The sequence below is a fragment of the Spermophilus citellus genome (assembly GCF_964194105.1).
Source record: "Spermophilus citellus genome assembly, chromosome: 17".
Lineage (NCBI taxonomy): Eukaryota > Metazoa > Chordata > Mammalia > Rodentia > Sciuridae > Spermophilus > Spermophilus citellus.
The window spans coordinates 44,764,023-44,908,201 of NC_138199.1; the positions used below are offsets into that span (position 1 = coordinate 44,764,023).

General features: G+C 43.0%; 1 protein-coding gene across 4 annotated transcripts; it reads right to left on the bottom strand.

The window, feature by feature from the left end:
- Positions 1-41,096: 41,096 nt before the first annotated feature.
- Positions 41,097-90,153, bottom strand: HLF (HLF transcription factor, PAR bZIP family member). 4 transcript variants are annotated; one of them, XM_081270599.1, is made up of 5 exons: positions 89,530-90,153; positions 89,318-89,383; positions 87,198-87,533; positions 47,788-48,008; positions 41,097-42,802 (listed from the first exon to the last, which is right to left on the bottom strand). In XM_081270599.1, the coding sequence occupies exons 1-5, from the start codon at positions 89,642-89,644 to the stop codon at positions 42,584-42,586; spliced, it is 957 nt and encodes a 318-aa protein (XP_081126725.1). In that variant the 5' UTR covers positions 89,645-90,153; the 3' UTR covers positions 41,097-42,583. The 4 variants fall into 4 exon arrangements, with proteins under 4 accessions (XP_081126725.1, XP_081126723.1, XP_081126722.1 ...); XM_081270597.1 differs by lacking the exon at positions 89,318-89,383 and having other exon boundaries at positions 41,097-42,799; XM_081270596.1 differs by lacking the exon at positions 89,318-89,383.
- Positions 90,154-144,179: the final 54,026 nt, after the last annotated feature.

Here is a 144,179-nt window from a genome sequence, read left to right on the forward strand (position 1 = left end):
CTCCAGTGCATCACCATCTGCCTTCCTGCTTTCATTCCAGTCCTTGGATGCTCTTGAGCCAGCTCAGTAAGTGTTCTGTTCAATCAGTGCCACTTACACCTGCTCCATGATGTTTAGCTGAAGACCCAACGATCTGACAATGTGGTTTCTGCTTTGTAGTCCCACTTTGAACTCCCAAGGTCTTTTCTAGTGGACTGTATGCAGAAAGATCTCAAGGTGATAGCGGGGCCAGAGGTAGTGACTGGTTGGCACATATTGGAGAGAAAGGCAGTGTCTTCTCCCTTTAGGAATATGGTGCAATGAGGGAAACAGGACAGGCAGTCAATGTTCTCACCAGGAACCTCATTCCTGCACCTCATCCAGTCTTCATACGCCTCTTTAGGCAGTCTGGGCTCTTGGATAAAGGAGATTATCCCCCTCTTATAACAAATTACCATCTCAGACTGAAGGCCTTAGGTTCGCTGAATTGGTCACAGTTTATAAGAATGTTGCACCCATCTCTTAGTGCATTTGATCATTATATCCCTAAGAGGAGAGCAGGTTTTATAACCCTATTTCTGCTGAGGGCCATTACCAAGTAGAAATGACGCATCAAAATTTCCTTGCTAGCGTACCCCATGTTAATGATTTCGCTGTTGACATTGCATGTAAGGTGACCTTGCTCAAAGACCAAGGCGGATCCGGGTTTAGAGCTGATCAGGTTTCAGGAAGTATCCCGGTCCTTGGGTTAAGGGCGTTCCCAGTTTAAGACCTTGGATTTTAGGGAAGTTCGATGTTGAGGATTATTGCTGCTGGAAATAGGGCGTTCCTGCTGCCTGAGCTCCCATTGAGTTCTCGTGAGATTCAGAGAGCATTTTGGGAAAAAAGCCTCGTGGAGTAGGTGATTTGGGTGGCAGCAGAACTGGGATTGCCCCAGAACGTGTGTGGAGGCCGGTGTGAGTTCGGGAATAAAGAATTGCTGTTTGAATCTACAAAGCTGTGTGGTGGCTCGTGATTCTGTGCCCAGCCGAGACTGCGGCAATTTCAGTCAGCTTTTCTACCACTATGACAAACAGACCTGACAAGAACAAGGTAGAGGAGGAAGGTTTATTTGGCTCATGGTTTCAGAGGTCTAAGTCCATATATGGTTAACTCGGGTCCCTAAGTGAGGCAGAACACGGCAGAAGAGTGTGGTGGAGGAAAGCAGCACATGGCAATAAAGAAGCAAAGAGAGTTCTGCTCACCAGGAAACAAAAACCTCAAAGGCACACCCCCAATGACCTACCTCCTCCAGCCATGTGCTACCAAGCTGTAGACACCACCCAGATAATCCAATCAAGCGAATTAAAGAATTGATTTGGTTAAGGCTTTCATGACCCAATCATTTCACCTCTAACCTTTCTTCTTCTTCCCTCCCAACCAGGGATTGAACCTAGAGGGCACTTAATCACTGAGTCACATCCCCAGCCTGTTTATTAATTTTGAGACAGAGTCTCCCTAACTTGCTCAGGGCCTCACTAAGTTGCAGAGGCTCACTTTGAATTTGTGAACCTCCTGCTTCAGCCTCCCCAGCCACTGGGACTACAGGAATGTGCCACCAAGCTCCGCTACCTCTAAACTTTCATGCATTTTCTCACACATGAAATTGTGAGGGCCATCACGTATCCAAATCCTAACAGATTCCCATCTAGAAATGAGGAAACCAAAGTTCAGAGAGGTTAAGAGAAACAGAGAATGGACAATAATCACCAGAACTTACAAGTCGTCTGTTTCTAAATGCTCTTGTGGGGTGCACTGCAAGGTGTGTCTCATCACCTTTAGAGAAGGAAGACGTGGCAAGACAGAGTGCCCATCCCACTCCTAGAGCTTTGGGAAGATTGCCATGATGTGACCATCAGAAGAGCATCTAATTCTTTGGCATTTTAACTTTTAACTGCCGTCCTTTAGATATGTGGAAGGGAGTGTGGCATGGTAAAAGGGGTATGAGCTCAGGTATTGATTATTTATTCATTCAGTAAACATTTATTAAGTGTCTGTTAGAGTTGGGTGCTCTTCCAAGTGCAGTTAAAGCCAGTATTTTAGTGGTAGTAAGACTGTCCAGAGACAGTGAGAACTGAGAAGAGAGACAGATTCTAGGGACAGATTCCCACAGTTAAAACTCAAATTTTGATCAGAATCATCAGTGTTCAAGAAAAAATATGATAGGCATGAATTTATACTTGTCATTTTAACCATATGCCTCACGGGGACCTAGGATTAAGTAACTATTTCATAGAGTTTCAAAAATCCTTCTTCTGATTCTAATTACCAACGACTTATGTTCCATCAATGACCCAAGATAAACAGAAGCTTTTATTTGTGAATTTATCATTAGTAATTTTTTTTTTGCTAAGTCACAGAAACTTCCTGAGCTTCCCTTTCTTCATCTAAAAATTTGGGGTACCCTTACCTCTCACAGAATTGATGGTAAAATGGGTAGTGTCTGTCAAGCACGGCACTTGACTGGCCCACAGTGGCATCTCCATGAGGATAATTATTATTGTCATGAGACCACTTTCTAGGTGAAGCTGCTTCCCTATTGAATGAGGGTAAAGAAAGACTCCCTTCACATAGAATTCCATGCTATGCAGAGAGTGGATTTGAAGAACCAAAAATAGCAAAATACTCTTCCTATTTTAAGAATTGAAATTTTATAATTGAGGGGTGGAAAGAATAATTACTTGGAGCAATGTGTGTTGTCCAGTTTTCTTTTCTGTTCTTATAACAATTGAAGTCGAAACAAAATAGCCTTCCTAAATGTGCTAGGCAGGTTGAATACATTGTTTCATTTAAATTGTCCATGTATAGCTTTCAATAAGTCTCCAGGGAATGGCTTTAAGTGTTTTCTGGGATGAGCTAGTTTCCTCTGATCCCAACATGCTCTTGCTAAGCTCATCAAAAGCTGGGTCATTACAAATGGCTTGTCATGTATCCAGGGCAGCAGATGGCTGGCCCCAGTTCTGATTCCACTGATAGGCAGGTCACACCTGCATACATGAGCACAGCCTCTCTCTGTTCGTTTACACCATTTTCTCTAGCACCCTCTCCTGTTCTCATTTTCTTTGGGAGCATCAGCACTCCCTTTGATTTGCCTGCTGTTTTGCACCACACAAAACTCTTTTCCACCTGAGAAAGTCCTCCTCAGATTACCTTTAATCTGCATATCAATCTTAGAATCTTAACCAGACAGCCTTATCTGGTCTAGCAGCTTTGATTTAGATGAGGTCTGGAAAGAAATAAAATTAAATTTGGGAGGCTTGGCTGATATCTCTTCCAGTCCTGCTGTACGTCTATTTCCACATATTTCCCACCTCTCCTCAGGTCCTGGTGCTAATGAAATAGATATTCTTTTTCATTGTTGTTGCTGCTGGGCACAGAGTGAGGCCCAAATGCATTTCTTAATGGTTTGTTTTCCAGCTGAGCTGAACAGAATCAAAGCCACAAACCACCAGCGCGGGGCCCAAGACAAGAACAGAGGAAGCCATTTACAATGCTAAAAATAAAATCACATCAGACATCGGTGGGATTCACTGTAGTTATTTGATTAAGGAGTGGGAGCAGAGTTTTTATATACATATAAATGTATATCATTTATAAATGTTGTTATTTTAGGGTATTTACGGAGCCACCGGCTAATTTGCCTGTTTTTTTTTTATTAATTTATTTATTTGTTCTACTTAGTTGTACATGGCAGCAGAATGTGTTTCAAGTCATAGTACACAAATGGAGCACAGTTTTTCATTTCTCTGGTTGTTCACAAAGTAGAGTCACACCATTTGTGTCTTCATACATGTACCTAGGGTAATGATGTCCATCTCATTCCACTGTCTTTCCTACCCCCATTTCCCCTGCCTTTTGCCCTATCCAAAGTTCCTCCATTCCTCACATGCCCATTATGGATCAGCATCCACATATCAGAGAAAACATTTAGCGTTTAGTTTTTTGGGATTGGCTATCTTCACTTAGCATGATATTCTCCAGCTCCATCCATTTACCTGCAGATGCCATGATTTTATTCTCTTTTAATGCTGAGTAATATTCTTTATCCATTCATCTATTGAAGGGCATCTAGTTTGATTCCACAGTTTAGTAATTGTGAATTGTGCTGCTATAACATTGAAGTGACTGTGTCACTGTAGTATGCTGTTTTTAATTCCTTTGGGTATAGACCGAGGAGTTGGATAGCTGGGTTGAATGGTGGTTCCATTCTGAGTTTTCTAAAGAATCTCCACACTGCTTTCCAGATTGGTTGTACCAATTTGCAGTCCCACCAGCAATGTATGAGTGTACCTTTTCCCCCCACATCCTTGTCAACACTTACTATTGCTTGTATTATCGATAACTGCCATTCTACCTGAAGTGAGATGAAATCTTAGAGTACTCTTGATTTGCATTTCTTTAATTACTAGAGATGTTGAACATTTTTTCATATATTTGTTGATGGATTGTATTTCTTCTTCTGAGAAGTATCTGTTCAGTTCTTTAGCCCATTTATTGATTGGTTTATTTGGGGTTTATTTGGGGGGGTGGGAGAGGTAAGTTTTTGAATTCTTTATGTATCCTGGAGATTAGTACTCTATCTGATGTGCATGCGGTAAAAATTTTAATTTGCTTGATTTTTAAAATTTTAAAATTAAAATTTTAATTTGCTTGGTTTTAGAACATCCCCTCATCTAACCAGCCCTTTACACTTCCTTTCCCTCCAACTCTGCCACCAAGAGCCTACTAAGTGATGGGCTAACGCACTTCTATTCCCAAACACTTCTTTGACTATTTCTGATATCTCCTCGCCCAAGGTAAAATCCCAGGTAACTGTGTATCCTCTGGTACGACCTGAATGTTTGTGCCCCTCACCCCCCAATTTGTATGTTGAAATCCTAGCCCCCAAGATGATAATATTAAGATTAAAGGAAATTATTAAATCATGAGAGCAGAGCCCTCCTGAATGGGATTACTACACTTACTAAGAAGCCTGTTTGTTCCTTCCATCAGAACAGAGAAAAGGCGCCATCTATGTGAAGGGGCCCTCACCAGACACCAAATTCACCAGCACCTTGATCTTGTGTTTTCCAATCTCTAGAACTGTGATGAAATGAATTTCTGTTGTTTCTAAGCTACCCAGTTTGTGGTATTTTTTTATAACAGCATGAAAGAACTATCTTCTTCCTCTCCCACAGCTCAAGGTCAGATGGTAGAATGAGGATCCTCTTGGTTTACCATTGCTACTCCAGACAATTATTTCTCTGTCCTCTTGTCAAAAAGAAACCACCACAACAATAAACCCAGTACCTTTGAAGTTCATGCTGTGCTGCATTACCTCCCTCTTCTTTAATTATCAGTCTCTCTCCTTCACTTAAGAACTTAGGACCTGGGCTAGGGATGTGGCTCAAGCGGTAGCACACTCGCCTGGCATGCGTGCGGCCCGGGTTCGATCCTCAGCACCACATACCAACAAAGATGTTGTGTCCGCCGAGAACTAAAAAATAAATATTAAAATTCTCTCTCTAAAAAAAAAAAAACAAAAAACTTAGGACCTGGTTTATGGTCCCCGACTCTTGCAATTCACACCATCAATATTAATTAACTTCTGCTGCAGGTGAGCTGCTCACCCAGCACCTGTGTGTTAACTCAATGACCTTTTCACCTCCATCTCATCTCACATACTCATGATTACACCCAGGGTGTTGTCATCTCCACATTCCTTCGCTCTTCCAAAGTTGCGATTTTGCATATGTAATTTTCAGACCACGTCTTTCTTTCCTGCCAGGAATTCTTTATCCTCATGAAAACTTCCACCCTATTAGACTGATTAGTTGAACTGCTTTTTCCCTACTTTGGTCTGTCTGCCCTCTCTTAACATCACTTATATCTTTATGACCAATAATTCCTGAATCATTAGTATCATCTACACCCTTGCCACTACCTTTAACAATTTTGTCATTCTCTCTCAAAATGAACAGTTGTAGAAAACTACAAAATGGAACCAATGGCTGACCCTCAAAATTAAAGACAGATCGCTTCAAATGGGTGCCTCATGATGCCTAGGATTCCTATTATAACTCTGAAGTCAGCTTGAGCTCTGAGATGATTAATTTTATGTGTCAACTGTCTGGGCTACAGGATGCTTAGATAACTGGGAGAACATAATTTTGGAGTGTGTCTTTAAGGGTTTTTCTGGAAGAGATCAGCCCTGAATCCGTATACAAGTAAAGAATACCTACCCTCAATTCATGTGGGTGGCCCTCATCCTGTCCATTGAGGGCCCAGATAGAACAAAAAGATAGAAGAAGGGCAAATGTTCTCTTTGTTCTTCAACTAGAACATCCATCTTCTCTCCACCTAGTTCTTGGGCCTTCAGATTCTGGGACTTGCTCTAGCGTATTTTCTCTCTCTCTCTCTCTCTCTCTCTCTCTCTCTCTCTCTCTCTCTCTCTCTCTCTCCTCCTCCTCCTCCTCCTCCTCCTCCTCCTCCTCCTCCTCCTCCTCCTCCTCCTCCTCCTCCTCTGGTTTTGACACTGCCTCTCTGGATTCTTATTACAGCCTGTGTAGGCATCTTTCCTCTGTGCATACAGATCTGCTCTCTGAACTTCTCCCTCCTGCTCTGGGCTTTGAGAAGCTGGCTCACATGCATTACCTGCTCATTTGCCCTCTGATTGCTTATTCCAATGGGAGGCTTCTACAGGAAACAGGAGGGTGGGAGGAGAGTAAGGATGCTGTATGTAAGTCCCTGCTCTGGCCCAGCTGGGTCACTGTGGGTTGATGGTGCCCACTATCAAAAGGCCACAACTTCTGTTGGAGACCTCTTGCTTTCAGCGCCTTCCTCTGGCCCCTTCAACCCTGGGAAAGTAGAGTGCCAGGTGATCCATACCCTGAGGGTACTGTTTCCCCCAAGCCTTCCCACCCCTTTGTAAATAGCGTCTTTATAAAATTCTGTTCCAAGTACCCAGCTCCAATGCGTCATTTTATTCCTGCTGGGATCAAAAGCTTCTCTTCTTGAACTCTAAATGTCTGCATTCAGTCTTAGCGCCTTTTTCTTTCTATATTCTTCCTGGGTTGTCTCATTGACTTCTATTGCTATATGCTAACCCTCCAAGAAACTCTATCTCTGGCTAAGGATTCTTTTTTGATCTGGAAACTCATATAGCCAACTGCCTATGCGGGAGTCTCATGGACAATAAGCATACTAAAAGAGCGTGCTCTGCCCCTAAATGTAAGTGTCCCTGTTTGTCCTTATTGCTGCTGTGGCTTATAAAAGTCAGTTCTTATTGCAGAACCATAGCTGTTCTATTCCAAGCCCTTCCCTATTCCCCCTAAATTTGATATTGTCTCTTCCTCTGAACTGGCATCTACACAAGGCAATACAGATAGTTCATAGTCAAATGCATTCAAATTAAAGGAGTCTCCTGAAAGTTTATCAGGAATTTAGAATTCCCAGTGCTTCCCCCAGAGCATCATGCTGTAGCTTCTACCTAGATTTCTAGTCTACTTCACAAAGACAGCTGAAGGCATATTGTACCATAAGTATGTCAAGAGCCAGGATCCTGTCTAATTCAATTTTATAAAGAAAAAATGCTTTATTTAGATGGGATTTAAACATCACACAACTCACCCATTAAAAACATGTAATCCAGGGTTTTCAGTATATTCATAGTGCATATACTTACCACAATCCGATTTTAGGACATTTCATCCCCCTCCCTCTAAAACAAATCCTATGCCCATTAGCAGTCATTCCCCATCTTATCTCACCCCATCCCTAGGCAACCACTAATCTCCTTTCTGTCTCTATAGATTTGCCCATTCTGGACATTTCATAGAAACAGATTCATGCAATATGTGATCTTTTGTGACTGGCTTCTTTCACTTAGTGGGATGCTTTTAAGGTTCATCCACGGTGTAGCATGTCCCATCAATACAGTCACGCCCTGCATCACCACATTTCAGCCAAGACCACGGATGATAATGGACTGAGCACTGCCTGCCGCCTGGTGATATTGTAGCTGCCATAGCATTGTAGTGCAGCCTGTTACCCACGTGTGTATGGCAGTGTTGGTGCACACAAACCTACAATGCCACCAACTATAGAACAGTACAGCAACACAATTAAGTAGGGTACATAACACCTAATAATGGTAATAATATTAGGTATTTACTATAGTATAATTGCTATCATTATTTTAGGGAATACTTCTACATATGAAAAAATATTACTGTAAAACATTATGCTGTATTAAACCAACGGCAGCCTTACGTAACTCATGTTTACACCTCTTGAATGTATCAGGAGGCCAAGGGATGTGATTGATCTTATCATTTAGGTTTGTTAAGTATGCTCTGTGAGGTTATCAAATGATGAGATTACCTAACAATGCAAGTCTCAGAACATATCCCCATTGTTCAGAGATGTATGACTGTACTTCATTCCTTTTCATTGCCAAATGCTATTCCATTGTATGGATATACCATATTTTGTTTCCTCTCTTTTCCCTTGGTAGACATTTAGATTGTTTTTACTTTTGGCTATTATAAATAATGATGCTGCCATGTATAAGTTTTTGTATAGTCATGGTTTTTTAAAAATATTTTAATTCTAGGTAGACACATATCTTTATTTTTATGTGGTGCTGAAACCCAGTGCCTCACACTTGGTAGGCAAGCGCTCTACCTCAGAGCCACAACCCCAGCCCTAGACAGGGTGTTTTTTTAATGGTATATTTTAACAAAATAGAAACAAACAAACAAAAAATAATGAGTAAAACATTGGAAGAATAGACATAAGTTTTACTCTTTTGTGGGCACATCACTAAGAGCAGAATTGCCAGGTCATGTAAAAAACACTACATTTATCTTTTTGAGTATTTGTTTAAAAGTTTTCTAGAACATTTGTGCCATTTTACATTCTTGGTTGACGCATTTTTCTTCCTAGCACTTTGCATGTGCTTTCTAACTGTTTTTGTTTTTTTTTAGCATCCGGTGTTTCTGGTGAGAAGTTAGCTTTGACTCCTTCCTTTGTAATAAGTGTTCTGTTCTTGCTCCTTTCTTTGTCTTTTGAATTTGACTAGAGTGTGTCTGGATGTGGGTCTCTTTGGGTTTCCATGACTTGGAGTTCTCTGAGCCTCTCAAATGTGTAATGGTTTTCATCAAATTTGGGAAGTTTTCAGCCATTATTTCTTCAGGGTATTTTTTTTTTTTCAGTCTCTTTCCTTGACTTCCGGCGCTCTCATTACAGATATGGTGGTGTGTTTCATGGCATCTCACCTATCTCTGAGGTTCTGTTTGCTTTTATTAATTCATCTTCCTCTTGTTTGTCAGATTGCATGATCTCTATCAAGCTATCTTCAAATTCGCTGATTCTTTCTTCTGCCACTTCAAATGTATTATTGAGCCTTTCTAGTGAGTCATGCATTTTGATTATCATAGTACTCAACTCTAGAATTTGGGCTTGTTTTTTTAAAACTAATTTCCCTTTACTTAGTTTGTACTTGATGAGATATTTACATCAGACCTTTATTTCTGTAAGCATGTTTTCCTTTAGTCTATCGTAGCTACTTCACTATTAAGTACAATACCTAGGCCTCCTCAAAAGCAGTTTCTATTGCCTGCTATATTTTTTCCTTAGGTATGTGTGATATTTCCTTGCTTCCTTCCTCTGTCTCATGATCTATTTTGGAACCTGGACATTTTGGATAAAATATTAGAATAGCTCTGTGCATTGAAGGCCTGGGGTTGTTGTTTCCTTGGATATGTGTTTGTTTAGTAGCTAGGCAGAAGTAATTCTGCAAAGTCTATTTAACCTACAGCATGTAGCCTTGAATGTTCCTGCTTAGATTCCACCCCCACCTCATTTTTGGTCTTTTAACCTAGCTAAATAGGGGTTACCCCTGGATCAGCATGAGACACTAATTAGAAGGTTGTGTTTAAGCCCCCTGAGCCTGTGTTATGTGGCCGCTGTGATCACTATTCAGGGAGCTTTACTATTTTTGTTCCATGTTCAGCTAGGAACTCTTTGTTGGGTGGTTCCCTGGTGCAGCCTTGGGCATGCACATAGTCTTTCAAACTGCGAGGGATGACTGTGATTTTATTTTTAAGTTTAGCTTTCTAGGAATTGCTCCTGAGTCAGAATAGCTTATTTTTGAGTGAGTTTTTGATCAGAAGAGGTATTCAAGCCCTATATGCCAATAAAGTTCCCACTCTGGGTTGGCGGGTCTGCGGGTGACTTGGGGAATGTTTTGAACCTGTCTCATATCCTGCTCTGACGGTCCCCGAGTGGGTGCTGTATTACAGCTTCTCTGACCCAGAGAGTTGACTCTGATCATCTGAGTGCTGTCCCTGGACACCTCTTTCCCTGGTTCTATTAAACTTTGGGCAGCTCTGATATTTTGTTTGGGTCGTTTGGAACCAGGCTTCTCTTAATTGCCCTCTACCACGATCACCTTTATTTTCAACAATGACTTTGCATGTAGAGTTCTGTGCTCTTGGTTCCAAATAACCGCTGTCACCTCAGGAAGAACCGAGGAGCTTCCCCCAGTGGGACTTGTCTTTCCCACGGGCAGAACCCATGAACACCACCCTGGAGTTCCACCAGAGAGCTGCTTTTCCCAGAGTGATTTCCCTGTTCTCTGGGTGGGTACTGGGGTAGGTGGGCACCTTACCTCTCGCTGTGCCTAGAGCAGAACTTCCACCCTACAATTGGGACTGGATAAGACCCGGTCCTCCTGGCCTGCTTCCCAGGACTAGAATTTCTGGAAGTTGGGGCTTGGAGGAGGGTGATAAATACTAGCTTCCCACCTCTTCTGAGAAGAAACCATAGCCTCAGACTGGGATCTGGGGAGAGCTGGAGGTCTACCTTCCCGGCTGCCCATGCCCTGGGTAGAGCTCCCAGAACAGGAAACTTATGGGTGGGTAATAGAGTAGATGGTGACACCGAATGCCACGGTATTGTTTATATTTTACATATTTTATTGAATGAATATTTCTTCTTGGTTATATGTGCTTAGGACACTCTCCAGATACTTTAAATGATGGATATTTTAAATAATTGTCTCTAGTTCAACTGCTATTTTGCTGGGGAGAGGATCCACCAAGATGTTTTCCCATCATTCCCGAGGTACTGTCTCTTAATTTATCTTTATATACCCACCACAGTATCTCTGTCCATAACAGGAATTAAACGCAGGAGTTTCAATCTATCCAGCCTGGATTCAAGTCCTTATTCTGCCACTTGCTTGCTGTGTCTTGGAACAAGTTATTAAACTAACAGTAGCTGCCTCAATTACTGTGAGATTGTGGTGAGGCTAAATGAATTAATCCATGGAAAATGCCCAGCATAGTTTCTGGTTCAAAGTTAGGCACCTACAGCTGGCTGCCGTGTTCATCTTGGTAATTTCTGCATGATGACAGATTGCCACAAGGGGGCACTCAAAACCAGGTGTCATCTCAGTCACCTATATTTGTAGGTTAATAGTTGCATTAGTAGGCTACAGAGGTAGGTATTTTTCTAGACAACAGAAGTTGGAAGTTAAAAATCACTTCCTAAACATTAGCATAATTTTTTTGGTACTGTGGATTGAACTCAGGGGCACTTAACCACTGAGCCACATCCCCAGTTCCTCACCCCCAACCCCACTATTTTTTTTTAATTAATTTAGAAACAGGATTTTTGCTGAATTACTTAGGGCCTTGCTAAGGCTGGATTTGAACCTGAGATCCTCCTGCCTCAGCCTCCTGAGCCACTGGGATTACAGGTGTACATCACCACGCCTGGCTACCCATACCATTTTGTTGTTGTTGTTGTTTTACAGAAAATAGAAATTCAGCACCCTTCCTAAATATCATTGAGCCATTTCCCCAAATTGGAAACTTAGCACAATGAAGTATGTTATGAAGGTGAATGACTCATTCCATTTGTAAGGTACTCTTACCTTGTGCAAGGTACTTTTCAAGGAGTTGAGGGAATGCAAAAGTTCTTTGAAGGGGCAATCAAATATAGAAGGTTGGCATTTACTTAGTGATGGCCACTGAAGATTCTTAACAGCCTAAGGCATCATATTATTTCTTCCTTTCTGATTAAAGGGGGCCCCAGAGGCCTGGCTGAGGATTTGTCCTATGCGTTGAAAGTGATTAAAAGTTAATAAATATTATGGATAAGGGAGGGGTAATTTAATGAAGAACGCACTTTGCATGATTTATTTACAGTGGAACGCGGGAAACACAAGCAGCAAAAGTCAAGGATGTTCCTGGCAACATTGGAATAGACTAGTGCAATGTCAAACTTTGTTAAAGTAGAAACTCATAATAAAACTGAATTTTCATGAAACCATAATAGTTAAGAGAAACAAAATGAAACTTTTATTCTGGCCAAAACAGAGGAGGAACCCTGAGTCTCCATTTACTATGCCTACTTCTTATCCTTAGAATATTTGGAAAAAAAAAAAAAGTTGTGGTTTAAAAAAGAAAAAATGGAATCAAACATTGGAAAAATCTTGGGTGCACCTCTGTGAAACATCGTTTCAAAATCATTGCAAGGTCCAGTCAAGTGAACGGATGAAGTCCAGGATGAAGGGTGGCCGTGAGGATGGGGGACATGCAGCAGAAGGGTGGCCTCGTGCTCTGCACCAGCTGCCACAGCATCCTGGCCCTGTCACAGCTGCATGCCACACACCCTTCCCTCTGCCACTGCTTCCCCCGCCCTCCTTTGCCTTCTGTCCACTGCCTCCCACTAGCATGGGCTCAGGGATGGGGCCTAATCTCTGACATTGGTCTTGCTTCCTGTCTTGGTCATAATTCACTTGGCCTTCCGAGAAACAACCCAACCCTTGAGCTGGAAGCCCTAGCGCAGTCCTGAGAGGCCGCTGTTTTTGAAGGGTTTTCTAGTTCCTGCAAAAATGAGAGGAAAAAATGAAAGCCTCTGGCAACTGATTGTATGTGGAACCAGAACTAATAAAGGAAAGAATAAAAGGAAGAAGGTTAATGATAAGCTAATGTTAGTAAGTGGAGTCTGTGTGCCAGGCACATTGCTGGAACAGACAGACAGATACACACACACACACACACACACACACACACAAAGATCAAATAGCTCACTAGGACGCAACTCACATATGACTTGGTATTTTCTAGATTCTATGGTTCCAAGACTCTTTGCCTGTTTTTCCAAACCATCCATATTTGAGCCCACTCTAGCAATCCAACCCCATTTCCCATTTCTAGTCAAAAGACACCTACCAATATGAACACCATTAGGAAGGCTTCAGTGTCACAGCATTATTGGGTATTCTCATCTCCGTATTGCAGTTTGAAGATTCTATTTTATTCACTTACATTTAATAAGCATTTATCGGATGACAGTACCATCAGGCACTGAATAATAGAAAAAAAATGTATAGAGATGAACTTATTTCAAAGCACTCTTGTACTCTATCTCATTCTACCAGAAAAGAAGCCTCATAAAGTAGACACGAGAAGTATGATCATTCTATAGAATAGATGAGAAAAATAAGGTTTAGCTATTTTGACGGTTGGCCTAATATCACACAAATCTTGCCGATTCATCAAGATCTAACGAAGTCCATCTCCTGCCCAAAGTCTTCTCTAAAGTACTTATTGCGATGATGCACTTCTACCCTCAGCAGCTTCCTGATTTGGTTTCTGTCAGAAGAATCAGCAGCTTTCAGGGTTCTGACAGAAGCAGAGTGATCTTAGGGATGGGGGGATTGTTTCTAGAAACTCAACCAGGAACCTGTTTCTTGAATCTTTTTTATCATTAGTAATCTGCCTGATACTTGGTAATAAATCTTTGTTTTAAAAATCATCTGGAGTGGCTTCTGAGGTCTGCAACTGTCAATATAGAACAAGGACCAGTTAACAGCAATAAGACAGAAGGAAGGTACACAGGTGGGAGGAGGGAGGAAAGCAACCATTATAAAAGCCAGGTCTTCAGAAACAGAGAACCACAGGAGAGCAACCCTAGCTGTGTCGTTAAATACCATTTCTGCTGGGTAAACAGAGCAGAAGTGTCCACTCCGTATTCTCCACTCCACCCTCCACACCCAGTTTCTTTTTGGAGGTTCTGCAGTGGAGAGCCTTGTGAACAATTCCAGGACACACTCTTCCTTCATTTGCAGGGAGCTAAAATGTGTGTCTGTGTCACTTATTCCCATGGGTACTCTTATCTCCATCTTTAGGAACTCAAGTGAATTTAAATTCTTTTTATGGAAGCCCTTTAAATATTCTGACCCCAAATCTCACTTTTCACTACTCTTCATGGTGTATCTTTTTAAATCTTTTCGCTTCGAATCTGTTTGTCTGAATCTAAAGTGTGCCTCTTGTAGACTGCATCCAGTTGGATTCTGTGAGGTTTTTTTTTTTAGTTTATTTTATCAATCTCTGATTTTGATTGGAATGTTTAATTTGATTGGATTTAATGTAACTACAGATAAGCAAAATTTACTTCTGTATTTTGCTATTACTTTTCCGTGTGTGTTATGTCTTTTCTAGTTCTTTATTTCTCCTCCCTCCTTTGATGTCTTCTTTTGTGTTAAGCAGATATTTTCTGGTGTACTATTATAATTCCCATGTCATTTTTTAAATTTGTTCTAATTAGTTATACATGACAATAGAATGCATTTTGACACACATCATACATAAATGGAGTATAACTTCTCATTCTTCTAGTTGTATATGATGTAGGGTTACACTGGCCATGTAATCATAAATACACATAGGGTAATAATGTGTTATTGGTTCTACCTCCTCCCCCTCCTTTCACTCCCTTCTGTCTAATCCAATCTACCTCTATTCTTCCTAGCATTCTCCTTATTGTGAATTAGCATCCACATATCAAAGAAAACATTTGGCCTTTGGGTCTTTGGGATTGGCTTATTTCGCTTAGCATGATATTCTCCAGTTCCATCCATTTACCAGCCAATGCCATAATTTCATTATTCTTTAAAGCTGAGTAGACAGGACCCCAAATGTACAAAATATAGCAGACAAAATATACAGGACCCCAAATGTACAAAATTATAGCCGACCCCCACAAAAGCACATTCTATAATATTCCATTGTGTATATAGACCACAACTTCTTAATCCATTCATCTATTGAAGGGCACCTAAGTTGGTTCCATAGTTTAGCTATTGTGAATTAAGCTGCTATAAACATTGATCTGGCTATTTCACTGTAGTATGCTGATTTTAAGTCCTTTGCGTATAAACCAAAGAGTGGGATAACTGGATCAAATGGTGATTCCATTCCAAGTTTTTTAAGGAATATCATGCTGCTTTCCATAGAGGTTGCACCAATTTGCAGTCCCACCAGCAATGTATTAGTGTACCTTTCCTCCCACATCCTTTACAACATTTATTATTACTTATATTCTTGATAATTACCATTTTGACTTGAGTGAGATGGAATCTCAGTGTAGTTTTGATTTGCATTTCTTTAATTGCTAGAGATGTTGAACATTTTTTTCATATATTTGTTGAGCAATTGTATTTCTTCTTCTTTGAAATGCCTGTTCAGTTCCTTAGCCCATTTGTTGATTGGGTTATTGGGGTTTTGTGTGTGTGTGTGTGTGTGTGTGTGTGTGTGCGCGTGCGCACACGTGTTTGAGTTCTTTATATATCCTGGAGATTGATGCTCTATCTGAGGTGCGGGAGGTAAAGATTTTCTCCTATTCTGTAGGTTTTTGCTTCATGATTGTTTCCTTTGCTATGAAGAAGCTTTTTTGGTTTGATTCCATCCCATGTATTGATTCTTGATTTTACTTCTGGCACTTTAGGAATCTTGTTAAGGAAATCAGTTCCTAAGCTGACATTGTGGCAATTTGGGCCTGTTATTTGTTCTATTAGACACAGGGTCTCCAGTCTAATACCTAGCCCCTTGATCCATTTTGAGTAGAGTTTTGTGCAGGGTGAGATATAGGGGTTTAATTTCATTTTACTACATGTGGATCTCCAGTTTTCCCAGCACCATTTGTCCAAGAAACTATCTTTTCTTCAATTTATGCGTTTGGTGCCTTTGTCTAGTATGAGATAACTGTATTTATGAGGGTTTGTCTCTGTGCTGTGTATTCTGTACCATTGGTCTGCATATCTGTTTTGGTGCCAACGTCAGGCTGTTTTTGTTACTATAGCTCTGTAGTATACTCTAATGTCCTGTATTGTGATGCCTCCTGCTTCACTCTTCTTGCTAAGGATTGCTTTGGCTATTCTGTGTCTCTTATTTTTCCAGATGAATAATCTTAAAAAGAAATTGGCCACACAGAGAAGATGTGCTTTTATGGGGATCTGCTATACTTTTGTACATTTGGGGTCCTGTAGGCCTCTTGTAGTTCATTTTCCATTTCATTCTTTAGATCTGGGAAATTTTCTGATATTATGTCATTGAAGATTGTGCATTCCTTTGATTTATATCTCCATACCTTCGTCTATTGCAGTAAATCTTAAATTTGGTCTTTTCATGTTATCCAGTATTTCTTGGAATTTCTGTTCATGGTTTCTTTTCACCTTTTCTGTATTTTCAAGAGTATATATTTTGTGTTCATTGCCTGAGGTTCTATCTTCCAAGGGATCTACTCTGTTGGTGATGCTTTCTACTGAATTTTTAATTTGGTTTATTGGTTTCTTCATATCAAGTATTTCTGCTTGATTTCCTTCAGAATCAATGTCTTTTTTATTGAAGGGACCTTTCACCTCTGGAAATTTATCTCTGATTTCACTCCTTACATTATCCTTTACGTCATGGATCAGTGTAACAATGTACATTCTAAACTCCTTCTCTGACATGTGTTGTCAATGAACTCTATTATTGGAGCATCTTGGTTTGTTTGGGACACTTTGTTCCCTTGTGTTTTTGTGTTGTTTGTGTGTCTTCCCATCTTATAGTGTGTATCTGAGACAGTACAGTTTCTACCCTGTAGACTTATAGTGGCCTTGAAGTTTTCCAGTACCTCACCTTTAAGGGGGAGATAAATAATAACAGTACTTGATGCAAACAATATACAGCCTTAAACCAAATAGCTTCTATTAAGACTTCTACAGTTTTGTCACATTAAAGAGAAATTATTTGATCAACTATTGTCTACAATATAAATAGTAAGTTTGCAAAAGGGTTTACAATTTCAAATGGTGAACAGAGAGAACAGAAGTGGTGTAGGATATAATGTTTATAAGGAAGGAGAGAAGATAGAAGTTAAAAAATTATAGGAAGAGTGAAAGAGGAATGAATAGAGGTTGGTAGCAGGAGAAAAGAGAGAAAAAGAATACAGGAAAACAGATAAGTGAGAGGGAAAACATATTTAATATAAATTTTTTAAATAAAAAGAAAAAGTAAATATAAAAGAATATACAACAAAACTGTAATATACAAAGAAAGGGATCTCAATTAAAGCTTAAATAATTGTTTCCATGGAGTTCAAAAGTTTTTCAGCTTCCTTTCTCAGAAATTAGGTTGAGTTATCTGGAGTTTGATGCTAGCTCCACCCTTAGGATGGCTGGGGTTGTTAGAGTGAGAGGGTTAGTCCTGAAGGTGGAACTCATGGAGGCAGGATGTAGGCTTAGGTAGGCTTCATTCTTTTCACTGGGTGCCTATTGGTCTGCAGTTGCTGGTCCATGTTGGAAGACTGAACCCAAGGAATCTCCTTTGGGTTCCACTCATGTGGTGTAGGAGCCGGTTCTATCCTACTACTTTGCCTTTTGACCCCATGATTCACTCTGAACTTGATCTCTCCCGTCCTTACCCTTTTGTATTCCCAGTCAGGTGCTTCTCTCCTAGCTGGTCCTGCAAGCAGCTGGATTGGAGAGGGAGAGGAAATTCAGGTGGGTTTCTGCAACTAGCTTTCCCCTGTTACCTTGTTCCATGCTTGATTTTCTCCTGGTTACTTAGGCATACTGTCATGCAGCATGGGTTTGTCAGGCTCTTTTTTCGGCACAGACTCAGATCTGACAGTAATTGGCTCCCCAAGCTGCAGCTAAAAACAGTTCCATCCCGTGCATGCCACCAAGAGAGATGGTGGCTTCCCTCCCATACACAGATACTATGCACAGCTTACTGTTTTTTCAAGCAGGGTCACTGAACTCTAAGCTCTCCATACTCCGACAGGCCTTAGTCTTCCCAAGAACGGGGATACCTTTAATCCCTTTATTGCTTTACTGCATTTATATATGTTTTGACTTGTTCCTCCAGCTGATGTTGCAGCTGTGGGGCTGGAGATCTCTCCCCCTTATTTTATTATAAATACAAGATCTCCCAAGTCTCTGATCTGTTTTGAGTGTCCAGTATCAAATTCCAGTAAAGTTCCCCCTAATTATTGATCATTCACCCACCTTGTTGAAAAGCTGCCTGTCTGATTTTCTTGGTTCACACCACAGGTCCACCAGGGAAGTGACCCCTCCATTATGCCATCTTCCTGGTTCTCCACATCATTTCTGTGTGTGTTTTCTAAATGGGTGTTCTGGTAATTACATTTAATGCTTTAATTTATAACAATCTATTTTAATACCATACAAAAATTGTGTATCTATATAATTCATTCTCTCCCATATCCTCTGTGCTATTACTGGCATTAAAAAGTTTATCTTTGTATATATAAGCCCATAATCTTAGTTTTATAATTACTGTTCTATGTAGGTGTCTTTTTAATCACCTAGGAAAATATATGCATATTATATTGTATATTTACTTTTATTTGTGTCATTTATTTTTTTCATCAGTATTTGCATTACCATCTAGTGTCCCTTCATGTCAACCTGGACTACCTATAGTCTTTCATGTAGGTCAAGTCTGCTAGTGACAAATCCTCATAAAAAAAAAAAAAAAAGTTGATTTCTTCTTCATTTTTGAATGATAGTTTTTCTGGACACAGAATTCTTCATTAACAGCTTTGTTTTTTCTTTTTATCTTAACACTCTGAATATGGCCTTCATGCTTTCTGATGAGAAGTTGGCTGTTAATCTTATTGAAGATCATAATAAGTTGCTTCCCTTTTATTGCCTTTAAGATTCTACCTTGACAGTTTGATTATAATTTGTCTAAGTGTGAATCTCTTTGCATTCAGCTTCTTGGATGTGTTTTTTAATTTTTTTCACCAAATTTTAGAAAAATTTCACTGTATTTGTGTGTGTGTGTGTGTGTGTGTGTGTGTGTGCACGCATGCTATGCATTGAACCCAGGGCCTCATATGTCCTATGAAGCATGTGCTCTACCACTGAACTACACTCCTAATCCTTCACCATTAATTTTTCAAATATTCTTTCTGCTCATTTTCTCTCTCTCCTCCCCTCAGAACTCTTGTTGTGCACATATTGGTGTGCCTGATGGTATCTCATGGGTCTCTGAGGCTCTTTTGTTTTCTCAGTTTTTTTCCTAACTCAACATTAAACTTTATGAACATAATTGATTCATCTTCAAATTCACTGATTCTCTTTTCTGCTAGCTCAAATCTGCCATTGAATTTCTCTGGTCATTTCAATCATCATACTTTTCAACTCTAAGATTACTATTTGATTATTTTTATTGATATTCTATAATTGATGAAGCTTGTTCTCATACTTTCCTTTTGTTCTTTATATATGCCCTCCTTTAGTTATTTGAACTTATTTATAATAACTGATTTGAAGTTGTTGTCTAGAGTTGGGCTTCCTCAGAGACAGTTTCCACTAATTTTTTTTTTTCTGTATATAGGCCATACTTTCCTTTTATTTCCATGCCTAATTATTTTTTTGTTGAAAACTGGATGTTTTTAAATGATATAATGTGGCAATTCTGGGAATCAAATCCCTCTCTTTCCCAGGATTTGTTATTATTTCGACTTGTTTTATTGTTTGCTTATATAGTGACTTTTTGGAACTAATTCTGTAAAGTCTCCACTTGTTTAGCTTAGTGGTCAGCTAATAATGGGACAGAAATATCCTTATGTGCCTTGTACCAATAAGGTTCCCAGTTTTACCCAAGGGGTTCCCTGTAGAGTTGTGCTATGGCTTAAACTCTGAGGTTTATAACACGGCCTTAGCCTTCACTTCCTGCTTGTATGGAGCCCAAAAGTGAAAGATGAAGGCATTCTCACATCTTTTCTGTGCATAGCTCTACACATTTGCATGACCTTCTAGATTCCTTAAAACATGCTGAAGCTTTTCAAAGTCCTCTATGAGTATCTCATCCTTCAGCTTTTCTTTTTTAGTTTTCTGATCAACTTCTCATTTGTCCCAAATGCTCTCTCTGATTCAGGCACCCGCAATGTTAAAAAAATTGCTGGTGATTGTTTGTTTTTTTTTTTCTTAAACAAAATTCCCCAGACTTTTCACATTGAGGAATCTCTGAGTCAGGTCAGTACCTAGAGGCTCTCAGGGAGCTACCAAACAAGTCACGTAGGGGCAATTCTCTGAAGGTAGGGTTTTGAGGCTGTGCCAGACACATGTCTGCTTCCTCCTGTGGCTGCTAGGCTACTGATTTTCACAGCTACAAAAAGGTTCTGAGGCTGCTAAGTTTCAAAGCTATTGTCATGCTGGGGAGAGGTGGGGAGGGTAAGATAAAATGCCTTGAAGTTCATTGTTCTTCCTGAGATTTGGCCATTTTTCCTGAATAAATACTTCCTGTATTATTGTAAGCCTTTGATTAATTCTGGAGTTCTGAAAAAGTTTATTCTGACATTTTTTTTCCAATTTCTCATTGCTTTCAGAGCAGAACAGATTTTTAGAGGTCTTTGCTCCGCCATTGTGGATGTCACAACCCCCTGGTTGCAGAACTTTCTAAGCAAACTGTGTCATTTTGTTCATTCATTCTTGGTTTATTGTCACCCAAATCCTGAGTCTTTTGTTGTGAACTGCTGGCTACTCTTTCTGGTTTTGAATTGGTTTTTAAGTAGATTTAAAATGTTTCATTTTTGCCCATTACATTTCATGTTCTTAATTTCTGATGTTGTTCAAAAAAAAAAAGTCAAATATTTTTGAATCCCTGACCTCAATGACTATGCTTTTTAAATTTCTTTTAAATCATAGATAGCAGAACTGGTCAAGTCAGAGCATAGATTGGCCTGTTGGCACTCCATGGGGCTCCCCTTCCATGGGGACATTTACTCCATTCAGTAGTTTTAGAAATTCATTTATTTTAAAATGTTGTCTCTAGGATTCCAAACTCTACCGGCAAGGAAGTTTTATTCTTAAATGGAAAGTGCATCTACTGAATATGATTTATTCATGATGCATTTTCCAAACTCTTATTGTTCACAGTTTCTTCAGCCTTCACCCATCATTTGCCTCTATAAAAAATGTTACATTAACTGAAATATCAAGGATTCATCATTGCCCCTTTTTGAAAATGGAACAACACTGGTCTGTTCTCAATTTTCTAGCCCCTCTCCCTTTGCCACATATCTCAGAGGACAATTGCAATTGTGTGAAAATTAGCTCTGCACCCTTAGCCAACCCTGGTGAAGAGAGGACCAGAAGGAACTTTGAAAAGCTGCCAGTTGGTTGGTTCCAACTGGGTCACCTGGGAAGTTAGCAGAGAGCTCTGGTTGTGGTATAAACTCTATCCGAGCTCTGGCCTCACTCACAGGGCTGTGGTGTGGTCCAGGGCTGGCTTCTTTTATAATCACGACACATTTAGTCAGTAAGAGTGAGAGTGGACAGAGTGAAGAACAGCACTTCCCGCCTGCTAAGAGAAGGGGCTGGTGAGAGGATCATGAGCCTCTGAAGCTAACTGAGATTCAGAGCTGGAGCCTTAGACCTAGTTCTCAAGGCAGGATCCTCACACCATGAACTGGACAACAGAGTGGTTGCAGAGGGCACCAACCCTACTGACACCCACTGTGGACACGGCTCTGCCTATTGCATGAGTAGCTCCAACGAGGGCAGAGCATGCATCTGTGATTCCAGTCCTAAGGGATGCAGAAGCCATTGTCTACCAAGGGACACCTCTTGTGAGAATTTGCAAAGTATAAGGGAAATAAAGGTTCAGGGAGTCTACGTAGATTATAGTCAAATCCCTTGGCAAGTTAATTAATATTATTGAGTTTTATGTTTCTCATTAATAAAATCAAATGATGCCTCTCTTGCAGGATTTATATGGAAAAAAATGTACAGGAAATGCTATACTCAAGAGGGCCAATAAATTGTACTTGGGAAAATGTCTTTTCATAGGTCCCTGTTTTTCTCAGAGCAGTTTCCCACCTTTGCTGCCAGATGGCGCCCGTGAGCAGAGCTGCCCTTCCCCAAGGATTTAATTCCCACCCTTTGAATGCTAGGTAGGAAGAAACTCTTGTCAGCGCTCATGTTGGCATTTAAAACCCCGGGTTGCACACAGACTTTGTGCTTTTGATCCATCTGCTCCATGAAGAACTGTGAAACTTACCTATTTCTAGCCAGGCACCCATTTCTCCAATAGGATTTGTCAGATGATGAAACTTTGTGATAATTAACCATGTAGCTGGCGTTCAAGAGAAGTCAAACAATGCTTAAATAGTAATCTATTTTTTTTTTTGTATACTTATCTCTCTTATAAGTTTGAGCGGCTGCAAAGAGCTCAAGAGGCTCCACGTTCGGGCTGTGTGGTTTTGAATCTCTATCAGGGTTAGTTGAGGAAACTTAGACAATCTGATCTCTCTGAACTTCACTTTGCTCATCTATAAAATGGTCATACTAATGTAGCTGCATTATTATATAATCACAGGATTGTTCTGAGAATAAATGAAATAATACACTTAGGATACTCTATATGAACCCTGCTAGATAGTAAGTGCTTACTAAGCAATTACAACTATCTGAGCATGAGCTTTGGAGTCGGGTGGATATAGATATGACACTTAGCTCTTGGATTTAAAAGTCAAATTATCTTGAAGTTATGTAACCCCATAAGCCCCACTTGCCTTGACAATTGCAAGTTTATAATGAAAATCACAGAGATGTATATACAATCCTTTTTTACCTGTTATTTATCTCTATCGTGACCCATTTCAGATGGGATCTGAGTTTACCTGTCTGAAACAAAATTTAACCCACTGACATTTCTTTTAAAGGCCAGTAATAGAAGCAGAGCAAGAGAAAAGTAAGTGGATGGGGTGTGGGGGGGGAAAGGTAACGTTAAGATCCTGGATCGCATCATAAGATTTGGTATACTTGCAAGCGCAGGATCACAAATTTTACTTTGAGCTTCTGAGCATCCAAGGCAATAAAGAAAGGAAATGTGGTTAGTTAGATGATTCACAATGCCAAGATAAATGCAGAGGAGTTCTGAAGAAGAACCCCAGCTATTCCTAGTTCTGAGACTCAAGAGACGGTAGCACATGGTGGATACACAATAGATGTATAAATGTTAGCTCCCCTCATCCTGAAACACAGAAGAAAGAGTGAGTCTAAGAATAAAAGCAACAAGGAAGAGGTAACTTTGGAGCTGAATAAGGTGGAATATGAATTTTCCAGGAGTCTGCAAGGCTGGAGAAGGGGGTGGGGAGTCTGTCCATAAAGGAAGAGTTGTGGCAGTGTCTGGATGGTCTACACATTAAGCAGAACAACTGTAAACCCAGGACCTAGCCAGTGGAGGTGAAGCTTCTAGTAGCTAATGTGCACAGAGCCTGCAATATGGGGGTCTGTGATATGAGGGGCTGGGGAGCAGTGTCCAAACAGCTGCTTTGTTTTAGAGGCTGTCCCTACTGGACATCTGGAATTTAATGACTATCCTCAAAGGGAAGTTAGCTATTTTTTTAAAGTATGTTTTCTTTTGTTCTGTTTTCTTCAGGACCCACAATTTTTGTTCTTGAAGGAAGAAAATGGCCAGGGTAGTCACAAAGGATTTTATCTTTTTTTTTTTTTTTCTCCATGCCTTTCCAACCATTACAACCAGTAGAAGAACAGTCATAGGGCAAAAGGAGACAGGCCTGGTGCTCCAAGTGAAGAAGGAAGGATTCTGATACTATTTGAACAGCAGGGAAAACAAAAATTCAGGAATATCACTTTAACAGGACACTCACAGTCTTTCGCTCTGTGGCATCTCAGGAGACTCTCAGAGCTAGGTTGTCAACCTCAGTTTTCAGAAGACGTTTGCAGATAAAGATTGCGGTCTTGAGAGCTAGAATATATGTGCTTAGATTGTTTAACAGAGCAGACAAGCAATGCAGTCAGAACCTAGGTCCCGTGCCTGTGGACTCCAGACCTCGGAGAAACTTCTTCCAGAACGTGTGTTAGGAGCTGGAGAAGAGATCTGAGGAGGAAATTTGGGCTTTGGTCCTCCAGGAAATAGAGCTCATGTGAAATAGCTATAGGGAAATTGGGATCTTTCCACAGTGGGATTATTACGATTTTGCCTCCTCGTGCTGCATTGGCCATAACCCAATAGCTCTAATCCCAAGGGAGTGCTCTCTGCTGGTCTGCTATGGGGGAGCCTGCATTGTCCTCAATCCACCTGTTGCCTAACCATGTTTCTTTGTTCAACAAATAAGGTTCTGTTCAATCACATAGTGACTTTCTACTAAAGGCTCAGGTATCATACCTGTCCCTTGGGCTAAAATACAGAATACTTGTCTTAATGAGCTCCATCATCTAATAAACAGACAAGGATGAAGGTAATAATCATCACTATGTTAGAAAGTCAGTGGGAATAGGAAAATGAGAGTGTTTTGCCCAGCTTGGGAGTGGGAAGTAGTCAGGGAAGATCTGCTAAAGAAAGTTCCCCTGAACTTAGCCTGAAGAAGGAGTAGACATTGGACACGAGAAGAAGGCGGTGGACATTCCAGGCAGATGGAGTCACCCGAGCAAGGGTGAAATCAGGACGTTTTCAGGAAATTGAAAGTTGTTTGCTTTCCCTGAAACAGCAGGGTATGTGGAGGAGATATTTGGTAGTTTCCTAGGGCCATTGAAATAAAACACCACAAACTAGGTACCTTAAACAATGGAAATGCATTCTGTCATAGTTCTGGAGACCAGAACTTCTAGAGATCCAGGTATCAGCCAAGCCCTCCTCCCTCTGAAGGCTTTGGAGAGAATCCCTCCCTGACTCTTAGCTTCTGGCAACCCTTAGCATTCCTTGGCTTGTAGCTGCATTGCTGGTCTCTGCCTCTGTCATCCCATGGCCTTCTCTAGATCTCTCAGCTCGGTGTTTGTGTGCCCTCTGCTCTTCTGATAAAGATACGAGGCATTGGATTTCATCCAGTATGATCTCATCTTAATGAATTACATCAGCAAAGACCTTATTTCTGAATAAGATGACATGAATTTGGGGGTTGGAGGGAGTCACTGTTTAATCCACCACAAGTACTTGATTCCAGAGAGAGAGAAGCCAAAGTTTTTATTAGATTTCCCCCCAAAAGTGCTCCTAATCTAAAAACCCTTGACAATTCACTGCCTAGGCAAATTTTGAATCAGAGAAGTAGAAAAGGGACAGGAAGCAAGGTATTCATCTTGACCAGAATCCTGACTGTCACCCACTTACTAATCCCACAACCCCAATCACCTAAGCAAGTTTTGTGGACCTCCCAGCACCCTGCACCAACATGTGCTCAACAAACCAGTGGAAACGAGGAGAGGATATTGCTGGGAACAGTGTCTCTTTCCTCCTCTCAGGGTCCCTCATCTGTGAACTGGGGGACGAGTTATTGCCCAGCCCAACTTTACAGGATTGCTGCAGGATGGAGTTTATGGTATAGCCAACCGGGAAAGTGTTTTGCAGGTGGCGAGGAGCCCCGAATTGTAGGGAAGGGTGTTCTGATTCCTCATCTTCACACCACACTCTGCTCCTTCTTTCTCCACCACCCCCCTTTCAGAAAGTGGAAGGGGGTGGAATAAACCTCACAGAAATCTGTGCTTCCTTCTGCCTTCGACACCCAGAAGGGGCAGGCTCGGAGAAGCGTCCAAGTCCCCGCATCCCCTTGGGACTTCGCCCTAAGTAAACTGGTAATGTGAAGCCAGAGCTTCTCTGCTTTGAGGTATCCGTGCCTGGGCGGTTGAAAATGAGCTCATTAGTGCTTATAATTAGGTTTGAGTTCCCCAGCACAGCACTTGGTATTACTGCCTCACTCTCAGAGATAATTGAGTTGTCACCCATTTGGGGGAGCTTCAGTAATACCCTTTGGGCTCTCCCTGGCCTGCCCAGGACAGACAGTCGATCACAGCAGCCCAGGGTAGGAGCCCGTTATCTCAGCCATCATCTGTTTGCTAAGAATTCTCCCCAGGGCCAGTTCTTGGTATGGTTCTGATGGTTATCTTTGCATCTCTGTGTGACATTTTAGCTCGTCCTGCCCAGGCACAGCAGAAGAGGGACAGGATCAGAGAGTCAGGACATGTGGGTTCTAGGTATGACTGTGACAGACAAATGTGGTAGGCTTGGCGAAGTCATTTCAGTGTTCTGGTGTTCAATTTTATCATCTTTAAAAAAAAAAAAACTAAAAAAAATGAAGTTGTATATTTTTAAAAGTTTTTATATGTGGATTTTTCTGGGAGAAAACGTTCAAAACTGTTATCATTTTCTTGAAAGGGTCACTGAGCCACAGAGACTAAGAACTTAGCACTATTCTTTGGTACTTTAGGAATGTCATATATCTGACCATTGACAAAGTCTTTGCCAATGGCCTATTGTATGCTAAGTTCTTTAATAAGGTCCAAGGATGCAAAAGTAAATAAGACCCTTTCCAAGGAGACCCCTTTCCCCTAGGATAGACAGACCTACATACAGAGTTATTTTAAGATGTAATATATAATATAAAATAATATAATATAATAATACTATGTGAAATAAAATGATAGTGATAAACACAGACATTAGAGCAACATGGAATTTCTGGAAATATCTGGAACTTTTCTTCTCACCTCCAGAGGAGTCATGAATTGCTGGAAATGAAAAGGGGACTTTCCAGGACACCCCTGCAGGTTGACAGCGGGAGGGCACCTTCCCTTCTGTTCATCTGGGGTGGGACGTCCCAGGCTCCCTCTGGCTGACCTTTCCCCTCTAGGACCCTCCACCCACAGTCTGTCTCCTGGGTGCTGCCACAAGCAGGTGGATCTTAAGTGAACCCAGGCCTCCTCCTTCCTGGATCTGTTTCCCTACTCTGTGGGCCTTGGACCTTCTTCCAAAGTGAGGAGCCCCACACCTGGGAACCCCTGGGTCCTGCCAGTTCTGCTTTTCCTACCCCGGCTGGCTGGGTGGTCCCCTCCTGGCCCCTTTCCTGTCTAGCCCCCAGGAAAGCAGATCTTGAGATGCTGATGAGTGAGTGCAGCATCACATCCAATGTTACTCTCGCTCCTGTTTCGAGTCCTCGGTGACTCTACAGCTCTGCACGAAACAGAAATTCAGTAATTAAAAATAAATAAATAAATAAAGAGGGTGGTATTTAATTGGCACATTGTGGGCTGCAGGGGCAGAAGGTACAGTGGGCCCTAGTGCTTGTCCCACTGCCTCTACTTACTGCTGGGTCCAGGCCTTTCCACTGAACTACTCCCCTTTGTCCAGGCCACCATCCCCTCTGCCTTTGACGACTCCACTGAACTTCCACACGTCTCACAACAATTCATTCTCCATATGGCAGCCAGAGGGACCTTTTTAAAATGTACGCCAGGGCATGCCACTCCCCACTGTTAAAACTTTCCAAATATTTTCACAGCGTTTAGGAAAAAATCAGCTTCCATGATGCGACATCTGTCTGCTTCTCTGGCCCTATCCTGGGCCCCTCTGCTTCTCGGGCACTGGGCTGGCTGACCTGGCTATCCTGACATCAAGGTTCTACCCACGGCCTTTCCACTCTCTGCCCTGGGTGATTTAGCTGCTCTTCCCTCCCATTTAGGCATGGCTTCTTCCCCTGATGATTCAAATCTCGGTTTTAAAGACACTGTTTTCCCCAGCCACCTCATCTGGAGTTTCCCCACCTTCCCCTCACCACGGTTTTTACACTCTGTTTTCTTTTACCCTCTTTATAGCATTTATTGTAAACTGAAATTATTTTATTCACTTGCTTATTATCTATTTTCCCATTTGCCCCACTCCTGATCTGTCCCATTACGTGTTCCTTGTCATCTACAATACAGTACAGCATATAGTAGATGAACAAGAAACACTTGAGCGTTTATTAATACTATGATAAAAAGTCACTTAATATAGTTGAACCCCCAAATCTTTACAGTAGAATGGGGAGAGGAAAATGTCTACTTGGCTACCTGTCTGATCTTTTGTGATCCTTGGAGAATTCTCTGAAGTTTCATATATTATAACTATGTTATAGTTAAATAAATGAAAAGTCCCATGAGTTAAAAAGTTGGCCCAAATCACAACTGTGACCTGAAAATTTATCTTCATTAACATATCAATAAAGAATTGGGAGAGAGAGGCAAGGGAGAGAAATTCTTTTCATTCTTCCGAATTTTAAACCTCACCAAAATGTTAGCCATCCGTTGGAGGCTGCCATAGGCTCTCTATCTATCTAGTACCCTCAAAAGAACTTGTAGTCAGGACCCTATTCTGATATATAATTCTCCTGCCTCTGATGTAGTGAATATCATTTATTTATTTATATAATGCATAACAACTGGATGCTATAATAGGTACCCCGTGGCTCCCAGGAGGAGATGTAAGATCTCCCAATAGTGAAAAACCCATATGCAAAGTTAGAACACAAATAAGAGTATGAGAGAAAATTTTTGTTATAGTTAAAACAGATGAGAAGATTATATCCATATGTATAAAATTGTTCATGTTGAGGGTATGTACCTGGTCTTCCCTAGAAATGGATAGTTCCCAACAGGACTTATTAGCCAAATTCTTTTTGACAAATAGGATAATGAATATAAAATGCTCATTAGCCAGGGTTCTGGCAGGGAGTAGGTATGCAAGGAATGTCAGCAAAAATGTCTGGCATGGGGGTGCACACCTGTAATCCCAGCAGCTCAGGAGGCTGAGGCAGGAGGATAGCAAGTTCAAAGCCAGCCTCAGCAACTTAGCAAGGCCCTAAGCAATTTAGACCCTGTCTCAAAATAAAAATAAAAAATAAAAAGGGCTGAGGATGTGGCTCAGTGTTAAGTGTCCCAGGTTCAAGCTGCAGTACTCTCCCCACCCCATCCCCCCCAAAAATGTTGGTAATGTTGGCAATGATTCTAGGACTTTCACCTCCTTCCTCAATCAGGATGTCTAGAAGAGAAGGAGATTAAACATGCTCTTGGTAATTTTCCCTCCCAGATCCATCCCCATTAAAAAAAACCCAGCTCACATGACTCCCATTGCCTTTTCCTAAATCCACAGCTTGTACAAGCAACTGAAAGTAATAAGCATAATTTAAATGCTATGTCTTTCCTAATTAAAATTCACCCAGAAAGGCATGCCACGGTTATTTTAGTCCATGTGACAGAGGACATTCCATTATATAAATCCAGGCTTCTAAATGGAGTCCCAGGGAAGGTGTGTCGCTGTATACACGAGCGTGTGTTGCATGCACACATGCATGTCTTCAGTGTCCGTCTGGAAGTGCTACAAGGATAGGCACATTTGGCCCTGAACAGGATCTGAGTTTTCAAAGGGAGCTGCTGCTGGAGCCCCTGGGGATTGCTCCCTGAGGTGCTTCTGGCTGGTGAAGCACCCTAGAGTCGGCCTTGGCCCTGTCCGGCACTTCTGAAGGAAAACACTAGAATGGCTTTTCCATGAGAGGACGTTGTCCCAGCTCTCTCCGTGGAGGCTCCACATGCTTGGCAGCTCTCCTTGGCAACACTGGTTGCCAGAGCAGCTGTGTCAGCCTGGCTTCCCCAGGAAAGATGGGAAGGCAAGCAGGGAGCCCTCTGCTAACCCAAGGGCTTCTGTCCAGGGACAACCCCCCCAGAGCAAGGCACACAGAAAACCAGATCCAGAGAGAGGAGAGAGGACAGTGGGAAAACCGGGAGGAAAAGAAGGGAAGGGAGGGAAGCTAAGAAGGGCAAAGAAAGTTTAGAAGTCGAAGAGACAGACATTCTGAGAGTCGGTTTTGCTTTTCAAGGGCAGGAGCTTATTTCTGTGTGGGTGGACAGTTGGTTGAAGTATGAAGACGATTTGAACAAGCTTTTCATTTTCAGAGGATTCTTTTTTCCCCATCACCTGGCCCTGAACCCTTGCTGTAACCCTGCTAATATTTTTGAAATATGTCTCAATGTCTTTTTCTCTTCCTGGTAAATCTGCTTCTTAGCGGCCCTTCTGCCATTTTGTCGCTAAAAAAGAAAAGTCCCATCGTTCAGGGTAGAAGGAAGATAGGATATTAAAGGAACTCCCCACTCCACAGAAAGGGAAGGAAAGGATTTTCAGATCTGAGGGGATGGAGGAAAGAGAGAGGACAGGGCAATAGGTACAGACAGGAGGTTTTTGGTCCCTCACTTGAGGTCAAACCTGGAGTTGCTTCAGGTCGGAGGGGAAGAAAGTTCAGGAGGGCCATGCAGGTAAGGAAATAGGATCACTTGCCCTAGGATGTACAAATGGCTTAGAGACAGCCCATGGTCCACCCAGCACAGCACCAGGGCAGCAGGCTAAGGGCTGAGGAATGTGTCAGGGTGAATGAATGGACCATCTTGCCAAGAGTTGCAGACTCCACTTTGCTTCAGGGAAATATCCGATGCCCCCAAGCAGATGCAGAAGCTGAAAGAAATGAAGGACCCGATCATCTGGACCATCCATAAAGTGGCTGCCAGATGCAGGGATCTCACCTTGGAGCCAAGTTGGGAACCACATGCAAAGCTCCCAAGAAGTTTGGATTCTCTTCCCAGGCTGATAACCAGGAAGCAAACCAAAATGTTCCAAAGAGCTGCCTGTGGCCAGCACATGAAACTGAGACCCCTCCCCATCCTACCTTGGACTTATTTGCAATTTACACCTGTGTCCAGACACAACCTTGAGAAAGAGAAGGTGGGAAGATGCTATGAGAGGAGTGATCCTGGGCATTTGTACTTTGAATTGATTGAATTTTTAACTCAAAAGAGATCACAATGGATGAAAGATTCTATTTTAAATCAGAAAAGAAGAAATTACCTTTAATCGGTCAATTAAATTTTGGTGGACTCAGAGATGAAACCAATTACAGATCATTTTGAGAGCTGAGTTTTTCCCACAATTGAGAGTCGTGTCAAATTTTTGACATGTCTGTAATAATGACTTTTTACAACCAAACAACTCTTTTTCACATGTATTAACATTTTTGAGTTTCATATCAAATAAAAATAGTTGCTTTTTTTCTAACTTTAGATCCCCCCAAAATAAAGGAGGCTCAACAATGGTAGGAACCTTGCCCAAGTTCAACAAAATTTATTAATTTTAATTTTGAAACTTCACATAAAGGAGCAGATTTACAAATACAGAGGATGCCCCCCCCCCCCCAAGGATTGTTTTAACCACAAACTGCTGAATCTCAGTGTAATAAAGACTCTGCTGGGGTGATTTCTGGAGATGATGTTTGTTTTCACACTGGAAAGAGGAGAGTCCTACTGGTATTTAGTGGATAGAGGCCAGAGATGAAATTAAAGATCCAAAGCCTAGACAGCTCCCATAATAAAGGATTACCTATTCCAAAATGTCCATAGAATCAAGATGGAGAAACCCTCTAATCTAGGAGATTCCAAAGAGAAGAGCGTCCCTTTCCTTTCACACTTGTGAAAATGGACAAGGACCCTAAGTCAAAGTGATGCCATTTAATAAGGAAGGCCCAAGGGAACAAACTTACTTGCCAGAGGCATAGCCTTATTGGAGCTTCATTTGCAAGATGCTGTGGGGTATGGGCATGCCAGAGGTCTTACCTGAGGGTTGGGTTGGGAGGAGATAGTATTCCCCGTGGGCAGGGGAGTACACAGGACTGAACTGGAAGCAGACAGCGGTTTTTACTCCTCTGTACCATGCAGTTATTTTTAGTAACAATCAAAAAATAAAATAAGTAATAATAATGTCCAGAAAACCATACTTTTTTTCTTTTATTGCCATATTTACCATCATAAAAATAAGTAGAGTATATTAGAAAAAGAATAGAATCATGTTTTTAATTACATTCATGTGTTTTTAAAGGAAAAAACTCATAGGTGTATACTGAGCTGTTGCATTCATGAGTAGTCATACTACAGATTTTTTTATGTCTTTAGTTGTTGATGGACCTTTATTTTATCCATTTATTTATATGTGGTGCTGAGAATTGAACCCAGTGCCTCACACGTGCCAGGCAAGTGCTCTACCACTGAGCCACCACCCCATGGATTTTATGTTCATGTCTTAACTTTCGTAACTTTGTGACTCCATGAAAATTGGCCTTCTTTGCATCTTCTTGTTCAGCAGACAGTGCAGCCAGATTTATCAAGTTCTTCTCACTCACAGTTTATTGGAAACCTTTTTATTAATTTTAATTTTGAAACTTCACATAAAGGAGCAGGTTTACAAATGCAGATTTTAATATTTATGAAAGGGGAGACAGGCATAAATTCATAAAAACCCCATTTCCCCATAAATTCCACAAATTGAAACACTGTTCATGTCTTTGTTCCTCTTTAGGATCTATTCTAGCAGTTTTCTAAAGTCTCCACAGTTTAAAATTTCCACTAAAATACCTTTATCAGAAATTTCATAATTTCTATTATATTTGGTGAAAAACTTGAAAAAATTTCTTCTACCACAAAAATAGAGAAGTACTTCCAACAATGAACCCCCATGTTACCTACATCCAGGGCTGACCACCCCACCATCTAGCCCTTAGTATACATCTTCTCGGGGGTGATTCCTGGAGGAGGTACATTTCCTTGTTTAGGTAATAAGGCAGGCTTCATTGAATTAATGTTCTAAGATTAGATTCTTTTCTAGGTTTATGATTTTTTAATTGCAAAAAGACTATGAAAACACATGAAAGAATAAAGATCATGCATTGAATTAGTTAGTATTAGGTTTGATTGCAATCTATAACATCTAGTCTGTCCTTAAAGATGCTGACATCTTGTGAAAGGGGCTGCATTGTAGTTAAATGTACTTAACCACATTGTAGAAAGCCCTGAAAACAGAGGGTCAGAGGTAGAACTTAGGTGGGAAATGAGGTGAAGTTCAGAGGAGGGAGTAACCACTTCCAACAGAAAATCCAGAGATTTCATGGAAAAGTGACATTTAGATTCATCTTGAAGAGTGGGTAGGATTTGGATATTTAAAGGTTATGCTGAGTCCTAGAAGACAGTGGACAGAAGGAATGAAGGTCTTTGTGTCTCTATTTCTCCATCTGCCAAACAAGAATCAGGCCATCTTTGCCCTTTGGATCCACCTCGGAAAATAACAAAAGAAGAGACGGGTTGTATTAAACAACACAGGCAGGAAAATAGGGAGTTGCCATAGTGTTATTGTGTGTAGGCTTGTAGAACATTCAGCAAGTCACATTCCTTCTTGTTTCAGTTAGCTTTTTTATTTCTGTGACCAAAAGACCTGACATAAACAATTAGAGGAGGGAAAATTTATTTTGGCTCAAGGGTTCAGAGGTCTCGGTCCATAAATGGCCAACTTGGTAACTGTAGGCCAGAGGGGAGGCAGAACATTCTGGGGTCGTAGCAGAGGAAAGCAGCTCAAGACAGGGCACCAGGAAGCAGAGACAGAGAGAGCTCTGCTCACCAGGGACAAAATATGAACCCCCAAGGCACACCCCCAGTGACCTACTTCTTCCAGCCACACTCTACCTGCCTACAGTTACCACCCACTTAATTCATTCAAGTAGATTAATGAACTGATTAGATTAAGGCTATCATCACCCAATCACTTCACCTCTAAACTTTCTTGCATTGACTCACACATGAGCTTTTGGGGGCCACCTCATATCTAAACCACAAGACTTCTCAAGACCACAAGGGTTCTGGAAAATGAAAGAATTTACAAGATGGAATACAGCAAATGCATCCTCTGACTCAAACACGATTTGGTGACCCTAAAAGTGCGGTGGGGGTCAGTCTCTGACAATGCAACAAGGGCTTCCTGCTGGCTGACTGGTAGGTGGGTGTCACCAATGTGATGGGATGTGTGGTCATCATCAGGAGGCCAGCAAGTCTAGGCACCTGCCTGGGCTTAGTTCCCACAACCTGGGGGACTTCGATCTCCATCCTCCCTTTTCCCTGTAGTCATTTCCACCTCTCAGCCACATCCACCACTCACATCCCCCTCCACAACCTCACAAAGTCAGAGGAGAGGGAAGAAATGGAGGGGGGCCGGGAGACAGGGAGGATGAGAGAGAAGGACCACCTCGGTACACAAATAGCTCAAATCCACGTTCCCGCTGCGAACTGTGAGACCAGGGGAAGGCTCATCTCCTTTTTGCTCACCCACCTCTGTCTCCTCTTTTAAATTAAATTCCTCTGTTTCTGAGATTCATCTTCATTCAAAAGAAAAGAAAGGACTCGGGTCTTTTAAGTGTTCTTTTTCATGAGGCTTTTCTGTACCTCCGCTTCCCTCTGTAGTCCTGGAGAGGCAGCAGGGGAGACCGGGGACGTGAAAGGAGGGTGAGGGGTGTCTGCAGGGCTGCCTGGTTAAGAAGTGGGCAGGCTGAAGACGGGGAGGGGGGATGGCTGGGCTGGCCCAGAAGTCTTGTCAAAGAAAACCCATTTTCTGGTTGCAAAGCTAGGAACAGAAAAGTTAGGAAGAGGAGAAGCAGGTGACAGGTGAGGGAGATTCATTTGGGGGAAGACAGCCCTAGCTCAGATGGAGTCCACTGAACACTGGGTTTTCCCTTACAGATGGAAGCCTTCCTTCCCTCTCAGGTAGCGGGTGAAGAAGCATGTGGGGGCAGGCTGGGGAGTGAGCACACCATTGGAGACATTTCTAAAAATTTTATTCAGAAGTCATTGGAATATGTTTGCAGTGGGTCGAGGGGGCACTGTGAACTCTTCAGCCCTCACAGAATTGAGCTGGGACCAGCAGGCACACCCTTAGCAGTATAGGGATGTCAGAGCACACTGCCGCACAGCACAAGCCTCTCACTCTTCTCTGACCTTGGGCAAGGCTCACCCTCACCAAATCTCTTTCTTTGTTTATTCTACCCTCAAGCACTTCCCAAGGTTACTGAAAGGGCCAGATGAAATACATAGGAGGGAATGTTCAGGTGTAGAGTGGTGCTCAGCCACAGCAAGATCCTATCCTTGAGAGGTTGCCATCTTCCTTCCCTGAGGACATTTTCCTTATGGGAGAAGTTCATGAGGAGTCCTTCCCCTTACTTTCCCTTTTCTCACCCCCTTTCAAAGTTGTAGGATGTTGCCAAGAAAAGGAGAGGACTGATATTGGGGGAACAAGCCTGGATTGTAGCTGAGCCTTGTGACTCATGATGGAAATCCACTGTATCTATTTCCAGGGAAAAGAATCACACAATTCCCAAACTGGCTGGGGATTGCAGGTTCAACAAAAGGGCACTGGCCTCAGGTCTTTGGTATCCTAGGACTCATTTTCAGTAGTGGCTTCAGAATTTCTACATAGAAGAGGCTTGGAGGCTGTGTCGTATTTGAATGGTGAGGGCACACAGCTAGAAGAACTTGATGCCATCTTAGCAAAGCAAGCACCCTGGTTAACTTGAGTATGTTAATCAGCTTTCTGCTGCTCTGATAAAAATACCTGAGGGAAAAACGTGAAAAAAAGGAAAGATTTGTTTTGGCTTACAGTTTCAGAGTTTTCAATCCTTGGGTGGCTGGCTCCACTGTCATGGGCCTGAAGTGGGGCAGAACAACATGGCCCGAAGAGCCTGGTGGAGCCAAGCTACTCGCCTCATGGCTCCTAGGAAGCAGAGAGAGGGCCCAAGAATAAGCTAGATCTTTCCAGGGCACGCTGGCAGTGACCTACTTTCTTCAATTAGATTCTACCTCCTACATTTTCTACCATCTCCTAGTAATCCACTTAGCTATGAATCCTTCCATGGATTAATCCACTGATGAGGTCAGAGCCCTCATGATTCCCTCATTTTCCAAAAGCCACACCTCTGAACATTGCTGCACCAAACCTTCAGCACATGAAACTTTAGGGGACATTCTAGAACCCAAACTGTAAGATTATGTATATCAAAACTGGGGTGGAAATTAGTGGTGGTTACGGGGTACAAAAGTTAATGTTCTTTGCACTACCTTTCGATCTTGGGGGTGAAAGATAAAGATGTGGTGTTGATTGTTAGGGGCACGATTGATGATCTGGTCTGAGACTGGGGGTTTGCAAACCTAGAGTGGAATCGAATCTCCACCAGCAAATATTTGATTTCTCTTCTTAAAATAGCTCTAGTAGATGCAAGATTCTCTAACATTCTTTCTTAATTTATTCCCTGTCTTCTAAATGTTAGGATAGAAACTTGCAAAAATCTCTCCTTTAGAAACAAAAGTGCTAAGTGATCTCAACATGTTTCCTCATGTCCCCTCATTTATTTGCTTTTCAAAGGCCAGAGAGAGGACACGGAACCTGGGCCACTTCCTTCTAGAGGCTTCTTCTCTACCTCTGGCAATGTGGCAGAACGGGAGGAGGACTGGACAGTATAAGGGAGGTATTCATATTTGTTGATTATCTAATCCTCTAGTCTGGCGGGTGCTTTATATAGGTTATTTTGCATAATGCGAATAATATTAAGACAGCATTAAATGACTCCGATTCGGAAAGATTACACATAATGTTATCATATAAAGAAGATTTCTCTGACATGGATGCCCAATAATATGGTTATTAAATAATCAGATGTCACAAACAGGATTTAAAACCACATTTTATCCAATTCCAAAATGTGTGCTCCTTCTTTGTGTATTCTCAAACCCAACTTGGAGAAGGTAGTGACTGACCTCCACCCAAATGCTGTATGTCTCTGGTAAGCAACATATACATAAATATATTTATATATATTTGTCCAAAAATATATATAATGGAGAAACCCCTTTGAGACCATGCATCAAAATACCAGGGATGACTTAGTGTGTCCCCTCTGGTGGAGAAAGTAGTGTGCAAGGTACTTTGGTTGGTTGGAGTCAGTAGACATTTATAAGGCAAGTGTCTTGTGATACCCATACTTTTAAGAAATCAAAGCCCACTCAAGCTAGCTCCAAAGGTGGGGTGTGGGAGGGTAATTTTAATGGCAGATATTGTTTTTGAATCCAAGGGACACTGAACAATTAAAGCAAGAATCGGGGAAGTCTGAGGACTTGGAAGGATTGCAGTGACCTTGTTGATTTGCCATTCACTCCTCTACTGACCATTCAGCCCTCCCTATCATTTAGAGGAATAGTTTCCACATTGTAATGTGCTTAGGAGTCACCCTGTGTTAAGCCAACACAATCATCAAATTGGAGCCGGGGGGTGGGGTAGGGAGTATACATCTAGTGGTTCACAAAGTATATCCAAGGAATATACTTGCACAGGCACATTTTGAGGTTCAAAAAGTACATCCAAGAAACATGCATAGGCACATTTTGAGAGTTCCATATATATATAATATATATTATATATGCCATATATATTATATATAATATACACACATATATAAAATTTCATATATATATTTTCATGTTTCTCATATATATGTTTCACATTTGTAAATACATACATATATATATATTTGTGTATGTGTATGTATATGAAATTGACCTGCCCAAGAAATTGCTTGTTGATGAAGCCTCATGCTGGTCCTGTTCCTCTTCCTTTCTCTATTATGCTATTGCTGACATGTACTATATAGTTAGGTCTAGGATGGTTGTGTCTATACTGAACATATGCAGATTTTCTTCCTCGTCATTACTCCCTAAACAATGCAATTACTTACATAGAATTTACAGTATATTAAGTATTATAAGTAACCTAGAACTGATTTATGGTATACAGGTGATGTGTTATGTACAATTACTGTGTCATTTTATTTAAGGAATTGAGCATGCATGGATTTTAGTATTCACAGGGGGCCTGGAACAAGTCCCCTCAGACATTAAGGAACAACTGTACTTAACCATACATGGGAGTTAGCTGGAAGCATTTAAAAATTCAGAAGTTTGAGCCCCAGCCCAGATCTGTTTCAAGATTGCTAGATCTGTGCTCCTATAGTATGTTCCCAGGTGATTTTTATTTATCCAACAAGAACACAGTCTGTGGGCTGTCCTTTGGGAAGCGCCCCTCTAAATGGTACCAATTCAATGAATCAGAATTTATCTGTCACCTTAGGTAATCTTAACTTGCCCAACCTCCTATTCTCCAATTTCTTCTTCTGTAAACAGGGGTAACAACTGTCCCTACTTCATAGAATTGATATGGGATTAAATAAAATATTTCATGTGTGTAGAACAGTGTCTGGCTCATAATTACCAAGTAAATGTTAATTTGTTACTAATTATATAGTATTATAATTTTATCATCTATGTAATTAGTCTCTGTAAATAGTCTCTTGGTTATGGAGGTCGAACAGAATCCAATTGCTGTGCCAACTGTTTAACAAAAATACATGAAAGAAAGGAAAAAAATTCAAAGTTTATTAAACATTAAGAATAACAGAGAGAGAAAGGTTTGGACTTAATAGCATACATACCACCAATATCATGATGTACAATTAAACTAACCTCATGTTAACTTGTACCTGTTTAACAGATTCGATCTTTGTGGTGTTGCCAAAAAGATAATGGGTTATTGTTGTTTGGTAAGGTGCTCAAAAAATGTAAGATTTTATGTCTTGACTTATTCATACACACATGCACATTCACACACTCCCCTGCATACTCTTGACTTCCTGCAAAATGCACTGAATTTGGTCGCTAAATCCAATTCATCAGGACCTAAGATAAAGTTTTGCTCATTCTTAGAAACATTAATTTTAGCCAAAACCCCCAGGTGAACCTGGTCTCGCCCATGGGGAGTGCCAAGGAGCCCTCAGGAGGAAGTAGGTACATTGGGTGCAGAAGGTGTCTACCTTGTGAAGGGCATAACACATCTCAGGCACCTGTAGGGGGCTGACCCCAGTATGCCAAGCAGGCTGCTGTGTTAGGATCTCACTAATTAACTGATAAAGTGTGATTTTTCCTAAAAGGAACATAAGGGGGAAATTTGATGAATTACTAGAAAATCCAAAGTCAACTTTGCATTTTACAGAATGTCTATTGTTTCACTCTTGGGCAAAGCAGAGGGTACTGCTTAAAATTCTCCTTGATTCTTCTGACCCTAGACCTTTTGAATGTACAGTTAGAATTATGAGTTTCCAGACAAAATCAAGAGGGTTAGAAGGTACCTCTGGGTTAGATTATACAGCTTCTCACCAACTCAATGCCAGAATCACATCCATACTCTCCTTCTCTTCAAACAAAAGGTTCTGCTTTGAGGGATGACTCCATGGAGACCTGTGGTATTCAAAGACCAAGGCCTAGCACAATCTTACCTCATGTGATTTCTGAATGGTCCCAAGTGGCCACATTCTCAAGGTAGCAAGCAGCAGAGATAGGCTGATCATTTCTTTACCTTTTCTTTTTTAAAATCTAATCAAAAGAAACAGTGAGGTGACCTTATCAGGAAGTTCTATGCCACTCATCCCAAATTGCATATAAATAATGTTGGTATGATGTGACTTGTATTCATTTTTTAATGGCCAAATCATTAATCTCTGAAAGATGCTTAGGATGAAAAGGTGAAAAATGACAACAAGACTCTCTGCAGTCTGCAAGCACTCACTTGACCCTGGATCCAAGTTACTCCTAGTCAGACCATGGCTTCCCACTCTACTTAGCAAAAATTAGCTTATTTATTACTTAATTCCCCTGGACAGTCAGGCAGCCAGTCCATGAGTGTGTGTGTGTGTGTGTGTGTGTGTGTGTGTGTATGTGTGACAATGACCTGCATATAAGGCACCTGTACAGACTCCAAAGTGTTCAATTTTTTAAGACGAGGTAGGTTTCTGAAACCTCTCCTGGCACAAAAAAAGAATAAATTTTGTTATGATTATTTTATTCATTCTGCAGAAAACATCTATGATGCTCATTTGATACAATGTAATTCCAAGAAAGACCAGTGCTCAAATATGGTTTGTTTGTTTGTTTGTTTGTTTTCAGTTACCATGTGACACTTCCAAAATTGGGATGGTCCATAGCAAGGCCCTTCAACTTCTGCACTTAAAGGTGTCATTTGTCCTTCTTTGCTTTAATGACGACTATCATTTAAGGATTCTGCAGTTAGCCTCTTTGTCTGTAAAAAGGCCAACTCTATGTCCACTTGGGGCTCTTACTGAATTTCATATTCAGTAATTCTTAAGATTGCCAAAGGTTTTGTTGATTTTTATTCGTTATTTACCTAAATAGTGTATATTATTAGTTCCAATACTCCCCCATCCCCTGACATTCTCAGTGGCTTGGAACAAAACAGGTACTAGTAGAAATAGCCTACTGGCCGCATTTCCAAAGTCCGTGACACTAGAGAGGAGCAGTATGATGCATAGACAGGGGACCCGGCAGATCATTAAAGAATGAAGATGCTGTGGAGGCAGGAAAATAGAAAACTCCCGTGGATGAAAGGGGATTTTAATCTAGCACAAAATGTTTCTTTGCAGTAACAGCAGAATCTCTTGACAATTATACAACTTAGTGAAACAGAAGAACAATCATCTTTAAAGTCAAAACATCTATCAGAGTATAAGCCATACACATAGCACCGATGTCAACCTTACACGGCGTGAGATGCACAGGCCGGAAGAGGAGAAAACAAAATCATTTGGGGCACTGGCAGCAATGCTCCATTCCAGGAACTCAGAATTTTGAAGTGAACATTTTTGTGGCAGATGCTTTTCCTAAAAAACACTGTATCATCCAATAAATATTTGACTAAAATCCATTTTGTGCTTTTGGGTGATGTTAACTGACTTCTTTCTGAGACCTAATAAGAAACAAGAAAGCATCGGAGCAGGATTTGTCACGGTGAGCCTCGATTCTGTCATAAAATTTTAATTGAAAGCAGAAAACATGCTGATGTGTCAATAATAGGCTTAAAATATGAAAGACTTCAAAAACCCCAAAGCGCTTCTTCTCTATACAGCATCGGTGAATATATATCTTTGCTATATAATTTTAAAACAAGGAATACTTTTCTCTTTTCTATATATAATATATGTCTTCCAAAATACATTGTCAGTATTTATATCTGAAAAATACTGTACAAAAAAAGAACTTCCTATAATTACTCTGTATAAACATTAAACAATTTAATAATCTCTCCTTTTGGTCTGCAGTAAACATTTAAATCGATTGGATGAACCACAGTTTGCAACACCATCCCCTTCTGATATACGCCAGTGTCTTTTACATTCATTTTTCAGAAGTCCACTTTATAAGAGCACATACGTTCAAAAGCAAACAGAGAATAAGAAACGAAAGCTCCAGAATCCTTAACTGATGAGGCATTCAGAAATGATACCACGAAGATAGAGGGTCTTACAAAACATCAACTTATTAACTGAATCAACTGATTTTTAAAAACAGCAAAATAGAATTCACAAATATATATATATATATTACCAAAAAAAAAAAAAGGAAAAACTGAATCTTAAGTAATTGTTTTTGACTATCGAGAGGGATATGGAAAAAGTTAACTAGAAAAGTGAGAGTGGGGTGAGCGTGGGGGAAGGGAGACAATGAAACCAAGGTCAATGCCACAGGCTAGTCCAAGAAGCATTTTTGGCTCATGTACTGATCCATCTAACCCCTCATTCATAGACCTCCCGTTACCCTCTGCTTCCCTGTCCTGGGGATGTTCTGGTCATGCTCAAATGCATCGTTTTAATTTTTGTTTTTTTTTTTAAAGACAGTGAAAAAATCTTAGGTAGGGAACATATCCTACGTCCACTAGTAATACTCAGGCAGCATGCTCTAGCGTACAATAGGATTATTGCTTTAGGTACAGACAGTGCAAAAACACACTCTGTGTTCTATAATAGTACTCTTACTTATCTGGGGGCTGGTAGAATGAAAAGGAAACTTAGTAAATAGCAATAAGTAAATATGGGATCTAACAAATCTAAACAGCACTTTAAATTTGAAGACGATTATCACCAAAACTGGGGGTGGGGTGGGATGGGGCGGGAAATGAAAGCAACCTATAAAGGAACAGAGCTGTGTGTGTAGTGCTAAGTTATTGTGTGCACCGTTATTAGCATGGCGACTTACGGATTCAACAAAAACAAGAGTTTGTACTCTTGAGAACTGAGACCCACTATTTTACCAGGGCTCTTCTTAAGTGAATCCAAGTGGAGTCCTGGAAGAGTAGGTAAGCAGGAAACGTGAAGCCACAAGGTTAGGGCAGAAGTGGAAAAGGGAGGGGGAGGGAAACCCACAAGAGGTCTCCAGAGTCTAATCAAAACATGGCACCTTTCTTTGTTCAAACTAAAAGACGATGAGAGGGCCATCTTCAAATGGCAAGTGCAAAGGAACACACACACACGGTGGACCACACACATGAGCACAAGCACATGGGCGCGCCTACACCCATGTGTGCGCGCGCACACACACACACACACTCACACACACGTATGCACACCAAAATGTGAGTCAGTTGTGTTTATGCCTCTGGTAAAGTGCTGATGTCAGAAAGGTTGGTTTGGGTGTGGTGCTATCAGACAGGAAACAAGCTGTCCATCTAGTCAAAAGCCAGCCCGCAAAAATGCCATGCTACAGGGGCCCGTGCCTGGCCTCGTACTTGGCAAGTATGTTCTTGCATTTGCCCAGCTCCTTCCTCAAGTCAGCCACCTCCTGGCGGAGGGCCGAGTTCTCCTTCTCCAAGAACGAAGCCCGGATGGCAATCTGGTTCTCCTTCAGCCGCCGGGCATCGCGGGAGCGCTTGGCAGCCATGTTGTTCTTTCTGCGCCTTGCCCAGTACTTGTCATCCTGCTCATTAGTGACAGAAGGAAAAAGAAACAAGATATTAGATTTCAGCAATGCAGCGCCTCGGCCAGGGGGCTGGCAGCCTCTAGGGTTGTGCGGAGACACCAGCCCAGGTGCTTAACTTGAGCCTCCTTCTTTGACACTTTCTGCACATGGGAGAGAGCAGCCCACGGGCCATGGCTTCCTTCCTGGAGCAAGGACCAACTTGTCACAACAGGTTCCGATGCTCTTTGCCCAACAGAGCATGTGCTCAGTGAGGGAGACATCAGAGCTGGATTGAAAGCAAGTGACTTGCCTCTCACCCTGAACGACATTCCAATCTTCTTGCCTCTCTTGGCTGAAATTTTTAAGAACTTTTTTTTTTCCTTCCATGTGTACTCCTATGCTTATTTATTTATTTATTGCAGTAAATTCATATAATATATTTTGGAAGGCAATTTAGCAACATGTCTCAACCATTTCGTGCATTTACTATCCATCTAGCAATTCTGCTTCTAGGATTCCATTCTGCTGCAATGACTATGCTTGTGCACAGAGACACAGGCCCAGAATTGTTATTGTAGCATTGTTTGTAAAGGAAAAAAATGGGGGAAAAATAATTATCTGTAGGAGATTTACTACATTAGGATAGTCACGGCGACACTCTATAGCTGTTAAAAAATAATAATCCACTGAACCCAAAAGATGTTCATGATATACTACAGTGTGGGTGGAACCAAGGACAACCTGCTGATAAATATGTGTGACTTCATTTTGGCTTGATTAAAAAAAAGTAACATAATATATTCATAGAAAGAGGCTTAGAAGGATTTATACCAAGCTACAAAAGTGGTACCTCTAAAAAGTGACTGTAGAGAGAGACAAAGGGAGACAAGTGGGGTCTTTAACCTTTTATGTCTTTCTGAACTAAAAGAATATTATAAAATGGGCATGTACACTTTGGTGGTTGAAAATGGAAATTTTTTTTTGAAGTGCTTTGTCCTGCCACTAACCAATGTACTCACATCAGTGGCTAACATTTAAATAACTTACTCTAGTTTTCTATTTAGCTGTTCACTAGGCCCCAGCTAGTCTGGGTAGAATTCAGTTGGTCAGTGTGAAAGCAGAACCTCCTTTTCCCCTTAACAGAAGAAAGGGAAAGCGTCTTAGGAAGACTGTGAGTCTTCTTTTAGACCTTCCCAGTTCATTGATAGTGCCACCTGATCAATTTTGCAAGTGTCTTTGCCTAACAACTTGCAATAGCAAAACCCCTCCTTCTTACCTGTGCATGCCACCCAGAATATATCGGTGAGGCCAGTCCTTACCCTCCCCCTGGATTCCAAGGGACAACTGGCATTGGAAGAGGTCATTGGGATTGGGGAAAGGCTGCCAGGAAAGTCCAAGATCATGGTCTTGCCCCAGACCTACCTGTCACCCTTAGCACACATTCACACTACGCAGAGTATGTGAGGTGGAAAGTGTGTCCTGTCTGCTGGTCACTGTCATCTTACTTATAAAGCACCCCCAGCTTTCCATACATTTTATAATAATGTATAATAGAGTGAAAAAAATCTTTATGATAGGTGGTACCAGAATTCTTCTGAGGGAGGAGGCTGCCCACTGAAGAATACCTGATAAGTAAGCTTGGACGAGTGTGCTAGGGTTGTTGGTAGAACCTATCATTTGTGCTTCTGAAAGGGAGTTGGAGGAGCTGGAAGAAAGGGAGAGACACTGGGAGGAACTAGGAGAGCCAATGACATCATGGGGGTGGAGGGTGCCCAAAGCATGTTCACAACAGTGGGCTTCCAGTTCTGATGGAGGATGTTTGTGTCACTTGAATGCAGGACCCCATTCCACCCCCTTTGTAGGTAAATCTACCACACCGGTCAGTGTGTCTGGGAGTGCGGCTTCCAAGAGCATTCCAAAGAGGAGCTGACTCAGGACAGATCAGAACCTACACACCAGGGAAGAGGAGCCCAGGAGGTGAGCGAGGACAGAACAAGCCCCCAGGAAATCATAGACAAGAGAGGGCTGGGGGGAGGTATTGCCATAAGCCATGCACTTGCTGGTCTGTGACAATCCTATCAGGTCTTAAGGACCAGGGAGTCACTTGCTGAGCTCAGGGTAACAACCAGCCTCTCTGTCTCTACTTGGAGCTCGTCTAAAGTGCTTTCATTTCTAGCCTCACCAGTCCACACATGCAGATGAGCTGGCAAAGATGCAGAATGAAGCATAAATGTCTCTGGGAGGGAAGTGAGGAATAGGGGTGGAACAATGGCTGCAGAAGGCAGAATGAAGAAGACCAAGCATCCTGGCCTGGAAAAACCAGCTCGCCTCCCTTTATCGTCACAGGATAGTTGTGGGGAGGGGAAAGCAGGGTCTTGCTTAGGCCTGATAACCTGGCATGACATCCCCTGTGCCCTTCTCCCAACCTCCTAGATGCTGATGCCATCTAGATACTCAGTCATTTGCACCAGCAAAGACCCACACAACCATGATCCTTCTCATAGGTTAGCATTTTTTTCTTGTTTTTTTTTTTTTTTTTTTTTTTTTTTTTACCAGACTAGAAATTTCATGAGGCCAGGAACAGTATCAGTACTGGCTGACATTGTTATCCTTGGTATCCCCGGCCCAAGACAGGGCTTGGCACACACTAGCATTTGAAAAATATTTGTCAAGTAAGTGAATGAACTGTTAAAATATTAAGAAATCAAGATGAACAGGCTGATGTTTCGGTTAGAAATCCCAGTATGCCATTCCTTAATTCTCCCAGGGGGAGCGTGCTCAATTCTGGCAGTGAGGAGTGGGAAAGACCAGTTTTGGGTGGGCATCGGTTCACCACTCATCATCCAATGCTGGGGCTAAGAACACCTCCCCCACCCACCCCAGCTCAGTCCTCTCTGCTGAAAGGAGAACATGTTACAATTCTTCCTGCTTCACGCCAGCACATGGTCTGTGGCTTCAGGCTTTACACACAACTGGAAAAAAAAAAAAAGAAAAACCCAAGGGTACATGGCAAGAGCATGTTTCTGCCCATAAACAGGTCATGAAAAGGTCACCTGGCTATGACAGTAGTCACATGTATAATTCCAGTACAGTTTCACATGGCCTCTTTGTTGCTAAGGTTAGCTGGATTATTAAGCAATCTTGCTCTTTGCTTTGAGGGTGTAAATTTGGAGACTCTATGAAAGTCTGGCTGAAAGTTCTATCTAGTATTCAGCGGCATCCTTTCAAACTACCTTCCAAAGGAGAGGAAATCCATATAGAACGGGCTCCCTGATTTAGGATAAGGTATGAGGCTCTGAAATACACCTAGAATTGGATCACTAAGAACACAAGACTGTACCAGACATCCAACTGAAAGAGGGTGCCAACTTGTCCTGGATCTAATCCCACCGCACCCTGGTCTCATCCCATCCAGCCCGACTAGTTTAGATTTTCTGACTTTTTAGCACACACTTTCCTGTTTTGATTCTCAGGGTAAGGGCCCTTGCTGTATCCCTTGTCAGGATACCATGCTGCAGTGACCTTTCTGGAAATGAGACAACCTGGGAGCTGGCCTTACTCTAAAAGTAGAGTTAACCTCAGTTCCCCTTTCTGCTTCTCCATTTCCTCAACTGCAAAGTGATAACTCTGGACTAATGGATCTCTAAGGTCCCTTTCAGCCCTGACATTTTCCCATTCTGCAGCAGTTAAGGTAATCTCAGATATGTGGGTGACAACAGTGAGTTAGATCTGCTGGGTACTTCTTCTTACTGTGTTCATCCTAGATTTAAAAAAGCAGCAGGAACTGGACTAAGTCAGTTCAGACAATGTCCCAAACTCCCCTTTTCCTGGCCCAGGAAAGTCGACACATGAGTATACTTAGATTTGAGAAATGGGAGTCAGATGTTAGAAAAGAGCTAATTAAATATAGTTTCAGTGCCTTGAATATGTACAATCATATCTACATTGTCCTCCTGATTGGAAAGAAGAATATATTCAAAACGGTTCTATGAAATGGCCAATTAAAAATGGTTCCATGCCGGGCACAGTGGCGCACACCTATAATTCCAGCAACTCAGGAGGCTGAGACAGGAAGATCGTGAGTTCAAAGCCAGTCTCAGCAAAAGCAAGGAGCTAAGCAACTCAGTGAACCCCTGTCTCTAAATAAAATTTGAAATAGAGCTGGGATGTGGTTCAGTGGTTGAATGCCCCTGAATTCAATACCAGATACAAAAAAAAAAAAGTTATTCCATGTTGGTATTAGTAGACATGGCATGATTTCGGAAAGAATTCTCATCCTAAATTATGACTAAATATGTCAGATTGATTTTGTCTTATGTTGTATTCAATTTCCTAAGGTAAATCTATTTCCCCTTATAAATAATGTATGCCATTGAAGATATCAGGGAAATCCAATCTAGAATTAGCCTTTTGTTGGGATGCTCAAGTGATCACCACTTGCAACTCAAAGTGAAGGTAACATATAAACAGTATCAAGGAGTCTACCAGCTTCATTCACATTATCACACCCTGGTCACCCCAAGTTGGCAATGTGAAGGGAAGTTCTATCTCTGGCTGTTCATTTGTGAGGCCTTCTGGGAAATGGTAATGGTTATCCACAAATTTGCAAACGGCAGATAATAGTTGGAGGACTATGAGGTCCTGATATCCTTCCCAAGGTATTTTCTTTCTCTTTCCAACCTTGAATGATTGGGGTTTTAAATATGGGATATATCATGGCTTTTCTTTGCAGAAGGCAGCAGGTGTCTTTCCTTCCTAGACTTGACATCAATCTAACATCTTACTATTTCTCCTTATTTCTATTCAGTGTCAAGACATGAAATCATCTTTCAGAAGACACCCAGAGAGGAAGCCGTAGGCCAAGAAGCTACAAGCCACCAAACAAGATCAGAAACCCCGTGCCCTTCATTCATTAGCTTATGTGAGCTTCTTGGAGTCACCCCTTGCATTTGCCTCTCAATCCCACTCTCCATTTTCCCAAAGCCTGATTACCAGTTCCAATTTACCTTCAGATCATCAGGGATGAAGACTTTGCGAGCTTTCTTAATCATGGGCTGTGGCTTCAGTTCTTCCTCAGAGAACTTGCGTTTGCGAGGGTCAAACATTTCCTGGCCAGGGATGCTGGAGAGGGCAAGATCTGCTGGATCTGGCTCATAACCCACCGGGACCTGGATGGTGTCAGGATCAATGGGACTTGGTGTATTGCGGTTTGCTGGCAACAGCTGACCTGGAACAACACAGGAGTTTAAAATTCATGAACACTGCAGGGAGACCCAGCAGACCGCTACTTAATGATACACCAAGGTGAGTGGCAAGAGTCTCCAACTTATATGTGACGCTGGTGTCATTTGTCTTATTCATCTTCACCATGTTCCTGAGAACCCAGCAGGATAAATGCAGACTTCACTCATGTCACATCAGGCAACACAAAGACACACAAACACATGTTCACACACTGGGCAGGGCAGGGAGAAACTCAGTTTAAAAAACACACATTCTTTCTTTCCTATGGCACATTCACATAGCTCTGCGTTAAATGGACTGCTGGCTGCGGTGGACAGAATAGCATGGTGTTTATCTTCAAGGTATCTTCCAGGTGAGTCCTGGGGAAAGACCAGTAATTAGCCAGTTAAGATAGAGTGTAGGTGCTGGGATGGAAGTAAGTCTCCTGTGGTTCCAGAGTGTAGGAAATGGTAACATGACACCATAAGGGTTGGGGAGCTCACCATGGAAAGGATACTTGCCATAGCTGCATCTTGAGAGAGTGATTTGCAAAAAAAATTATTTTTCAGGAATAAAATGATAAGGCAGGGGTTTGCATTTTTGAGGAACCACAGATGACCTCCAGGAGCTGGAAGGCTGAATTCAAAGAAGAAATGGAGTTGGGAAAGCACACCTGCAAGAGATGCGGCCACTAGCAAGGATGTTTTAAAAGGGCCTGAATGTCACTGAAGAAGTCTGGGTTTGGTGAACAGACTCAAAGAGTGTCATGAAGGAATTGAAGGGGGCACCCATGGAGACAGATCAGATACAAGTCCACTGCAATAAACCATGCACCCATGGCAGTGGAGACAGAGAGAAGGGGGCAAGTTCAAACATACTTAACAACTTAGAGAGGACGCAATGGAGACAATCTACCCTCCACTTGACGGTTGTACAGGCTAAACCACCGAAATGCACAAACATCCATAGAACAATGGGTTTATTGTGTTCCTGAAGATGTCTTACTGGTGAAAGTGAACTTAATAACAGACCAACATGTTTATGCTGGGAGCTTTGAATCTTAACTTCTAGTTTCACCTGAATTTTACAATTGCTTCTTTCACGCCCAGAAAATAAATGAGAGGACCCAGCATGGCTATTTGGCTCATCTCCTCTTCATCCTCACTGCCAATGGTAGGTCACTATATGAAATACCCTTTAGGTTTCATTAAAAGCTACCCCAGGTTGGAGCAGAAGCCATTGGCTTGCATTCTAGCAAAACCGTGAAACCATGCTTGTCTGTTTTTTTGGAAGGGCCTGGTAGGGAGCTTGCAAAATGAGTGCTCTGGGTGACCTTTCAGGTCCCCACTCTGCTTTGAGCTATTTGCAGCCTGCTTGCCAAAGAGGAAGAGATGGGCCCTGAGGCACTGGCAGGGGATGGGGATTTCTCATTAGCCAAGCTGCAGCTTAGCTCCAGCTTCTGGAGACTGCTGGGATCTGTGCTGGATGGTGTCAAGCTGGATTTGCTCTTGTGCTGCTTGACATTGCCTCAGAAAATGAACCAAACAGGGGTTTTATTTTCCTTAAAAAATTCTCTTTGAGCTTAACAACAGAATGACCTAACGCTCCCTCACTACGACCCCTACCACCACCCCACAGGCCAGCGCACCCTTCCCCTGTCTTCTCAAGCATCTGTTAATACTTCCCAAATGCAACTGCTCCAAGTTACAACAAGATCCTCCTTTATACTTCAGTATCGTACTTTTATGCTATATTAAATATTCTTAAGCTTCACTCACACACACACACACACACACACACACACACCCATACCACATGGTCTTTCATTTCATCTCCACCCAACTCCTTGCCATGACACCAATTCAATGTCCAGCTTCTACAAAGAGCATTCCTGGGTTTTCGGTGCTCTTCTGAGATGCTGAGCTATGACAGTCATTCGTGGTCATTCTAACAGGGACTTTCCCATTTAGGTAGTTCCTTCTCAGTGTTCTTTCTTTTTCGAGCCTTTTCCTCCAGGGGAAGCAGGTCCTCCCTACCTGCAGAATGGAGAAAACCTGACTGGACCACAGCCCAGGTAAAAATGGCTTCCCCAGTGGCAAATAGCAGATGGCAAAGGACCGTGAAACAAAGCCAAGGCCTTTCTCTCCCCCAGAGACTCTCCTGCCGTCTTATTTATCCATATTTCCCGTTGAATTACTTCTGCTGGACTCATTTCCTCCCCCACCCCCACTTAATTCCAAAATGTCAATAGTGTCATTGGGATGCAGGTAGAGGAGCTTTTGTTATTTTTTTCCTACCTTTTGTGAATTTAAAGCATCCTCATGTAAAAATTGTAGGTTTAAGAATGTATCAGTACATTAACTTTTTACACCGCCAAAAATATCTCCTGCAAAATTCCAAGTGCAGAAATGTATCAAGAAAGCTAAAGTCCTAGGTCTTACTATTCTTCTCTCTCCCAGTCCCTCTCACATCACTTCTCAGAGGTGACCACCCTCAACCACTTGGTTGTGAACCTCTCATGCCTTGGTTTCTTACACATAAGTGATTTTTAAGCCAAGTGGGATTATACTATCCACATATCTTAAATTACTTTTTCAATATACCAACATACCATATGCAAGTTCCCACATCAGTACAAATAAACTACCTTGTTCTTTTTAAAGGCTGAACAAAATTAATATAGTTTGGGCATAAGAAATTACCTAAGCATTCCCCAACTGATAGATTTTTAAATTATATATTTAACTTATATAATAGCATATAATATATATAATACATATAGTATATAATATATCACAGACCTAATAGTTCCAACAGTTCTAGCTTCTCTTAGTTTTTTGGTGCATTCATCAACTCTCCCTCTAAGAACAGTCATGGCTTCTTCATGTTTGTAATTCCTACATTCCTTTATAAAATTTTCAATCTCACTGCATGAACGAGGCTCTGCAGGATCTGAGGAGTAAGAGGCCATGAGACCAGTGACCCCTGCTTGTCCCACACTCCAGTGGAAAATGCTTTAAATGCTTCACACCCTTAAGTAGAAGAATCCTAGTAGATACGGTTGGACAAGTTAAGGCATTCCACCCCCCCGCCCCAGCCCTACTATATTGAAATGATGTATTAAGTTTTCTCCAATGCTTTTTTAGCATCTGTTAAGATAACCATGTGGCTTTTCTCCTGTTTGGGCGAAGCGTGAGCTTGGTGTTTTCCAGGGCTGTGTTGGAAAGATCCCCAGTGATACCCACAAGATCAACCCGGTTACACAGCCTCTGCAGTTTATGGGACGTTGTTTCCTCCTTCTAAAAGCATCTCGATGAAAGTCACTTCCAGAAGGACCAAGGAGGATTTCTGGAGGAAAGGGTGGAACAAAGAGCTTTAAAGAAATCTGGAAAGAGATTAGAACCCACCTTCAAACCCAGGGTTGGTCTCCACTTTTGTCACCAATGAGGTGTGACTAAAACCTCCAAAGAGTACAATGGAAAATAGGATGTTCCTATTGCTTTCATACATTAACAGGAACTTAGCAGCTCATGTTCAATTAGCTGATTAGGTAACAGTCATCAGTGAATGGGGACAGCCGCAGTCTGCATTCTCAATGTTTTTTTTTGTTGTTGTTGTTGTTTGTTTGTTTAATTTATGACTGCATCAAAGTAATAAATTACAGTTGTATTCATTACTCAATCCTCAAGGCTAATTGCAACCCTTCTGATGTGCTCCTTATTCAGGCAGTTAAATAAACAAAGCATTAAATTTGCAGCAGTCACTTCAAAACACATACCATAGTCCAGGGTTTATCGCTGATTAGCATTAACAGGCGGAACATGATCCTATCACAAAAGGCTGAGAGAAGAGAAAATGTTTTTTTTGGGGGGGGGAACATGATCCTATCACAAAAGGCTGAGAGAAGAGAAAATGTTTTTTTTTTTTTTTGGGGGGGGGGGGGCAGAGGTTTCCCTTTAGAATTGATGGGTGAAATTCCTGTGATTTAAAATTTGCTGCCAGATCATTCTCTCCTGCCCATCTCTCTCCTCCCCACAATCAGTTTGGTTGGTGGCTTGTCATGATCTCTCAGACCACAGAAAGTCATAAGGTGGGTTTGAAATAGCTTCTTTTACCCTCTTGGCATCCCCAGCTTTCAAAAGAAAACCACCATCAGGGCTCCTTGCCTGCTTCAGTATAAAATGTCCCTACCTCTGAAAACATCTTCAACAGACTAGGAACCGACAGGCACAGAGGTACACACCCGTAATCCCAGCAGCTTGGGAGGCTGAGGCAGGAGGATTACAAGTTCAAAGCTAACCTTAGCAACTTAGCAAGACCCTGTCTTGAAATAAAAAATAACAAGGGTTGGTGATGTGGTTCAGTGGTTAAGCACCCCTGGGTTGAATCCTTGGTATCAAAAAAAATAAATAAATAAATAAAAAGAAAGAAAAGACAAGAAGCTAATTAGCCTAGGAGACTAGGACTTAACAGAATCAATAAAGAATGCTCACATGTATACAGAGATTAATAAAATCTCATAAGAACATCCTAAGGATGTTGGCTTTCTGGACTATGAGGGCAGATTCAGTGGTGTCTATTCCAATGGCGAGACCTGTTTGTAATCTCATACAACAAGCACTTTGCAAAGGTAGCTGTGTCCTTGCGGCCAAAGGTCTCATCCACGTCCTATCCCCTGTGATCTTGCAATCTCAGGAAGAGCCTATTTCCCCATCCCTTGTATCTGGGCTGGCCAACAGAATGTAGCAGAAGTGACAGAAAGTCAGTCCCAAGGCTGGAACTAAAGAGCCTTCACACGTTTCTGCCGATTCTCTGAAGTGTGTCTGTCACCACCATAAACCTGCCCCATCTAGCCTGCCGGAGGAGGTAGATGATGCGGAGTGAGCCAATCTAGGTCAGCTAAATCACCTTCTCCCTGGATGTGTGAGTCCAGCCAAGGTCAGAGGCACCTGACACACAGTTATTACAGATGAGACAACAACAAACGCTATTTGTGTGTGCTCCTGAGTTTGTGTAATTGTTAAACATTCTCTTGGCAATGGATGACTAACCCGTGAGCTGAGCTACAGTGTATGGGGTGATGTTTACAATCACATTTACATGAGAGCAGAATTGAAATGTGTACAGTTAAGCTGCAAAGTGAGTCATACTTGGGTTTGAATTCTGATTCTGCCACCTGTACATTATACCCTTGAACATCTGGGAATAAAAGAATCATAAAGAAGTGCCCCTCTAAATTCTAACAAAGTCAGTTTGGGAGAAGGAAGTGACTGGTGATCCCACTCCCCATTTTCCCCTTGTATCTCTGCATTCCAGTTTCCTCACATGCAAAAGAAGATTTGCATGCCTGCATCACTGTGTTGTGTGGGAGATGTATGTAGAGAGGTTGAAGTGCTTAGCGCAATGCCTAGGACGTCATGGCGCTCCATGCATGATCTGTACATCAACAAATGCAAAATACGAATACAATGATCAGAAAGACTTTGAAATGAATCATATACACTACCTCCCTCGTTTAAGCCAGCACATCCCTCCCCTGACTGCATCAAAGTAATAAATTACAGTTGTATTACAGTTGACTACTGTATGTCCTCCTGTCTTCCTTCCTTCCATGCACATCCCTATGGTGCTATGCAGCTACCAGAAGATATTCTACAAATGCAGACGCATGCAGGCCGGCTTCCCATAATGAGCCTTCAAAGGCATTCCTTTGGCACACGTGATAACATTCCAGGCTCCCTCGGTGGCCTTCCTTCTGCTCCTCACACACCCCAAATGTGACCATCCAGGCTTTAATACTTAGTGTTCCCTGGACCTACAACATTCTTCCACCTGTCCTCTGCCCGCTTGGTCCTTTTGATTTTTTTGGATGCCAACTTCAATGCCATCTCCTCCAATCCTCTGATGTCCTTCTACCCCCACTCACCGCCAATCTAACACGTTTTATTTCCCTTACAGTATTTATCTCCATCCACAATGATTTTGTGTGTGTGACCTTCCTGACAAGCTCCCTCCACAGGCGTGGAAACTCCAGGGGACAGGGACCTTGTCTTATTTACTGCTGCAACCCCAGCATCTAGATGGAGCTTACATGAGGGGGACAGTACCAGCTACTGAGTAGCCGAACACAAATACCCCCACAAGCTAACAAGGACTGTGTAGGGACTGCCTTTTCCTCCTATTTTATGTATTTTTCCAATAAACAGTAATGAGCATTTCAAAATCAGAAAATGAAGACGTTGTTCATAAATCCTGGACCTGGCTTCACTTTGCACATGTCCATTCCTGCAGACGGTGCTTGCTAAACACTGCTGAGAGAAGACCACTCAAGCTGCTGGAAGAGGAGGAGGAGGGGGCACCAAAGAGATGGAGGGAAGTGGGGTGGAGGAAGAAAAGAAAAAAGCAACCAAGGGCACTGCTCTGCTGCAGGCCAACTGCTTGACACACCCGGGAATTCAGCTGATGGACCAGGCCAGCCTTGGCCTAGAGGCTCCACCTCCAAGGGGCCACAGCAGTGGAAAGAAAGGCTCGAAGCGGGGAAGGGAGAGGGTAGGAAAGATGTGGGCAAAAGTTAAATTGGAAATGATCCTTCTGAACTCAGCAGCTAGGGAACTGTCACAACTCTGATGTTTTCTTCTAAGTGTCCTGAGCATTCTATGGTTGATATGCTGATTTTAAGTCAAAAACAAATCTCTCTCACTTACTAACACCCACACACACACACACACACACACACCCCTTTGTGCCACATGCAGACACAGTACCCAGTAAGTGCTCAGTCTAAGACCACAGAACAAACATACTGAAAGGCCCACTGTCGAGACGCCTTTGATCTCGGTGGCTCTGATCCAACAGCTCCCTTCACAGAGTAACAGGCTGTTTGCAGAAATAAGGGGAAAATACTGCGCTGAAACACCAGCTCAAACCTCACGTGTAGACACAGGGAAGGGAGCCTGCTACCATTTACTGTAAAGGCGGATGCTATGAAGTCCCGTGGGCAGGCAGTTTCCTGGCCCCCTGAGTAATCCGTTAGTAGTACTAGTGGGTTACAGGGTGAAGCCCTTCCTCCAGCAGGCCCCTCAGGCCCACCATCTCATTTAATCCTCAGAACAACTCTACAAGGGTGGAATTATTCCTATCCCCATTTTCTAGAAGTGGACATAAAGGAATGGAAACAGATGGTTCAAGATGAGCTCAGAGCTGACTCTAGCCTTAAGATGCCCAACAGCAGAGGGAGAAACAGACGCACCTTCTGACTCTCTAAAACCCAGTTTCTACAACATTCAAAGGCTCATGGGTGGGGCCCAAAAGCCTGCCCCTGTCTCAAGGGCAAGCCAGGGACGGTCCTGCATCAGGACCTGGGCTCACACCTTCTGACCTGCGTGACTCTGAACCACCAGCCAGTTCCACGCCAGGTCATTGTACCCCACATCTGTTGAGAGAGAGTGGAGGCCAGAGATGTGAAGCCACCTGCATCAAGTCACACAGTGGGAAAACAGGCGAGCTAGGGTGGAGCTCTGTCTCAAGACAACCTGCCCCGAACCCATGCTCTTTCTGTCCCACTTCACTTCCCCCTCAGAAGGGCAGAAGAGGAAGAAGAAGAAAGGGAGGGCTTTCCAAGTCCCTCTTCTCTAGCCCAGCAGGTTCCTGGTCAAGGGCTGGTCCTTCAAAGATGGACAGCCTCCCATCATGGACAAGAGCCCCCAAAGGGCTACAGGTAATCAGGTAGCCCGTCCTCTGTTCCTCTCTCCCTTCTTGAACCTCCTCCTCTCCTGAATGGCAAGCTGGGTCCAGGGTAAGGGCACATGGAGCAAAGCAACAGCTGACCCAGAAGGCCAGGGGTCCTGCCCCTGAGACGTCTCACAGGCTGGCATGTGTGAGCACCTCTGGGTGCTCTGGAGAGCATGCCTTGCTAGGGGACGGGCGGGGACTCCTGGCAGAAACGGTCTGACTATCACACTCTGTGAACAGGAAGTTGGCTTCAAAGGTCACTTCATGGGAGAGGAGTGTCTTAAATCTATAACCTTAAGTTATTATTAATATGCTGATTAATGTTTGGTTTGGGCTTGGGCCACGGGACAGCTGGAACACGGCTCTGAGGCTCTGCTTGAACCTGTCCCGTGGAACCAGCAGAGTTCATCAGAAAACACAGACGAACTTAGAATTCATCAGGGCTTTGCCCACACAGAGCTCTGTGGCCTGGGGCCAGTTACTCTGCCTTGCAGAACCCTGTCCCCTCACCATCCAAGCGGAGGAGACAAAACTCCCCACACAGGGGAAGGCCCCCTGGTCTCCTGCAGCCCAGACTTCCCTCGCGTCACACCCTGGCTCCCCTTTTCCTTTTTCTCAGCTCCAGCGAAGCCTGACTGACATCACCGAGCGTGACCCTGTGCCCAGGACAAGCACTTTGCCCCAGAGTGGTGCATGAGTACTCAAAATGGCCCTGACTTGACTCGGCAGCTTCTGACTTGGCAGGAGTTTGGAACTGGATGGACAAGGCTTCTTGTTCCAAGCGTGTTTGTCATCACGCTTCTTGCCAGTGCTGTCAGCAAAACCTGCCTCCTTGAACCCACTGGGAGGTGAGACCAGAGGAGCTCGCAGCCCATCAGAAGTCAGTGCAGTGGGGACAGAATGGAGGTCAGGCAGGGCATGGTGGCCCTTTGGTCCTCCCACCATTGCCCTGGAGAAAGGGCAATAGAGCTCCCTCTAGCTGCTCTTCCCTGGGTGGAGAACCTCTCCCTGGACACATGAGTGACAGGAGATGGGGCCCATGTGGCTCTGTGGCTTTAGCATTGGCATCCTCCTTCCCTGTAGCTGTCCCAGCACCTCTGAGTGCAGCGAAGGGTCTGGCCAGAAGGGAGCTCACAGTGCCAGAAGTAGGTACCCCAGCGTGAGGTTCCCTTTAGATCTTGCAGCCCCGGCTCCCCAGGGTTGGAAGGTTACGCAGGAGAAGTGAGAAGCCCTGTAAGCCTCCCTCACACACTCCCATGTCCTGCTCCGTACTCCACCCTAACGTTTAGAGCTCTGGTGAGACAAGAGAGTGTTTCCTCTGCCCTCATGGGGAATGTGTAGGGATGAAAGCTCGGGAATGGGAGGGTGTCAGGGAGCCCACTGCCGGGTGCTCAGTCCTTCAACTGTTCTGTGCAGCAGTATCCCTTCTTAGAGCAGCCCCATCCCCCTCCAAGGCTGCCACGGTGTAGGGGTGTAATAAAAAAGCTATTCCAAGCTGCTGTGCACAACTCCATATGCTAAAGAGCAAGCCAGAGAGACAGCTAAAGGGGACAGAGTGGGGGCTCAAGTCCAGCATTCCCTTCGGCCCTCGGCAGAGCCCACTGTGCCATGCAGGATGGCAACAAGGCCCCCAGCTCTCCACAGAGGGGCTCGGGGGGAGGGCCTTCTGTTTTCCATACCAGCATTGGGACTTAGCTGGACTATATGCCACACACTTTTAGCCTTATTGTGCTTCCCTGCGACCCTGTGAAATGAGTAGGGACAAATGGGCATGTTTGGCTTGTAGAGAAATTGAGTCACTCAACAATTTATCCAGCACCTCCTAAGATGGGCCGACTTCTTCCCAAGCAGGGAGACGTGGTGTTCTCCCTTACCTGAAGTCTATTTTCAGAAAGCGGCTCTTCCCATTTTTAATGACAACAGGCACTACTTGAATCAGCACCACCCGGGGGTCCCCAGAGTCCCTTTAATCCTCTGAGTTGGTGAAAATGTGCAGGCCTAAGTCATTTGAAACCTGCAGTTTTTAAAGTGCTGCCATGGCTGGTTATTAAACTGACTATTCTCTTCCGGGCTATGTTAAGTTTTTGATTATGCATCAGAGGAGAGAGTGAAGCCGGAGACTAAGCAGGCGACAGGGCCTGCTGATCTTCCCTGTGAACTCAGGACGCCACCCCCAACAAAGGGCCCTGGGCTCTCCCCAGCAACACCCTTCCCCCGCTCCTGTCACCCAAACCAAACTAAATAAAATGGAGGAAGAAAAACAGGATTGTTTTAAAGTCTGCATTTCCGGCTGAAGGTGAATGAACAGGATTCAGGTGTGTCTACAGTCTGGCTTCTCAAGGAGATCCACATAAGTTCTCACCAGTAGGAGAGTCTCCAAGTCAGCACCCAAAAGCAAACATGCTTCTCCAAAGCCTCCTGGCCTTGGATCTTGGCCAGTGCTCTCTGATTCTCTTACACCACAGTTCACAGAGAGTCCTCAATGGGTCTGTGGATTGCCTGTCAGTCACAGCCTCCAGTCTTGCTGTCATTTAAGCCAATGTGCTTATACCAACGTATCCTCTAACCTCCTGCAGGTCACCTCGGACCTGTGAACCATCTATTTCTCCCATAGTGTCTGGCTTTAAACTTTAACCACTCACTCCCCCTCAGGCAGGATGGAGAAATGAGCCACGGACTGGAATCCAAAGGCCCCAGTGGTTATGGGAATCTTGGGGAGACTCCATGAGCCTCCGTTTGCACACCCTTTAAATAATGGCTTGGGACAATAGAAAAGGCTCCTTCCAGCTATACCAAGAAACTATTTGGGGATTCAGTAAAGGCTTTCTTTTGTTTCATATCCTATCATACAGGCCAGGCACAGGCCATCTCATGGGGTACTTGGACTACTGTATAACCTGCCCACCTGATCTTTCTGCCACCTTGCCATCCCATGTCCCAACAGAAACACCAGGTTATTCTCCCTAGAACATCTTCACTGTGTTCCAAAGTAGACAGCTTCCCACTGCTTCGTGGTCCAAACTCAGTGGTAGCTAAGGACCTCTACAATCAGGTACATTGCTCTTGTTATAGACTTTCGGCTCCAGCCAGGTTGGTCTGCCTTGTCTCTGGGCACTCTTGGTTCCTGTCTTCTCCACCCCTACTTGTTCAAACACCCATTGAGGTCTAATTTAAGCCCTTGTCCTCCTAAATATCCCAGTGTTGGTGATGGCTCCTGATAACTTCTCTCATACTTAATGTCTATGCCATTTTCTACCTAGTATATGCCAGCATAGAATTTATATCAGATTAAGTGATTCTGTAACTTTTAAGCAATTATCTAGTCTCAAACTTGATTGAGAATCTTTTCAGGCAAAGGTCAAGCCAAAGTCCTGTGCAGATGATGATTAACACAGGTTTGCTGATTAAAACATTCATTTGCATAACCAACTCTGATTGGGCACCTGCTCTGGGCTAGGCTCTGAGAACATGTAAATGAAACCCAAGCTCTGGGAGCATGCAGCCTGGAGGTGGAGACCCGTCCAGGTGGCAAAGACATAATTAAGAGTGTGGGGCACTAAGTGCTATGGAAGAGCTTTGCCCAGGGATCCAAGGGTGGGAGTTCAAAGGTTGATGGCTAAATCCAGATCTTTGGAGACAGTGCATCAGGGAATGCTCTGAAGAGGGACTTGGCATCTTGGCCAAGTCTTGAAATTGGCCAAGCAAGCAAAGAGATGAGGAATGATGAAGGTAGAGGAAACAACGTATGTGAAGACACAAAGACATGAGAGAATCTGTGCACCAGGCAGAGTACTGGAAATAGCTGATGGTTGAAACCCAGAGGCAAAAAGAGGAGTAGAGCGAGTACTGACAGCAGAAAAGCAACCACTCAAGATGTGCAGCTTTGACCCTGGAGGAAATGGAAACCATTGCTGAAATCAGAGCTAGGGGGTCTCTTGAATGACTCATCTCCAGAAGACTGTGAGGCCACTCAGCAGAGGTGGGTTCAGAGGAACCAGAATGGGCCTCAGTCATATCAGGGACAAGGGAATGGGTGGGTTCCAGAGTTATTCAAGAGGTGGGAGCAATCTGAGTATCAGACAACTAGCTCTGGGGAGGAGGAAAGGGCCAAGGTTAGCCTAGACACCTGGACAGGAGGTGATGTCAGGAAACACAGTGGGGTGAGCACACAAGGAGGAAGAGAGCGCTATGCCTCCGTGGACTCCTGATGGAGAAGAGGAGCTTGGATGACAATGGCCACAGCTTCATGTACAGATCTACACTTTAGAAGAGTAATAGTAACTGGACATGTGGATGTGATAATCTTGAGTTCTCTCCAGAAACAAATACAGAGCGAGGAAATCAAAGAAAATGCCCTGGGGACACGGACACTTTAGGGACAGGGAGAAGAAGAGGACTCTATGGAGGGTAATTAGAAGAGGCCAGAAAGGTAGGAGGCAGACCAGTCTTTGGACAAGCCAGAGAAATGGGACTCACCCAAGAGAGGTCCTCCTAATTTGCAGATCCCTCATGGACAGTCACTGTACTTCCTAATCAAGTAGCCAACAGCCTTATTACCTCCATTGAAGAAATGAGAAACAATAAAACCAAAGAGATTCAGTACGGCACCTAAGGTCAATAGCTGATGAGTTGAAAGAACTTATATTCAAAATTAAAGCTAACTGCAAAGCCCTGACGTTCCTTCTATACTTCCGCCCCCACCCACACAGGTCCACTCGCATCAAAGACGCCATTAATACAAAAAGCTAGTGTCTAGAAATTTCTTTCAAGCCACACTCACGGGTCCCCTACACGAGGCTGGCATGCTGGGGTTCTTACACACTTTCTGTGATGTGAGGTGTCTACTCTGCATTCTCTGGGGGGGTATTTTGAGAGGTGATCACTAGATCGTCTAGGTAGAGGGAATCCACCTAACTGATGGAGGGTTTTTCCTTTTTCTGTCTATTACACCCAATCCCTAACACTCCCACATCATCTTTTTATTTCTTGGTCTGGAGTGTGATGTTATAGAGGGGGAGGGGGGAGAGAGAGAGAGAGAGCGCAAGAGCGAGCGCAGATGGAAGTGCCTGTAGAGATGTCTTCATAGCCTATAATCAGAGACATCCGCTCCATCAGCTATGAAAACCACACAGGATAGGGGCATTCACCTTGTCCTTGTTAGGTAATGATAATTCTGAAAGGTCAGTAAATAATTGCTGTAGGCAGTGGAAGCTGCCTGGAGGAGGTAATGCTAAGTCAGGAATATGGACTCTGGGGGGGACTAATCAACGACATTCCAGAGTCAGCTGGTACCGAAACAAAATCAATTTCATGACCCCTGCCTCTGATGTGGGGTAAGGTGAGCCATCTCCTAATACCACCCGCCTTTGCAGTCACCAGCTGTACCTAAGTATTCACTGCAAAGCTTTATTATCGCCCAACTGGCACACACCTGTGTGATGAGGTGGCGCAGGAGGAAGTACGAGATAACAAAGTGACAGCTAGCTCCTCAGTCCTTCAGGCAGAGGGAAAGGGAGAGCCCAGAGCAGCATACGTGGTTTACAGACGTCTGTGACTGGAATTCAGGGCAGGTGCGTTTGAATTTTACCTTCAGATGCAGCCAAGACTTGAGGAAGAGAACGCTGGGGTTTTCTAAATAAACTCAAGTCCCATAGAGAAGAATTTCCCAACCGCCACTGATTTAGACAAGTAATAAAAATAGAGGAGTTTATTAAATCTTGTTCTTTCCATCATCATGTTGGCAAGGGGAAAAAGAGAGAGAGAGAGAGAGAGAGAGACAGGTAAATTCTCGCACACATTTATAAACCTGCAGTAATTCAGACTTGATCTACAGTCAGTTCTTTTATATACACTAGAATAATATTCCAGACCAATTTCTTAGAAATGTGTTGTTTCAGAAAAACTGAAAATTTCCAGCTCGCTCTAAGATTAGCCAAGCTCAACCCATCTGGCTGGCTCCGGCTCCATCTAGTCTATGAAGAAGTCTCCATGGGACAAAAAAAAAAAAAATCTGCCTTTATATTTCATAGGCACAAGGTGAGGTTTGGGCACCTCTTAGGTAAACAGAAATAAGACATCATGTCATCATCATCAAAGATTCAGACGATCACCTTTTTCACTCTCCAGCTCCTCAAACCCACTGCACACTGGAAGGAGATCCACAGTCTGAAATCTTTCCGCCGACACAGACTATCCCAGCACCTCTGAAATTCTTTGTCATTTCCAAGTGTTGACAAACTCTGGCCTGATTGGCTTGTATTTCCTAACACAAAACCCCTTCAGGGAAGGCAGTTCTCACCTAATCATGGGAGTGAGTGAGTTGGCTGATAAGGAGACCAGCAGGGAAGCCATGCCAGGCAAGTGCCAGCCGAGGGCAGGGGTCAGTTTCCCCCAGAAAGGAGGAGGAAGAGGAAATGCTATGAGATGGAGACAGAGGGTCTACAGGGTGGCAGGGCAGCATGTGTATGCAAGTTGCACTTGCCTTCCTAATGCCACAGAGCAGGGGACAGTGCCCCAGTCCCCTTGGTCTGGAGTGTGATATTATAGAGGGGGAGAGAGGGGGTAGCAGATGGAAGTGCCTGCAGAGATATCTTCATAGCACACAATCAGAGACGTCTGCTCCATCAGCTATGAAAACAACATAGAAGGACAGGGGCATGCAGAGGATGTTTCCCAGAGGACAGGGAAATGCAGAGGAGGAAGACAAGGCTTAGCCTCAAAGGTAAGTATTGAAGAACTGAAGGCTGGTGATCTGTTTCTGAAACGGGTTGTAAACAAGGCAATCATTGGAATAATTTCTGAAGTTGAATAGATTCTTGGTTTTTCTAGATTTCTGGAGGATAGATGTTCGTGTTCATTCATTCACATTCATTCTCTCCCCCCCTTCCCCCGCCTCTGCTACCTACCAATAGAAAGGGGACACCTTGAATTCTCAAAGCTGCCAAGCTATGTACTAACCTGGGAACATTTCATAAGGAAATCAGAAACACCAGCATTGACTTTCAATATCTATAAACTCTACCTACTTCTAATGGGATGTGAAGCCACACCAAAAGGAATTAAATAATTCTTTCTTAAAAGCCTATAAAAAGGGGGCTGGGGATGTGGCTCAAGTGGTAGCGCGCTCGCCTGGCATCCGTGCAGCCCGGGTTCGATCCTCAGCACCACATACAAACAAAGATGTTGTGTTCGCCGAAAACTAAAAAAAATAAATAAATATTAAAATTCTCTCTCTCCTCCCTCTCTCTCTCTCTCTCTCTCTCTCTCTCTCTCTCTCTCTCTCTCCTCACTCTCTCTTTAAAAATAAAGCCTATAAAAAGAAGAAATGGGGGCTGGGGTGGTAGCTCAGTGATAGTGTGCTTGCCTGGCACGTTTGAGGCACTGGGTTCAATCCTCAGCACCACATAAGAATAAATTTAAAAAAAGAAGAAATGGATTAGGACTAAATAATGAAAGAATAAAGAGAAAAGTATCAAACAGAACCTAGGTGTTACTGGCTCTTGCTGCTTTCAGTACACTATTTCAATAAATACAGATCCACTAATGTTTACGTCTGTGTAAATACAGATCTCCAGTGTAATAGGGATTTCGGAAGAAATGAGTCATTCTATTTCTCCCACCCCACCACAGTATGAGAAGTCTTGCTGCTTGTGTCTCAAAGGACATACCATGGCATCATCCTTAGAAGCAGCATCTCCTTCCTTTACCCAGTCTACAGCCAATATTCTCGGCCTTGGTTATAGATCAGATTCACCTGTGGAACTTTCTAGTCATACAGCTGATCAGCACCCCTACCAGCTCCATCAGACCTGAACATGGGGCCTGGGTTCTATTATTATTATTTTATGAAATAAAAAATACCTTTCTCACATGTTTTCAGTGGAATGTGGACTGGTTCATTCTTTTGGAGACTATACACTTTGATATTGCAATTCTACATATAGGAATTAAATTATGCATCTACCACAGAAGTGAACAATGGCATCTGTGGCAGAAACCAATCTAAATGCCTAGAGGTGAAGTTAAATAAATTATGGCAATCCACACAATAGGATTCTATGCAGCTGGTTGATCTAGAAGTACTAGTATGGAAAGAGCTCCAAAAGATATTAAATAAAAAAGGCAAGTTGCATAACATTATGCATTATACGCCTGTAAGTGTATGTACATACATTTCCATATTCCTACATAATATATACACACCCACACATTAAAGACATACATATGTATACACACACACACACACACACACACAAACATGCTTATAAAGACAATAGAAATGTTTGGAAGAGTATTCAAGAATCTGCTGACACTTAAATCCAAGAATGGAATATAGGAACTCCAGCTATACTCCTACAGGGTTCTGACCTTATTTTACAAGGACCCTATCTTACTTCTGTAATGAAGAATCCTTAAATAATTTTTAAAAATCTCCACTAGTAGTTCTTATGTGAGGCCAGAGCTGAGAAATGTTAGTCTAGAGGAAATAGCCCCTGTGAATATAAGGAGCTTGTAAACTGCAAGCTTGCTTGTAGGGAAATCAACCACCCACAGGGGGAGTTTATGCCATGTCATAAGTATGATCTACCAGAAGGTGGCGCCGCAGAGGCAATCACTCAGGACTTCAACCAAAACTTCTTAGAGTAGCAGAAGATTGGGGTTCATGAAAAATTGATTGTCAAAGGACTATTTTACTTATGCCCCCAAAGCATTCGATGCTACTTTTCTCTATAAAGGGAAGTTTACACACATGGATGCCATATGTATTTATTTATTTTTTTCCTGTAGAAAATCCATACTTTACGTTACTTAATACATTCAGATATCACATTGGGAAAATGTGTCTCTGCAAAGAGTTGGCCATGCCCACTCAGGCCTCCTCCTTTCCCCTCCTCACTGTTCCCTGTAGTCTTTGCTCTGGTTTACACATTTCCTTATCTTATTCCAGGGTTGATCCACAAAGTAAGACGGCAGTGAGTCATGTGGGGTGTTGGTCCTTTTGAATTTGTCCAGATTTTCAGCCCAGATCAGGTGCTTCAGACACAGGGCAGCCCAGGGCAAGAGCCACGAGCTTGCCTCCCCTCCCTCCCACTAACACTGATGTTCTGGAAGTGGGTGTGTTGCCACAGCAACTTTTAAATCACATCAATTATACCGCCTCTACCCTCCCAGCATCTTTAAGCACACCATGTTTGAGACACGTGGTTCACTGCCCTGGAGTTGCGAGCTGCAGGGCCCTCCCCCTGCAGCAAAGTCCCCCTTATCTGGGTTGGGGGAATAAACCGCCTGCCCAGATGTAGATGTGTATATATTAACCACCATATACATTTTTAATTCTCTTTTATTCTCCTGTTTTTTATATTTGCAGGCCATATCCCATAGTACTCTGCTCTGTGAATTACCGGTGCAATTTAATAGACATCAACTCTTAATATCAATCAAGGAAAACTCAGCGGGTCATTTATTGTATTCTCCCCTATTTTTTTTTAATAATTGTAGATGGACAGAATACCTTTAGTTGTTTATCTTTATGTGGTGCTGAGGATCAAACCCAGTGCCTCACACAGGCTAGGCAAGTGCTCTGCCACTGAGCCCCAGCCCCGGCCCATGTATCTTTCCTTTTTGTCCATATCATTTTTGCTGATTCTTCAATACGTAAATCAAGGACCTTCTTCTCTCTCTTCCTCCTTCTCCCTATTCAGAGCTGGCCATTCTTTTCTTCCCGGCGTTACCTTGCCCATTCTCTCATACCACCTGTCACACTCCATTTACAGTTATTTATCTCTTTGCAATTCACAAGCATCTCCAGTTCAAAGGATGACATCTACCTTATCTCTGAATCCCCAGCACAACTCAATGCCTGGTAAACACTTGGCCCTCCATGCGGTGGCCAGAAAATGAATACATGGCCCCCAAACATCCATGCATGGGGTTCTCCATTAGTGACAGGGAAAATGGCATGATGATTGTTTCTCTGACTCGAGAGAATGGCCTGAAGTCCATATCTATACATGCACCCAAATGCTTCTGCAAAAGGAGAACACAGAAGGCCCATTCCCTGAGATTTTTCTTTCCTCTTTTTCAGATCCAAGATGCGCACTGAAAGGGAGGCTTCTCCATATGGAGAGAAGGAGCGGAGCCCTGAAGAAGGAAGCCGTAACATTCCTGGAGTCTTCACAAGGCAGCCTGACATCTGGTCCACACTCGGGGAAAAGAGGCCACATCCTCACATGCAGAGCTATTTTTGCATTCTGAGCTGCTGATGCCTCGCTCGTAGAACTTGCCTTATACACAGGAAAGGGAAGGGCACTAATATTTACCAAGTGCTGGCTGCGTGTCCCCAGAAGTATCTCAAAAGAGCCTCCTGCCCACGTTGTGTATCTGCACAGAGCACTCACCAGGCATGTCTGAATAGCACATGGAGGGGACACTGAGTAAGCACCTCCCTCACCATGCCTGGCTGACGGAAAAAAGCACAGCTGATGCCCAACTGGGCCCTATATTCACACACGCATCTTGGTAAGGTCTTCTCACCCAGCAGATTCTGACTGAGTATGTCCCCCTGCTGTGCTAAGCGAGATCAGCACACCCTCGGCACAGGGCCATGGATTCTGTTCTCTTCCATGGACTGTGCTGTGGGCTCGCACCAGTGACCTCAGGAACACAGCAGCACTCCGTGTTCCTAACACCCCTGGGCCATCTCTAAATCTTCCTGGAATGCTGTGTATCATCTCATAGTGCTTCTTCTCTTCTAAGACCAGATCCAAAGGAGCTTTGACTTTGAGAGTCATGCAAAAGCACAGAATTCATGTTTAAATTAAACCCTTCATGGTTTAAAAATAGAATGTGTGTGTAAAAGCTAGCCTCTCTGATCTTTAAAACTCAATTCCCTGGAGCTGGCTGCAGCCCTCGGGCCTCCACAGATGCGCCTTCAGGTGTCACTTCTTTGCTCTGTAGTTCCTCCACCTCTAGGTTCCCAGAACAAATCTATGATGATACCATTCCATCCACACAAGTGTTCCAACGGTTCCAGAAGTCTTGCTACCTTCCGGCAGCAAAGAGCCCTCTACTGAGAGACAGAGAGAGGAGGGCATCGGCCAGCTCATGGGCTCTGGTGCTAGAGGCCTGGTGTCCCGGCCTGGCCTTGCTGTCACTAACTGCTCACTGCAACATTTTGCTAACTCTCTGGGCCTCAGTGTTCCCATCTGTCAAAAGAGATAATAATAATACCTACCTACTACTAATACAGAAGCACCCAGAGGTAGCTTAGAGATTTAACATAGTAACATATATTAACCACATTGTGTCGAGCCCAAATCACAATAAGAGCTGAAGCAGGACTAGTTGTTATTGTAATGTTTCCTTTCCCACCCATCATATGATGGAAGTTCTATATTCAGAGAAAAATTGGTGCAGAGTTGATTGCCAGAGTCAGGGTTTCCCAGTCAGGAGCAAAGAGGGAAGCGCTGCTGTCTCTCCTGGGAGCGCCGTACTGATGGGCATGGCCCCACGCGGCTGCCACACTTAGCAGCCATTCCACTGGCATCCCCTGCGTCTCTCCGGGCAGATGCGGCTCCTGTGTCCTATGCACTGGCCCTTCTGTTGATGTGGAGGCTGCTTATCTGTTGTTTGCTTTTCTTCAGCAATGAGGAAGGGAGCTCTCTACCCTAGGCAGGCTCCCCTTGGGTTATTCAAGAGAGAGCCTTTTACATTTGGAACAAGACATCCCGGAACTCTGGGCTAACTGGCCTCCCACCCTGTGACAAAGGGTAACCCAGGGGAATGTGGAATTCCAATGAACCAGGCTGAAACCAGGCTTATTTATTAATACAATGGGTGCAAAATGCTAGGAGGGATTAAGAATGGAGAAAACACACTTTGAATTATTGAAGTTTGGCCTTATGAATAAAACATGTTTCTTTTATTTAAAAAAGTTTCCCAAGACCTCAACCAGATCTGTAATGTGGAGATCCACGGATGAATGAAAAGGTGAATTTACATGTAGACATATCTCTATCTCATGTCACATCATTAATTCTGGGTGATTGGAATAAGGACACTTGCTACATTTTTTTTTTTTGCTTTTCTGTATTTTAAGTCATTCTCAAAATAATTTTCAAATGCTTCTGTCGTATGAATAATCTTATGCACTATTCTATCCCAAGAACTTTGCTGCTTCATCCTGGGAAGAGAGATGCTATCTTCTTAACCTACTAAGAAAGCCAGGCCCAGTAAGCTGAATGGCAGCAGAAAAGTCTTCAGAAAGCATCACCAAGGCCATTGGGTGCAGAAGCTCACATCATATTCCCCACTGTGGGCACCTGGGGCACGCAGGCCTCTGAACGGATTCTGTGTGGGGAACAGTGAGGTCATCCCAAATCTGGGGACACCTCTTCTATCTTTGACCTATTGCTGTCCAGGCAGTGAGCCAGGGGGGCAGCTCCTAAGAGCTACGACTGCTCATGGAGTGGCACCTGGAAGCCCTTGTCCTCTTCAGCAGGGCCATGTCTATTTTAGAGACCATAACTGCCAACCAGCGTGGGGAGAAGCACCATTCTATAAACCAGTGGAACCATATGCCCAAAGAAGCGACACCCTAATGTGCCTCATGGAGAGGCATCCTCCTGCATCTGTTAAGAAAAGCAATGTCACTTTTAGATGTTCTAAAATCGATATCCCTCTGTATTCCTTCTTCCTCTCGCCCATCATGGAACTTCTCTACTTACTCAGGTGAAATTCCCATTGAGAACTTGTGGGCTGAGTTCTAAAACTTCTTACAAGTTAGCTGGGAGCATGTAGGTGGAGCTGCTGACTTCCAATCACATCTCTGAGATGAGGGGGTAGAAAACTGGGGGTCAATATCCCCTTTTATTTGTAAATACCTAAATCCCCTTGTCGGAAAACTCACTTCATCCTCGACTTTTAAACAGCCAATCAGAAAACAGTAAAATGTTAAGAAAGGCAGCTCATGGAAGCATCATGGAGGAGCCGAGTCTGTCCCCAGGGGGGTGTCTGCACTGCACCTCTTCTGACACTGTGTTGACTCAAGTCCCTCCCGAAGAGTTCACTGTCCCTCAGGACCCTTTGCAACACTGAGCATGTTGAAAAGCCTCGGCCAGCATAAGTGCTTGTTTAAAATCATTTCTAATGAAAGTACCATCTTTGTAGTTTCATTCAATCAATGCCTATGGAGTACCAGCTCTGGCGGAAAGCAGGTGCTCGAGTGCCTCGGACAGAAGCCCTGTCCCAGCCTCACAGAAACTTGCAATTTAACCACAGCAGGTCAACAAGGGCCCATCCTGGGGTCCGGAGTGCTGTGGGAGCTGGGAAGATGGGCCTCGGTAAATCTTCACCTGATTTGTGCACCAAGACAAAATCCTGCAGGATTAAATTACTGTCTCTGGTGTAAGGAGAGGCCAAATTCAAGCCCTACAACCTAAATGACTGATTTTCAAAGTATTCCAGGTACAATTCATTCTGAATAATAATTATCCTGCTGTTATAATGTACTAAGGAAATGCAATGTGAATTATTTCAGTTAATTATAAAATGAAATTGTGTTCCCTGGTCCTTCCCAATGAGTACAGGGGGTAGAAGTCTTACGGTAGCATTCTGCAGGGTGGCAAATGGCAACTAGCCAGGGATTACTCATTCACCATGGCTAATATGCCAAGCAGATAGTCCACACGTGAATGGAGAACTGATGCTTGATGCTGACTTATGTGTGACTCTCAATCATCTACCAGAGCTTTTATTGATTCAAAAAAAAAATGTGATGATGGGGCTAGAGGAATAGCTCAATGGTACATTGCGTTCTTAGTAGGTGGGATGTTCTGGGTTCAATTCCTAGCAGTAAAGAGTGGAGGGGGAGAAGAAAAGAATGCAGGCAGGGATAGAGAAAGAAAATGTGACTTTAAGAAAATATCAGTGTCATTTATAAAGGGAAGGAGAACACAGCTCCAAACTTTGGAACTTCGAGTGTTATGGCTCGACCTTTCAGAAGACCTCTTTGAAAGTGCAGGGCGACTTCATCTCTCCAACAACCTCATCTAACCTCACCTGGAATGACTAAGGTGACTGCAACGGTGTTCCTCTGTCAAGTAGCACTCCCCCCTGCCCAGCCCATGAGCTAATGCACCTACCAGCGGTGTGAGAACCTGGCATTATTTTTAAAGCTAATTACCAGCAGGTTTTTGAGACAGGTGGAATGGGTCGCTGTCAGGACCTTCTGCAGAGTAAGGAAAGACCTTGCCAGCTGACAGCAGGAGGCTGCATCCCAGCTCCTGAGATTCTGGGCCTCCTTTGCCACCACGGGGGTCCTCCCAGCAGTGCCCTGTCTTACGGAGAACAGCCTGGCGTGTGCATCTGGCTGGGAGAGATTCGTTGAGTCTCGGCTGGTTGCTGCTTGGCTGCTTGGGACTGAGAGCAAAAGTAACCTTCCAAAGCAAGTGAATTCTAGAATCGGAATAAGACTTGGCACCTGAGTGATTGCTAGGGAGTCTGTGGGTTGGGTTGATGAGGAAGAAAGTTTATTTCCACAAGAGGGGGCCTCGTTCATTGAGAAAAGAGAAATCCCTCATATTCCAATAAACCTGTGGGGTTTTTTTTTAATCATTCTAATGGGAGCTTTAAAATTCAAAAACAACTTTGTTTTCAAACCCACATGAGGCTTTAGGCAGCCACCTAGAAGAACACCGTATGGGGCGGGGAAGGGAAAATACCCCCAAAATTAAATTACACCTCCTTCCTCCTGAAGCCTGTTTTTGAAGTTAGATGTTTGTTTTACTAAAGGCAAAACAGCCAGCTTGGTCCCTGAGAGGAGGGAGATAGAGCTGGGAGTAAGGGTGGAGTGGGAAAGTACAAGGGGGGGGGGGGAAAGAAATTGAAATAGACAAGTAAGGGAAAATGGAATGGAGGAGGCCAGTTTGTTTATTTTCACAGTGTTCGCCATTCTAAGAAGGCCTGCTGAAGTTCCTTCCTTCAATGGCTGGCTTTGGCCCAACATTCGAAAAGTCTTAGATCTTTGGAAAGAAAGATTTGGACAACAAAGTTGTTTTATCTGGGAGAGTAACCAGTTTACCCAAGAGTTCCAGGACTTTGGTTTTGATGTTATTACCTTGGCCTAAGTTTCTCTGTCCCAGGCGGGAGGTCCTGGCTTGTGTTTACAGATTTTGCAAGGGGAAAAGGTGGCCCGGGAGTAAAGGGGCTTCTCTCAGGCGCTGCTGCTGCCTTTAACTGGATCCTCTTCATACCTGGGCACCTTGAGGATGAAGGTGGGGGAAAGGCAAAACATTTTCTAAAAGTCCTCTCTTCTCTCTCGACACTCTCCTAAGAGGGAAACAACACTTCTCTAACTTACTCCCCAAATAGACACCGCCGTGGATGTTCTGCCAAGGAGTGATGCGAAAGTGTGTTCTGAAGTGAAATGTAAGCTTGGCCCAGTGCCCAGCTCTCTGCTGTATTTTGCACAGAGAGCTGCAGGCTGGCGGGCCGAAGAAACACATTTCTCTCCACGTGACTGCAAGAGCCAGGCAGCCCAAGCAGATTTCTTTGTGTTAATAAAATGTGATCTCTAGACTGTACATACACACTAGCAGCCCTGGGAAAACGTGAGCCAGAGAGAAAGACCCAAAGAAACCCATGGTCGTGACTGAAAAGGGACAGCCGCACTCTATTGCACCAAGGCAAGAGGACTGTGGCCCAGAGAGTGCAAAATGAGAACGCTATCTGAGAAAAGACTCATCAGGGGCCTGGGCAGACACTGCTTGAGGTACTCTGCTGAACCCATCAAGCTCGAGCCTGTGCAAATGTTCACTCTTCTTTGGGCTGCACACCAAAGCCTCAGTGGATACTTGCTTAAGACGGAGAGAATACCTAGGATCCAAGATACCTCTCCCCCAAACTGAGACCATCCCAAATATGGCTGGAGGTTAAATGGTACAGATTCTGATCTGAAGGTACGGTGTGACAAGCACACTGATTTCTACTCTCACTCCACAGGGACTCAGGCAAATGCAGTCCACGTTCTGTGAACCAAGACAACCATGGGAGACAATCACCAGGGGATGGCCTGGGTCCACAGGCACTTGCTTTAGCAGGCAGTCCCTGCCCTCACTGCCACTGTGGCCTTGGTCTCCAGTGGCCTCCGGGGGGATCCAGTGCTCAGTGTCTCAAGCCTGTCAATCTACATTTTTTGGTGGGAGGAGGTTCACAGGCTGAGGAGGAAAAGGGGGATTAGCAGACCTTGCTTTCTGGGCCACCTTTCAACATATTAGATTCCTAAATCTCCAGAACCTCCAAATCCACTGTGCCTTGGAGCCAACTTGAATTTACCAATTTGGAGCATGCATTAGGGCCCCGGGGCCGGAAAGCTGTAGGGGTACAGAAGCAGGACCCCAGGGAACTTATGAACCTCTCAGGGATGGTCCTGGAGAATGCAGAACTTCACAGGTGGAAGAGCAGAGGGTCAGGGAAGGAAATGCCCCTTGATTTCCCTTCCCTGCTGTAAGTACCCCAGCCCCCAGCTCCCCAACCCTGGAGCAGGCAATCAGCCGTAACCAGCTAATTAAGGAGCAGCTGAGTTGATGGGTGCCTCCCAGGCCCAGGTAAGCCTTCACCTTGGTTAATCTGCAAACTGGCTAGTCAGCCTCAGGATAATTGAAAGTTAATGGTATGCAGAGCTCAAGTGCAGTCACTGGGAATAATGAAAAAAGCAGTAGCAGAGGAAATTGGGTCCACTCTCCGCGCACTCTTGTAGCTTCTCCATAGACAATGTTTAACCTCCATCTCACCTCACCCCACTGCCCAACACACTCCTGGATTGACCCCCTTGTCACACAGTTGCCTGGATCCCAGGGAGCCCATAGTAAGTGCTCAATAAAAGTCAGTGATTACAAGTCCACTGGTACCATTCCTGGGTTTCAAGTCAGGAGGCTGAGAGGGCTCAGGCATATTTGGCTAGCTACAAGCAGCACACTGGGGCACTGCCAAAAGCACTACTCTTCCCTTCGAATGTTCTTTACAGAAAAGAATATCTGAAGCATTCAAACATCGCCAGCAAAGCAGATCAACAGCGCAAGAGCATAAAGCACATTCCAAAGTTGAAGAGAAATAGAACTCAGATGATCTGTCCCACTAACATGGATAATTGAGAATCACCCTCAAGCCTGAGTAGAACTGGCAAATTCTCCAGGGCTCCCTTAAAGAAAGTGGCAACACTTCTACTTTAAATTCAAGATGGCAACGTATGAAATATATGGCCCAGTTTCCAGGGAATCTGCAGCCATGCCTCTGGCCACAGCCTCCCAGGACTTGTGGTCTGTGGCTGCCTTTGATGGAGCAGGGGGAACCCATGCCTGGCTCAGCTAGAGCATCCCTGGAATTACATGCTGGACTCTAGCTTCCTTCTATCTTGCAGTTCCTGTCTTGTGACCATGGAACAGAATCAACGGACATTCTTTATTCCATTCTCTCTGTTAAGTTAACCAGAATAAGCCTCCTTTAGAGAGTAAAACAGAACGTGCCGGAGGCTTAGAAAAACACTTTTCCAGGACACCGGAAACAATACTGGCCCGAGTCCTTGGTCTGCTGCCCAGTGCAAGGGACAAGTACTGAAGGATCTTCCCAACCTGCTCTGGCAGGGCAGCAGATACCTGGCACCAGTACTGCCCCACCTAAGTTCCTGGCAGACATCACTAATTAATTCCAGAACTCTTTCCACTGATCCCAGACCACGAATCTTCCAAGATCCCAGAATCTTCCAAGGTGACAATGCCAGGTACCTACTAAGCTATCAAAGCTGGTTGTGAGATGAGACCTACTGCCATGCGCAGTCCTACAAACCTGAACCCAGCCAGAAGCCCAGCTGGCCATGACCCCCTCTGGAAAAGTTGCCATCAAAATAGGTAGCGATGGGCCTTGGCAGCTTCCCCTCTGTGGTTTTCCTTTTATTTTAATATTTTGCCTGGCTAATAAACCACTGCTAGGAAATCCAGCCCTCGGAGCAATGATTCCTGACAGATAACTCACTTTCAGGGTTCCTCTGAAACGCTGAACACCAGGGAGGAGCCAATGGTTCCCATTCAACATGAAGACCATTTTAAAGGAAGTAATTTGCTTTAATGCTATTGCATTTTTTCTCCCCAGAAGGTGTCAAATGACTTTTGCTTTTCAGCTTCTAAAGTCCGTCATCCTTTCTGTAAGAGGGACAGAATGTCAGATACTTTGTCCATCTACCTGGCTTGGGAGCAGCAAGAGGTGTGATATTTTTGCACCAAAATGTCAACATTAATTCTTCCAGCTCATAGTAGTCTTAGAGCACAGGGTCACAAAGCTTAAAAACAAAAACGAAACAACCCCCACATTTTACAGACAAGAAAACTGAGGCTCAGAGATTTGGTGACCAATCCAGAGACATACACCCTAACCCTGACAAGCCAGCTCTAGAACCTAAAATTGACTGGCTCCAAGTTCAGAGCTCTTTGTGCCCAACCCAACTTTGAAGGTGTTACTCCATGTTTCCACCTTTTTTTTCACATAAACCCCCCCCCCCGCGGAAATAATAATGTTAACCCAGTTTGGACTTTGATTCGAATTTTGTTGGGGTCGATTTTCTATTTGGCTGTCCTGTGTTTATGACATACTTGTAAATTAGAAGGACATACATTATTCTCCTTTTACCAATGAAGAAGCAAAACCCAGAGAGCTTGATGACTTGTGGTTCTACTTCTAATTAATAGTGCAGCTGGGACTACACATCGGCTCTCTCTGGGTACCTAAACGAGCATCATGGAGCTTGCAAAGGCCCAGCCCAGCATTCAGAAACCTGGAAGTGAGACTCCAAAGATATGAACAACAAATGCCATTGAGAAAGTTATCTTTAAAATACCAGATGCTGACCCTGAATTCAAACTGAGTTGCAGCGCTGAGCAGGCACAGGCCCGAGGCCTTTCGCTGACAGCCTGTTTACAGCTATTTATCCCTTACGCGGGTCTTGTGGAACAGGCCACCATATCTGGATAAGGAGATGGGAGCTCAGACTTTAAGTGGTTTGCTCAAAGTTTCACGGCTTCCTAGGGGGCCTCTGATTTCAGATCCAATTCAGTTTGGCGAGTAAAGGGTCCAACAAGGATGTGCTAATATTATTAGGATTCTGTTTCTCTGAATATCTTTATCAAAGCTTGTTATTTCTGCCTTGACAGTGATTTCATCTGATCTCCATGGTTTCTGGCCACTGAGATAGGCCCACATTTATTTTAAGCCTGCAGTCGAAATGGAAGGGCTGGTAGAAAGAAAGAAGGAAAAAAGGAGAGAAAAGGGACAGATTTTGGCAAAGTATCTATAATACCCAAACCTCTTAGAAACAGACTGAATACCAGGAACAAGTATTATTTCTAACATGAGTTGATTCTTTACAATCTCCTACATTTAATGCTTAACAGGATCCTGACTGAAATACCCCATGGGTACTGCTGTGATTTCATAGTGCTTTTATCTGACTTAAAGTGAGGAGTATTGTGCCCACTATTTTATAAGAGGAGAGCCCAGAGATATATGACAGGATGTGAAAGAGCCAGAATTAAACACCCCTATCTGGAGGGGAAAAAAATCTTGCCTCATTGGGTGCTGATGTACTCTGCAATCCCTTAAGATGGCTGTACCTTAATAGCTTTAGTCAGCCACGCCCAGATGTGCAGCACAGGACACACAGCATCCAGACCCAGGCCAAGAACCCTATACTTCTAACCTGGCTGAAAAGCCAAGTCATACTAGGTTAATCCTACTTCTTCAGTCAATCAATTTCTAGAGTTGTCTCCTATGGCTAAAACTAGTTTTACACTTTCCTTCCAAATAATCCACTTTTGTTTCCTCAATTCCCTTGTGCTTTCCTACCACTTCAACAGATTTCCCCAGCTCCCTGTCATTTCCAACTGGTGGGGCACAGAGAAGAGACTCACCCAAGGGAAAAGAGAAGGCAGGGGGTTCCTGGAACACTAGAAACCCACCAATCTGCCTCTCCCTGCTCTGCAGGCCATCACCAACTACTGGGCAAGAGCCAGTTCTCTCCTTCCTGACCCAGAGGTGTCCCCGAGAGCTCTGAAGGAAAAGTACAGACACTCCCTCGCACCCCTGCTACCCCAGCTCTTTCAGGCACAGCATCAGAGGATGGAACTTGTGAAGAAGAAAGACAGCCAGGTGCCCCGTAAAGCATATGCTATGAGAGGCACTCTCCAAGAAGGCGGGCAGATACCGCCCCATGCTAAGGCTGAGAGAGCTGCAGATGGGGCTGCCCAGGGAGGCGCCTCTTTCCACAGGTGTAACCCACCCACGATGCTCACTGCTCGGCTTCATTGGGACCCTTCCCTTCACTTGCTCACAGGTGGGGAGCGGTTTCTAGGCCATCAGCACTACAGGTGTCTGTAAGAGGATGATGGAGACGGGAGAAGAAGAGAAAGAGCAACTGCAGAACAAGAAACTAAAGGGATAAAAGCCACCATTTGTATTTTGAATGCTGCTTGATGTGCTGGACGCATCATCTCATTTCCTCCTATAGGAATCCTCAGAAGCAGGTATTCTCATCCCTTCTCACAGTGCAGGAAACCAAGGCGGAGCTGGAAGTTGAACCACCACGTTTTACTGCTTCTCAATGAGATGGGGAAGACTGATGGGATGGACTGCTCTGATGGATGGTCACTGTATTGGTAAAATTCAAGAGAAAACCACCTTTCTCTTTGGAGAGATTGGTCCATGACATCCCCTCTGATGGCAGGTAAATGAACAAATTGGTCTTTCAATTTTGTACATGTACATGAGTGTTTAATTTAAAATATGAAAGTTTTGTGGTGGCATAGCGAGTGGAGGGGTGGGGCAGCAGAGATAAAGGGCAACAATTTGGTGGGAGGCTAATCTGAATTATGGAAATGTCTGAGTGACCGAAATTCTTTTATTATTTACTAATGTATACTTGGGTTTAAAAATATCACTTTAGGGCACATGCCTGTATCTGAGCAACTCCGGAGGCTGAGGCAGGAGGATCACAATTTTTAGGTCAGTCTCAGCAACTTAAGGAGGCCCTGAGCAACTTAGCAAGACCTTCTCAAAATAAAAAAAAAAAAAAAAGGGTTGGATCTGTAGGTCAGTGTAAAGCCCCTGTTTTCACCTAATACAAAACAAACAAACAAAACCACACAACCCATATTAATTTATATGCACACATGTAAAGTCTTTATAGAGATGATTTTGTACTCAAATAAATTAAATATGCCTCCCCAAAACTGTTTCCTTAATTAACCTGTTTGGTAATATCTTACTTTATAAAGAAGACAATAGATACAAATTTCAGCTTAATTAATTTGAGATCAAATGATCATAAAATCTAAATTAATGAAATAGTATTGCCTAGAAAGCTAACAGGTCAAAAGAGAAATAGAATATAAAGAGGTCCCCAAGAACTTCTTTATACCTACCTACCAAATATTCATGCTTTAAAAAATTTGATAACTGAATACTACTAACTGGCCTTCTTTGTTTTGGTGAATCTCACTTATATGTGCAAAAACACTAATATTTTGACACGGAACTAATTATTATTTTAAAAATCATTCACACATTACTGTCCATTTGAAATAAACATACCTCTGATTTTAAGAGGAAACATGATACCCAGCTCCCCTGGGAAAATGTATTAATATAAAGAAATCAATTATAATGAAATGAATTCTGTAAAATTCTTATAAAGTCACTTCTGCAAGTTTATCTTTGCTTGCCATTAGATGCTCTATCTAAAGGCTTTATTTCTATTTTTACATCTTATGTTATCTACTCATTCCTCTGTAAATCTTCAGGGGCCTTTGGCCCTGCTCTGATTGGACCTCAGGTCTCCCTCCTATGTTTCAAAGCTCTATCTAGCAAAGTTTGCATGGTCTCCTTGAGTGACACTAAGCCTAGACCATAATGAATCCATCCTAAGGCAAATTAAGTCTGTACAAACTGTGGGGCAGATGGAGTTCATTTGCTAATACCCTTTCAAAAACCTTTATATCTCAGGGTATTGCGATCTCTGTTCTGGGTAATCTGATTACTTCGTACCTGGATGATCTTGCTCATCTGGTTTACAGCATTGATTCCCATTGGTCAGAGCCCAGTGGCATCCTTCCCCCAACAAGCCTTCACCTTCCCTATTCAGTCCAACTCAAGAGGCATTTATCGTGCATGAGTGGACAGTGTGCTTAACTCTTTCCGTTAAGAGCAGAAGTGCTTAGCAGCAGTGAGACTTCTCCACTGTCTCTGCTGGGGTTCCTCAACAAAGACATCAGAGCAGACTGCTACCCAGAGCTAATTAGAAAAGAAAGCATTGCTCTTTCCCACTCAAGGAGTTTCTGCCAAAGCATTTATTTCTGCCGATCCATTTATGCAATTCCACTTTCTGAAAGAACATTTTGTCACAGATGATTTAGTGTTGTAGCTCCCCAGAGCATCTTTCTGTATATGCACTCATTGTTTTTAGGAATCGAGGGTCTCCCAGGCAAAACTGGAGAGCCAAGGGGGTTTAATTATCCCACAAGCTATATCTCATTATAAGACTCCAAACTCCAAAACATCCTTCCAACAATCGTTAATAATAAAAATTTTAAAATCCCAGATTAAACTTCTAAGAGCAAAACTTTTAGAAACACAATGTGACAGGGGAGCTGAGTTATTTTTCAGGAGAGGAAATGCGACTGGCTAGGTGGTGAGTTAAGACAGTAAAATTTGTTAAAAGTTATAAAATAAGAAGAAGAAGAAGAAGAAAAAAAAACAAGAGCAGGTGTGGTGACATGTGCCTGTAACCCCAGCAAGTTGGAGCCTGAGGCAGGACAAACACAAGTTCAAGGCCAGTCTCAGTATCTTAGCAAGACTGTCTCAAAATAAAATGTAAAAAGGGCTGGGAAGGGAGCTTAATGGAAAAGCACTGCTGGGTTCAATCTCCAGTACTGGGGGGCGGCGGGGACAAACATTTTAGGAATTTCCACATACAGTCATGGAGTTTGTATCTACCAGCGAGCGATGTAACAGAAATAAATACTATGTAGACTCTTCCCAAAGCAGACGCTCTATTCTGCCAACATTCCTGTAATTGGCTACTGTATGTAGCTGGAGGTGAAACAGCACACACTGTCTGTAACTTTTTATTTAAGTGAACTGGTTTGGTTATGGCAACTTTTCCAGACTCCTATAATGCTGGCTTGATATCAGAGGACACTTCAGGGGTATCTGAACAAGTTGTTTCAAGCATGTGCCATTCAGCAGCCATCCTCTCCCCTCCCACAAAGCCTCATTCCTCCAGCAGCACTCCCAACAAACACACACACACACACACACACACACACAGAGAGAGAGAGAGAGAGAGAGAGAGAGAGAGAGAGAGAGAGAGAGAGAAAGTATGATGTGCAATTCCTTTTGGTTTCAGGGAAGACAGGAGCCAGAAATACAAGGTCAAGTCTTAAGCATGCAAAACTGCAATAATAATTTCTTTGTCTCTCAGGAATAAAATTAATAAGCTGGCCAGAAACTTGGCTAAGTTATTTTTAGCTCGATGTCACTGCTGCAGGTAATCCTTACAATCAAGTACTATTTGCACCGATGAGGCAACTGCTCCCCACCCCTGCAATACACGTGCACGCATGCACCCCCCAAGCACGCTCAAAAAGTGGTTCAGTATACTTGTTTGCAAACCTAGTAAGCCGTATAAAATAGAGGCATTTAAAAGCAATGAATGTTAATGGGTTGAGTTTATTAAAATCTATTTTTTACTCCTACGAGACCAGCCCTGCTTTTGGACTTCTAAATTCTAAACCATTCAAATCCTTCAAACTATTTTCTTGCCAAAAGAGTGTTTCCCCCAATCACCAAAATTATGGGTTTTACAAGTGAAATATAAACCCTGTGTTTTGGAATTACTTCATCTAGATCATTAGAACATCGTGTTTTGAAAAGCTGTTTGATGTTCAGAAAGAGTATTTATTTTTCAAAATAATAAAAATAAGGAAATCCTGGTTTGCCAGAGGAAACTATTGTCAAGTTTCTAAAAATGTTTCAGATCTAACCTTGAACCCAAGTGGAAAGGTCCGCATGCCACTTCCCTGCTCAAAAACCTTCACTGGCTCCCCACCGCCTCTTGAACAAAGTTCAGGCTCTGAAGCCTGGTCCTCCTGAAAATGCCACTCTGACCAACCTCAGCCCCTCCCACTCGTTTCCCTGTCTCCTTCCTGTGAATTTTCTGCACCAGCCCAACTGAATCTGCACCTTGTTCCCTAAACATCCTGGGCATTCCTGCCTCTATACCTTTGTGGCCCCATGGTCTGCCCTTCAATCTGGCTCCCTCTCTGTCCCCCTTTGAGACCCAACACAAGGTCCAGCTGTTCCAGGAAGCCTCACCCCAGGCGCTCCTGCCCTGAGCAATGGCTGCTTCCTGTGAGGTCTGGCAGCCCTCAATGGTCTGCAATGCTCCCTTATTTATTTTTAAATATTTTCCTCACTTTTTTGATTAACCTCTCACCCTCCTCTTCCCAATAGATACTGGAGGACTCTGTCTAGCCATCATTTGGCCCTGAGAACTTGCCAGTTTGTCCTGCCAATCATCCCTTTGCTTCTCAGTTTCTAACGTTCCTATTAAGTGGCATCTGCATGAGACCAGCAGCTGAGTTGTACTCATCTGCCTTCCCCGAGGTGCACAATGCAAAACAAAGCCCAAACTGATGTTATTTCTGGGACTGCCCACATTGCTCCTTGCCTCCTACAACCTCCTCTTGGTTCCATTCTAATCACTGTTTCACTTCCTAGAGAAGAGTAGTGGAACCCACTTGTGGGAAGAGCTGGCCCACTTGGTGCCAGGTACCATGCTGGACTCTTCTGGTCCATTAGCATTACAAAGCTCACAGAAACTAGCAAGGATATCACTTTGCAGAGGAGACAATGAAGGTTCAGAAAGATTAAGGATTTACACATTAAAGGACTATGGGGTGGAGGAAGAGGAATTATTTTTCTGGAAGGCTCTTGTAAAGTCTTTGCTGGTAAGCAAGGAGTGTGAACTCAACTCCTATCCTCCTTTCCCAAGGCCATCATATGGTGTTATGACTTCCTAACTCCTGAGGTCATTACATTGCCTTCAGATGTAATTATCAATACCTGCTATTAAAATTTTGATAGTAGCACTGATGAATTGATTTACTAGCAAATATGACATGAAAGAAATCAAAGCAAGAACTTCTTCAAACTGCACTTTGTTTGATTTTTTTTTTAAAGCTGTAAACAAGGAGAAATGAGTAAAGGTTACAGTTAGACACCCAAGGTCACCGAAAACTCAAGAGGCTAAGAGAAGGGCAATGGAGATTAGGCAGAAGAGCAGAGGAGAAATCCAAAATCCTTGATCACAGTGGTTAGCTGGCTCGGAAGGGTCAAATCCCACACCAGGTTTTCTATAAGAAATGAGATTCAATGGTGGTGAGAATGCTGTTCACAGCAGCTGTTATTAAGTGCTTACTGTTTGCCAGGCACTGTGCCTACACTCTACATGCCCTGGCTCATGTGACCTTCAACAATCCCATGAAGAAGATGCAATGATAATTCCAGAGTTCCAGTTCGGAAACCGGAAGTTCAGATCACTTAAATGACTTGCCTGAGATCATGAATAAGCCTGCAAATGGCAAAGTCAGATTTCACACTCTGGTCTGTTTATCGGGTTCTGAACTTGCAAACACACTGCCATATTTCCTGGATAGATCTATGTCTCAAACACAGGGCATTCTCATAGACACCCTGAGTGCTGAGCTGGCAGGCAACTCTATATTAAGGAAAATTAAGTTTAAGGCCAAACAATGGCTTCAGCTCAAGACATTTGCTTGGGGATGCTAAATAGAACAAATGAAAATTATTTAATATAGCCAATATTTTCAGCCACTCTCCCTACAGAATCAAACCCAGACCCTGTGCCTCCCCCTCTCTAACATAGTCTTTCCCAATTTTCTTTTTCATCTTATTAATTCCCCTACTACCTTCCCTCTTCTCTCCATTTTCCCTGCCGAGATATAAAAAATGATTCCTGGGTAAAAGTGATTAGTGCTGGCTGGAAGAGAGGTTTCTGAGAAGCCTAATAAATCACTGCTGTCTTCTCACCCTCTGGCTTTTGACATTAGGATGCTATCAGGCTTTTTTTTTTTTTCTCTTCCCACCTCCCCCACCTTCTTCCCTTCTCCTCCATCGGATTCTGTCTTCCTATTGCTATTTTTCTAGTCTGGTAGGCACAGTGCTGAACTGGAAAGACTTTGCCAAGACCCTTGGCAGGAGTTGGCCTCAGGAATCCTGCCCACCACAGCGGTGCAGAGAAGATGGGGCCTCTCTAAACAGAAGCTGGAGAGAGGGTGAGCTTGGGGTCTGGCTGGAACACTGGACAGAACAGGTTTCCCTGGCCCATCCACCTCCATCCAGAACTCAGCATTCTCACGCCAGGGTAAGGATTACAATTGCTCACTGGCATTTGCTGTAGTTCTCCTGGGAAGAGAAGCAAGAGGGAGGAGGAGAAGGAAAAAAGAAAAAAAAAAACAAGGCAAGCCAGCACACCACCCAGAGTTGGGCAAGCTCCACAGGGCACAGCCACGTGCCTGGAGCACACGGTCCTGCAGGCTGACAGCCAGGGCTTCCAGGGCTCCCACGAGAGCTGGGGGGCTGGGCATGGAGACAGTGGCTGTTTCCACACTGGTCGAACAGGAGTTGCTAACCCAGAAGCAAGGTTGCTGGGTTAACATCAGGGAAGTGATTCGTCCTAACCCAGAAGGAAGAGAAAGGTCAGGTCGGCTGCAGAGAATAAGTATTGGGCATGCTGGAAAAAGGAAAAAAAAAAAAAAAAGAAAGAAAGAAAGAAAGAAAGAAAAGCATGCCCTATTTTTGCAGAGGAAAGAGGACTGGATGAACAAATCCCTAAATGGAATGGAGAACAGGGGTTGGGAACCCACGCATTCTTTCCCCTCCCCCCAGGTGGTTGCCCTCACAGGGGACCCATGCATTGAGCATTTTCGGGACAGACAGCATGCCATTCTCTGCCTCGGTTTTATCTTCTTGAATCCTGCTAAAGCCCCACAAGGGAGAACAGACTGTTCACAATCTCCATTCTATTGATGAGCCAATTGCAGTTTAAAGAGGTTAGGAAATTGACACCAAGTTACATGGCAAGCCAATGGCAGGTCCAGGATGAAAAAACCAAGCCCCAAGGTTCAGAGCCTGCACTCCTACCCATCAAATGGCCTTGCTCTCCACACCTATCCCAAAGCACCCCTTGCCACAGGCAAGAGATTGCCATCCAGGGAATGAGAGCAACACGGCAAAGCCAAGAGAACAGGGAAGCCCATCCTCTATGGAGCTTGGTGGAGAAGATAAAGAATCCTAAAAAGCAGAAAATAGGCTGCCTAACTCTAGAACAAAGTGGACTCCCACCCCGCATGATCCCCTTGATCCTGATAAAAAAGGAGGCAGTTCCAAGAGACCCGAGGTGCTGTGCATGACAACGATCAATTATCAGCCACAGCATGCCAACCTGAGGACATGCCTATGCTCCACGGTAAGTTAGGGGACACTTCTGCCCTTTAGGGGAGCTCATCTCATGATATTTAGAAAAGCAAGAGAGTCCTCTTGCCTCAGCAGGACCTCCTATTATCCCAGACCCATCAGCAGAGCTCCCCCCCATCACTACATTGTGCCCATGAGTAGCACTATCTTTGTCACAAAGGATGGTCAGCATCTGCACTGCAGAGGTACAGCAGGGCTTCCCCAAACCCTTCTCTTATGCCACCCACTTAAGTCCTCTACCCACACACGACCACACAGAAAGGCTTCCACTTGACTCTATACCAAGCCTTCACCATTACCCCGTCTCTGTACTCACAACTGAAAAGAGAACTTTCCTAATTCTTAGTGGACTAGGGGCCTAAAAGCGGTAGGACACCCCCAAGCTATTCAAAGAAAAACCACCAGAGGAAACAGTTTCAAATCTAGCTTTACAAGCATGGGGTTTAAAAATAACTCTGCCTTTGTCTGCTTTAGATGACTTTCCCAAAAGGGACAGCTGTCCTTAAAGCAATCGCTCAATTCTCAGAACAAACATGTTTTTATTTTCCCCAATACCTAGCACATACCTCCAGAAGCTCATCCCCACATACCACCTATGATACCATCTGAAATGCAAACATTGAAAGCTTCAGGATGATTCCTGTCATCCTTGCTGACCTGGCCACATCCAGGATGCTGCACTTCAGATGACTTGAAGACCCTGCAGGTAACTACAACATCCGAGAACCACCACTCTTCCCTTTATTGAGAGGACAGCTCAGAAAACATGGTAGCTGCATCATTGCCAAATCAGATGTTCGTGGATCCCTAGAGTATTTCTTGAGAGATTTGATTCACTCTTTGATCAGAGAAACATGGTTGGGGTGGACGAAATAGGAAAGGAGGCTGAGGCCCCGAGGAGTCATGGTACATAGTTCTGAGAATTCACAAGAATGCTCACCTTGTCACTCCAAGATACCCGTGGGGTGGATTTCGTAATCCGTAATTTGTCTGTTTATGGCTTTATTTCCTTTCCACCAGACAGTACTAACGACACAATGCAACTGAGCATAACTCAAAAGATGCTCACTGAGTACACAGCTGAAAACAAATGTTTAGTAAATTGCTCTGCAATTATCTCCTGATTAGCTTGATGACTTCATATTTTATCAACTTGAAGTGTTTAACAACGTTCTTTTTAATACTCTCTCTCTTCTTGGCAACCTACTGTCTCCTGACCTTCCCAAAAGTTTTGTCATAAAATATTTTGGAAGGTAAAAAACATCAGGGCCCTTAATTAAGTCTAAGTGTTGCCAGGTTGAAGGTCTAGACCATTGGCTTTCAACTGGGAGTGATTTTATCCCCCAGGGGACTTTTAGAAGTGACTAGAGACATCCTTACTGGTCACAGCTGGAGGATAGGAGCAATGGGCATGTCGGGGGTAGAGGCAGGGATGTCACTAAACATCCTGCACTGCACAGGATGATGTCCCAAAGACTTAACCTAAAATGTTAGTAGTACCAAGATTGAAAACTCCTGACTGAGAATGAAATTATACAGTTCCCAGAATGTTCAAGGCTACATCTGTGTTCTTCCCTTCTGAGGACTCATTTTCCTCAAGATTTCACTTGGTAATTCTATTCTGGTCATTCCTGTGAGCTACATAGAATAATCAAGAACATTCTCCATTTTCAGACTGGCTTCTGATACACATCCATCAAGCCCACATCCCCTAGAGTTTCATTTTGCATTATAATCTTTATAAGGGCCAACACTATATGAACAGCAGAGTGTGATTTTTATCTGTTTGGCATTTGAAGAAGAGCTTTAACTTTTTCCTCTCTTCTGTTAGGACTCTCACTGAGTTTTCAATTCAAAAAAAGAAAACTTTTCTTGAAGCGCATTTCCACTATTTCTAAAAAGATATTGAAATAAAGAGCTTATTTCCAGAGACTCAGTGTGTGTACCTTTCTACTATAAAGTAACAAAAGGACACCCACAGGGGCTCAGGAGCTCTTTTCTGTGGATTGCAACTCTGCCTGGGACAGCCCAAATTGCTGCAAGTCATTGACTGATATAAACTCCTAACAAGCTCTGGAAAATGACTCAAGTATCAAATTCCAAAATCCTGATTTTTGACTCTCAATAAGACAGTCCAAAAGCTACTGGGCAAAATCTGACACTTCCCTCCAGAGGAAATTAATTACTTTAAGAAGGTATTTCAGAGGACGAGGATTAGAATAAATGGTTAAAGTTGATACAGCTATAACAAGGACGGCAATCCCCCTCCCAATAATGGGACCCCAGTGCAAATCATCAGACACTTTATGCACCTGACCTTGTAATTCTCACAACAACCCCATCAAATAAGAATTATACCCTTTGACACTAAGGCCCACTGAGTCTCCAAGAGGCCATGCCATTTGGTAAGGTCAAACATGTTTGAAGTAGCAAAGGTCTCACTGCACAGCAGAGTGACTTAAGCTCCAACACGTGTGACCCCTGGGGCTCCGCTTCCTTTTCCCATCCGTCCTTCCCCTTGGAAGAGTTATGCATTTTGCTGGTTGTCTGTTCCCAGGAAGAAACTGAAGAGAGTGGCACTAGACAGTCTATGCAGAAGAGGTCCCAGTTCCCTTAAAGGAGTGTTTGCTCAGGTTCCTGCAGCCTCCAGGGTTGATGGGAGGTTAAGACTTTGTTCCATTCCAGCCAGTGGCCTGGAGTTATCCTTCAAAGTGGGTTTTGGAGAAGGGACAAGAGGGATTTGAAAGGCCAGATCTATTTAAAAGGGCGAACTTGAACTTCAATACTAATGTATCAAGGCACAGGTATTCTCTTCCTCCTTCACCTCATTTCCTTCCACTTAAATCTCACTCCGCATGTCACAGAAATTTCTGCAATGAGTTGAGGACATGGAGTTCAGTAACAATCTCCCACACAAGTCTCACATTGTCCTGCTTTTTGTCTTCCCCTGCAGGGAAGGCTCTCTGCTTGGTGACCTTCCTCTCAATTAATCAGGCTGAATCCTTGTTCCTGGTTACCTGGGCACATGAAATGATCTTTCTTCCTGTTCCCTTTGTACTATGGGGTGCTAAAGGCATGAATCCAGAGTTGCCTCAACCTGTGTTTATCTCTGTGCACTTAGCAATGGATTTTAAAGCACTAGCCCTCTTCAGGTGATATTTTTGTGTAACATTTCAACATCATTTACAGCTGACTTTGCAGCCTTGTGGGCTTTGATATAGATGGACTCTGATGAACAAATGAAAATAAAAACAAAATGTAAGAACAGTTTGGTTCACAGAAACGGCAATGGGCGAGAGAAGGAAGAGGCTAAACCTCAGTTAATATGATACCTGCTTTAAGAGTCAATTCTTCAGTGACAAAACAAGATGAATGAAGCAAAAAAAAAAAAAAAATACCTGACCTACCTCTATTCACATGTCTGCACTTCAGGCAATAGAAGAATAAACAGAGATAAACCAAGCCTTATCAAACATCTACCCAAACCATGCAGCAAAATCCTATTAGCTATGTGTTTGGGAAATGGGGGAAAGAAATAGGAAATAAGATAGATGCTTAAATTATCCCTGCCATTATCTGCAGGAGGGTATAGTTTACTCTGCTATTCCTAGGATCAGTTTCCCATGGGAAACTAGCTAAAATACATATTTCTGGGCCCTTACCCCAGACCTGAAAAAAAATCAAAATTTCCAGGGGTAGGTCTGCAGAGTGCATCCAACTGACTCTCCAGGTGAGTGGTACAGATGCTCACTGCAGTGGAAGAGCCTCTGCTGTGGGTGGAGCATGCTGAAACCTAGGAGTGTCAGGACAGTGATGCCACCTCCCTCCTCCCCATCTGAAGTGAGAGTCTTCCCAGAGAGTTTACCTGGTCTGATGGGGCTCTGCATACAGTTTGGAGATGGGATGCCAGGGTGAATGGGTGCTGAGGCCCGGCTGCTGAGGTCCATGACCGACTGGGCAGCTGAGGAAGCCGGCTGCAGCCCAGGAGGGTGAGGGCTGTGGTCATGCTGGGACGGGCTGGGGGGAATGCCATTTTCTGACAAAAACTCCTCCAGGTCCATGTACTCCAACTGGAAAGTATCTCCGTCGTACGGAAGGGTTTTGTCCCATAAGGTGGGTCCCAAAAATGCTGACTGGGGGACCGTCGGGCTGTTGCTCTCATCATCCAGCTTCTTTTCCTTGTCTTTATCTTTACCAAATGCTGCAGAACAAGGGAAAGTTGGGATTAAAAGAAGAAGAAGAAAGAAAAGTCGCTCTGACTACCCTGTCTGTTACAAAAGCACTCAGGAGCACCAGGGTCTGCTGGCTGCTGTTTTGTGGATTTAGAGTTAAAAGTTCAGGCAGGACATGGATCTCTGCCTGTTTTTTAACATCTTCCTATTTACTTTGGAAAGAAAGCACTAGTCAGTGGGATAGGGCTACAAGGCTGATCTGGGATAAAAACAAGAGAATAGTCTTCAGTGATTATTTGAGGAGATAAATTATTGAAATCTATAAAGTGAGAAAATAGCAGCTGGGATTACATACAATGGATGTGATTTTTAAGAAAATCACCAAAAACCTGGCTTGACTTATCTTTCCGAAATTTATCACAGAAACAATATGAGGTCGCAGAGACTTACAAAGCCAGTGTGTTGGTGCTCTTAATCATAGTAAAGCAGAAACTCTCCACCCTTTTCTAATACTTTGTATCCAGTACCTACTCTTCTTTGAAAGCCACTGGGCACACAGTATCTACTGCTGCTTTGAAAGCTGCAGGGGCATCATTGTTTTTTGTTGTTTTGTTTTACAAAAGGAGTAAATAAAAAGTGTTTTCTTCTTTCTCTTCCCCAAATGCTCATGTATTATCCAAGTCACAAAAATGATACATCTATGCAAAGGTCAAAAGCTGGGCTATAGGAAAAGGTGAGTTATTCTACATATCTCTGATAGAATTGTGCAGCTATTTTGTACATGGAAATACTGCTCGCTAGATTAGGTCCTTAACAGGCGCTCTAGATTTTGCCAATTCTAGTACTCAGGAGTGGGTGGAACTGGGATTAAGGAATTTGCTTCTGAGTTTTTATCTCACAGAAACACAGCCTCCATTCTAGCTCTCTACAGTCTCATCTGAGAATCTGGTTTAAAACACCCACAGAAGCAAAAGCCTGCAGCCAGACCCTTCCTCCAAAGTGCTATTCCGTAAGGGAAGAGGTAGGGAATGGTCTGCAGACCACAACCAAACACCCCAGCTCTTGCAATGCAACAGGTTGTCCTCTCCCAGAAAAGATGTGAATACTCTGAAGCTATGTGCAGCTCAATAATGTTTCAAGACTTTATGCATGAGCTGCATGATTCGCATTTGTTACTGTGAAATCAAAAGCATGAAACCGCACTGGTCCAATGACAAATCCCTGGGGGCATCAGTGGGGTTCCAGGCCTCCTCTCATCTACGTACCCCTCCTCTAGCGCTACAGCCAAGGTTGTCTAGGGAAGGTTGGGGACTTACCACGAAAGGGCTCAGGCCAGAGGAGGCTCCTGCGCGGTTACACGTGAGCCTGCTCCGTTCTCTCCTCCCACCAGGAAAAGTGCACCGGCAAAGTGTCAGCGCTGGAGGCGTGCTCGGCTGCCAGCCGAGAGACCACTCCCCCCACCAGCCCCCACCCCGCTGTTTCAATTACCCTTCAGCGGGAGAAAACGCGTCTCCACTCACACCTCCTCGAGTTTTAAATACTAAACAACAACAGAAGCAGTAACACAATTCCAATACTCAGGCTATGCCCTTGAAGACCCCCTCACTGGAGCCTCCAACCCCTACTAGGGCCCCCAATATCTCCTCCCCAACCGAGGAGGCTCTGTCCTCCAGCAGACGGTTCCACTCTCGTTATTCTAAGCACCAATCCTGACCTGTCAAGTTTATCTCCCACCTGCGCTGCACAAGCTGGTCCCCGTGGATGCTGGGCCAGGTCCCCAGCGCTATTGCAAATGTTGGTCAGGAGAGATCACCTCTTTTTATTGAGGAGGATGGGAGATGGGTGAGCTCCTTAATTTCCACAAAGCGAGGCTGGAGAGCTGGTGGGTCAGGGAGGGAAGGGGAGAGATGCTTCAGCCGGCCAACCGGGTGCCTGGCCAAGGAGGGGGCACCCCGGGAGCGTCGTCCCTCCCCAGAGCGGGACAGCCCGGATGGAAGAAGCGGCGGCGGCCGCTGCAGCGCTCACCGTCTTCGTGATGAAGGGGGAGCTTCAGCGGGTTCTCCAGCAGAGACCTGAGCACGCCGTAGGGAGGCGGGATAAAGGTGGGGTTCAGGGGGAGCTGTCGGGACATTTTCTCCATCGCGAAGCACTCAGTTTTTTTTTCTTTCAAAAAGAAAGACAATCACCCCCCGAAATATTGCTGAGCTTTTTCCTCCGTTCTTTGCCAAAGTACTCGCTTTCAAAGAGGTGGAGAGACACGGGAAGAAAAAAAATTACTTATATCTTTATAAATACATCTGCATAAAAATATTTTTTTAAAAAAATCAAAAACAACTTTGGGGTTCTCGGTGCAGACAGTCCCAGGAGGGCGCGCCAAGTGCCCGAGGGCTCCAGGGCGACGCGCAGGATGCTCTCACCTGCCTCGAACCCCTCGTCTTGCAAAAATGTTCAAAATTGCAAAATAGAAAGAAAAAATATAGAGAGAGATGGCTGCAGAAGGACAGACGGCACCAACCCGTCCCTAGACCCCAGTGCGAGCACCCGCGGCGCCGCGCCGTCCCACCCCACCCCCCTCCCCGCGCCTGCAGCCGCTGCTCCCCGCGCTCCGCGGCCCAGCAGCGCCGGGTTCAGCGCATCCGGCAGCCCATGTGCCGCGGCCCTGACAAGAGTGACGTCAGGGCCCGCACCGCGCGCCGATAGGCGTGCAGGGGCGGGGCCCCGAGGGGCACCACCTACCGGCTCCGCCCAGCCGCTCCGGAGTGTTTAGCATCGGCGCGCGCGCTGATTTTCCAAGACTTTGCTGCACTGGCGGGCGGCGTAAAGGAGTTGTTCAGAGAATTCCTATCGCCCCTGACCTGGGCTCAGCATGTTTTTTGTTTTTTGTTTTTTGTTTTTTTTTTTTTTGTCAGAGTGGAAAGAGAAATTAGGAATTTATATTAGTAGTTTGCAACCTGGAAATAAACTTTGGAGTTAAAAAAAACTCCGACACCCAGACAACACCCCGGATTCATTAAATTAGACCCTCTGGGGTGATATCCAGACATTAATTGTTTTGAAAGCTTCCCAAGCGTCAACTTTGGGAAAGACTGGTTTAGATCTAATTAAAGGAAAACACTTATAAATATTTCTCCTGGACCCAGCTAATCCTAGCACCTTCTTTCTTGCTCTGCTCCCATAACCACCCCAAATTACTTCCTTGAAATCAGAATAGTGTGCAAAAAGTAGAATGGAAAGGAGAGAGACGGAATGAACTGCTGTCAACTGTCTCATGCCGTCCGAGGTATTAAATGAGATATTGGCCTGAAATGGCGTGAGGGACACAGAGGGACATATGCACTGCGTTCAGATTTTAGGAATGTTTGCAGGACCCAGTACATCTCTGCTTGGGTCAAGTTACAAGATCTTCACAGTAAATAAAATGATTTTGCTAAATATTTCTTAAGGGTGTCTCGGTGTTCTCAGCTGTAAGGGCAGCAGCAGCGCCTCCCTCCCGGTTTGACCCCACCATGAGTTGTCCCCGCCCAAACCTCGCATGCCCCGCCTGGTGTGGTGTGGAATTCCCGCATTGGGACCGACAGCGCGTTGACCTCCAGCCTCACGGCCATGCAGAGCCACGGACCTGCAAAAGGGTTCATGTCTCGCTCCCTATATCGCCTAAGAAGAGGATCACTTGATCTGGGGAAGGTTCTGCAAGAATGAATGAGCACAGGTTAAAGAAAACCTGATTTCAGCGAGACATGAAGTCTTTGGGAGCCTAGGCTGATGCATCCTGGGCTAGGGTGAGAGGTCCAGTCTTAGTAGGATTAATTTCCATGGGGCTGTCCAAAGCCAAGAGACCAAAAGGGCCACCAGAGGAGTCCAGCTGAGCTGCAGGTTTCTCATAGAGGGACTTTTACCTTTACCTTTTCTCATTCTCAAATCATGATAAAGGGGTAACATTAACATTCCAAGTGAGAAGCTGTTGCAATGTTTCAGATTCTAGAAACATCAGACTTTTAGTTAACTGCACATGTATTTATTGAACAGCCCTGTATAACAGTGACTATGCTGGGACTGACTAGATAAAGATGAATGATATAATTCTAATTCAAAGTTTAGGGTCTAGCATATAAGCAAACCTTATAATATAGACGTAAAATAATAGGTGCAGGTAATATGAGAACATTTTTTTTTTTTTTTGGATGAAGAATGAGAATGTCTGACCTGGGCTTGCCAAGGGTCTTTCATGAATTTTCCAAATCCTTCCATTGTTATCCCATTTTTCATGCAAGAAGGGAGTTTTCCACTATCCTTTGGAGAGAAGGAAGGCATCTCCCTAACATCTCCCTACCACTCATAAACTATAATAGCAGGAAGCAACCTCTCAGCCTGGTTAGAAATAGATTACAGATTCCATGTGCACAAAAAGAGGCACAATCTAGGCTTCCTGTAACAGTCCACTTTCATTGCTCAGCACACTCAAAATGCACCACCACTCATGGCTCTAGGAGCGTGTCCTTGCCCCACCCCCATGCCATTTCCAGACACGGAGCCCTTTGCAGCTTAAAGTATCTGTTTTCCCACTACCTGAGAGCCTGGCACTCTGGCTTGGAAATTACATTTATTATTGCAAGTGCATGAACTGTCACTGGGGTCTCTTGGGAATTTGATTGATATAATTCAATTCCTCTGAGCCTGGTAAACTCTGGATATGGACCTCCTTGGCTCTCTCTCCCTTCTCTCTAGCTCAGCCTTCTCAAGTGTTTTTGCTACTTATATTTATAACTAGTATAAGCATTGACTAGTTCTCAAATTAACTCCATTCCTTAAGATAAATGAAAGTGGTACATCTTTCCTATTCTGTTTAGATGGCAATTTATAAATTTTAGTTTTCATTAAGCTATGAGTGTGCATCTCACCGGCCCCCTTCCCAGCCTTCCCCACAAGTGTAGAAGGCTGCCCAGGTAAAAAGAAAATAGGCTATAGAAGAAACCAAAGCTTATATTGGATATAAAGGTTATACCAAAGGTTATATTATTCCTAATGTTAGATAGGAACATTACTTTGTGCTTTATAAGAGAATGGACTCCCTCAGGCTAATTTTTAAATGGACATATCTCTACAAATCAGCATGAAACTCAACCTGCACCTATGCCCAGAGATAGCAGCCCCTCACAAATGCTTAGCACGTGATCACTTACAAAGCCCCTCCACAAGTGTGTGATTAGTCTCAATCATTCCATGAAGAAAGCAATGATTTCTATTGTTAAGTAACAGTTCTCTCCAAAACCTAATGGTTAAAACAACAACCCTTTTATTGTTTCTCATCCTGGGCTGGGTTCTGCTCTTCTGGGACTTAGACGTGGCTGGCCTCTTTCACAGCATGGCCTTTCCACATGGCCTTCTTCCATGGTCTTTCATGTGTTTGGTCCAGCAGGCTGGACAGAATTCCTTACACAGCATCTCAGGGCTGCCAAGAGCCTGCAATCCAGTATAAGTCCCACCATGCAGTCCTCAACCAGCCTCTGCTGAAAAAGGACTAGACAGGGCATGGGAGTTGGATGGCTATCATAGTTCATTGGGCATCACCAAAGTAACTACCTTAGCCATTCAGTTATTTTATCTTCATATGAAGGCAAATAATATTAGATAATTTACTGAACACTACTAGAGCAAGATCTTCTGACCATAAATAAGTCTCATGTGTCACTGGTTGAATATATGTCCACTTATTCATTCAGTGTTCTTTCAAAACAACTATGTATACATCTCTGAATGGGATGCAAAGATAAATCAGATACAACAAGACATGGTGTCAGAGGGGAGCTCACACTCTGAGTGGGGATGTACCATGTGTGATTAATATAATGTTGAAAGTGATGTTCTAAGAGGAACACAAAGAGTACTGGAGAGATGGGTAATATAAAGAGATTTGCTTAGAGAAGAACTTTTAGAGATGTCTACCAGTTTGCTTTCTCTGTGTCCTTCCTTACCCATACAGGTCACTTCCGGAGTGCCTCTTTATCCCATCCCTATTCCTGAGTCCTGTACTAATGTTGTGCATCTTTAGCATCCGGGTTTGAAGAACTGTGCCAATTGCCCTTCTTTAGAGCATTCAACTGACTTTTCAAAGAAGGAGGAATACACATGTGCGGAAGCTCCACACATGTATCTGTCCTAAAAATAAGACTGACCATAGAAAGAGAGGTTTCTCAGAATCAATTTCTTAAAAGATTCCATGCCAGATGTGTGGGGGCCCTTCTCTGTTCTGAAGTTCTAGACATCAACCTTTTGCCCAGCCAGTGGCTTCTACCTGTCCTGCCATGTTGGGAGATTTAATGATGAGGTTAGGTAGCGAGGTCTTTTTGCAGCCTGCTAGGGGCAGATGTGAGGCAGTCATCTTGGCACTGGCTCTGTGGGATGCAGTGTCCATGTTTCAGATCCCCCAGTGGGAGTGAAACCAAGTTCAGCACACAGAGCCGGAACAAGGATCTGTCATCATCTCTTCTGGGGGCCGGGAGCTTGGGGTAGATGCAGGTAAGAACTGGGATTCTGAAGGGCTTTGTACACCACTGAGCCAAAGCTCTTGATGAACCTGTTTGTCCTGTTGCCAGAAGGGTACTTGATTCCCGAATTAATTCAGAAGTGAAATGCATCCTTATGCCTACGCCAGGCTGGTGACTTCTCTCCTTCCTGAAATCTCTAACTCAGCTAAAATACAAAAGGAAAATGAGGTTTCATTGGTGTAACCAAGGAGGACCCTCAAACCTATTCGCTGGGTGCAGGAATATGCAAACCAGAAACGAAAAACAACATTAAAATGTTTGTTAGGAAGTTAAACTCTGTTTTAAAGAATGGCCCATGTAAAGGATCGTGGGTAGGCTTCCCTACCCCTTCCCTACATTCTATATTGCTCTGGTAAATTTGAGTGGCAAAGACTAAGATAGGTAGGACGCACTGCCCCAGTCATGTATATGTATTTATAATCAGGGAATAGTTGGATTTACATATAAGCCATAGGAAAGAAGGTGAGGGAAACTTGTGTAAAACAGTAAGAAAGAAAAGAAGGATATGCGTGGCAAAGGGAGAGGGAGAAAAAAATCAGTGCAGTGTATTTTAGCAGAGTGAGCAGGATTATGGGCCAGACACACCTGTGTACCTGCTGCTACTGCTACTACTGCTATAAATATTAACGACATAAAAAAGGAGACAAAGGCCTATTTGTTATGTGCTTAACCATGTTCTGGCACAGCATCAAACTTTTTATATATTATTTATTACTTGCATCGGCAATGTGGAGTGTGTATATAGCATTTTTATCTCCGCCTTACAGATGAGGCCCAGAGACAGGAGTGACTTGCATGTCCCTATGCCTAGCTGAGACCCAGACAAGCTATGAGTTGAAAGCAACTCTGCTTGACTCCAAGGCTTGTGCTCTTAACCTCCACCCAGTAAATGAGTGACAAACATCGATTCAATAGACTTACTGGATTTCCAGCGGATTCAAATTCTGCCTCTGTCTTGGGATCTTGGATGACCTCTCTGATCTCTTGTTGTCTTTGTGTGAAATACAAACTGATGGCGGCGTTTCCCAACTTGCCCAGTCACTAGGAGAATTAAATGGAATGCATGTAGAGACTCTTGGTGAATGTTGAAGGAGGGTCTAATGTGCCAGCTTATTATTCAAGATACCTTTGCATTTTCTGGTTTCTCTCCTCCTTTGTAGTGTGGTACCCACCTATAAATCTGTACACATGTGTATTAAACTCTCGGTATTAGAAGCTGCTTTCTGTCTAAGCACACATACCCTTTTTTTTCTTATTCTTTTTTCCCCTCTCACAAGGGCCAGCTACATTCTATGACTCCCAGTCTCCAAAAGAAATGCACACTGCAGATAGTCGTTCACCCTGAGTAGGAAAGGAATGTCCTACATCATATGAAGGGGGACAGTAATAGAAGTGTATTATTTATTTAAGCAATACGTTTAAATTATTTCAAGTCTAGTAAACACAGGGAGGTAGAGACAGTGAAGGTACAGAGGTGAGAAATCACCCTGACCCAGAATTAGTATTTAATTTGGTTGGAATCAGCTGTTGATCAGGTTTACCCAAATCAACAATATTCTAAAATATCATTTCCAAATGTTAGTTAATTAGAGTGCATTATTAGTTCAAACAGGAGGAGAAGGAGACCACAAAATTGGCCAAGGGCATACCTGCCCTCACAGACTTCCTGCAGACCTGGGGAGAGCCGGAACAAAGACTTATCACCATGCAAGGATTTAGGACCAGCTTCTCTCCATTCATTGTGTCTTAATCCCAAGACAAATGTTTTGATTCATCCACCTTGTCACCATCCTCTGTGGAGTTCCTGGGGTTTCGTGTGAGCCATGTCAAAAGTGATTGTCCAACCTTATGCCTGTAAATGGATGTCTTTGTTGGGCCATTGGTAATTGGTCCAATGATTAGAGGCCAAGGCATCTGGTTGAACTCAGACACGTGGCGTGTGCCATGTGCAACCAGATTAGCCTGGTGTGGCTTTCCTTTAGAAAGGAGCTCTTTCTAAAGAGCATGCCAGGTATGTTGAACTTCAAGCCATACTTAAAAATTCGTCTCAGCTGAACAATGTGTTCCCTGCCCTGTAGATGGGTCACTCTCCCTGGGAGCTTTCTTTCCCAGGATGGAATCAGAGCAAGGAAAGTGAGTAGATGGCAGGAGGCAGTGCCAGCCGGGTGCACACATGTTGCCTGAGTGCTCCCCTCCCAGTGAGGAAGTGTGTGGATGTGGACATTTCCATCCCAGGGACTCGGAGCCTGGTGAGAGATGCAGCTGGAAGGGTCCTGAAGGGTTCTGCTTGGCCCAGAGATGGCTTCAGATCTTCTCACCCTTGGGCAGACTCCTCCCAAGGTTACTTTCTTCCTCTTCACCATGCCTCGTGGGCATTGCATCTGCTGGTCTGCGCACAGGCTCTGGAGGCAGCATTCCTGACTCTCTGGGCTCTGGTTTCACCAGGCTCCAGGCACACCACTCTCCATCTGTTAATTCATTTTGATGTCAGGCAAGGAACATGAAGATAGATGAGCTTTCGTCAGGTCTGCTTTCCTGAGACGACAACCTCATCGTCTTCTCCTCGAGGCACACAACACTGATGGAGGCTCTGCAGGGCCAGGCCCTGTGTTTGGGGCTGAGGATTGGAGCAGAGGGGAGGGAGAATGGTCACAGGGTCAGGAAAAGAGGCAGCCGCTTAACTCCATGTCTATCTTGATATAACAGAGACTGGGAAAGGGAGCCGGAAGGGAAAGGTGTTAACCCTGAAAGGACTGGGGGAAGTCTTCATAGAGGAGCCTCAGGGGAGGTTTGTGGGTAGACCAGGAGAAGATCAAGGCTGCTGAGAATGGGAGAGGCATGCCAGGTCAGGATGCACAGGCCCCAATAGCACAGCTTAAACTACAGGCGGCTCTGTTTTCTGGAATGCAAAGTTTATGAGAGAGGAAGAATGACACCGAAGATTGTAACAATAACAATTACTCTTTGTCAAGCACTGACTAGGCAAGGCACTGGGCTAAAAGGTTTGCATGCACCATTGCAATCCGTCTTTAAAATAACTCTGTGAGACAGGATCTAATAGTTATTGCTGGTAAAGACTCTTAGTTGTATCAGAGCCCAAAGTCAAACTGGCTCAGGTGAATGGGGAAGCTCTGAAAACCTCTTCACCACCTTTCCATAGTCTCTGGTTTCTCTTTGTGTTGTCTTCTTTCTCTCTGCAAATGCCTCTTCCCCACTCCAGTTCGTGCAATGTTCAGCCAGGAGTTTCACGTGGGTGGGTTTCCTCCTCCAGAGAGGGGCAAATTCTCTTCCTTAGTTTTAGTTAAAAAAAATCCCAAAGAAAAGCTTAGATGGATCCAGTTTAGGGCAGCCACCCATTCTTGGAATAAGTAGCAATGATCTGGGTGGGGATGGTAAGAATGTCATGTTACCACTCTGATTGGGACCCAGGGTTGGAGTAGAAGGAGGAGCAGTTTCCAAGAGGAGGGCTTCTGGGAGGACAAAAATCACAAGTGCCTTCTGCATTCTCCATCTTACAGCTGAAGGTGGAGCGGCTTGGGGAGGTCAAACAGCTGATTCGCTACAGACACTGCAATCCAATCTGTCTATCTCAGTGGTTCTCAAATAAGAGCTCTGGGATAAAACTAGGAACTCAAATCCTGGCTCCACCACCTATTTGCAGGGTGACTTTGAGCAAGTCACTTAGCTTCTTGGTGTCGCTGTGAGAATAGTAATTGTGCCAACCTCAGGTGAGCAACACAGACTAGTGCCTGGATCCAAGTCGGCCTCAACACACACACGAACAGTCATGCCCCCTTGCTTGCTTGGCTTTCCTCTCCTCATCGGATGGATGCCGGTCTCCATCTCCCGTGCCCATCTCAGCTGCCACTCCTCGGTGAAGCCTTCCTGATGTCCCCAAAGTTAGCGCTCCTCTGTGCTCCTGAAACTCTTGTTTTTACGCCCATCTCCCCACCTATTCCTCAAGAGTGTGGTTCCTCCCTCTAGACATTCATCTTCCTACCTAACGCTGTTCTTCCCGTCACATAGAGGCCTTGGATCACTGTGTGAAGGCATTAATATTTAGATTCTACTGGGGCAACACCAAAATGCAGAATCTTCTATCTGGGGCCTCTAAAATGACTGGTCGGTCTGCTGAAGGCTTGTTTTCTCTTGCTCTCAGGTTTCCATCATTCTTACATGCCCGCCTCTCAAGGAGTGAAAAATATCATTTACAGAGTTCGGCAGCTTGGCCCTTCCTCCTTTGCCAATCAGCTTTTATCCAAATCCGAACGGTAGTCGTGTTTGTTCTCAATGCTTCCCAGATTCTCCGTTACCTCTGCAGCTTGGGTTTCTGTTTACCTGCTAGGACTTAACCTTGACCACTCAGCTCTCCTTTCTTTTCGTTTCTGGACACACGGTATCACAATGATTTCCCCTCCAAGTGAGCACAACTGTCATGTTGGTAGTCTTGTGACTCCAGTTGCCACAGAGTCTCTGCTTAAGTAATGACAAGTCTCTGATAACTAATAATCTGGGTATCCCAAACCACTTCCCCAAGTGTCCTGAGTACTTTGCTAAGAAAATATCAGGCAGCTTGTGTGTGTGTTTGGGGAGGGGATTCCACTTTTATTTTATTTTATTTCTTTTTTTGTTTTAATCTTATAGAATTGAGCCATTCTGGTCCCGAAAGACAAAAGCCATACTCAATTGCTCCTTATCAGTAGCTGTCAAACTTTATAGCACCAAAGTTCAGAGGAGCTCCTCAGAATGCAGATTCCTGGGCCTGCGGCCAAATGCTTTTGTTCAACAGTCTGTGAGTCTTGACATCTTTAACTTGATCATCCCAGCAACGACTCTATTTGAATTAGGGTCACATTCACAGGTTCTGGAGTTTATGAGTTGGACACAAATTTTGGGGAGAACATAAATCAACCCAGTTTAAAGGTTATTCTGACTTATGGGGTCCCAGAATCCCACTATAAAAAAATCAACAACAAAAAAACACTGCCATATACAAGTTTAGAGCATATCTTGACATTAGCTACCATGAAATCCAGACAGTTCCACGGTAGGGTACTAGTAAGTTGAAAAGATTAGAAGTAAGAGAGAGAATGGTCTTTTGTAGCTGACCACATCTTCCTCTCAGTGGAGGGCTAGGGATGAAAGGGAAAAGGGTCCATTTCTTTCTCTTGTTCTTTCTTTTTTTTTTTTTTTTTTTTTTTTGCTGTCTTCAACCTGTCCCTGGCTCCTAAATACCTGCTCTTTTTCCCCCCTCTCCAGCCACCAGTTTCAGACACTTTGGCTCTAAAAGCAAAGTTTTAGACACAAATATTGCATCTAAGTCACAAGCATTGAATCTCTTGCTAGACATCTATGAATGAATGAGCAAACACAAAACAAAGGAAGTATTTTTCTCTTCTTTAAATCCACTCAGGATTTTGTATGTCGACCCTTGAAAAAGAATTAACCTTCCCCCCCCCATAATCCTCATCCAGGTTTTCCCCTCCATCTTATCAGTATAATTTCACCCATGAGATAAGGTTCCTCCTCTTTCTCTTCCTGTGTGTTAGTCACCTTCCCCAATCCTGTTTCAAGCCAAATAAGGCTTTAAAGCCAAGGATCTGCAATAATACCTGCTCTTTCTGCAAGAGTCTCGTCGTCTTAATTTTCACGGCTGCAATCTGCCTTGTCTACAAGGGGCTCGTCTCCTTTGCCGTATGTTCATTTCCTGTACACCTAATCTTCCACCTATCAGTTACAAATCCTTTCACTGTTTCCCCCCTCCTTAGACAAGACACAGTTTTCCTTTTATAGGTCTGCATTCTCTTCTCTCAAGCAGTTCCCAGGACCTTCTTCAGAAACTGTGGCCCATCCCTGACATCAGGGTTCAGGGCCATGCACACTGGACTCCAACCCATAGTTCTCCCTCCCTCTGCTAACTCCATTCTCAGAAGTGTTCTCAGAAATTCAGCCCAAACGACCTCTGTAGTGGTGCTCACCTACCCACTTCCTTGACTCTGCTAGCTCTTCTCCCCTCGGTGAATCCACTTCACATAGCAACATGGCTCATCTAATGGAATATGGATGGAGCCAAAGAAAGCAGATGCCAAGAGTATGGGATGTAAAGGGTTTCTGTGATTCTAGGAGCCATCATACTCTTGGAGGAGGTGGGAGACTGAGAACTGTTCAACCGCTGATGCTCTGGGCAAGAAAAGCATGATTTGCAGTATTGATTCTTCCCAAGGACAATACTCTTACCAGAGCTGATTTCAAGCTATTAATGTGAAGTCCCTTAACACAGAATCGGGGAGAAGTGCGCTGTTTCACTGGGGAATGTGGTATTTCCACCAGACAGATCCCATAGATAAATAACCTCAAGGGCATAAATAACAGTACCATGTAGTAATAAAATGAGATGCTGTAGACCTTGACGATTTTTACAGACACTCACTCGTGTGCCAAGTGTGGAAGCCCCTATAGCTAATGTCACCTAAGAACACAGGATTAAAATGTCTCCAGGTGTCCCGCAGCACGTTTGATTTCTACCATGTTGAATGCTCCCAATCTAATCCACACTTATTCAGCTGCTTAATGAATGAGCTATGTTCGGGGCACTTTTTTTTTTCTTTTCTTTTTTTGGACAGTTTTATTGAGGTCTAATTGTCATACAATAAAGTACACATGATTAGGCATACAATTTGACAAGTCTTGACCTCTGTTTATACCATTGACACCATCACCATAATTAAGATAATGAAAATATCCCCCCCTCTCCGAATTACCTTCTGCCCCTTTGTGTTCTTCCCCCTGCCCCTTGCTCCCTCCTCCTTCCCCAGGCCATGTAGATCTGCTTCCTGCTACTATATCTTAGTTTGCATTTTCTTGAATTCCTCACTTTTGCTTTTGATGTAATTTAATTTAACGTGAAGTTTATGTAAATCTGTCTTTGGTAATGTCTGCGATTTATGACCAGCTCCTAAACTGAGAATGCGATGACTGACCCTCAAAAGCAGCAAGGAGCCTGCTCCAGCACACCGTGGGTGGGCAAGTGAACAGAGTGGACATCAGGGGACACCCTGGACTTGGGGGGTACTGCCCTGATTCTTTATGTGGGGACTGGATATGTAGGGATTTCCACGTCATTAAAATGTATGCAGCTGCTTGCTTTTGTACCATGTGGGCTTTCCTGAATGTGTGTTAGACTTTAATAAAATTTACTCCCATCAAAAGGCACTAGGATTAAAAGAGAGAAGGGGATTGGAGGGGATTGGAATATCTATCTTCTGGATTTAAAACCTTCCTCCAGCTTTCTGCTTCATTTCAGTTAACAGTCTGACCTCCTTATCATGGCTTTTTACTGTGGGGTTCTGACCCTGGACTATACTTCCAGCTTCTCTTCCTCAAGCCTGGCTCCTTAAACCGACTTCCCTTCCTTCCCCCATCCCTCCTTTTTCTTTCTCTTCTTTTCTTTCTCATTTTCCTTTCTCTCTTTGCCTGCCTTCCTTCATACTTTGAAAATGTGTCCTTGTTTGTGTTCAGTCTGTGGCCCACACTAACATGTCTGCTCTGCCAATCATGCAAATCTTGTTCATCAGTGTGACTCAGGCACAGCATTAGGTACCTCAAAGATAAGGTGGTGGATAAGTGGATAAGGCCTCTAGCTCTTGGTTTTCTTGGGGAAGGCAGGGAAGCTATGTCTGGGGGTGTGTGGACATGAGAAATGGGATCAGAGGATTCAAGGAACAGGAACAGGAGTCAGACTAAAATGCTGGCTGAGAAGCCCTCTGGGTCATCCCCACACTAGCTGAAGGTTCCACATCTTGTTACTGAGCTTTTTGTGGCTGGGACCAAAATACCCAACAAGAACAACTGAAAGGAAGACAAGTCTATTCTGACTCGTGGTTTCAGAGATTCAGTTCATATTAGGCTAACTCCATTGCTCTGGGCCTAAGGTGAGGCAGAACATGCCAGTGGACGGCACAGTAGAGGAGCACGGCTCTGTTCATGGGGGCCAGGAAGCAGAGAAAGAAAAGGGAGGGAGCTGCAGAGAAGATGAATTTTTTTCAGCACATGATCCCAGTGATCTGCCTCCTCCTGTCAGGCCCCACCTGCCTGCAGTTACCTCCTCCCCGCAGTTAGTCCATTCAAACGAGGATGGACTTATTAGATTACAGCTCTCATAATGCAATCATTTCACCTCTGAACACTCCTGCATTAACTCGGGAGCTTTGGGGAGCACCTCGTATTCCAAACCATTAACAACATCCTTCCTCCTTAGCCTGAATGCTAATTTTACAGGGAATCAACTTGACTCTCATACCCTCACATTTTCCAATGAGGAGACTGAAGCCCAGAGTCCCCAACGTCATGAGCACTGTTGGGACTGAAATTCCCATCTCCTGACTCCCTACCCAGAGCTCACACCTCTTTACAGAGATGCAATAGGGATGGACCTGGGGTGGCGGAGAAAGCAGGTGCGTACTTAACACAGAGAGAATCTGACTTGATGACCGCCATGTTCAGCATTCTTAGGCAAATAGCCAAAGTTTCCAGGACCCAATCTTCTCATCAATAAGATAGGATGGTAATGACTCTTTCATAGGAATCTTGTTGAAATGAATGAAATAATGTCTGCAAAGCCTTGATCTCATTCTTAGTATTCGATAAGAGCCCAGGTGGGTGTCTTTTTCTTCCTGTAGTGACAGCAGCCAACAGAGGTTGGGCAAGAGGAGGCCTCTCCTCACTCTACCCAATGTCCTAATCGGGCTTCTGATGGTGGCCCTATTTAATGAATGCCCTGGCAGTGGTGTGACAGCCTCAGGCCTTCACCATCTAAGCAAAGCATGAGTACCACCTGCTTTGCTGACACATCAAGCTTCTTCCACTGAATGTCTCATGTCTTCACTCCTATGGGCATTCTGGGGAGAGTGAGAAAATTAAGCAATAGATTGGACCAAAAGCTACCGATGACAGTTGTAAGGCACTAAATCAATAATGCCCCCCCCCTCACTTTCCCAGAGAACTAGAACATTTTTAATGTCAAAATTGTAACACGATGCCTCCTGATAGGCATATCTGGTGATCTCTCCTTTTAAGAACCATCTTTTCTAATTACAGGTGTTTAGTTCCCCATTAAAACCTAGTTACACTGATTTTAGGATTCCAGGCATTAATCCAACAGGCGGAGTGAAGTGGGGAGAAGGGAACTGATAGGTATTTAGTATTCACTTTGTTCCAGACACTGTGCTGTCTTCCCTGAGAGAAGGGAGGTCCAGTTTCATGTAAGTGTGAACGGAAATATAGTTAGGTAGAATCGAACATATAACAAAGAGATCCCCAAACTACAGGAGTTCCAACGTATTTGGGGTCTGCTTCTTTCTCACATAACTGTCCAGAGATCAGCAGCCCAGGATGGTAGGGTGTCTGGCTTCTTCAAGATGGCGCTCCCATTTCTGAATCCAATTCACTGCTCTCTCTGCTTCTATTGTGTTTGCATCCCAGACAGCAAAGGCAGGGAAAGGCAAGGTGACCTTTTCTTTTAAGGGCATGGTCCAGAAGTGCCACACATAATCTCAGCTCATGTCCCCAAATAGCAGTGATTTAAATAGCATAGAAGATTTTTCCTCTCACATGTAATGTCTGAGGACAAACAGTCCAAGTGCCTCCGCCATGTCAGGAGCACGTTTCTTCTTATTGTCCCACCATCCCCCAGGGTTGGCTACCTTCTGCATGGTGGAAAGTAGTGCACCGCCTCCTTCCAGCCCACACACCACTGGGGAGAAAGAGAGGAAGATCCTTGTCTTCTTGTCGACACAACCTCAGGACTGGTCCTATCCCTTCTGCTCATATTCCTCTGCCCAGAATGTAGTCATCTGGTCAAAACTGGGTGCAAGGAAAGCTGGGAAATGTGCCTTGCTAAAGTACGGCCATTCAGTTACAGAAGGAAGAAGAAATACTGCAAATGATTTCTCATAGAAAATGGCCCTCTCTGTCATAGGAAACCATTGTGGGGATTTTTGCAAGGAGGCAATATAATTGGACTTATTTTTTTTCAGAAGTCATTGTGAATGCTAGGTGAAGGGTGTATTTTTAGGGAAGGCACAAATGTGGAAGCAGAGAATTGTCGAGATCAAGTTTGCTGGGCTGAGTGTACAATAACAAATGTGGTGACAGGCGGTCTGCTTCGAGGTACATTTTGAACTAAAAGCCCTCAGCAGGATTTTCTCAGAGGTTAGATGTGGAGCATCACCAAGAAAGAGGAGCTGGGGATCTTTGGATGTGTGACTCCTTCAAGTCGCTCAGGGTTCAGCTCAAAGAGTGAAGTTCTCTTGATTGGCTACTTCATGCCGGTTATTCTCATTTCTCTTCCAAAAATTTGACTCTATCTGAAATGTTCTTGTCTCGTTTTCTGTTTGCTTCATTATTTTCTGCCTTTTCCACTAAAAGTATGCTCGGTGGAGTGGAAACTTCCTCTACCCCATTCATTATTCTCTGTGGGCACCTGAACATTGTCGGACACAGTGATATGAAGAAAAGTGGCCCACGTTCAATAATATGTGTAGAATGGATGAGTAAGTTAAGAATGTGAGTTTCCAAAGACAGCAGAATGGAGAGAAAAATTAAATGATAGAAAAATAAAATGGAGGAATGAATGGCAGAAATCTACACATTAGAGGGTCTAAAGTGCTCTTTACAAACGATTACATAGACACCAACATTGTCACATATCTTTGAATCTTAAACAGATAACATCTAGTTATTAATCTACAGTTTACAGTTTACATGTCCTCAAGTTTAAAAAGGGAAATGATCAGGCTGATCTCAAATCTCTCTTCAATATCTTACATTAAAAAAAAAAACACTAGATAGCTAAGGGGCAATGGCCAACTAAACAATTCTGAAAACCATCATTCTGTCATTCAAGTATGTAAGAATTTTGAAAGTATGTCACTCCCATTCCCTTTGTGGGGTGGGAAAATATCAACATGGCACCTCAGCATGACTAGAACAGATGATATTGAAGCACATAAGGATTACTGGTGAACACTGTAATTATTAAACCAAAATAAAATCCAAATATTTCAAATAATTATGGTTGTAAAACATAATGTAATTGTTACAGTTCTTGAAAGGAAAGTTACACAATGAAAATAATAACAGGATATGAACTTGGTTGATTTGACAGCTACCAAATTAACAATAGTTTAAATGAGAAAAAAGTTTATTTTTCATCTACAACAGTCTGATTATAAGCAGCTCATGGCTGATCTGGGGTTTCTTGCTACTGGGTACACAGGCCTTGTCCCTCTTGTTGTTCCTCATCCCCTGGAGGGTCACCTTCTCAGTTGGGTGGAATATAGCTTAGCACCTCATTCACGGAGCAGGAAATGTTGAGAGATGAGGAGCAGAAACTGTACTCATCTCTCTCTCACATCCAATCAGTCTGCCTGACCATACCTAGCTGCAGGGGAGGCTGGGAAATGGAGTCTCCAGTAATTATTAGATATTCTTTTAAAATGAAAATAATGTTATCTTTTCTATAGAAATGCTACATGTTGGTCATGAAATATTCAAACGATATAAAATAATACATACACACAGATTGCTTTGAACCCCACATTTAGAGTCAACCACTGCTACTCTATATCCGTATCTGACAATATATAAAGTATTTCTTTGAGTACCAACATGTGGTAACTTTTATAAATGTTCAGTGCTTAAGAAAAAGAGAAGACAAGATCTGGGTGTGGTGGTACACACCTGTGAGCCCAGCAACTTCGGGAAGGCAGGAGGATCAAAAGTTCAAGACCAGCTGCAGCAATATAGTAAGGCCCTAAACAACTTAGCAAGATCTGTATCAAAATAAAAATTAAAAGGGGTGAGGGTGTAGTTTAGTGGTAGAGTACCCCTGGGTTTAATACCCAGTACTGGGGGTGTGCATTTTGAACTTATAGGATAGTTGATGTTTATATCCATTATTTCAATCTTATTAGTGATGTTTTCTACTTTGGTGTTGTTGTATAGTGCAAAAATATCTATGCCAGTTACTTCTTCATTGTGGACTGGACCATTTATAATCATGGAGAGCTTCCTTCAAGTTTCCCCTTGATTCTGAATGTTGCTCCTTTCTGCATTTACTTATGTGGACACTCGGGTTGATACATGGTTTTACAAGGTTAGGACCTGAATAGATTCATGTTCTTTGAAGGGCTCAATTTTCTTCTCTCCTTCCCTTACAAAAATTGAGGTACAATCTACAGTCACCTGCTGTTTTGCTTATTAATTGTGGGTTTTGTAAAAACATGAGATCTTTTAAATATGAATTACCCTCTTGGCTCTATTTTCCCCATATCGAAAAGGATTGTGCTAAATTGTACTGGTGACTCAACTCAGTACAGTTGGTTTTCACTAGGTTCCAAATGAAGCTATCAACTCACAGCTAATGGGTAGTTCAAAGGCATTTTGAGGGCTTCTCTTGATTCCTTCAAAAATGTCAGATACACCTTCATAACATTTTGTGCCTCATCCGTAGAGAAGAAGTCACTTAAGAATTAGCACCCTATTTACAAAAAGGCAAATACAAGCTTTCCAAATGTAGACTAATTCCTTTTGAATTCATTAAGATTAAACTAAGAAGAAAAATTAAACCCTAGTATATTGGCACCTGCCTCTTTTTTCCTAAGAAAATAATAATGATGATACTTGGAACCACGTGAGAGAGTGCCCATTATGTGCCACGCATTTGACAGACATTGCCTTTACTTGATCTTCAAAGCAACCCTTCCATACCAGTGTGAGATAAGCTCAATGAATCTCAGAAGGCAAAGCATCAAGTAGAACCTCATCTATAGACAGAAATGCCAAGAGGGAGCTGGGGGTCAATTTGACTGGTTTATTTGACTCCAAAACTTCTACTCCTTCTACTGCTCCAAGAACTGGGCTTCTAGAGAAAATGGTCAATTCTTTGCTTTTCTATGTTCTTTTTCAAATATTTTTTAGTTGTAGCTAGACATAATACCTTTTTATTTATTTACTTTTATGTGGTGCTGAGGATTGAACCCAGTGCCTCACAATTGCTAGGCAAGGGCTCTACCACTGAGCCACAACCCCAGTCCTGTTTTTCTCTGTTTTGAGTAATAATTTCTTATTTTTCTCCTTGAATCCTCCTTGCTGGATTCCATATGTAGCTGCAGAAATACAAGTCAGAAAGACTAGAAGGCTAGAACCGGTCTCATTTACAGTTCAGCAAACAATTTCCTTAAGTAAACCCTCTAGGAGGGTTGTTGGAATCAAGCCTCTTGTTATTTCACTGCTGTAATTCCAGAACGTACCTTGGTGACTTAACAAAGAACACTGATAGCAAATATTGCTTTCCATCTACTACAAATGCCATACAAAGTTTTGTTATTTGGAATATATAAGTTCTCTGGCAAAACATTATACCTTACTGCACTGCAAATACAAAATAAGTAAAATTTTCTGAATTTCTTAATTTTATTTTATTTTATAAGCAACTAAAACTCCTAAAATGTACCCTTGGAAATGAAAAAAAAAAAAAAAAAAGAAGTGTCCTTCTTTTTTGCAAATATATTTCCATTAATGTGAACTATACTCTGCAATACCAGATATTTTAGTATCATTGACTCAAGGAACCTGATAATGATTTAACAGAATCAAGGAAATGATTTAGATCAAGGCCCACATCTCTGAACTGGGGGTATATAGCTTTCGGGTTTGTAGAACTTTCCACAAATTCAGGCACTTCCCCAGATTTAGTGATTCTTCATTTTGAGATGTGGAATAACAGGCAGGTATATCTAGAAAATTTCCCAGGTAATTTTGATGTGCATTCTTGGTTAAGATCTCCTGAACTGGTATCTATCTCTGTCTTGAGACCCCTCCCACTTTGGGAGCATTGCCTTCTTTCTGTTACTCTACTAAATCCTATTACTTTACTCTAAAAAAAAAAATAAAATAAAAAGTCCTCTGAACTGGAGCATGGCTTCCCTGGGATGTATCCTTGATACATGAGTAGAAATAATAAAATATGTTCCTTTGAATGCAGGCTTCCATTACAATTATTCCACCCTCCTCCTTTCTTTGCTCCAGGAAATAAAAAAAATCATTATACAATGAAATAAAGACAGATGTTTGAAGATGGAGGAATCAGACCATGTTGTTTTTACAGTCAGGCACGTTTGTAGCCTGTTATGAATACCTGACACAGGTGAGGCTTAATGCCCACGTGCACTGTGGGAAAGGGCTTAGGGAATCAACACACATAGTTTTAATTAATAAAGCCCAAAAAAGAAACCAGAATACTTTCTTGTCGCCCAATCACATGGTGAAGATGGCCTCAGGCATTAGAAATCATGGAATGCAGCTAGGTTTTACATGAGGAGAAACAGCACAGAGTAGGGAAGGGAAATTCTCTGTCTCACACGATTTTTCCCTACATTAAAACCAGGCGATTCAATGGCCAACCTAGGAATGCAAACCAAGCTCTCTATTCTTTTTTGGAACTCTGCCTTACTGGAATTAGAAAGAACACAGAAACAGCTGTTTGACCCTGTCCAGAAATGAGATGCTCCTCTTCAGTAAAACACAACAGTGTGGCCAAGAAGTATCAAAGGAGGTAGTGGGAAGAGATCATCCTGATACAGATTCTCTAGCTTCTTTACAGAGGCAAAGATAACCAAAACACCCTCTTCATTTACTCTCTTGACCTCAGTGTGAATGTTCTCCCAGGACAGATATTTAACCATGGACTTTGCCAGCACTTGGTTCCATGCTACTGTTCTGGATCTATCCTCAAGACAGGATAGATCACTCCTTTCCCTGGTTCCTGAATAGAATCTTGAAGAAAAGAGACAGTAGATGGTTAAAGATCTGGTATCAAATGAGTCATATGATATTAATGTCTTGTTGGATGTTACAGGTTAATTTGCATCTCTCCCTCCCCAATTCATACATTGAAGTCTTCACCCTCAGTACCCCAGAATGTGACTTTATTTAGAAATAGGGTCTTTAAGAAGGTAAATTAGTTGAAATGAGGTCATCAGGGGGAGCCCTAATGGGCCTGGTGTCCTCATAAAAGGAGAGTAAGAGACAGACAGACACAGGGAAAACCACAGGTAGACACAGGGAGAAGATGGCCATCTGTGAGCCAAGGAGAGAGGCCACAGGAGCAACCATCCCTGCTACACCTCCATCTCAGACTTCCAGCCTCCAACACTGGGAGACAATAAATCTGTCGTTCAAGCCACCCCGTTTGCAGGACTTTGCTCTTTGTAGCCCTAGAAAACTAATACGTTAGGTCTTTCTATTTGTCTTCCAAGAAGATGAGAGTTCGTTCCTCCTTTATCAAGTTTATGCTCACAATGGGATGCCAGTGTCATCGTTTCAACATACTAGTTTAAAAATCAGGGTGTTTCTGGGGACAAATAACAAAAACAGCCAAAAATTGATACTCCTAATATCAGACTAACAAATAGCATGTGTCAGGTTCAAATAATTGAAATGTTAGGATGGGTCAGGCTGCAAGTGCCCTTTAATCAGGGCATGGTCTTCTCTACACCTTCCTGTTTATTAGGTGAATGGTTGGGTGGGCTCCCCTCAAGGTGGAAAGACCACATCAATAGTTCTACATGCTTCTTCACCCTCAACCAGGGAGAAAGAATGGCATCACATGACCATTAAAAGAAGTCCAGGCTTCCCTCTAACGGAACCAGTCATGGTTAACACTAATAATAGCAGCAATAGTAGCAGCAACTCATGTTCACTGAACACTTAATGAGCACCAGGTCCTCTTCTCAGTACTGTTGTACAATTACCTATAAAAAGACCAATGGGGTGGGGGAAAATGGCAATGATGAAAACAACTGGACTGTCCATCAATGGATGGGGAATGAAAATGTGGTATGTACATACAATAGAATAGTATTCAGCCTTTAAAAAGAAGGAAATTTTGCCATATGAGACAATGTGGATGAATCTTGAGGACATTGTGTTAAGTGAAATAAGCGAAGCACAGAAAGACAAATACTGCACAGATTCTACTTATACAAGTATCTATGAGAGTCAAATTCACAGGGTCACGGTGTCAATGGTGGTTGCTTAGGGCTAGGGGAAGGGGAAGATGGAGTCATTGATCAGAGGGCATAAAGTTTAAGTCAAGCAAGATAAGTTAGCTCTAGGGAGCTTCCTTGCAACATTGTACCAATGGTCAATAGTAATGTGTTGTACATTTTAAAATTGGGTGAGATGATAGATCATACACGTATTGTTATCATAATAATGATTTTTTAAAAAACAACGGAAGGAAAAACAAAATAAAATGAAAGGAGCAGTGGGACTTCCCTGGTTTGTTGATTCAATCAAGGGCAACCCTGGAAGCTGAGGGGAGGTACTATCCCCCACTGCTCCAAAAGCATGAGATAGATATGTAAGGCACAGACAGAGCAGATATCAGGGAAATAACCAGAGTATGAACTGCAGCTGTGTCTCTGAAAAATCATAAAAATTCCATGCTTCAGTTTTTCTTAAGGGTGCAGCTTAACACAGACAAAAAGCAAGATCTGTTGTTGTTTTTTTTTTTCACTACCCATGTTATCTAAATTACCTTCTGTCTTAATTGTTCTTTGCCAACACAGACTGAGTTAGGAAGTTCATAGGTTCCTGGAAATTCCCAAATGTGTGACTAGCCTTTTGCAAGTGGTAGTGACCTCTTTGTTTAAACCTTAGGTCCCTTTGATTCTGCTGCTATTTATTCCTCTGAAATTTGTAGAGAGGGATGGAAACCCTGTTAATAATTTGGATCTGACGTGTCTGCCAAAGTTTTGAATGCTGAAGGTTTGGTGGCACTGTTGGGGGAGGAACTTCAGGAGGGTATACCTAGTGGACTCTGGTCATTTGGGACATCCCCTTGAAGGGATATTGGGATGCTGGCTCCTCCTCTTTTTTTTTGCTTCCAGAACTCCATGAGGTTAACTGCCCCTGTCCTCACATGTTCCCTCACCACAGACTCCAAAGCAACAAGGCCAGGTGACCATGGACTGAAACCTATGAAACTGTGAACCAAAATAAACTTTTCCTTCTTTCAATTCACTTTCTCAGGCATTTTGTCACAGCAACAGAGAGTTGACTGATGCAGCCTGTCACTTGTTCTGGCTTGTGTAGATCTGCTATCTTTGCCATCTTGATTCACAGTTCAAAAGGAACAACCAGAGAGAGGCATTTGGTGGTGGAAGTTTGTCCCACTCCTCTTTGTCTCCAACCCTACTTTGTATATGTTAGTGGTTCCCAATAAGGAATAAATGTGCAAATCTGATATTTTCTGACTTTCAAACTTGAATTAGATTTTTATCATGGGTTACAAAAATCAGGAAATCACATATTATGATTTATGGCTTTCTAGTAAATCAATTGTTAATCCCAAGGTTTCACTGACTTGAAATACGTAATAGGCATTTTATTGTTTGAATGTTAATGTTTAACATTAATTTAATGCTAGCTATTAATATTTAATATTGATGCTAAATATTTGCCATTTTAGTACAAACTCATACAACTTTTTGAGATATATACCGAAAGTTACAAAATATTTGATCTTTTATTTAGTAATCTGACTCCTGGGAATTATTTAAAAGTAGAGAGAGAAAAGCATTAGGCACAATGAAGTTCATTCAAGACTTGCTTAGAATCCCATAAATGTAAACAATATACATTTCAACTGTATGCATGGCTAAGACAATTATAGTAAAAGCTCCTGGAGGGAAATATTATGTAACTATTAGTAGTCCTTTGTTTGGAACACTTTCCCACCTCTTCTGCCTCACTTCTCTGCCAGCTAACTCCCACTTAAGCCTTCAGTACTCAGGGTACCCACCCCTGCACTTAGGTGCCCCTCCTCCACTGTGCTTATGTAACACCTGGGCAAGTCTCTGTAAAAACATTTATAGACCACTGCATGGGAACCCATTGGTTTTGCTTGTCAGTCCCCCCCTCCCCCGCCACCGAATTGCAATTCATCGAGGCAGAGCAACAAGTTATAAATCAGAAAGGGAAGTGGCAAGAAAAAGATGATTCCGGGCTGGGGATGTGGCTCAAGCGGTAGCGCGCTCGCCTGGCATGGGTGCGGCCCGGGTTTGATCCTCAGCACCACATACCAACAGAGATGTTGTGTCCGCCGAGAACTAAAAAATAAATATTAAAAATTCTCTCTCTCTCTCTCTCTCTCTCCTCTCTCTCTCTCTCTCCTCTCTCTCTCTCTAAAAAAAAAAAAAAAAAAAAAAAAGATGATTCCTAACATGAAATGTAGATTTCAGTTGATGGGGAGCTGCCTTGTTTCCTGCTTTCCCCACTCTCCCCAGCCCATCAGCTAGTGCAGGTCTTTCCTAGAAGGTAAGAAATCGGCCAAAAAGCATTCAGGAAGGAAGTGTCTTCTGGGGACAATGGGTGGGAGGTTAGAAATGGGGCCTGTGACATTTTCCTGCAGAACTCCAGGAACCATTAACATTCTTTTGTATTCCCCATCACAAAGTTTCCATGAATGTCTGAGTTGTCCTATATACAAATTGGGATGACCGGTGTGATCTGCTTGACGCTGAAAGGCGACGTGCATTCTCTTCCTGGCAGGAGGGCTCCAAAAGGTTTTAAAACCTGGCTCAGCCCTGCGCCAGGTGTCACAGGGCGGGGTCGCCTTCCTCCCAGGTTCAGTTTCAGTCCCGCTCCTAGATATCCCGCGCAGCGCTTCCTTTCGCCCGCCCGACTTCTAAGAGCGCTCCGGAGGGAGGAGAACCGGCGAATCCTCACGGGCGCCCGGCGCTCGCGGAGCCGACCCGCCCCCGCTCGCGCCCGCGCCGCCCGCCCGCGCCGGGCCCCGTCACGTTGGCTGCCGAGCGCATCCCGGCTGCGCCCGGGCGGGCAGGCGCCGAGGGTAGCTAAGGGGAGCAGGTCACGTGAGAGAAGGAGTCTGACCTACTTTCCCGGGCGGCCGGCGCATGCGTACTGTGCAGCCGCGCGCCGGCCGGAGATTCACGTGGAATCGCAGGTGCCGGTTTCTCCCTCCCCGGGGCCCGGGCGGGGTGCGCAGGCGCGGGGACGCTCAGGGACGCGGACGGGCGCGGAGAGAGCCTGCGGGCCGAGCGGTGCAGACGCGTGAAGCGTGCGGTCCGGGGAGGCGCGGGCTGCGGGTCCCGCAGTCACCACCGTGAACGCGCAGCCTTGCAGAGTTGCTTTGGCGCCTCGCCGGGCTGGCCGTGAGTCCATGGAATTCAGCATTCATGACTTCAAAAATTAAAGTCATTGTGCATTTGCCCTTTGAATCCCACAGTCCGACAACTCGGAATTTGCCCCACACAGGAGCTCTCCTACGCCTATGGTATGAAGAAGCCCCTAGGAAAGTAATCATTGCATCATTTCAAACATCATTGCTTGACATTGCAAAGGATCTTAAATAATTTGAATGTCTAACAATAACACTGGCTAAATTCATGGAATTGTATGATTGGGCCCTATTTGAAATTCTCCGCAGCCTTTCAAAGAAATAGCTCTATGGGCACCACAGATGTGGAATGGCCTCCAAGATACATTATGCGAGGTTAAAAAACACTCTACAGAATGATACATAGGATGCTGAGGTTTGTATGTGCATATGGGAAATGAATAAAACAGCTCTGGAAAGGTTCAATAACGTATATGGAATGGCCAGAGAAGGAGCGAGACTATACACTTTCTTTTGTGACTTCATAAGTTTTGTACGGTGTATGATGAATCTGTCTTTTAACATAAAATTTTAAAACAAAGCAATTTAATCTGCTGGGCACCAGGTTTTATAAAATAAATCGTTTCCTCCTGGAAAGTTTTTCATGTACTGTATCTGCTGCCTTTTCTGTTTCATTTCAGCTTCTATCTGAATGTCTTAAGCTTGCTGATAAATTGTGGAGAAATTTTAAGCCCCCTAGATGATACCAACTCGTGCTCTACATCTTAATGATCCTCTTCAAGCCCTTCCTTACTGAAGTACTCTCCCAAGTAAACAATTGCATAGTAAAGTGAAGAAGTTTTACATCACGATTAGCTTTTCCTCTCCTAGTTACTGAATTTGCCCTGTAGATATTATCATTACAGTTATGATGTGTGTACCTGTTTATATTCGGTTGCAGATAACAGAAAACACTAAATAGTAAAGCTCATTTAAATGAAATTTACAATAGGGTTGGGTTTCAGGGTTAGTATGAGTCACCAACAGAAGGTCACCAGACCAGGTACCTTTCCATTCCTCTGGAAAACCTTCTATGGTATCAGCCTCATCTAAAAATTTGGAAGGATCTCACTTGGTGAAAATGCTGCTTTCCAGAGGCCTCAAGCAAACATCTTCCCTGTACTCAGTGATCTGGGTGGGGGCAAGGACTCATATCTGAACCAATGGCAGCAGCAGGAGAGGGTCTTATGCTGATTAATTTGGATTGATCTACACATGCTGGGAGGTGGGTAGAGAAAACACAAACAAAGGTAGGAATGGTGGGAGGCAGCCAGGGTCCCCTTACATAACTCCTGTTGTCAGTCCTGCAGTTGTTTTCCTCCTTCCCAGATGAGGCGCGGGTGGACTGTGTGAGATAGATGGCTCTCCTCTTGCTGCAAATTATGCAGTCGGTGTACTTGCATTTTCCTTCACACTGTATACCTTTCCAGTCATCCAAACATCAGAAAAATCTGTGATACAGTAAGAACATCTGAACATCAGAAAAATTTATCTCCACTACTAGGAAAACAATTTGAGTAATGATAAGAAATCAGTGAAGAAAGTATACATATGCCATGTTTATGTGCTGTTTCTTCATCCACCCATCCTATCAGTATTAAATTACTATATGTGGAAGCATAGAGCTCTTGGGGGGAAAAAAACCAGAAGACATTCATGATCAAGTCCCTGAACTCAAAGGGAAGACAGTCAAGTTCAACAGACAAGATAGATACTTGGAAAACATTAAAATAATGATATGAGACAGTGTGCAATTAAGTGTGTAAGTGGATGATAATGCAGTGTGGCAGGTGTTCAGTGCAGAGGCAAATATTGGTTGAAAAAGATATCAAATAAGAGAGGGTCTTACAGGATTGCTCAATTAAATAAAATATGCAAGGGGAAAGGGAAGACTATGCTTATGGTTGAACACTGTATGAGCAAACGAGTAGAAGTAGAAATGAACCTGGTGTTCTCAAAATTAGAGACCGAATTATGGGGAGTTTATTTTGGAGGAATGAAAAGTGATGCTGGAATGTAAGAAGCCCAGGATACCCAGGTCCTACTACCCTGTGGCTATAGATGCATAGTAATTATTTATTTTGCACTGGTTTCTAGTCCCACCTGCTCATCATTTCCAAGTCTCACCCAGTTATATCAGAGAACACCCAAGGGCTTTCATGTGTGCTCACAGATCAGTCAGCCAATTACCATCACCCCCAGAGCATCTGCCACACTCTTCCTCTCCTTCCCTGGCCCCCCTCCTATCAAAGCAGGATGAAAGATGTTGCATCACCGTTTGACTCACTACATATGGAGGAGGGGGAGAAGACAAGAATAAGCCCAAAGGTATACACCATGTTTGCTGCATGCTATATCATCACAAGACACACTGGACACAAAGCATACCTGTGATTGGCATGTTCATATGGCAAGGAGAAGGGACCTTACCCAACACACTGGGTGTTCAAATATTTAAGCATTTAACAACCATCAATTCAAGATCAAGGAGTACCCTCAAGGGCAGGGTCAGGATTAGTATGAGGCCAGCAAAGCTGCTAGGGTGCAAAACTGAAGGTGGCATTTACACTTGGGGTCATGTGAGGACAACTGTACAGGAATAGTATGCTACTGTCTTTATCTGGTGGCCTGGACAGGCCCAACTAGACATCTAAAAGTGTCCATCTGAAACTTTAAGACTTATGACGTCTAAACAGTAGGCAGAGATAGACTCATGCTTATTTATTTATTTGTTCTTCTCTTTCTCTCTTTTAAAAATCTTTCTTTTAAAATTTTTTTTTGTGGTCGTGGACAGACACAAAACTACATTTATTTATTTATTTTCAGGTGGTGCTGAGGATCAAACCCAGTGCCTCATACATGCTAAGCAAATGCTCTACCACTGAGCTACAAACCTAGCCCTTAAAAATCTTTCTTATTAATTTTTTTTCCTACAGCTGAGGCCACACATTTAGACTTAGAGCTGTATATTCATCTGCTAATTGAATAAAATATGCATTAAGGGTCTGCAATGATAGGCCAAGGATTCATGAGAAATAATCCAAAATTATGGAAAGGAATGCCTTCCAGGAGAGCCCAGGATCAAAGAGGAGGAAATCTACAAGGAAGAGACAGGCTTAGGAACAAGCAAAGACATTGGGCAAATGTACACGTTTGCCATCAGGGCAATCTCCACCACAGTGGGCACCAGGTGGGAGGTAGGATGTGACATAGTATTCCACTGTTGTGTGGCATATGACACTTGGGCCAGGTCCTCAATGGCCCTCATAAGCCAGGCATTGTGTTAAGCAGTTGGGCTGGAGAAAGGAGGGCTATTTAATTCTAAGATGTTGAAAACACTCATGGTCTGGTTGGTGACAGGCCTGAAAACAGAAAATTGCAAACATCCTGACAAAGGGTCACAGAGGCTCCACCCACATTTATGAAGGGACAAAAGAAAGGGCAATGTTCCTGATGAGTGGGAATTGGGAGACAAGTTTTGGGCATTACGAAGCCACCCATTCTATAAACCCCGGACTTAAAGAGAACTGGGTGGAGTTGAGCATATTTGCATAAAGAGACAAGTTTTCAAAGAACTGGAATCCCTTTCTCTTTTTCTTTTGATGTTCAACATTATTTGAAAATAACTGATGACTGAGACAGTACTCACTGAAACCAGTAGGTAGAAAAAGATACCAAAATGTCACGGTGATTGAGAGGGGATAGAGTTAGACCTCAGTTGCTAAATTGAGAATGAGCCATGTACTTGAGGCTGGGCCATCTTATCACTAAGGGACTCTTGGTAAGACATGGCCATAACATTGGGAGCTCATAGATGAACTTAAGATCAAAGAAAGGAGTCTCATTTTCCTTTCCCCCACACTTTCTCTGAAATTAAAGAAATCAAAACCCTGGGAAATGCTTTGGCAGAAACACAGCCTGGTGAAGAATCTTTTTGAATGATCCATATATGGTGGCATTCTGCTTTGGCAACAGCTTATTTTGTAATAACAAGTTGACGGTGTGTTTCAGTCAGGATAGGCTAGAATGGGTCACAGTAACAAACAAACCCAAATCCCAGTGGCTTGAAAGAGTCAAGATTTATCTCTTGTTCCTTCTGTGCACCCTCTGCAGGTTGGCACTCTGTCTCATCACGGCTGAGACACAAGGTGCATTATATGAGGTATTGCTGGTGTCCCTGGCAGAGTGAAAACAGAACTCAGAGGACCCCGCATCCATCAAATGTTCCGGCTTGAAGGTGAACCTTGTTTTTACTCACAACCCGTTGGTAGAACTAGTCTGTAGTCCCCTCCAACCACAAGTGGTTAAATAAGTCAGTTCCACCCGGTGCCAGGAAGGGAAAGGAGCTGGAATGTTTGTGAGCAGCTCCAACAACCACCATACACATGGCATTCTTTGCCTCGCTGAGGCTCATCAAATTGCAACTCCAACAGGCAAGCTGAAATACGAGGAATGATATTGATGGTAGTAATAATAATAAAGAAATAAGATTTATTGAGCACTTGCTGGCTTTATGAGAACAGAGCCAGACACTAGTCTAAGCACTTTCCATAAAGTGAATTTCCCCAGTGACCTTCAAGACTGAGATGATCACAGAGAAGTTTATTCTCGGGTCGGGAGGATTGTAGTCTCTCAACAAGGAGGGTAACCTTAGAGTCATATAGATTCTACCATTAGCGGAAAAATGAACTTACTTTATAAACCAGATCTAAGAAGTGGGTCATATCGATGATTTCCAATATATATCCACTTTCACCCTGTAAAGGATGGACGTGGTGTGTAACAAAACCAAGGGAAATATAAATTCAAAGACATGAGCAAATTGGGTAGCACATTGTTTCTTACACTCCAGTGTCCACAGGAGTAATAGTACTTTATCAATTCATGCATAACACTTTATTGTAGGCTTCCCTCTTCCCAAGCAACCACAAACTCCTGAGGGAAACAATGATTGGAACTCCTTAGTCCACATTGACTCAGGGATTATCCCCAAAGGGGCAGTAGCAGAGTGCTCACTACAATACATTGTTGGAAGAATTCTATCAGAGGGACACCTGGAAAAGGAGGAGTAATGGGGGAGGGACAGGGGAAGAGAAAGGAATCACCTACCAAATATCTCTGAGCAATTGGTGCTGATTTGGGAAAAAAAAAGTTTTATGAATTGAACATGAAATATAGTAAAATAATATTAGCTCACACTTAAGAGCTTATTGAATGTCAAGCACCTTGTTAACTACCCACATGATGGTTACTCATCCTCAAAAGAACCTATTATAAGCTGAGTGCTTTTAGCCACTCAAGTGGACACAGGAGAACCCGGAGGCACAGAGAAGTTAGCGGCTGACCATACAGAACCAAGGTCTTCTCGACTGCACCGCCATGTGAGGGACCTCGGGGCTCTCCTGACCTCTCCCGCCTTCCTCTTGCCCCACCAAAGCCTGTGGTCCACCCTCTAACCCCACCCACCTTCAACACCTTGTTGTCCTTGGCCACCTAAACCTCCAGCTGCTGGCAGGTCTGCTGTTTCTTGACACTTTTGACATTATTCATACAACTTTTCACCCCAGGCTCATTTTGTCCTCTTTTCCTGGGATGTCCCTTTCCTCTACCTACTTGAATCCCGCTGCACCTTCTGGGTTCGGACCAGAGCATCCTTCATCGATGCCATCTTTTCCTCCTACTTTGTCTCACTCCTGCCCTTGCTTCATGCTGCTCTGGCAGTTCTTTTTGTTTAAATATTTTTAGTTTGTAAAGGGACACAATGCCTTTATTTTATTTATTTATGTATTTTTATGGGTGCTGTGGATCAAACCTAGTGCCTCACACTGGCCAGGCAAGTGCTCCACCACTGAGCCCACAACCCCAGCCCCTGCTCTGGCATTTCTAGCTCTGCTGTCATTTCCCCCTTGGTCCACCCTATGCTGGATGGCATGGGTTGTGGCATATGCCTAATTTCATCCTCCAAGCACCTTGCTGACCACGTGGTATGCAGAGTAAATGCATGGTAGAGGACAAAAAGGGATATTTCTATGGGTCTCAGAAAAATGTTAAAATGATTACAATGAAAAGCTCAAGCAGTATTAGAAAAATAATAATGAAATTTTAAAAAATTTAAAAAAAAATTTCAAGCAGTATCTCCCTTCCTCTGGCATCTAAAGAAAGGACACACTGAAAAATAGAAGCTAGTGAAAAATGAAGCTTCTTACAATTGACTCCAACATTTCATTGATCAAACCGTGTCTCTCAGAACATAATGATATTCTAAGGAAGTTTTTGATGTAACTTGGCCATTCATCCATATGTTCAACTGATTACTAAAGACTAATATGTAAGCAGGTGCTTTGGGGATGCTGGAGATCCTGCAATACACTCAACAGATGATAAGCACACTAAGGATGTAAAGAGGTACAAATGCTAACTACCCTGCTGTGATCATTGCACACTGTATACATGTATTGGGTTATCATACAGTACCCTGTAAATATACAGAATTAAAATAATAACAATTAGGAGCTGGGGATGTGGCTCAAGCGGTAGCACACTTGCCTGGCATGCGTGCGGCCTGGGTTCGATCCTTAGCACCACATACAAACAAAGATGTTGTGATCGCCGAAAACTAAAAAATAAATATTAAAAGTCTCTCTCTCTCTCTCTCTCTCTCTCTCTCTCTCTCTTTAAAAAAATAACAATTAATAAAAAAATCAAGTAAGGAATCATAGGGTCTGTCAGATGGTCATAAATGCTCTGGTGTGTGGGTGGGGGGTGGGAAGGGGGATACAGCAATATGGAGCCCAAGAAAACCTAGTTTGTGAGTGAGTGATGTAATTGTTTCTACAGTGGTCCAGAAAGATCTATGCAAGGAGATTACATTGGAGAAAACACTTGAAGAAAGCAAAGGAGCAAGCCAGGCAGATATTTGGGAAGAAAGCATTCTAGAAAGAAAAAGGCCACAGAAAACACAAAGCTCCTGAAGCCCAAGTATGCTTGGAAACAGTGCCAGGGTGGTTGCAGTCCACAGAACAAGGAGAGACATAGCACAGGAGGTCATGTGCATGGAGACCTCCCGGTGCAGGTGAAGTAGGGCTTTTTTAGCTGCTGAAAGGCTTTGACTTGTAATGAGGGAGTAAGAAGCCAGGCTGGATGGTGAGCAGAAAAGAATGGATGATCTAAACTGCAGATTAGAAGAGGCCCTCTGGCTGCTGTGGGAGGAGGGTCTGTAGCGGGACAAGGCAGGAACAGGGAGAGCAGGTTGTTGGCTGTTGCAATCATTCAAAGGAACACCCACAAGGCTTAGTCTGGAGCAGTGGTTCTCAAGGAAGGGCGATTTTGCCCTCCAGGAGACAATTGGCAATGTCTGAAGGTGGTTTGATTTGTCACAACTTAGGGGAAGGGGAGAGGCCGGTGTGCTATTGGCATCTAGTGGGTAGAGGCCAGAGATGCTGCTAACATCCTCCAGGGCACAGGACTACCTTCCCCAACAAATAATTATGCAGCCAAAATGTCAGTAGAGCTGAGTTCGAGAAACTGGTTCCGAGTGGTAGCTTAGTGAAGAGGGGGAGAAATCAGCTTCTGGATGCATTTTGGAGGTAGTGCCAGTGGGAATCGCTGATGGGCTCCAGATGGGCTGTGAGAGCAAGAGAGGAGCCAAGGATGACTTAAGATTTGTTGCTGGAGCAACGAAGAGAGTGGAGCTCCATGAACAGAGCTGGGAAGATACCAGGAGGAGCAGACCTTGGAAGCAAAGCAAAGAAATCAGTTTTGGACACGACAGATTTTATCAGGACAGCCCAATCCTCAGTGTTAAACAGGGGTCTCAGTACGTGCTGCTAGTGGAAAAGTGCATAGATAAGTTAAAGCAGATAGCCCCGCCCCCCCATCATTTATATTTAGCCTTGGATGGCATTATATGATATTCTCCCAGCAAGTTTGTTGCCCTATTTATATTTTGCTTACTTATATTTTGCTTACTTGGGTTTGCAGTTCTAGAATGTGGTCAGCTTGGGGAGGATGGACAAGGAAGCTCAGGAAATTGGGAAGAAGGGGAGAGCTAGCAATAGCCTCTTATTAGGGTCCAGGCTGATACCAAGATTACCTTGTTGCCCTTCAGAGTTGAATATGACACCAGGGGGTGGTGACTAAACTCTTTGATCATGGTCATGAGTGGAAAGACTGGCCTGTGACCCCTTTCTAGTGCAGACACCACATCTATAAAGGGTGTCATGGTAAGAACTCCATGTCATGTCATGGGTTAGCACTCACTTGGACCAGAAAGCCACATTCCAGCTGTGCCACTGACTGCATCCTCACGATGTGTGAGTTACACCAATTCTTTGAATTTTAGTTGTATCATTTGTAAATGAGGTTAACACTCACAGGATTGATGCAAAAATTAAATGAGTAAGGGACTATACATGTGAAGAGCTTGGACTACCATTAGGCACATAATAAATGCTCAATCAACATTTGCTTTCTATTATTGCACAGACTGCAGTCTATGGGTAAGAAAGACCTGAGTTCTCATTCCAATTTCATCATCATGAACTTTGGCAAATTTAATTTTTCTGACCCTTGGTAGCTTCAGCCTCAAAATGGACTATGAAAAAATAATCTATGTCTTAGAGATATGAACATTGCATGAGATTATCTACTTATTGCCTGACTCCCAGCTCCTACTTGGAGAATAGGCCTGGATCATTGGTGGTAAGACCAAAATCTTATAGCAGTGACTTGAACGCATGCTTGTCGGATACTGCAGAGACCCCTTGCACATTTCTGGAGTGTGCTGAGAAGCCAGGGCCCAGAGGACCCGGTACCACCAGCTAGGATTCTTACTGGCAATAAGTATTGCCTGGCAGGCAGATATTGCTAAGAGCACAGGAAAAAGCCCAGACCTGGATAAGATATATTGTTTTGTTATGTTATATTATTACATTATGCTATACTATATTTATGATGTTATATTGTTTTAAAGAGGAGGAAGCTGGAAGAAATGATGATAGTTTTAAACACATAAAAGAAGAAGGGAAATTCTAAAAGGCCTCAGAGAACTCTATGCATCTGAAGGGAGGGACAGGGTAGGTTCAATGGAGAGTGGGTGCTTGGATGGGCATGTGTTGGGGGTGGAATGGTTGCTATCCTTCCAACAAAGGCCAGATGCAGTACTGGCCAAAGCAGGGGGAGCTGCCAAGTAAGTCATGGTATAGGGGCATGCTTCATGCTTTTCAGGTCAAGACAGCAGCATCCTGACTCTGACCTCCTCAATCATTCAACTCACTCACTTTTGCTAAGTGTTCGCCCTGGGAGCTGTGTTACAGAGACAGATGAGACCTTCCCTGTCCCCAGCTACTTTATAGTGCCGTGACAAGATAGCTACATGCACAACTAGTTTAGATGCAGGGCAGGGTGGAATTTAAGGCTTTACCAGAAGAGGCATGTTCCCAACTCAGACCTACTACTGAGAGTCATCAGATATGAAAGAGAGATGACAGCTTTGACTCAACCAAGCGCTAAGAGGTGGGAATGAAGGGATTAATGAAATGCAGTTCCTGCCCTTAAGTGGCCCCACAATGAGTAAACCCTGGGAGCATCTGTATGTGCCTGTCTGAAGTGTGCACACAGGGGATCACGTCCTGTGTGGGTCTCAGGTCCTTCTCCTCTGCATCCTTTTACTTCCCTCGACCCCCATCTGGTGTGGACTATGTCCACATGATAGGATCAGACACTCAGATTAGGACTCCTCAGTGATTGTTGGCTCCTTGGTTTTAAACTTTGTCCTGGATGTTTTAAGGGGCTCTCACTGGGGTGGCTAGAGGTGAGGAAAGAAAGGAAACAGAAGTGAGGTCACATCCTTTATTATTTCATTCACAACAGTCCATTTTCCTATCCTTATTTGGGCTTAACTTGCACATGCAATTTCACTTTAGCAATGGATTATGGAGCTGGAAATGGCTTGGGAGGCCCTGATTTTATTTTTATAGGGAAGAAATCTGGACATGAAATGGCTTTTCAGGACTTCAGAGTCAGAGGAAGTTAAATGACAGCCTGGGTTTCCCACCCATGGCCACTGTGCTAGCTGCCTTGCTGTGAAGCAGGGTGCACTGCAGCTTGAGCTCCTCCCTAAAGGGAGTGGATGAAGCCTCGAGCTGGGTTCACACAGGGGAGGGAACCGAGGAGTGTGGAAGAGCCCTTTTTATGGGGTTCGGCTTGGTACCTCGCCCTGCCTGCAGGTCAAGGTGGTGTCAGGTGAGCGAGCAGATCATGGGCGTGTGCTGGGAAAGAACTCACAGACGGCTCCCTGATTTTGACAGTCAGGAGCTCCCAGGAGGCAGAGACTTGGAAGGCGACAGGAATGAAGTGTTTTGAAAGGGGTTACCTTTTGAAGTGTCTCACGATAAACAGAAGTAAGCAGTCTTTCCCTGGCGCTAGGAACTGGGCAGCCTTTTCTAAGGATTTATTTGCTGAGTGATTCTGGGGGAAAGCAAGGTGAATTAGACAATGTCTGCTACATAAAGGAGCCATGGTCAGGTGGGAGAGTGGGGGATGCACATTCATGTGAAAGAGGGAGGGCCAGGAGAAGTAAGGGATCCTGTGCCACGTAAGGTAGACTCCTGCCAAGAGGAGATCCCTGATGCTTCCTGGTGCAGGTGGCTTTGATCTGGCCCTGGAGGTAGGTTAACTAGCAAGAGAAAGGGGGGAAGGAGACAGGGACAGAAGGAGGTCCTCGGAGCTTGTCTGGCTGGAGTATATACTCTCTGGAAGATTATTTTGGGTTGAATCACATTCTTTTCAGAACCTGAGGTGGCGTTCTCAGGGGTCCCTGTTCTCTGGAAATCAAGTGGGCCACAGCTGATATGCATAGCTTTGGAGGATTTGGTTTTGCTCCCTAGAGAGAAGAAATCAGGATGAAAAAGAGACAGAAGTTTCCAAATAATGTAACATCGCACCTGTTTTTCCATTCCTTCCCAGGGACAAAATTTGAGAGCTGAGAATCCCTTGGGTCTATCTATGGGTCTAGAAGGTGCAATGTGGATGGCATTCGCCTGGAATCCTGTCCCCTTCTCCCAATTTTGGAAAATAACCTGAGATTACAAGGAGGTATCACTATTCAAAGTTAATAAGAAGATGGCGTTTGTTCCTTTGGCATTTCCCCAAAGTAGCCACCTGACTAACTCAAGGAGCAGAAAGGGGATGGACCCTGGTGAACCCAGGGCACATGCTCTTCCCTGGACAGAGGGTGCAAAGTGCCAGAGAAGGGGAGTGCGAGACCTTAGAGCTCTTCTTGGATGACATGGCTAGATTCAGATGCATTTCAGTTCTTCGAAAATTAAGTCATTATCAGAGAAAACACAGGGGTAGTAAAATACCCCTTCACAAAACAAACTTACAAAAGAAATAATCACATGTACCACTGTGGATGTGTGACCAGGTGGGCCAGGGCCACTACTCAGAGTCTTGTGCTAAGGAACCAGTCAGCAGTCGTCCTTTTGATCCAATTTTGATTGTGTTATCCTTATTTATAAACTCCAAATTATCATAGAAGAATGTACATCTTTGTTTTTAAAGACAAAAATCCCTTCTCTATATCTTAAAAAAAATTCTAACATATTCTTCAATGGACTCCAGGTAGAATATTCTTTACTTTCATGTTTAAAACATCTTAATGTATTTTAAAGTATAAAATCATAGCAATAAAATATGAATCACTTTTATAAATAGATATATAAAATGAAACAACAAAAGAAAAAAATGAAGGTACATATTCCTTCATGATTATCTTCTCCAAATTTTTGTGTTGTGCGTATTTTTGTAATTAGCTAATTAAAAAAGAAAGAAAAGAAGCGAAGAGATTCCTTGCCTCCTTCCCAAGAAGTAAAGGGGAAACATTCATTCATCATATATAGTTTCACATTCCCTCACCTTTATTTCTTGAGCTCTGTAAGCATACAAGGTACATAAAAGCAGGCTCTACCTCAGGATATGAAATGACCACCACGGTGTGGACAGAGAGGTAACAGCCTCTCTAGCTTTAAGGACCATGAATAACGCAACATGACTCAAGCCTGAGCTGGTGTTTTTGTTAGCCTTTCTCGTTTGTATTGTACTTCTAGCAAGCTAAGGGCTTGCATTTTCTTCTTATGTGTCAAGACTGGTCTATGCTTCAAGCCTTTCATTCTTGAGTTTTTGTGTTCAGAGAAGGTACTGGTGGGGGTCCCAGAGATTGGGCTCAAATGGGATGGAGTATAAACCAAGAGGGGTGAAAGCAGGAGTGATTCATTCAGATTTGGGAAATGGAACAAGAGGTCAGGGGCTGAGACGCCAGATTGGGTCAAGTATGAGTTAGCTGGTAGCCTTGACCAGTAGAGCTCTAGACGAGGTTTGTGTTCAGTGTCAGGGACTTAGTGTTCCAGGATATTGGTTGTGTAGCTTGGGAATGGTTTGTCAGATTTGAAAGAATTTAGTGGGTCAGATGTGTGATTGATTTGTTGAACACCTTGATCTCAATTAAATTCAAGCTTGTTATATAATGTGGTTCATTGTTATAGCTAAAAAAGATATTTATGGGACATGAATCTGTCGCCTGTTAGTTCTATTCCCTGCTCAATGGTCCAGATTTAATCAGCATGCATTTCAGGTATTCATACAACCCATTGAAGTCTATAACCAAAGACCCCCACTGCCTCTTCCAGGGATAGTTCTTCAATCACATGTCAATCTACCCAATTTTTCTTTCTTGTTTGTGACCCCCACAAAATTCTTCATTTGTAGAGTAAACCTCAGATTCTTTGGTTTAATAACCATAGCCATAAGCAAAACTGACATGAGGCAAATTTGATAAATGTGTTTCAGTTAGCAGATTATGTCTCATCTCAGCATTTTCTTCTGTAGGCTAAGTAATCCCAAGAGTTCTTTTTTTTGGCACCAGAAGGGAACTAATGAATCGCAATATAATAGAGTGATGATAAGTTAAAATTCATTTCCACAAAAGTGTCCAGAATTTGATGTACAAATTTCTATTCATTTCCAACCTTTTTTTTTCCCAGTACTGGAGATTAAACTGAGAGGCTAATGCAAAATAGTCAAGTGCTCTTCCATTGAACTAAATGTGGTAGCCCTTCCAAATGTTTTTATGACGTGCCATCACATTTCCTAAAGATTTCAGCTGCCTGGATACTCCAAGAAGTACCTAGAAGGCAACCTAGCCTTGGTACCAAACTTGGCCCAGGGCCCATCAGTTAACTTTGTTGGCCTAGAAACTCTTTGATCACTCTCAAAAAATTGAACAAGTCTGCAAAAACAAGACCACAACAAATGTCTGTTCATTTAACAAATTCATTTATGCATTTAAATATGTGACATGAGTGTCTACTTTGTGACTGGCCCTGTTCTGGAAGCTGAGATATAGCAGCAAATAAGATAGTCTCAGCCCTCACAGAGCTTACATCCTTGGGAACAGTCATATAATAAAAAGGAAAGCAAATACATGAATTATAGAATTTCAAAGGATTGTAAGTGTTATGAAGAAATAATGTAGGGTTGGAGACAGATTGTGAGTTGCACAGGACTGGATGGATAACTGATCATGTCAATATATCCATTTGTAATGTGGTTTTCTTTTCCTGTGGCAATGTTTGAGTCTTCACTCCAGGACATGATTTTTCAGCTATCCAGGGCAAGAAAGCTAAATTGAAATACATGTCAGTTTGAAAATCAAGCATTTTTTTTAATAAGGGAGAAGGATGTGATAGCTTATGGCCTGTTCTACTGCATGGCAACCTTTAATAAACACAGTGAACTGGTGAGAAATGACATATGGAAGTAAAAACATTACATAATTATGGTTCATCGAGAAAATACATATCTAAACTGATATGACATCTTAGGGACATGATCTGATGCACCCTACTTCCCCCCACCCTACCTCCCAATTCCAAGTTAGAAGATATAAAGACAATGGGTATGCAGTTTGGGGCTGTTTTGACCTCATTCTGTGTGCATTACTTAAGAAACTATAAAAGCACTGGATACCTGCTCACTCATATTCACTTACATTCTGAGTTGTGCTTTATGGCTAATATGGCAATTTAAAATATCAAAGAAAGAAACAACAGCTGAATTTGACTGATCAATTCTGCCATCCTTAAACCAGCACCAGCCTCAAGGAACTCTGGTCTAGGTGAGCATAGGAATAATTTCTAGAAATTTTAAACACTTTCCATGTGCCAGGCACAGTTCTACATATTTTACATAAACTCATCTCTTTTAATTCTCACCACAAAGCAAACAGGTGGTGCATTACTTAAGATACTTTGTCTGCTGTGTCAAACAGATTTCTAAACAAAGGGTGATTCCAGGTCAGTAAAAGGGCTCTGCTTCACAAAGTCATTCAGGTACTCAGGGTGTTGGAAGGTGACATAGAGGAAGGTTTTACATACCAGGATTGGGAGGGTTTTACATCACTTCTGCTCATATTCCATTGACCAGAAATCAGTCACATGGTTACTTTCAAATATGTAAGGAATGCTTGGAAATGTAATCTCACTGTGTGCCCAGAAAGAAGAGGCAACAAGGCATTGTTATTATTATCTGAATTTTTTAGATAAAGAAACCAAGGCCCAGAGAATTTGAGAATCTTTTTCTAATTCAGCAGTTAATCAATTAAGTAAATAAGTCAGGGTACTGATGTATAAACCAAGTTAGTCTCGCTATCCTAGACACATTCTTAACCAATGTGCTATATGGCTTCTTGAAGGGTATTGCATGCAGGCTATGGTGAATCTCCCACATTGACAATATTCTCTCTTTCCTAACCTTTACTGAGCACACAGAGCCAAATTTTGCCTCTCTGATCCTCATTTTTCTACACATTTTTGCTAAACAACACTCTTCTGTTGCCATAGTACTCCTTTTTAGATAGATTAATATCTATGAGGCTACCAGGATGCCGTCACTAACAGCTGTTACTCATCTGAGTTCCCTGGATGACATGGACCTGTGTGCCTCTCTGTAGTGGATTCACTGACCTCGGGAGCGCACGCTTATCATGGGAGTAGGCAAGTCAGTAACAGCTCAGAGGACTGAACTTTCACAGAGGTCTCTAGGCTCTGCCCTGTCCATGTTGCAACATCTTTCTTAATTCCACCCAAGTTCTGCAAACAAGTTCCCCTCAGTATAAAACCCAAATCTTGTAATATGTCAAGAAGGTTCACAAAAAACTTATTGACCCCAGTTCAGGGGTGAATGTCATCAGGGTCTCATTTGATGATAGGGTGGTCATGATATGCGCTGGTTGGTCAGCAGTTGAAAACTCACCCCTCTTTCTAACGTGAGACCAGATGTTCCAGCCTCCTGATTCCAGAGACTGATGCTCAGAACCACTGATGTCCTTTGCAGCACAAATAGAATATGCAGCTATGGACAAAAAAAAAAAATGAAATCATGACTTTGACTATTTATATTTTCACTACAAAATCCCCCTATGAAGAAAGGGGATTTTGGTTGTTTCTGAATCCTGCAGGATTTTAGGGAAGGATAAAAGAACTGTCCTGGATGAAAAAGGGTAAGAAATTAATTATAACACCTTATCTTCTTAAGCTGGAAACCTACCAGTTTTCCTTAAATCTGGTTAAGTATTTCCCTTTTCAAAGCTCCCTAAATGGTAAATACGTTTTGTAGGATAAGAAGTTAAAGACTAATCTTGTCAGGTGTTTTTGTGTGTGGTGCTAGGAACTGAACCCAGGGCGTTGCATATGCTAGGCAAATGCTCTACCACTGAGCTACATCTCCAGTCCTTGTTTCTGTTTACTAAAAACACTAACAAATTCTTTACTAGTCAACTCTGAGGTAGGGTGAGTCCAACACATAAAATGCATCCTCATCTATTATTTCAACAATGCACATCAACTGTTCACTTGCCTTTAATTTTTTTTTTGTAATATGAATATTCAAGTCCTGAGACTAAATATCCTTTCCCGTCCTCTCACATAATCAATGTAAAGCTGCCCACCAGGACTGATACAGTTCAATTTTCATAATGATCCCCAAGCCCTCAGGGGAAAACTGGTAAGAAATGGAATGGAGAGCTGGCTTCTGTGACAAGGTGACAAAGCTTTTGGGAAAGGTGGCAGAAAAGGCATTTCAGGGAAAGCACCTAAATGAGCAGGAAGTTCATTCCAAGGAAGAGACAGGAGAAAGTCCTGGGATGCTGGGTGGGAGTGAGTGCCAACCACATTTTCCTCTGTACCTGAGCAGCTCATCAGAAGTTCAGTGGAAACAGGATAATAACAACACTAGAGTTTACCTGTGTGCCTCAGCTTCAAGCCTGGTGCCGGTGTGTGGTAGCTGTGAACTAAGTGTTTGTTGAATAGCTGCTGCATGAATGAATGAAATTGCCAAGAGCCAGGCTACTCATTGGAGTTGCTTGTACAGAAGTTTAAACATTGCTGGAAGGAAAACTTTCCTCTGCTTGTTGGCAATGAGAAGCTTAAGCAAGGACATGGATAGATTAGAAACACAACAGGGAGATAAAGGAGAAGCCCGGATGGTAGAGGGGCCATCACATGACAAATCAAGGTCACAAAATTGTAAGATGCAAAGCCAAGAGCAAGAAGCCAGAGTGTGAACCCAGCTCACCCAGCATCTTCCAGGGAAAAGAGGGGAAGGAGGATTTTGAGGCCAACAATTCTACTGGGGATGGGATATCAACCCTCTGTCCTTATTACCCGTCCCTTAGCAATGACTCAAACTTGCTGCTCTTATTTTCTCCTGCTTACCTCCCTGCTAAAGTGACTTGAGATAAATGAAGGTAAATTTATTTACCTTCCTCCCTCCCTAAAACTTAAACCTGATTCTGCCTTATGAAAAAAGAACCCAAAAGAAGTTAATTTCTTTCCCACATCAGTCCCTTCAATAGAGGATGTGTATGATAGTCAAGAACTCCATTTTCCTTTTCTTTGAGAATGATCCAGATATTATTTCCCCCTACATATAATTGTGGTTGTTGGAGAACTCCAAGTCCTATCTTCTTGTCCCTCCTCACGTTCTTGAGGCTCAGGAGGATTTAATTAAGACACCTCAAGTTGATTGATGAATGGAGGTGGCGCTGTATTCCCCAGTTCACTTTCCTGACAACACCAAAGTCATTTCAGATTGGAGACACATTAATCTAGCTTTGACACAAAGTTTAAAATGTGTTTACTGCCCAGTCTGTAGGACCCAGGTGGACAGAGTTTCTTTATCATTCCATCTCACATTTCCAAACTTATAAAATCAAAAGCGCATGTAAACAGATAATTTTCTTGGTATTCAAAGCTGATCTGATCGTAATTCCTTTTGGGTAAGACTGTCCTTTCTGCCTTTCGTACCCAGGGATACTTGTGACACCAGAGACATCTGGAAGAAATCTCCCATGGCTGACCTCCGTCAACTCAGTTCTTTGAAGTGCGATTTTTGGCAATTAATGGACACATTTGTGTCTGCCCTGGTCTCTTTCCCCACCTGTAGGCTCAGGAAGCTAGAACCACCGGCTTCCGTCTTGCTGGTTCTGAGTACAGAGGAAGTGGCTGTACATGTGGTGACATTAGTTTGATAACTGGAGATCTGAAACAGAACCATTACAGATTAACGTTTAGAAATGTTAAACTTTTTTTTTCACACTTTGCTCCATCTTGATGGATTTAGGAGCCTGTGTGCCTCAGAGAGCATTCACTGAAAGGAGAGAATAGAGAACTTGTAAGAACAGAGGCAATTCTTTTTCTTCTTCCTCCTCCTCTCCTCTTCCCAGCCCCTCTCCTTCTTTTTAATTTCAGATGGACCCTTTAAATTCAGAGCATAGGCATTAGTCTTGAAACCTAAAACTATTATTTTTATTTTTTTGTGGCGGAGGCAAGTGATGAGTCTTTGTTTTAATTTTCAAAGGCTAAGAGTCAGAAGGAGGTTAGGTACTCAGTTTATTCCCCGTTACAAATGGTAGGGTGGTGACGGCCTGGGTAAAAGAGGAGATTCAGAGAAGGATAAGGAGTGTAGCTGTCAGTCAGTCACAGTGATGGGCAGGGTGGTTTCTCTCTAAGATAAATAAGCCTGGAAGGAATAGATGATGGCAGAACAGAGCCCAGGCAGAGAGGCAGAGCCAAGAACAGAGGAGTTCAACGTCTTGCTCTCCAGATAAGCCTGAGGGTGGTGATGCATTAGAGATTCTCTATGCCTGCTTTGGAGAGTAGCCAGTCTGGGCTGAGAGGGCTTGAGAGAGCAGGCCCCACCCAATAGACACTATGGCACCCGAGAGGTAAAGGACAATATCCTGAAATTCTACCTGACACTTTGAGGGACACAGAGTGGTATCCAAGAGGAACCTGGCCATCAGAATGAGAAGGATAATCCCTATGGCTGCCAACAGAAGGCCAGGCAAGACAAAAGATATGCTAGCAGATATAGCAAGTTACCCAGGGTAATGATGGGGATTTCTACAGTGTGAATTACCTCCCAGCAGGTTGCACCAGAAATAGGAGGAAAGACTGAGACCATATACCCCATTCCACCAAAACTCACCCCAAAGGGAGATGCAACTTAGGGATGAAAGACAGACCTCTGAATTGTAGCCTGAAATGCCTGGAAAGAAAATCGGTTAATGGACAGAGTTTATCTGGACTGAATATACTATGTTCTTCACATCAGAAAGAATGAAGGTTCTGGCTGGGTATTAGTTGAGCTGGAGAAATCTTTTGCAAGATTATGTTTTTTTGTGTCTATGAGTTTTATGGCCTGATAATTGATCTCCACTATTTAGGTTACAGCATCTCAGTGGCAAAAGACCTGCTTAGAAACCATTGATTTTAATTTCAGTTCCTTTTCTAAACAAAGGGATCTTCATCTGACAACAGGTGTTTTCTGTTTTCTTTTTTTATTTGTTCTTTCAGATACACATGACAGTAGAGTGTATTTTTACATATTATACATACATGTAGTATAACTTCCCATTCTTGGTGGTTGGAATGATGTGGAGTTACCCTGGTCGTGTATTCATATATGAACATAGGAAAGTGATATCTGATTTATTCCACTGTCTTTCCTATTCCCATCTCTTACCTTTCCCTTCATTCCTCTTTGTCCGTCTAATCTATTCTTCCCTCCCCGCCCCTTATTTTGTGTTAGTATCTGCATATCAGAGAGAACATTTGGCCTTTGGTTTTGGGGGATTATTTCACTTAGATGACAGTCTCCAGTTCCATCCATTTACCAACGCAGATGTTTTAATTATAAATCTGCAAACAGAGCAAGGAATACTGTGAGGGGTCCATCCAGAGGGTTACTGAGTTACTGGTTTGATCTTTGGGCACCTTTACAAATATCTGTTGCTACGTAAACTCTCTATGCTTAATTTCAATTTCCTGATTTTCTTAATCCCCTTCACAATTTCCGATTTATTATCATATGAGTATTACATTGAACAAATGCTGTTGTGCTCAGATTTGAAGAACATAACAGAAAATGACTTGATTCTGTTCTGACCACTGCCCTCCATCTTCATTTTGAAGGGCTCATTCCTCCCTACCCTTTTAGATAAGTTCCAGGGTGCTTTATGCCTCTCCTAGGATGGGATATTATATAGCTATTTGACAAAAAAATCTTGTTTTCAAATGATATTCAATGACAAAAGCAATACGACAATGTAAGATGAAGTGGGAAAGAGTGTGATACAGATTTATGCATAATGTGTGATACCAATTGTGCAACACATGTGTGTTTATGGGTCTGTGTATATGCATCTTTATAAAAATGTTGGAAGGAAAAATACATGGAGAATACACAGCGTCTAGGTATAGTTTAAGTGTGTGTTGGGAGGATCCGCTGATCAGGAATCAGTATCTTCCTTATCTTTCTAATTTCATGATTTTATAATGTGATGAAAACATTATAAATTGGCATGCTGAGTGAAACCCTAATCTTATTTTTGGCATTTGTTATTTCTCTTTTGAACCCTATCAAGATTAGTACTATTGGCCTTTCAGATGGCAACTTGCCAACATCACAGATCAGGATTTTAATGAATTCCCTCCTTCTGAGGCCTAATTTAAGCCCAATTTAAAGTAAACAAAGCAAACATCTTATTCCATAAAGTGGAATGAGCACGACTTTGTTGTGCAGGCTCTGAATAGTGGATCTCTTTAGAAAAAGAAAAATAGAGCAAAAAAAAAATTAGCTTAATAAGCGAGACTCCTTTTCTGCTCAGGCTTTTCTCATTAAGGTTTAATAACATAAAATGCCATTAAAAATTTAGATTTATACAGTACGTCCTTGGTTCAGCTTCTTCTTCCTGAATGTTGAGAAGACGGAGTATTATAGAGGCAAGGGTTAGCACACCTGGGAGCAAATCGATGGCCCCTCAGCACCCTCAGTCCTTTTCATCTCACCTCTCTCCACCAGAGACACATGCACAGATGGAAAGCAACATGCCTGCACATGCCTGCACCTATGCAAACATGTACATACATACTTACACACAAACATGCACATACATACTTACCCTGATTTGTTCTGTCAACTGACCCATCACTGGCCATGTCCCACCATGGCACTCAGTCTTGATGAAGCTCTGAATCCACAGAATGAAGAGCCTATGGCCAGACCCCAAGCTGGGAAACCGCTGACAGAGAGGAGTAAATGGTGCATGGAAAGTCATGTTCTTGGCCAGCTTTCAGCTTGTGATGTGACCAACAGGACAACATGCCATCAAAAATTTAGATTTATACAGTACGTCCTTGGTTCATGCAACATGCATGTACGGAACAGGACAACAGTGATGCGATGTCCTTCCCTAGCCACAGCGCCAACGTTGGACGTGAAACAGCATGGGCTAGTGGAGCACAGGTCCTGGCTGCCCAGTCTCCACTCAGGACAGGGAACTGTTTAACAAGAGTGGCCCCAGGTGGGAGGTGCAGGCCCCAGTTCTCAGCTTACCCTGTGAGGCCACCATCTTCATCCCAGATGGGCAGAGGAGGCACCGCTTGCCCAGGCAGTGTCTCAAGTCTTCTGTCCGACTGACTGCCCAACCCAGGTGCTTCCTCCCAGCCGAGGGGACAGGACAGGATGAGCCTCTGCAGGGCCCAGAGGTGGAATGGCATCTCTGGAGCCTCCCATCTGCTTGGAGAGAGAAGGCGTGTCCTTCTCCAGCTCTCTTCCCTGCACAGGAACTCGTTGCACTGTTCCGAGGGCATGTGTCCTTCCACGCATCGTGGGTCTCCTCACAAAGGCACTATTTTTTTCTGTCACCAGTTGAAAATCAAAAGGATTCCTTCCTTTCAAAACTCCCACACCCCCTTTCCCATCTTCTCTCTTTCTGAATCGCTTTCTCTCTTTCCCCTGTTATAAGACGTGACATTTCTAACTTACAATAATTGAGACTAATTTGTGCAGTCCTCACCCAGGACTGTTTTTATTTTCTAAGATTCTTGCCTTTAATTGTGGAGCAATAAAATTTACTCACTACACAAAGATTCGTAGAGTCATTAAAAATGGATATATTCTTCCCCCTTCTCTCCCTTCCTTCCATCCCTTCCTTTCCATTCCTCCTTCCCCTCCTCCCCCTCCCTCCCTCCCTCCCTCCCTCCTTTCTTCCTTCCTTCCTTCCTTCCTTCCTTCCTTCCTTCCTTCCTTCCTTCCTTCCTTCCTTCCTTCCTTCCTTCCTTCCTTCCCTCCTTCCTGCACATGTTGTGCCTCTGTGATTGTGAGCAGCACCCGTTTTCACTGTCAGAAGTGTCCTTGTTTGAAGATGAGCGATATGATCATTCAATCCATGCAACATGCGTGTACGGAACATCTAACAAACATCTGTACAGGACTCAGAAGAATGAGGTAGTCCACAGTTAGCAGTCCAGCAAAGAACTCTGCTGTTTCTCTACCTGTCACCTGGCTGAGTGTGATAAAGGACTAGAATATACAAAATGAATGGATTTTGAGAGGCAGACAACCTTGGCTTCTAAGCCCAGCATACATCAGAACTTTGGCCAAGTTGGCCAAAGAATTTCAGTTTCCTCATCTATCAAGAGGATGCGATCATTGTGGAGAAGATCAAAATAAATAATATTAATAAAGCATCTAGCAGAGAACCTGGTACTTTGGGACTTAAAAATGATAGCTATTAGGAATATTTTTTTATTTTATTACCATTACTATTTTGTTTTTTTAATTACAAAAGCATCACATGCTTATTATAAGCAAGTTCAACCATATGAAAAGATAGTGTGAACAGTATAAGTCACCCTCCACACCTCTCCCCAATTCCATTGCAGTGTGAGGGGATCCTAGATCATTCTATTCAACAGACAATATACATGTGCAGGCATGAGAGTGTGTTGGGGATAAAAATGTGGCAAGATGCCAAATGGAATAGTTCTTATTTTGGATTTGCAGCTAATGTACCAAAAATGGAATACAATAGGTAATAAGGGCCTCCATACCTTATAGAGAAGTATGAAGTATTTATCCTGTCAGATTTATTAAAACAAAGTAAATCTAGTAACATTGCAAATAATATTGTCAGTAAAATAGACTAGAATTGAATTTGCAATAAGATTCTTTGAAGGGACTCTTTAGGAGTACAAAGGGTGTGTTTCTCTCCTCCTCCTCTATTTTAGGCCCCACTAGGGAATGCCCTGTATGAATAGCTGGTGCCTGAGAGATGGCAGTATTCTAGTCCCTCACTGAATGCCTGCTGAAAACACTGTGTGAGCTTCACACTTGGAGACACACTTGACTTGAGCCACCTTGAGGGAAGCCTGCCTCAAAGGGTGACCTGTTAGGGAGCAGGGGCCCACAAATATAAGGTTGTAGGGTGAACTACTGTGGGAAGTTGCAGGAGGACACGTGGAAAGTGACTCCCTTGCATCCTGTTGAATGAAGGTTCCAGTGATGGTTTCCAGAGAACTCACAAATGCACCTCCACCAGAGTTGCAACTTAGACACCTGCTGTGACAGAAGACCAAGACAGGCCCAGGTTACCACGGCCTTGCTGAAGAAGCCATTTGGCTCTTCCCCTTTGAAACTTCCTGTATCATGACTGGACCCCGATGGAGTCATTAGCAAGAGTGAGAGGAAAGGAAGGAGAGTGAAAGAAAAATCACTCACTCCCTCACTCCCCAACTGCTAGTCTTTGAACTATGATTAGGGATGGTGTTGGGAAGAAGGGAGAGGTTTGAAATTAAATGTGAAATTGAAGCTTTGATTTAGACTGGCTGGATTTCTCAATATTTGCAGGTGTTCAGAAAAGAAGCTTTGAGCTCTGCCTGACAGAGTATCAAGACTGGGAAGACAGAACTTGCAATGACATCCACAGCCATTTTCTCTGGGTTAGAGTTCTGCTTAATAAACTCCTTACACACACAAACACAGATACACAATGTGTGTGTATTCAATTTATAGCAGTAAAGGCTTTTCAAAGGCATCATGTTAATGTGTCTTTTATAACTTGCTTTGTTCACTAACCGATTAGTCTAAAGTAATAATTATACACCTGCCTTATAATTTTAATAGATACATAGTATGTTATTTAATGTATGTGCAAACATTTAAAAACTCCTTTACTTAGGGACATTTAGATAAATTATGATTTTATATTATTACAAATAAATTTCTGGCATATTTATTTTATCTAAGTGCCAATATTATTGTAGGAGAAACTCCTAGATATGAAATAGTATGCATATTTTAAAGTTTAATAAATATTGTCAAATTGTTTACTATAAACTTTGTATCAATATTTTTTTCCTATCAAGAGTAAATATGAGGGGGCTGGAGGATATATCTCAATTGGTAGAGTGCTTGCCTCCCATGCACAAGGCCCTGGGTTTAATCCCCAGCATCACACACACACACACACACACACACACACACACAGTATATATGTGTTCCTATTTCTTCACAGCTTTATTGGAAATTTATATAAATATCTGCTAACTTTAATGATTAAAAACACTGATTGCTATTTTGTTTTTCAGATTATTGTAATATAGTAAAGTTGAGCATTTTAGTAGGTTTGCTGGCTATTTTATTTTCTTTTATGTATTTTATTTTATTTTACTTTGCCCTACTTTTCTATTGGATGCCTTTCTTTTTATTTTTTATAGGTTCATGTTAGTGCTCTTTGCCATCTCTATGTATCTGTCTCTCTGCATCTGTAGTGTGTGTGTGTGTGTGTGTGTGTGTGTGATGTGTTTGTCTGCTATTCACATCTTCCCAGTTTGCTGTCTACTTTTTTATCCTTTAATATTTAAATATTAATAATAATATTAAAATACTTTAATAATTGTTTTGTTTAATGTAGAAAATTTTTCTACATTTAAACAAGTTTGTTTTTACTTTGTGCAAACCTAAGAAGAATTTCTCTGATTGTTTGAATCTTCAGTTGATCTGACATTGGTTTTATATAATGTGAACTATCTCCTCTGCATTTGATACATTATAGGTACTATCATAAACATATAGTATTACCAAAATTCCATGATGATTTCTGTCATTTTTATATGAATCTATTTTTTATTCTTGTTTCAGTATCACACCATTTTATTACTAAGACTTTATAATTAAAAACAAATTCACCCTAATTAACAAAAATTTCCTTGGTTGTTCTCTTGCATTTCCTCCTTTAGATATAGTTTAAGATTTATCCAATCAGATTCCAACCTCCCATACAAATACTATAGCAGGATTTCGCTAGAGGTGACAGGATTCACCTGCGTTAGACAAACCATCCTGCTGAGAACTGATACAAAGGTGGACGATACATTTTTTGAAAACTCTGAAAGTTTTGGAATACTACCAACATAAACAAGAAATATAGATGTCCAGGTAGATATATATCTTTTTGAAGAAAAAAAAAGTGTGTGTGTGTGTGTGTGTGTGTGTGTGTGTGTGTGTGTGAGAGAGAGAGAGAGAGAGAGAGAGAGAGAGAGAGAGAGAGAGAGAGATCTTAAAGCAGTAGAGAACTAACAAAGCAGTAAGTACTTGAGGAGTCAAGGACCCATAGAAAATAAAGTCTGCAGAGTTGAACTTAAATGGTGTCTTTTGGTGGCTGAGAAACTAATGAGGGGTTTCATTTTATTTCATGGGGGGAGACATTGTCAAAAATTCAGTTTCAGGTCCACTAGGGAGAACTAACTCAGTAAATGAATATCACAGTTTTTACCTGGGATCTTACAAGGGCTATATATTAGACGTAGGTGTAGCAAAAAGTAGACTAATCCAAGTTCTCACAAAGACTGAAGCCCAGTTTGAAGGTGAGGGTGATAAGATGATTTTGCTTGTGACTGTTCAAGTTCCCTCAGGAAAATAACATCTTTTATATCCCTGAGTCATCTCTGAGATTTTTTTCAAACACAATATTTATGATTCAATTTTTTTTAAAGATAGGACTTCATCAAAAAACAAAGAGCAAATATGTCGACTCACAGGTGACCCAGATGTTGGAGTCTATAAAGTATGAACTCTATGTTTAATATAGTTGAGAAATTGGGTAACAAAATGGGTTAGGGTTAGAATTAGAGTGGAAACTATGGAAAAGAGTGAGATAAAAATAAAAGAACTAAATAATACCAGAATTGAAATTGAGTGCTAAATAGTTTAACATCAAATTATCCACAGTTTAGAGCATATTAGTGAACTGGAAGATGGACCAGAAGGAAATATCCTGAAGAAAACAAGAAAAGAGTAGCATTGAAAAATAGCAGGAGAGAGGGACATGGTGGAAATGTCTAGCACACATGTAGCTGCTGGACTCCCAAGAACAAAGGAAAGAGAAAAGGGGACAGAGCATATGTGAAGAGAGAGTCAACATGGTTTTGTAAAAATCACACACACACACACACACACACACACAAATAACAACATACAAATTTTCAGGAAATGCTATAAATTCCAATAATTATAAATGTTCAAGAAATCCATATCTATATAGAACACAGTGAAACCAATCAAAACCAAAGACAAAAAGAATATCTTAAAACCAGTCAAAGGAAGACAAAAAGTAGATTATCATCAAAGGTCCCACAGAGACTGATGGTTGACTTCTTAGTACAAATAAGGGAGGCCAGAGGATATGGGAATTAGATCACCAGACATCTGAGACATATTATCCTAGCAACTTTCTCTTGGACACCTCTAGTCAGGTTGTGAAATAATCAATTCCATTTTGGCATGTGTACAATTGATAAAAATTCATTTCAGATATTGTGCTAAAATACATCTGTTTATATGTTTTACCAGTTCTTGTTTTCCCCCAGAGAACTTCAGAGAAATCCCAGATTTTAGGAATTTTGGAAGTCATTTCTCTCAGTTTGTGGAGGATAATTCACAGGAGCTTTTGGATTTTGGAAACACTTTTCAAAATCTTGTAAGGTCCTCCATCATCCATCCAGACCATTCAAAGTTAAGCACCTGCCACACTGAGCATCTATTATGTACCTATTACTTTAGTTATGTGATTATAGTAATAACCCTCATGTATTTACTCTTTATGAGGAGTCTTCATGTAAAGGGAAGGAAAGTCAGTATACTGTAATTGCAGTGCTGGGTGATAATTTCAATTCTGAGTGCAAGCATGATATGCTATTAGATATACAGCAGGGTCATCTAACAACATGGAGGAAGAGGACACATTTCCTAAAGGATGTGAGATGAGATTAGGAGTCAGCTCTACATACTTTTTGGAGGGAAAGCAAAACAAGTTTTCTGGACATAGAGAACCATACGTGAAAGAGCTTAAAGAAGTGAATGAGCATGCCAGCATGTCCACTGATCTTTCCACCTTATTCTCAACTACAGCAGGTAAGCTTCTTCCTATGGCCAGGAAATAACTTCCAGGGGTTCAAGAATTACAGTGCTCCAGCTTAGCAACTCTGTGGAAAGATGAACCTTCTCCTTCTAGTCCGTTTATCATTTTACAGAGATGAGTGCAGATAGACCTTGCTTGGCTCTCGTGCCCCTGTCTTGGTATTTAAATTTGCTGAAGTACTGTAGTTCCAAAACTGAATGACCTTGAAGCATGTACCCAGCCCCTGGAGGAACAGAGGGTATTAGTGAGGGATCAACAATTGCTATTTCCAATGGAATCACATAGGGTAGAGGACAAAAGGATCCCAAGGGATAAAACAGTCAGAAATAAGCAATGCCTATTAAAACCCCTCAGTCTGAAACAGCTAGGGCTATCTGCAACCCCATTTTCAAGAACTCTTTTGTATTACCATGGAACGATCATGAAATTTGAAATCCAAATTCATGGCCAGTTTCACCAGTTACTACCTGGGTCACCCTAAGCCAGTCCCCTCAACCTCTCTGTTAATAAAACACGGGCAATGCCATATTGCTATATTGCATTTGGCTAGATTCTTGAAAAATTAAATGAGATCATTCATAGATAAGCACCCACCACAAGCCCTAATACTCTGAAACTGTTTAGATTTAATTTGCTTTTCTCTTGGCTTCCCAGGCATCTAAGCAACCCTGGGGGTGAGAATTGTATACAAATCAGGTATTCCTAAGATTGGGAGACCGTAGGAGCAGACTATGGAAAGGGCTGAGTTGGTTAGCAGGGGAGTAGAAAATTTGAGTCATGGTAGAGAAGAGGATGGGGCATAAAATTCCTCAGGACCGTGTGTGTGTGTGTGTGTGTGTGTGTGTGTGTGTGTGTGTGTGTACACGCGCGCATTATGTCCATATCTATGCGTCCTGAATATACTGAAGGAGTTAAAGATAAATTACTGATACTACTGCAAATGACACTAAAGAATGGAGACCCAGAGAAAAGGATTTCACAATGTAGATGTAACTCTGTCCTTTCCATATAAACTGTTCACCATTTATGTTAACAACCCTGCAAACGTAATAAGAATTCTGAACATTATGAAATATGCTGCAGATTAAGTTTCCTGCAAGTTGCACTTGGTGACAACAGTTATCTGTTTATGCATGCTCAGCCGTGCTGGCTTGCTGCTCTTGGAGCTTGGCTCCCTTTCCAAACATTTAAACATGAAAGAAGAACTGCTGAAGAAGCAAATATAGATAGCCTCGATGTCCTAGGGAGACTTATTTTGGTCTTCCCTGTCTTTGCTGTGAATGTTTCCTTCCCCATGACCTTAGCGGTTACATCTTGATTGGACTTCTTTCTTGGAACATGTTCAAATTTCCTAGGCATGCTGAGAACAGAATTGGAAGCTGATAGGAATGAGAAATGCTATAATTACCGAGTATTTTAATATCGAAAAAGAAATTGGATCTTTAAATTTATTTTCATTAAAAACGCAAGACAGTGGCATCCTGGAACATAGCTCTTCTCTTTTGCTCCTTTTCTGTCTCCTATCCTTGTTAATTTCCTCCTTCCCCCTCCTTTGCTGTCTTCTGCCTTTCTTCTTTTCCCTTTCTTAATTTGTATCTTTACTGTTTGAACAAAAAATAATAACCAAATAATAATTTTAAACAGACACTTACTATTTAAATTAAAATCAGTACTAGCATTATGTAAAAAAAAAAAATAAGGAAGCCTAGCTGACTTTAAAAATGGCTCTAATTATCACCTTAAATTCCAGTGTGACTCGGGAGGGAAAGGTTGCTTCTGCAGCCACAGCTTACACGCTGCCATGGAAACATCTGGGCTGCGATGTTAACAGTGAAGCTTGTCAAAAAAATCAACTTTGACATGGGGAAATGACAGTGAATGGAACATAATTTTGACCATGGGGGAACTTCCAGTAAGAAAAGCAGATGTACAACTGTCTCCAGAGAGAGACGAGAATCCAGACGAGTCCTGCAACCATCCTTATTAAGACAGATAGGGAAGGACTCCAGACTGGGTGAGAGGGAAGAGAGAGAGAGAGAGAGAGAGAGAGAGAGAGAGAGAGAGAGAGAGAGAGAGAGAGAGAGAGAGCGCTCTGTTTACTTCATCTCCTCCATTGTCCTGTTTGTTTTTAACCATTTTATTTTTTGTTTTTTAACATATGCATTGTGTTTGCTTATTGTTAAAAATGTACTCTGAAAATGGATTTCCTTTAGCAAACTAATTTAGCTGTACATTTAATCAAATTTGAAACCAAACTGTATTATTTCTCCTTCAGGGTAGATTCCTCTGAAAATCATCTCCAGACTTTGGCAGGAGTAACTTGACTGCAAGACAGGGAGAATAATGAGGCAGGAAGAGGGTGCGGGAAGGGAAGACCAGTAAATCAGGTATCTGACGACCTGTCTTTGAGTTCTTCTTCTGCCCCTTATTAATTGGTGATCTTGGGCAGCTAGGAAGGTATAGAGATTCTGCATTGAGTATTTTTGCCACATATTATAGGAAAGATAAATAGGGTAAAAGCCCCAGGAAATACTTTGTGGATTCCAAAGTGCTATACAAATGGCAGTTATTGTTGACATACGTCCTCTTGAAAGTTTCCCTTCCTTTTCAGAGACAAGGAGACTTCTCTAGGGAAGCCCTCAAGACCTATGCATTGGCTGCCACTGAGGAAAGAAGGCTTTCTGCTCCACTGAAGAGCATGGTGTGGATTAGCAGAACTTTCATTCATTCATTTTTATAGATATCTGATATTTAGTGAGAATGCTATTAAGTAAAAGACCCTGTGCTAGGTAGTGAAGATGCTGAGATGAGCAAGAGTAACTTGTGCCTTTCTGAGTCTTCCTTTAACTGGGAGACAAAGGCAAAAAAAAAAAAAATCCATGCAAATAAAAAGATAAACTACAAACTATGGTAAGTGCTACCAAAAAAAGAAAAAGAAGGAAAGAAAGAAAAGAAAAAGAAAAAAATGAGGAAGAAAGAAAATGGGGAATTATAAGGGTGTCAACAGGAGGAAGGTGGGCCTTGATTGATGTGGCTGAGGAAGGACTGTCAGAGCAAGTAAAGCTCTAAAGGACAGGGGTGGGGGCAAGTATTCAGGACACACAGCCATTGCCAGAGCCTGGGATGGAGAGGAAGTTGAGAGAAGGAACTGAAATATGCCGGTGTGTCTGGGCACGTGGACCAAGGGGAGAGGGGCACTGTTTGAGTCTGGGGACCCAGGTAGAAGCTAGGAGGTGTTGGGCTTTAGCAGTTTTATTTTGTGTGAAATGGAAAAAAAAATTTGAAACAGTTTTAAATAGTGGAGGCAACACCTATAGCCTCTTTGACTGTTCTACCAATTTTTTTTGAATTATAATTGTAGTTTATTTGGAAGAGTACCTTAGCCTACTTGAACATATAAAATAAATTCTGGTTTTTGCCACCTAAGGAAATTGGAAGATTTCCTAAGGAAATTGGAAGCTGAGTTCATTTTGCTGTCACCTGAGCAGGTTAGACGAAAACAGGAGATGGTTTTATTAGCAGAGAGTCACCCCATCTTCCACTTGTAGTCAATGGCAAACTTAGGGTGCTGGTGGTCTTTCAGAATTGAGGAACAGGAAAGACTAGGCTGAGGTTTTTCATCAGGAAAGCACGCATATAATGAACTGAAATTCTTTGAACTGAACTGCATCTGGGGGAAACACATTGTTGGAGGACTTTGAGAGTTTCTATAACTTTTTCCTAAAACATTCAAGAATTTCACAGAGCCCTGTTTTCAGCAAGAATATGAATAAGACTCTGCTCTGTTATGCTTTCTGTCTTAAATTTTTTTGTTCTGGTCAGAGTCCTGTCACTGAGAAAAAAATGCTAATTGGACATTTGATTCATCTGGACAGCTGTGAATGGAATTTTTGCTAACCAGCAGCAGATGGAGACCTAAAACAGCATGGCACGTGGCCATTGGCATGGAGGGTATGAGTGAGTGCCATGCTCCGATCCACAGCATCTCCAAGCCTTCTAAAATCTTTCTTGAAAGATTTTCATTAAATATTTCTATAAATTAATCTTAGTAATTATAAAGGGCCAACCC

Coding starts and splice junctions, on each gene's coding strand:
- HLF (XM_081270599.1), bottom strand. CDS start 89,644: ATGGAGAAAATGTCCCGACAGCTCCCCCTGAACCCCACCTTTATCCCG. Junction 89,384..89,529: donor CCCCCTTCATCACGAAGACG/GTGAGCGCTGCA, acceptor CTGACCCACCAG/CTCTCCAGCCTCGCTTTGTG. Junction 48,009..87,197: donor GCAGAGCCCCATCAGACCAG/GTAAACTCTCTG, acceptor GTGTTGTTCCAG/GTCAGCTGTTGCCAGCAAAC.